The 144,179-nt window shown below is 42.2% G+C and overlaps 1 protein-coding gene and 1 long non-coding RNA gene across 4 annotated transcripts; one reads left to right on the top strand and one right to left on the bottom strand.

The window, feature by feature from the left end:
• Positions 1-23,442: 23,442 nt before the first annotated feature.
• Positions 23,443-124,747, bottom strand: mtmr12 (myotubularin related protein 12). 2 transcript variants are annotated; one of them, XM_072252375.1, is made up of 17 exons: positions 124,595-124,747; positions 87,561-87,612; positions 85,939-86,078; positions 80,104-80,176; positions 76,119-76,255; positions 68,304-68,397; positions 62,005-62,143; positions 58,457-58,532; positions 46,631-46,737; positions 44,368-44,498; positions 42,876-42,954; positions 40,741-40,811; positions 40,346-40,515; positions 33,645-33,815; positions 32,402-32,560; positions 29,174-29,230; positions 23,443-27,670 (listed from the first exon to the last, which is right to left on the bottom strand). In XM_072252375.1, the coding sequence occupies exons 1-17, from the start codon at positions 124,661-124,663 to the stop codon at positions 27,089-27,091; spliced, it is 2,307 nt and encodes a 768-aa protein (XP_072108476.1). In that variant the 5' UTR covers positions 124,664-124,747; the 3' UTR covers positions 23,443-27,088. The 2 variants fall into 2 exon arrangements, with proteins under 2 accessions (XP_072108476.1, XP_072108477.1); XM_072252376.1 differs by lacking the exon at positions 29,174-29,230.
• Positions 124,748-125,081: 334 nt separating this feature from the next.
• On the top strand, positions 125,082-143,168 carry LOC140194551 (uncharacterized). 2 transcript variants are annotated; one of them, XR_011885244.1, is made up of 3 exons: positions 125,082-125,358; positions 133,180-133,324; positions 142,428-143,168. It is a non-coding gene; the product is annotated as an uncharacterized lncRNA (long non-coding RNA). The 2 variants fall into 2 exon arrangements; XR_011885243.1 differs by having other exon boundaries at positions 125,082-125,370.
• Positions 143,169-144,179: the final 1,011 nt, after the last annotated feature.

The raw sequence follows: 144,179 nt of genomic DNA, 5'->3' as shown, positions 1-144,179 counted from the left end.
CCTTTCAGCCCATGGTCCATAGCTTTCTGCCAGAGTGCAGATAGATAAATAAGCCGATTTTAGTGATAAAGCCTTTGTGGATGCTTGTGGTGAGAAACACTTTGGACTCTCCTTCCATCTCCACCTGCGTGTAGGCCTCCCTTCAGTGTTTCCCTTTGGAAAGGTTTGCAAAGATATCTTCTATCCTGGGCAGAGGGTATTGATCTACTTTCAGTACTGGCTTGATGGTGACTTCAAAATCACCACAGATCCTGACAGACTCATTCTTTTGGCTACTGAGACCACTAGCATTGTCCATGGGCTCCACTCGGTCTTGAAAAGAATTCCTTCCACCTCCATGCGAGCTAGTTCACTGGCTACTTTATCATGGTTGGTATAAGGATCTGAACAGTCTCTTTTCATTTAACACTATTTTATCCTTGATATGTTTGTGTTTTCTAATGCCATTCTTGAACACGGCTATGGCATCATACAGTACATTTCTTAATTCACTTTCAGTTGACTCGATTGTAGGGGATGTGGCATGGAAGTGGTGGATGATCTCAATTCAAGTTGTAGTTTTCCCAGCCACTCGCAGCCCCACAATGCTGGCCCTCCTGTTTTTACCACATGCGTGTCTAATGTGGCTTGTTGGTTGTTGTATTTAACTGTATGAATATCATTCCCCAGGAGTTATCTTTTCTCCAGTATAAATTCTTAGCCGAATATCTGCAGGCTTAGAAATGCCATTCAAACTCATTGTGTGGAATGACTGAAACAGCTGAGCCAGTGTTCAATTCCAGTTTAATTAATTTTCCATTCATTTAATTGAATTTACTTTATTTCTTACATCCTTCACATATATGAGTAAATATCTTTACATTACGTCTCCATCTAAATGTGCAATGTGCAATCATAGTAATTTATAATAAATAGAACAGTCAATGTAATATAGAGTACACTCAAGTCAGCATGACTTGTGTATACTCTATATTCTGGTATAAGCCATATTGCTTTGTCTATTGTCAGTTTTCACATTAGAGATCTCAAGCCTACCCAGTTCGTTCTATATGATGATCATATTTTTCATTTTTTCATTTTCATATTTTTGGGTTGTATGGGGTATCAGAGAGGGGTAGCATCTCTGGCGGGGGAACATGTCACATCCTTTTCTAGGCAATTAGCCCACCTTTGGTCCCCACCTGGCACTGAGCTCTCACCTGTGGCTCCTCGTAGCTATTTTCATGTGACAGCGGCCACACCCCAGGCAACGGCTTCGACAAGCCGGTTAAACCAGGTGAGGACAGCTGACGGGTCTCAAACACTAGGTGAGATAGGGAGATGTTTATCCCAGCATGTGAAGACAGACTCCGGCAGATTGAGCGGACGAGACCAATGGAAGGTCCGACGGTCAAGAAGGCGGTCTCTGCAAGCACCGTGGGACATGTAGAGCACGACAAGACACTGAAGACGTCCTGGTCATCCGCTGCGCCTAGTCCCATCTCCAGCTGTCTTGACTCCGTCTTGCCACTGGATCCAGATGGGAATTGGGAAAAGAGAGTGAGGCCGATGCTGCGCAACTCTCCCTCACTTAAATCCAAATCATGCACTAGGATCGACACCATCAATGGTGTTGAGGTCTTCATCGATGACGACAATGGACGAATGTGATATTTTTCATCAACAGCATGCAGATTAGTGCTCTTTTGGAAACTGCAACTTGACTTTTTAATTGTTTTCTTTTCATTGTGCAGTCCATTTATTTTCGTTGCCTGACATGGTCTTTGTATATGTCCCACTTTGTTGCATTTTCTGCAAGTTTCACCTTTAAGTCTTCATTGATCTGGTGTATGTGAGCCCCTGCCACAATGGTAACAATTTGTTTGGCCAGGCCGGTTTTTGCTGCAATTTTGTTCACACTTACTTTCATTCTCGACTGCAACTTAATTGTGTCTCTGTATGCTATTTCCATTGATACAGCAATTTCAATTGCTCTTTTAAATGTAAGTTGTGCTTCAGTTAGGAGCTGTTTTGAAAGTTTTCTTGTAGATTCCACAGGCTAAACAATTATTAAGCCAATAACGTCTTCAGTTCAGCCACGTAGGCTGAAATGGACTCCCCTTCCTTATGATTCCACTAATGAAACCTAAAGCACTCTGCAATTGCTTTCATGATATCAGCAAAGTTAAATTTGGCTCTTTGGTTGGAACAGTCAAACTTCTAAGCAAACGGTATGCCTTTAAATCCATCACACAGCAAAATTGGCACTTGCGTTTCATTGGCTATTTTATTTGCTTCAAAATTCTGCTCAATTCACTCAGTGTACGAATCAGTTATTCATTGGAATGCATCTATCTATCCGATGTATCCAGCCATTTCTGCTTTTTAAAAAATTTACGATCATTATCTCCTGGTACTCACTGTTTATGAACCTGTGAATCTGTCAATTTTCTGCCTTTGTTAAAACTTGACTGTGTTTCCATTTGTGTAGAAAATATGCTGTGCTTTGTTTAACTCAACTGTTTCTCACTGCGCTTTAACAGGTAGATATTTGTCTTGGATTTGTTTTAAAACAAATCACCACTGTTATGTTTTGTAACTTTAAAACTAATTGAATGCAAAAGGAGGAGCTGGGAGATGAACGTTTGTACTTCGTCTTTAAGCGAGATGCACACATATGGCATGATGACATATGCCATTTATGCACTGAAATATTAGGTACACAATATGTCATGCGGGTTCTTAGGCAGAATGAATTTGAAATAATGCTCATGTTCTGCAGTGCCTAATTTTCAGAGTAAAGTGCGCATCTTCCATGAGTCATGTTTACTGGCAAACTCGACCTGGAAAATATATTCATGACGTGAAAACCATGGTTCAAAGTTAACTCCCATCGAAATGGAAATGAGTAGTAGACTCAACAACTGACTCACATGGGTGCTGTTCAGTGTTTGACATTGATGTCACTGGGCTCACTGATAACCTGCTGGTCAAGTTTCAATTAATTTCAGCGGGACCAGTTCAAACTGAGCTTGCTGCTGTTGTAGAATAACACGTGTCTTCTGCTGAAATTGCAATGTCAATATCATAAAACACCTTGTCGCCAATTTGTTGTGTTCGCTCGCCTATAACTGCGAATGAGACCTAAAGCCAGGAGGTAGGGCAAAGCTGGAACTTGAAACTACTCCTTTGTTCTGTAAAACCACACAATGACAAATCTCAAAACTCTACTGTATATCCCAAAGCACGACTATTTAAATGGTTTCCCCAAGATTAGTCAAGACATCGATGGAACAACAATGAGTCAGTAAAGTCAGTCTGGGGTTGGTTGTCAGCTGATCAATAGTTATTGGTCGTTTCAGCTCACCATTAGTTTTTTTTAAACCTGCATTTTCATCAATGAGGATACCACCTGAGAGCAGTAAACTCAACCGTACTGGCTCGTGACTGCAGGCTCGCTTGGACAGATTCCCAGAATCTGTGGGAAGTTGTGTGAGGTGAATACCAGAAGCTGTTCCTTTACTCAATTCAAATTCCAGTGTATTGTCTTTTTTTTCACAAAAATGCACAAGCAATTTCTCAGTGATTTGCTCAAATCCTTCTGGGAATCTGCAAAACATTTCAGACATTGGCAACAAAATCCCTCCTCTTCCCCCCCCCCCCCTTTTGCTTTATACCTCTGACTGTGTGGCTCAGCACAGCTTCAATGCCATATTCAAGTTCTCTGATGGCACCACTTTTGTGGACCAACTTAAAGGTGGTCACGAATCAGCATTTAGGAGGGAGATTGAAAATTTGGCTGAGTGGTGTCATGACAACAACCTCTCACTCAATGTCAGAATGACCAAGGGACCGATTATACACCAGAAGAGAGAAAGCGGAGGTCCATGAGCCAATCCTCATCAGAGGATCAAAGCTGGAGAGGGTCAACAACTTTAAATTCCTCGGTGTTATTATTTCAGAGAACCTGTCCCAGGCCCAGCACGTAAGTGTAATTACGAAGAAAGCACGGTAGCACCTTTACTTCCTTGGGACTTTGCAAATAATCAGCATGACATATATAACTTTGAACAAACTTCTATAGATGTGTAGTGGAGAGTATGTTGACTGGCTGCATCACAGCCTGACATGGAAACACCAATCCCTTTGAATGTGAAATACTACAGAAGTTAGTGGATTTGACTCTGTATATCACGTGTAAAGCCCTCCCAACCACTGAGCACATCTACATGAAACACTGTCATAGGAAAGCAGCATCCATCATCAGAGATCCCCACCACCCAGGTCATGCCCTCTTTGCAATGCTGCTATCAGGTAGAACGTTCCTGAGCCTCGGGACCAGGTTCAAGAACAGTTACTACCCCTCAACCATCAGGCTCTTGAATAAAAGAAGATAACTACACTCACTTGCTCTATCATTGAAATGTTCTTACAGCCAATGATCTCAGTTTAAGGACTATCTCATTAGCTCATTTTCTCATTATTTATTGCTATTTATTTATATTTGCAGTTTTGTCTGATGCACTTTGATTTCTCATTGATCCGGTTATAGTTCCTATTCTAGAGATTTGTTGAGTATGCCCACAGGAAAATAAATTTCAGGGTTGAACATGATATTATTTACTTTGGTAAAATTTACTTTGAACTTTGCAACCCACAAAATGCTGAAAGAACTCAGCAGGTCAGGTGGTATCTATGACACTTTACCATATTGTGTGCCATAGATAGCAGGTCAGGCAACATCAATGGCACACAATATAGCAAAATGTCATAGATGCTGCCTGACCTGCTGAGTTCCTCCATCATTTTGTGGGTGTTGCTTTGGATTCCCAGCATCTGCCGAATTTCTTGTGTCAAACAAACCTTTGGTAATCTCAGCTGACCGTGGCAATGTAATGGGTAAAATCCGAGTTAGAATATTGGCTAGAGATTTTCTAGGCTATTGAGTAAAACTAATCGAATTAAAAATCTCAGATAGCTATTAGTTTTCAGATTTATTGTCTCACAATTTAATGTTTTTAGTTTCACTCTTTTGGCAAGGCCTCACTGTGCTCAACTTGTCAGCCAGTGATTCTTTGACATGATGCCCTCTTAATATACCATCTTGAACCTTCAAAAAAATTCTAAAGTAAATTTATTATCAACGAAAGTACATACGCATCACCATGTACAATCCGGAGATTCATTTTCTTGGGGGCATACTCAATAACTCCATAAAATAATAACCATAACAGAATCGATGAGAGACCACACCAACATGGGTGTTCAACAAGTGTGCGAAAGACAACAAACTGAGAACATGAGAAGAAGAGTCTTTGAAAGTGATTCGATAGGTTATGGGAACATTTCAGTGAAGCTGAGTGAAGTTATCTCCTTTGGTTCGAGAGCCTGATGGTTGAGGGGTAATAACTGTTCCTAAATCTGTTGGTGTCAGCCCTAAGGCTCCTGTATCTTCTTCCTGATGGCAGCAGCGTGAAGAGAGCATGTCCTGGGTGGTGGGAGGTCCTGATGAAGGATGTTGCTTTCCTGTGGTAGTGTTTCATATAGATGTGCTCAATGGTGGGAGAGGGCTTTACCCATGATGGACTCGACCGTATCTATTACTTTCTTTATGGAGGATTTTCCGTTCAAGGGTATTGGAGTTTTCGTACCTGATTGTGATGCAGCCAGTCAATATACTATACACTGTACATCTATAAAAGTTTGTTTAAGTTTTAGATGTCATGCCGAAATTTCGCCAACTCCTAAGGAAGTAGAGGCACTGCTATGCTTTCTTCGTAATTGCACTTGTGTGCTGGGCCCAGGACAGGTACTCTGTAATAATAACATAGAGGAATTTAAAGTTGCTGACCATCTCCATCTCTGATCCTCCTATGAGGATTGGCTCATGGACCTCTGGTTTCCTTCTCCTGAAGTCAATAAGCAGCTCCTTGATCTTGCTGACACTGAGTTAGAGGTTGTTGCCAATTTGAACTGACTGGAGTCTATAAGTGAGGAAATCACAGATCCAATTGCACTGAGCTATTGAAGCCAAGGTCTTGGAACTTATTAGTTTTGAGGGGATGATGGTATTGAATGCTGAGCTGTAGTCAATAAAGAGCATCCTGATGTATGCATGTTTGCTGTCCAGATATTCCAGGGTTAAGTAAAGAGCCAATGACATGGCACATGCTGTGATTTGGCCCTCAGCAGATAGTCATAGTCATAGTCGTAGTCATACTTTATTGATCCCGGGGGAAATTGGTTTTCGTTACAGTTGCACCATAAATAGTAATAGAACCATAAATAGTTAGGTAGTAATATGTAAATTATGCCAGTAAATTATGAAGTAAGTCCAGGACCAGCCTATTGGCTCAGGGTGTCTGACCCTCCAAGGGAGGAGTTGTAAAGTTTGATGGCCACAGGCAGGAATGACTTCCCTATGACACTCTGTGTTGCATCTCGGTGGAATGAGTCTCTGGCTGAATGTACTCCTGTGCCCACCCAGTACATTATGTAGTGGATGGGAGACATTGACCAAGATGGCATGCAACTTAGACAGCATCCTCTTTTCAGACACCACCGTCAGAGAGTCCAGTTCCATCCCCACAACATCACTGGCCTTCCGAATGAGCTTGTTGATTCTGTTGGTGTCTGCAACCCTCAGCCTGCTGCCCCAGCACACAAGAGCAAACATGATAGCACTGGCCACCACAGACTCGTAGAACATCCTCAGCATCGTTCGGCAGATGTTAAAGGACCTCACTCTCCTCAGGAAATAGAGACGGCTCTGGCCCTTCTTGTAGACAGCCTCAGTGTTCTTTGACCAGTCCAGTTTATTGTCAATTCGTATCCCCAGGTATTTGTAATCCTCCACCATGTCCACACTGATTCCCTGGATGGAAACAGGGGTCACCGGTACCTTAGCTCTCCTCAGGTCTCCCACCAGCTCCTTAGTCTTTTTCACATTAAGCTGCAGATAATTCTGCTCACACCATGTGACAAAGTTTCCTACCGTAGCCCTGTACTCAGCCTCATCTCCCTTGCTGATGCATCCAACTATGGCAGAGTCATCCGAAAACTTCTGAAGATGACAAGACTCTGTGCAGTAGTTGAAGTCCGATGTGTAAATGGTGAAGAGAAAGGGAGACAAGACAGTCCCCTCTGGAGCCCCAGTGCTGCCGATCACTCTGTCGGGCACGCAATGTTGCAAGCACACGTACTGTGGTCTGCCAGTCAGGTAATCAAGAATCCATGACACCAGGGAAGCATCCACCTGCATCGCTGTCAGCTTCTCCCCCAGCAGAGCAGGGCGGATGGTGTTGAGCGCACTGGAGAAGTCAAAAAACATGACCCTCACGGTGCTTGCTGGCTTGTCCAGGTGGGCGTAGACACAGTTCAGCAGGTAGACGATGGCATCCTCAACTCCTAGTTGGGGCTGGTAGGCGAACTGGAGGGGATCTAAGTGTGGCCTGACCATAGGCCGGAACAGCTCCAGAACAAGTCTCTCCAGGGTTTTCATGATGTGGGAGGTCAATGCCACCGGTCTGTAATCATTGAGGCTGCTGGGGCGCAGCGTCTTCGGCACAGGGATGAGGCAGGACGTCTTCCACAGTACAGGAACCCTCCGGAGCCTCAGGCTCAGGTTGAATACATGGCGAAGTACTCCACATAGTTGAGGGGCAGAGGCTTTGAGCACCCTAGTACTGACACCATCTGGTCCTGCAGCCTTGCTTGGGTTGAGACGTTTCAGCTGTCTTCTCACCTGTTCAGCTGTGAAGCCCACCGTGGTGGTTTCTCATGGTTCATCCAGGACTTCTGATTGGGGAAGACTCTGAATTATATTATTGGGACACACTCCTCCACAATAGTTTTAATAAAGTCCCTGACAACTTATAAGATGAGCTACATAAATGCTCTTTTCAAATCTGTTGTCTGGACTGGTGGATTTGTATTATAAGGAGGGAATGGATAGGCTGGGACTGTCCTGGAGCAAGGGAAGCAGAGAGGTAACCACATAGATTTATAAGTTCGAGAGGTGAGGGGCAAGATTTATAGGGGGTATGTGGAGTAAGTTTCACACTGTGAGTGGTAGACACATGGAGCAAGCTGCCAAGAAGAAATTGCACATTGAAAATCAGTTTGATAACAACAACCCCTGCTGTATGTGGAAAGGCATCAAGGCGCTGACCGACTACAAAACCAATAATCTGCTGCCAGATGATGGCGCCACACTGCCTGATGTCTTAAACCAGTTCTTTGCCCGCTTTGATACTCAGAGGGAGGAGGCTGCCCCACTCATCAACCCACCTGACGATGAGTCCACACTGGTCCTTAAGCAACATCAGGTGAGATCCACCCTGAGGAAAGTAATGCAAGTGAGGCAGCTGGCCCAGACAGAGTGCCCGGCTGGGTACTGAAAGCATATGCTGACCACCTCGCTGAGGTGTTTACAAGTATATTTAACCTCTCACTGCAACAAGCTGTTGTTCCAACATGCCTTAGTCATAGTCATAGTCATACTTTATTGATCCCAGGGGGAAATTGGCTTTCGTTACAGTTGCACCATAAATAATAAATAGTAATAGAACCATAATATAGTTAAATAGTAATATGTAAATTATGCCAGTAAATTATGAAATAAGTCCAGGGCCAGCCTATTGGCTCAGGATGTCTGACCCTCCAAGGCAGGAGTTGTAAAGTTTGATGGCCACAGGCAGGAATGACTTCCTATGACGCTCTGTGCTGCATCTCGGTGGAATGAGTCTCTGGCTGAATGTACTCCTGTGCCCACCCAGTACATTATGTAGTGGATGGGAGACATTGACCAAGATGGCATGCAACTTAGACAGCATCCTCTTTTCAGACACCACTGTGAGAGAGTCCAGTTCCATCCCCACAACATCACTGGCCTTACGAATGAGTTTGTTGATTCTGTTGGTGTCTGCTACCCTCAACCTGCTGCCCCAGCACACAAGAGCAAACATGACAGCACTGGCCACCACAGACTCGTAGAACATCCTCAGCATCGTCCGGCAGATGTTAAAGGACCTCAGTCTCCTCAGGAAATAGAGACGGCTCTGACCCTTCTTGTAGGCAGCCTCAGTGTTCTTTGACCAGTCCAGTTTATTGTCAATTCGTATCCCCAGGTATTTGTAATCCTCCACCATGTCCACACTGACCCCTTGGATGGAAACAGGGGTCACCGGTACCTTAGCTCTCCTCAGGTCTCCCACCAGCTCCTTAGTCTTTTTCACATTAAGCTGCAGATAATTCTGCTTACACCATGTGACAAAGTTTCCTACCATAGCCCTGTACTCAGCCTCATCTCCCTTCCTGATGCATCCAACTATGGCAGAGTCATCAGAAAACTTCTGAAGATGACAAGACTCTGTGCAGTAGTTGAAGTCCGAGGTGTAAATGGTGAAGAGAAAGGGAGACAAGACTGTCTCCTGTGGAGCCCCAGTGCTGCTGATCACTCTGTCGGACACACAGAGTTGCAAGCACACGTACTGTGGTCTCCTCCACCATCATCCCAGTGCCCAAAAAATCAGCTGTGAAGTGCCTGAATGACTATCGCCCTGTAGCACTGACACCCATAGCCATGAAGTGCTTTGAGAGACTTGTGCCCTCACACTTTAAGGCTATAATCCCACCTGGTCTGGACAAACACCAGTTTGCCTACTGGGCAAACCGCTCCACAGAGAATGCAATCACAATAGCCCTCCATATTACTCTGACTCACTTAGAGGAACTGAACACTTATGTGAGGATGTTACTTGTGGACTGCAGTTCTGCATTTAATACAGTCATCCCCCATAAACTGATCAGCAAACTGAACACTCTTGGCCTTGGTTCCTCCCTGTGCTCATGGGTCATGGGCTTTCTCACAGACTGACCACAGCAAGTCAGAATTAGTAAGCACACCTCCACCACCCTCATTTTAAAAATAGGCACCCCGCATGGCTGTGTGCTGAGCCCTATGCTCTACACACATGACTGCACCCCCATCTACACCTCCAACTCCATAATTAAATTTGCGAACGATACCACAGTGGTTGGCCTGATCTCGGACGAGGATGAAGCAGCCTACAGGCTTGAGGTGGATCATCTGATGGAGTGGTGTAAGGACAACGACCTGGTCCTTAACACTTCTGAAACAAAACAGATGATCATTGACTCCAGGAGCTCAAAGGACAGAGTACACACCCCCCTCCATATACGTGGAGAGGTAGTGGAAAGTGTGGAAAAACTCAAGTTCCTTGGAATTATGTTGTCAAAACAGCTGACATAGACCACCAACACCTCGCTGCTTGTAAAAAAGGCACAACAAAGACACTTCTTCCTCAGAAAGCTGAAACAGGCCAAACTCCCACAAAAGCTGTTGCTTAACTTCTGTAGAAGCGCAATTGAAACCACCCTGACCAACAGCGCCACAGTGTGGTATGCCAGCTGCACAGCCGCTGCGCGACAAGACCTGCATCGCGTGGTGAAGGCGGCCCAGCGAATTGTCAGGATGGAGCGCCCAGAACTGGACACCGTCTATTCTAGCAGACTCAGGAGGAAAGCAATCAGCATAACCAGAGTCACTACACACCCCGGCCACTCCCTGTTTGACCCGCTGCCACCCAGCAAAAGGTTCAGGACACTAAAAGCCAGAACAAATAGACTGAGGAACAGCTTCTATCCCAGAGCTGTGGCCTCCATCACACCACTCCCACAGAACAATGACTGAAACCGTGAGCACACACAAGGACTCAAATACTTGCACTAACGGCACTTTGTGCATTACTGTGATATTCTGGTGCTGCTGCAGCTTATTTTCTGCTACTTATCTATTTAATACTGTTTTTCTATTACTGTCTTGTCTACCGCTTTATTTAATTGCCTGAGAGGAAGCCAAACAGAGTTTCATTGTACCTATGTATAATGACAATAAAGATCATTCAATTCAATTCAATTCAAGTGATGGTAAGGGCACGTACGATTACAAAGTTTAAAGACATTTCGACTGGTATAACAATAGGAAATATTTAGAGAGATTATGGACCATATGTAGGCACATGGGACTAGTGTAGATTAGCATCTTGGTCAGTGTGGACAAGTTGGGCCAAAGCACCTGTTACCATGGTGCATGAATCTATGAATCACTTTCTCAAAAGAAAAACTTAAGGATTCTGAAACTGTTACTCCACCCCAGTCATGAAAACAAAATAAACCCAAGTTTAGTGGCCTAACAAAGGGTCTCGGCCCAAAACGTCGACTGTACCTCTTCCTAGAGATGCTGCCTGGCCTGCTGCGTTCACCAGCAACTTTTATGTGTGTTGCTTGAAATTCCAGTATCTGCAGACTTCCTCATGTTTGCGTAAACCCAAGTTTAATTCAGACTGAGCCTCCAGACAATAACATTAGCTAAGTGCCTGGGGACAGAGGTAATAATTCATTTTCAGAATTTAGCCCATACTTACTCACTTCACCATCCAATTCAATTGTTTGTCAAGATCAATATTTTTAAGTGCTTTTACTATTATGGAAGAAAATACACCAAATAATTTGTATACATCAGTTTTCACCAAAACAACAAATGGAACAAAAATCAGTTTTTTTTCTTTTATGGTCTTGATTATGCCGTTCTTTAAAGGCATACCTAGGATCCTTTAGAAAAACCGTGGTTTGTTTTAATAGAAAAGTCAGTACTTATGAAGAATGAAAACCCATCCTTTACAACACACAAGTGTGATGAAGAATCAGTTTTTAACTGATTAAGAATCAGTTTTTGTAGGATTTGACCTTAAGGCATAAAGAAGCACATCTATGCCAAATCGGTATTCAAAACTTTCAACATAATAGATATACAGCAGCAGGTTGGTAACTTGTGTTTTATACTATGTGACACCAAACCAAGTTATCAGACGATTGATGCTAATGAGAGAGATAAGGGAGACAATGGAGAAACGTTCAAAATGTTAATGAGAGAGGAGAAGAGAGACTAAAGGAAAAAAAAACAAAATTCAGGATATTGACAGACCAGTTGCTTTGAACCTGAACTGTTTGATGGACAGGTGATACCCCAGCAGGGGATAAAAAGAACAGGTTCGCTAAGGCACGGGACACACCACGAGACAATGAGACCCTGGAAAGAGCAGTGTGCCCCCACAAGTTGTAGGAGGTTGGAGGTCCGGTTTGCGGGAACTGACCGTAGGCTCACAGGGTGTAAAAGTATGATCGGTGGGAACCTGGTGTGTGTGTCTGCCCTTGCCTGGGTGCCGGGTTCACTGCAGAAGAACAATCGTATCCAGAACAGAGGGGTCACAGTCGGTGACCACAGCGGGATAGAAGACATCAAAAAGGGTCTGCCCGAAACCAACTGCGAAGACATCAAAGGTCTGCCTGAACCAAAATATCTATAATCTCTCTCTCTCTCTCTTTCTCTCCTCTCTCTCTCTCTCTCTCTCTCTCTCTCTCTCTCTCTCTCTCTCTCTCTCTCTCTCTCTCTCTCTCTCTCTCTCTCTCTCTCTCTCTCTCTCCCCCCCCCCCCGCCCCCGCCCCCAACAGTACAACAGCGATTACTGTGAACTGCACTAAGCTGAAATGAACTCTGCGTCACTGTAAGACTGATCATTTTACCCCTAGACTGTGATAGAGCTTGGTTGATTCCTATTACCCTAGTTCTGTGTATAGGTGTGTATTATCATTGCTAACCTGTTACCTTTATATCCCTACGATTAGAGTACTGTATTATTTGTTCCTTTAATAAAACTTTATTAGTTCCTAGTAATCACAGACTCCAACGAGTGTTCCATTTCTGCTGGTTTGACAACCCAGTTACGGGGTACGTAACATAAGTGGGGATCTCGTCCGCGATTTTGAACGCCAAATTTGGGAATGGGTAAATTGATTGGGTTAAAATTCCTGAAAGAAAAAAAGGGCAAACAGCAGAAATGGAGACTGAGGAATTTCTAAAGGCACCAACCTTGGAGGCATTAGAGGATGCCAGGAAATCAGAATTGGCGACTGTTGCCAAATGGTTGAATCTTTTTAAGGGGAAGTCGACAATGAGGAGAGCGGAGATGCACAGAGCTATCATTGAGCATTATGTATCTAAAGGTGTGTTTCCCCAAGGGGAGCTGGAGGTGGTATCTATGTGCAAACCTGGTGGAGAGGCGGTGCAGCTGCAGATGGAAAAATTGAGGCTCGAGCACGAGTTCTGGGTAAAACAGCTGGAACGAGAAGAGAGAGACAGGCAGTTAGAACAAGAAGAGAGAGGGAAGAAGAAGGACAGGGAATTTGAGCTGGAGAAATTAAGGAAGACGCTAGAGGGGGGCCAAATGCCGAACCAAGGTGGAGGGTTCAGGGCGACCCAGGAGTTTAGGCTGGTTCCCCCATTTGAGGAGGCCGATGTTGATCGGTACTTTCTACATTTTGAAAAAGTCGCTGCAAGTCAGGACTGGCTGAGAGGTAAGTGGGCTGTTTTGCTTCAGAGCGTACTTAAAGGGAAAGCTCAGCAAGCTTACTCGGCATTGTCCGCAGAAGATGCCCAGAGGTATGATGTGGTGAAAGAGGCGATACTCAGGATTTATGAGTTGGTCCCGGAGGCATATCGGCAGAGGTTCTGGAATGTGAGGAAGCAGTGGGACCGCACGTATTTAGAGTTTGCCCGTGAGATGCAGATGTATTGTGAGCATTGGTGCACCTCGAAAGGGGTCAATGGGGATTATGACAGACTGCTACAGCTAATACTGATTGAGCAGTTTAAAAGTTGTGTCCCTGAAGGTATGAGGCCCTATCTAGATGAGAAAGAGGCAGAAACCTTAGCCGCAACTGCTAAGTTAGCGGATGAGTACGCGTTAACACACAAAGTGAAGTTTACCCCGAGTAAAAGCTACCAGAAGGGTAGTCAAGAGGGCAGAGAGAGTCCGCCAGAAAAGCCAGAAAGTAAGCCGGGGATTAGTGAGAAGGATAAGGTAGACCGGGAGTAGTTTGGTAGGAAGTCTCCTGGGGTCATATGATATAATTGTGGGAAAGCCGGTCACTTTGCAGCCAGGTGCTTTGCCCCAAAGAAGGAGACTGGGAAAGAAAAAACGACAACTCCGACTGGCTGTATTGAGCTGGCAAACAAACCGCTTGGGGAGAAGAGGTCTGATAGAGTTCAGGAAGGGCGCGAGAAGTTTATTTTGGCTGGATTGGTGTCGGTGAAGGAGGGGTCAAACCCAGTTCCAGTACGGATCTGGAGAGACACTGGGGCTTGTCAGTCATTGATCTTAAAGAGTGTGTTAGACTTTAGTTCAGAGACCCAGACTGGGGAGGTCAGGGTGATAAAAGGCATTGGGAAAGGGACTGAAGCAGTACCTTTGCACCAGATACACCTAAAAAGCGACTTGGTCTCCGGATCGGTCATGATAGGGGTGAGGCCCAAATTACCAATGGAAGACGTGGAGGTCTTACTCGGTAATGACCTTGCACGCGGAAATGTGTACTCAGCAGTAAAACTGACAAGAAAACCTGCCAGGATGGAAGACCCGCCCATAGACTCACAGGTTTATCCCGTTTGTGCAGTGACTCGGCGCATGTCCAGAAAGGCTGCCGAAGCGAATGTAGATTTAGCTGAGATGTTTTTACCAGCCTTGTACCAGAAGGGGTCAGAAAGTGAGAAGAAGGAGCGTAGTGAAGCAGAAGGATGTGAGGGAGTTGAGGTAGACTTATCATTAGCAAGGAAGGAATTTATACAGGCACAGGAACGAGACGAGGAGCTGATAGTTTTGACGGAGACAGCTCTCTCCGAAGCAGAATTAAAAAGGGAGCCAGTGGGCTATTATGTGAAGGAGGGAGTACTAATGAGGAAATGGAGACCAAGTACCGTACCCGCAGATGAGGAATGGGGGGTGGTGCACCAGATGGTAGTGCCGAAAATTTATAGGGGTGAGATTTTTAACCTGGTCCACAAGATACCCCTCGGTGGACATTTTGGGGTGAGGAAAACAGTCGATAGAATCATGAAAGAGTTTTACTGGCCGAACATGAGGAAGGATATTATTGAGTATTGTAGACGTGAACCGACACAGTTACCGTCTATTGATATGTTAACAGCTTGCCACGATAAGCGAGCAGACCTAGTCAGTGTTATCACAAAAATTAATGAGGCTAGGGTACCACCTGATAAGGGGAAAACCCATTTTGAAAAGATAAGTATGGTGCCGACCAGATGGGAGAACTCTATTGTTTTGGCCAACTTTGCTGATAAGTTCTCTCACTTAACCCCCGAACAGAGCGAGCCGCTGAGAAAGCTAATTAACTGGCACACAGACGTATGTTCAGATGTCCCGGGGCGATGCAAAGAGACAGTACATGGTGTTGTTGTCACATCAGGTCAGCCTAGTAAGCAACACCCCTATAGGATGATTAATTCAGTGACAAAAGGGCTAAAGAACGCAGAAGCGCATATTGACGATTTAGTGGTCTGGAGTGACACATGGGAGGAGCACATTGGGGCAGTAGAGGAGCTGTTTAAACGGCTGTTTGAAGCCAGCCTGACGGTGAACCTCGCAAAAAGTGAATTTGGCCATGCGAAGGTCACTTATATGGGATTTGTGGTAGGACAGGGGCAGCTGGCTCTGATGCAGGCTAAGGCGCGGGCTATCTCTGAAGTCCCCACCCTGACAGACAAGAGAGCCCTGAGAAGGTTCTTGGGGAAGGTGGGGTACTATCAGAAGTTCTGCAAAAACTTTGCGGATATTACCCTCCCTCTAGCTCTTGCCAAAGAATGCGAAGTTTGTGTGGGACGACCTTTGTTATATTTGTCCGGTACGGAAACCACTGATAATTTATACTGATCACAACTCATTAGTGTTTTTGGCCACTATGAAGGATAAAAACAAAAGGTTACTAAGTTGGAGCCTGGTCTTATAGGAATTTGATATTAAAATAAAACATATAAAAGGAACGGACAGTGTGATTGCTGACTGTCTGTCAAGGTGTTGAAAACTTAAAGTTCTCTGTATTAGCCAAAGAGCTGATGACCCTGTGTATTAGTGTATCTAATAATGTATTCATGCCCATAATTTTTACCCCGGTAAAAATCCTTTGAAGGGTAGGGGTGTGACGCCAAACCAAGTTAACCAATGATTGATGCTAATGAGAGAGATAAGGGAGACAATGGAGAAATGTTCAAAATATTAATGAGAGAGGAGAAGAGAGATTAACGGAAAAGAAAACGAAATTCAGGATATTGACAGACCGGCTGCTTTGAACCTGAACTGTTTGAAGTTTGATGGACAGGTGATACTCCAGCAGGAGGATAAAAAGAACAGGTTCGCTAAGGCACAGGACACACCACGAGACAATGAGACCCTGGAAAGAGCGGTGTGCCCCCACAAGTGGTGGGAGGTTGGAGGTCCGGTTCACGGGAACCGACCATAGACGCACAGGGTGAAAAGGTACGATCGGCGGGAACCTGGTGTGTGTGTCTGCCCTTGCCTGGGTGCCGGGTTCACTGCGGAAGAACGATCATATTCGGAATGGAGGGGTCACAGTCCGTGACCACAGTGGGATAGAAGACATCAAAAAGGGTCTGCCCAAAACCAACTGCGAAGACATCAAAGGTCTGCCTGAACTAAATTGCATCCCCCCCCTCTCCCTCTCTCTCTCTCTCCAACAGTACAACAGTGATTACTGCGAACTGCACTAAGCTGAAATGAACTCTGTGTCACTGTAAGACTGATCATTTTACCCCTAGACTGTGATAGAGCTTGGTTGATTCCTATTACCCTAGTTCTGTGTATAGGTGTGTATTATCATTGCTAACCTGTTACCTTTATATCCTTACGATTAGAGTACTGTATTATTTGTTTCTTTAATAAAACTTTATTAGTCCCTAGTAATCCAGACTCCAACGAGTGTTCCATTTCTGCTGGTTTGGCAACCCAGTTACGGGGTACGTAACAACTACCATTTCTGCAACAAACATCTAGGTAGTGGTGTCTTTGACATAATAGAAAAGGTCATAATTTTAAGATGATTGGAGGAAAGTAGAGGGGATGTCAGGGATAAATTGTGTTTTTTTTAAACAGAGTGGTGAATGCATGGAATGTGCTGCAAGGGGATGCATTAGAACCATTTTAGAAACTCTTAGATAGTCACGTGGAGGATCGAAAAATGGAGTGGTATATTGGAAGGAAGCTTTAGATCAATCTTGGAGTAGGTTAAAAGGTCAGCACAACATCTTGGACCTTGGGTCTTGTACTGTGGTGTAATCAGGGCTAGACTTTGGGGCCAGAGCTGCAGAGGGGCCCTAAATAGGTAGCTATCATCATGGTGGGCAAAAAAAAAAAATGAGAGTGGAGCACAGAAAAGAAAAAAGAAACAAGAAAAAGAGGACTGTGGGAAAGAAGCATTAAAAAAGACATTGAAATTGACAGAAACTTTTAAACCTGTTCTTGGTGATGCAGCAGTACTGTCGCTCTTGTCACAGTCTGAGACTGGTGGACAAATGGAGACTTGTTCAACAGCTAGCGCTAGCACCAGCGTTAACACAGGACCACCGTCCTTGCCACAGTCAACCACTAACATTGAAGAGGCAGAGAGCATGACTTTGGGATTCCCAACCACAGAGGCCTCCGAACAACCAAGTCAGGCTGCCATTAATGTTAATGTTTCCGCTACTGAGGATCCTTACGGCACTGATCCTGCTCGCTGGGGAAAGAAAACATTAGAGGATTCAGCCCAAGGGTACTGGGATAAGAAAGGGCCAGAGTCCCGCCAGAATAAGGATGTGGATATCAAAGCTTCGGAACAAGTATACAAACAGCAGAGACATTTTTTCTCCAAATTTCACTTCAAACGCAAGCTGGTAAATGGTGAGTACATATCAAAGCAATGGCTCCTATATTCCCCTTCCACCGGCTGTGTGGTTTGTTTTGCATGCCGCATCTTCAGTGATGGTAACTGTCAGTCCATCTTCGAAACTGCCGCTGAGCGCAAAGGAGAGCATGAAAATAGTGAATACCACAGAAAAACGATACTGACCTACATTACACTAGAGTCTGACAGTGGAAGAATAGATACAGAACTGCAATGCAAAAACAGTTTTGAGTCAGAGTGTGTCTACTGGACCGACGTATTGAGAAGAGTGTTGGTGGTTGTGAAATTTTTAGTCAAGAGGGCACTGGCTATCCAAGGCTCTGGTGACGTATTTGGCAGGCCTAATAACGGCAACTACATGGGCATTCTAGAGGTAATGAGTGAGTTTGACCTGTTTTTGAAGGCGCACATACAGAAATTTGAAAATGCAGGATCAAGCACTCCTTCATATCTTTCACCTAAAACACGTGAGCCACATGAGGAGTTTATTGAGCTCATGAGCAATCGAGTTCTGTCAGAGATCAGCTTTAATTTTGAAAAACAAGCATCTGACTTTGTAAATATCTAGGCTTGTGTGCCAGTACTGCTCCTGTTTTTGTGGCAATAGGCTAATGGTTGTGATGCACTATCAATTACTCCAAAAGACTGGAAGTAGAGTAAATACTGAAAGGCTTTTATTAACAGTGAATGGACCAACGTCCATGCTGAGTATCTGTCCTGGACTGAGGGAGGAGCAGTGACACAATCGCCTTTATTCAGGGGTCTGTGGGAGGAGCCACAGGAGCAGTCAGCAGAGGGGCGTGTCCAGACAGGTAACCCAGTTACAACATATATATATATATAGCTTACCACAGGTTGACTGTTTACAAACCTAGTAAGTAATAAGTGGTCTTTACTCTACAAGCCACACAGCACAGCAATAGGTTAGTATGTGCTAGATCTCATTTTTCAAAAAGATTGTTGGAGTATTGTCAAGTTTCCTAGTTTGCCAAAGTGCCATCTCTCTTGGCCTTCTTGTCTCTCATTTCCATTTTACTTTCTCAGAACACATGGTTGAGGAAAATACCGAGATAAAAATGCTTTGGCATTGTTTGAGAAAGGCGGCCTATGGTATGTGCAGCAATAGCTAAACAAAGATTTAAGATTGGGTACATCATACTTCGTCTCCCTCATAATTTTACTAATCTAACTAAGCCTAGGGTCAATTTTTGAGTGCTTTAGATGCTGTCCTTCAAACTAAGAATCTGCAATCCTTTCTGTCCTCCCTCTTAAGGCCTGTACGTTTTTAGCCTATGTATTGTACTAAACCAATGTATTAGTCCACAGCTTTGATATTTAGACCAGTACGACCTTTGCTCTTGTTCTTGCCTTTTTTTGCTATGTATAGCAGCATTTTACGGTGTCGGCAGGGGCCCATCAAGGCCTCCAGCCCAGGGGCCCCGGCCCCACTAAATCCAGCCCTGGCTGTAATGTTCTATATTTTATATGACCTGTATACTTAACAAGTTTGCATATACTGTTGCAATCAGAAAAGAAGTTGTAGGCAGTCGAAAGCGATCAGTGGAGAAAGCAGATGGGGAAAAAGGCTGAAAACAGAATTCATTCTGGAGAAATTCAAGGTGGCACAGGTAGGGACAACAACCAAGGTAAGGAAATAAATTGTAGATTCCTAGATACAGTAATGGAAACATGGAGCATAGAGTTCAGTAATATAGTAGGATTGGCAATTAAGGAGGCATACCAGGAATTTATATCTATTAGGCAGTAGACTGAATTTAAGAGCAAGGAGGTATTGCTGGAACTAGGTGACACAAGTGAGGACACACCTAGAGTACAATAGGGCATTTTAATCACTACACTAAAGGACATGGTAAGACACAAACTTGTTCTCAGGGCTGGATAACTGTGATTTAAAAAGAGACTTGCGGATGCCGTTTCTTTTGTTACGGAGGCCAGACATTTTCAAAATTATGCAATTAAGATCAGGTGATCACAAAATGCTCATTTTCCTTGGACAACTGGTCAAAAGATACTGATTCATGGTGATCAGTGGAAGGACACAAGAGAAGGAACTAAAGTTTTCACCGAACTTGTTGGGAAACTGAAATAGATACCTGAAAAGGGTGGTGGAAACAGAAAAATCACCTACAGGTTTAAAGAACAAAAGCTAGGATGTAGAAATAGTTCATGCACCTCATATGCTCCAGCATAGACCAAATGGAATTTACAGCACCAAGCCAATGAATATAACAAAAAAAAATGTGCTGCCATACAAACAAAGTGCTGACAAATTCATGTCAATTTTGATGGAAGGTCATCAACCTGAAGTGTTAATTCTGTCACTGCTCCACTGATTGCCAGCTTGCTAACTATTTACAGCATTGTTTTAATTTCATTTCTGTTGCATATGCCGCTGCTTGCTTTCAGGTTGTGCTGTCACACCAAGGTTATCAGTACACTGGAACACAAACCCAGTGCAGACGTGGAAGGTGTAACAATTTGGTTTGGGGCTCTCAGAAAGATTTAAGCATGGGAAGAAAATCAACATTGGCTACATTCCAGGTTAGTCAATGGTTATGATGCACTTTAGGATGTTCTTAAAAAGGACAGGGAAGAGATTATACAAATGCAAATCTTTGTCATTACCAGCTTCAGTCTAAAACCAGAAGGTATAGGTCTATGGCAAGGGAGAAGAGGTTAACAGAAAATCTGAGATAGAACTTCATGTAGCCAGGAGCTTGGTTGTAATCTAGCAGTATGATCTCACGCTTCAAGTATCTAGACATGCACCTTGAACTTTAAAAGCACAAATGCTACAGAGCAAGAACCGATAAATGGGATTAGTATAAATAGGTCATTGATGGGCAACACGGACATGGTAGCTGAAAGGACACATTTTGGTGCTGTATGATTAAAAATGAAGCTCTTATAGTCTCAATTGACTAGTTGCCAGACTAGTTCACCACTGAGGTGACTAGTTGCTGCCAAGTTAGACAGTTTTGCACTTGAAAAATGTTCAAGAATACAACAAACCTATTTTATGAGGGCACTTAGAGCCAATCAGACAACAAGCATTCAGGACTGTGCTTGGGAGAGTAATCCACTAGTAAAACATAATTTGGGAGAATAAAGAATAATCTGCAGATGCTGGAAATCCAAGCCACACACAGAATGCTGGAGGAACTCAGCAGGCTAAACAGCATCTATGGAAAAGAGTAAACAGTCGACATTTTGGACCGAGGCCCTTTATCAGTACTGGAGAATAAAGATGTGAAGTCAGAGTACGAAGGTGGGTGAGGGGAGGAAGAAACTCAAGGTAGTAGGTGATAGGTGAAACTGGGAGGGGTGAAGTAAAGAGCTGGGACGTTAATTGGTGAAACAGATAAAGGGCTGGAGAAGGAGGAATCTGACAGGAGAGGGCAGAAGCCATGCAGGAAAGGGAAGGGGGAGGAGTGCCACTGGGAGGTGATGGGCAGGTGAGGAGATAAAGTGAGAGAGGGAAATGAGAATGGGGAATTGGGGGCTATTACCAGAAGTTCAAGAAATTGATGTTTATGCCATCGGGTTGGAGGCAACCCAGATGGAATATAAGGTGTTGTTCCTCCAACCCAAGTGTGGCCTCATCACGGCAGTAGAGGAGGCCATGGACTGACATGTTGCAATGGGAACGGGAAGTGGAATTAAAATGGGTGGCCACTGGGAGATCCTGCTTTTTCTGGAGTTTGGAGTGTAGGTGAACCGTGAAGTGGTCTCCTAATCTGCATAACATCTCACTGATATATAGGAGGCAACAACAGATACAGCAAATGATCCCAACATCTTCACAGGTGAAGAGTTGCCTCACCTGGAAGGACAGAGTGGGGTCCTGAACGTGAGTGGGGGGGGGTGGTGTAGGGGCTGCACCAATGTGGAGCTCGTTGACTTCATCAACTTTACTTCCAACTTCCACCCTGCCCTCAAATTTACCTGCTCCATCTCCATCACCTCCTTTCCCTTTCTTGAGCTCTGTGTCTCTATCACTGGAGACAGTTTATCTTCTGACATCTTTTATAAACCCACGGACTCTCATAGCTACCTGGACTATACCTCTTCCCAAACTCTTACCTGTAAAAATGTCATTCCCTTCACTCACTCCGTTTCCACTGCATCTGTACTCAGGATGAGGCTTTGCGTTCCAGAACTAAGGAGATGTCTTTCTTCAAAGAACAGGGTTTCTTTTCCTCCACCATCAATGCTGCCCTCAGCCCATCAAGGATAGTGTTCCTCTTGTCCTCATCTACCATCAGCCTCCATATCCAGCACATAATCCTCCATAATTTCTGCCATTCCAACAGTATTCCACCACCAAGCATATCTTTCCCACCACCCCTCCCCAACTTCCTGCTTTCCTGAGGGATTGCTCCCTATGTGACTCCCTTATCAATTCGTCCCTCCTGGTACTTATCCTTGCAAACGGAACAACCACCACACCTACCCTGACACCTCCTTCCTATCATTCAGGTCCCCAACCAGTTCTTCCAGGTGAGGCAACACTTCACCTGTGGGTCTGTTGGGGTCATCTACTCTATCTGGAGCTCCCAGTGTGGCCTCCAGTATACCATTGAGACCTAACATTGGTGGGGAGACTGCTTCACTGAGCACCTACACTCTGTCTGCCAGAAAAAGTGTGATCTCCCAATAGCCATCCATTTTAATTTCATTTCCCATTTTGACACGCCAGTCCAGGCAACACACAAAATGTGGAAGAACTCAGCAGGCCAGGCAGTACCTATATAAAAAAAGTACAGCCGACATCTTGGCCTGAAACGTCAACTGTCTACTCTTTTCCATAGATGCCACCTGACCTGTTGAGTTTTTCCAGCATTTTGTGTGTTGCTTGGGTTTCCAACATCTGCAGATTTTCTCTTGTTTATGTCAGTCTATGGCCTCCTATACTGCCGTGATGAGGCCACACCCATGTTGGCGGAGCAACACATTATATTCTGTCCGGGTAGCCTCCAACCCGATGGCATGAACATTAATTTCTGTAACTTCCGGTAATTGTCACGTCTGCCCCTACCCCCACCCCCACCCCCACCCCCCTTCACCATTCCCCAATTGCATTTCCCTCTCTCACCTCATCCCCTTTCCCGTCCATCTCTTTCCCTTTCTTCCATGGCCTTCGTCCTCTCCTATCAGATTCCCCCTTCTCCAGCCCTTTATCTCTTTCACCAATCAACTTCCCAGCTCTTTACTTCACCCCTCCCCCAGTTTCACCTATCACCTTGTATTTCTTCCTCCCCTCTCCCCACCTTCTTACTCTAACCTCATCTTTTTTTCTCTCCAGTTCTGATGAAGGGTCTTGGCCCCAAACAGACTGTTTATTCTTTTCCATAGATGCTACCCAGCCTGCAGAGTTCCTCCAGCATTTTGTGTGTGTTGGGAGAATGAAGGACTGTTCAGTAATTTAATTTTATTCTTCAACATGAACTATAATATTAATTGTGTAGGTTTTATGCCAGAGTTGCATACACCAACTAAAACCAATGAAAAAACTAGTTGACAGATTGGAGTGTGAATGATTGTAACAATTAATACATAGGTACAATATTGGATAAGATTTAGTTCATACAAAATCAGCACCAAAAATTTCGTTCCATGTTTTAATTGGGAAAACATTACATTTTCAACAATTTTCTAAGGAAACAGGGCCTTAAAGATGAAAATAACTGAAGCAAAGTATCCATGTTTCATTTAAAAAACACTGGATATAGCAACACCCATAATATAAAAAAACAACAAATACAGACCATGTTGCAGTGTTCTTAAATTATTTGCAGATTTGTTATTAACAAGGCACAATAAAGCAATTTGACACAATTTACAGTATTATACAGTATGGTTAAGGCTGCTTGTGAATCAGGTCAGTAGTCAAATTCTCACTTCTAAAACAAGAACTGAAATGTTCAATGTATAGAAGCATACAAATCACAAAATGAGAACTACCATATACAGGAAATTAGACAAATCATATGGCCTTTACATTAAAAAAAACTTTTGAAATATGAAGTGTTGTGGTGACCCAGTGTATGAAATGGATTAAAATCAAGGTGATAAAAGATTCACTGCAATTTCTACAAGCAGAGAGCTTTAAGGGGAGGGGACAGAGAAGTTGAAATGGTGTTCCATTTCTAAAGAAAATGTTCTTGGTTCTTCACTTTGCACGTCTACTTGAAGCTTAAACTCAGTGTAATTTGTACAAATTACAAAAAAAGCAAATTGCCAGTTGTTCATTTACCTGCAGGTATTATGATATTTGGCACAGCAGAATAAACATAGTAATGCTTTTCTTTTAATACATCCAGTCATTTTTATTGTTTATAAGCACCCTATAACCACAAAAAAGCTCACATTTATATACAGTCAACATACTAATTCTAGTCATTGCATTGTCCAATTCCACCTAAACTAGCCATATTTAACCACCAGATTCAACAGGTTGATTAAATAGAGACATAGCTTTAAAATTAAAGGTTTTTTTTTTAAATTTTAGTGCCCTTTGTATTAAAGGCCAAATTATAAATATGCATATAACCAAAAGTACAGAACATTGTGACTAAAAAATATTCAGTTTACCCAGGTACAAGAAAGCTATTGTGGGCTCATATAAATGTTTCCTGTAAGGTTGTATAAAAATATTGAGTTGCATTTTGAGAACAATAAACACACCTTTGTTGGAAAACTAACGTAAAAGGGCTCTTAATAAATAAGGTAATGAACTGAAAAATAATCTTTTCAAAATCAAAAATTACACTTAGTACTTATGGTCACACAAAAACATTAATGCATAATGAGAAATAATATCCTGGTGGAAACAAAGCAGGAATCCAGCTTCTTCCGCAGCTTCAATTAAACCTGCTATAGAATCTGCGTAATAGATCTGAAGTTTTCCATAATAAAAATGAACATGCAGGAAAAGGGGAAAAAAATCAACAATTTGAAAGGTATATTTAATGTGCAAAAATGCTGAAGCTGAGGACTTTTAAATCAAATTACTCCATGTAAACATTTGAGAATTCAAAATAAGAAATCTCAGCTTTTTGAACAAGAGGGTCTTAATGCTCATTGTGGGAATGGATTGTAAATAAATAAATAGATAGTTGAAGACCTGGAAAGTTACTCTCTCAACTAGATTAAAATATATAATCTAGTCAAAAACAAATTACAGATGCACTACTCATTAAAAGACAAAATCCACTCAATAGTAGATTTTGATAGGATTTTGCAACCACTGTACAATCAGCAGTTTATGGTATTGAGAGGTTGTCTCTGTGCCTTTTTTATAATTCAAGATTTATGCCTCGTTAGACTTTAAAATATAATAGCTTCAGTATCTCTAAGGGAATATGTGTAATATTAGTTCAAACTAAATCCTATATTGAAATGAAAATACATAAATGCAACCATCCTTTATTATTTGGCAGAAGCATTTCAAGACAGATGGCACTCTTAAGCTGTAACATCACTTAAGGCTTAAACTCCATTACCTTTCAGTTGCAATTTAACCATTGAATGATTATTTCTTTGGCACAGAGCAGTTTGATTCACTGAGCTATCACTGTGTCTTTAAACTCAGGACACAAAGGGATTAAAATTAAACAAAATGCATAAGTATCCTGAATTGAAATGCTTGAGAAAAAAAATACCATAATCCAGAACAAAGTAACAGTGGTTCTGCTGCAGTCTTATCCATGAACAAGCTGCAAGTTATACCAGAAGTACACTGATGTTTTCCCCCATAGAACAAACAGTATTTCCATAAATGTTTTGAATCCATTTATGAAAAAGATTGTAATAATTTCTGATTAGTAATGCTTTTCAAAGAAAAAAATACTCTTTTCCATTTCAGGTATCTGGTATCAAAGCAAGGGATTTCTAGTAAATTTAAGGAACTGTAGATGGTGTAAGTACAAAAATAATGGAACTCAGTAGGTCAAGCTGTACATATATTTGGAGAATTGAGAGAAAATAAGTTAACATTTCAGCTTGATAACTTTATTAGTTTAATCCTGCTTCTCTGACCATATTATCTTAAACACGATTTATTGCATGAATACTAAGCCTATAATACATCAACACTGCCCAGTAGTGTTCACTAGATTTTATGCCCCCCTCCCCCCATTTTGCCCATTTATGTAGTCAGAAGTACAGCAGGTCAGCTCATACACCAGTTAATCCAGTATCAACTATCTCAACAGCATCTGCTAATACAGTGGGAATTTCTAATACCCAAAGTCACACCATTATGTACAAGTCCTGGAGCATATTCTTTGTTCTTGTCGGATTTTAGCTGCATTAGACATTTTAGAAACTTGTATACAGCTTGATATCTATATTATTTTGTACATTTGTTGATATTAGTAAATTATGCTGCCATTTTCTGAAATGAAACCATGATGACAAATGGCAACTTCTTTTTTTAAAAAAAAACAGAAAATGCAAATAGGATGATGCTTTCAGAGCTCAGTAGCTAGAAGCAGCTCCAAAATTGCATGCAAGACACTACATATTATCTATAAATGGATAACCCTGTGTTTGCCCGGTAATCGCAACCATAATTTGAATAGGCAGTAAATATTACTTGCTTTTATCTCAGCAAAACACACGTGTTGGTATGTTGTGCATATATTGAAAAAAATCCATATCTTGCCCATTTTCCAGTTATCAGCATTCAAAATCTTAATTGGGGAGAGAGAATATCCACTGAAAATGCATATTTTAATATAAACAATCTTCTGAGAAATGTTTTAGAAACAATTACCTGAAAAAGAACAATTCTAAAAGATTGATTTAAACTGTTTAGGGAAAAGTAGTTGTAAAACACAGAGTACGAGTTCTTTAGAATGGAGTCATATCTTTTCGCTTCATTAGGCAAGTTTCCTACACAGCACCAGTAATTTAGAAAATATCCTGACATATTAACCAACCTTAACACTGGTACTTTGGAATTGTCTTATGCCAAATGTTCTACAATAATAACACAAAAATGCCCTCTAGCCAACTTTAGGCCAAAATTACTAAACCAATAGTTTAGTTCTATTGTCCTTTCTGTTAAGGACCAACAGCAGCTTCAAACTTTAGCTAACTGAGACAAGAAAACCCTGGAACAGAATGCCACTGAAATTCATTAAATTCACAGCTGTGTAAGACAAAATTAAATTAAATTTTTGCAACTTATTTAGGTAAAGTCACTGGGCAAAGAACAAATTTGTAATGTTGTGTGAAGAGTTCTGCGCTATAGCAAACCGAGTTCCTCCTCATCATCTGGCAAGTTCTCCATTGACCCAAAACTCATGGAGAGATTTGTAGAAACTGGAATACGAGGCTTTATAGACTGCCTACGCAACGTGCCAAAAGGAAAAGTTGAAGACAGACGGCAGCCCTGTTGAAACGGTGCAAAGATGTCAGTGCTCGGGGAGTAAGGATGGTTTTCAAGCATCCTCTCTGATACTTTTGTCTGTAAAGTCTTTATTTCATCTGCAATTTCACAGGCTTTGTTCAGAGCAATTGCTGAACCACCACCCAGTATCTGAACCTCTGGAATCCAGCGCAAGTACCGCTGGCCCCAGACTTTTAAAGCTGGACCATTGTGTAGAGGAAGCAGCAGTCCATGATGATCTACTGGTTTACTGCACCAATTTTCATAGAACTGTCTGTAGTCAGCTGAAGGATCCTCAGCTGTGAATGTCCACTTGCTTATCTTTTTGCCCAAGAAAGTCTTTATCAAGTTATCAGTCTCTTCCCTCAAAAATCCTTTTTTGGGTGAAGGTCTAGAGTGATAGGATGGGCTTGATGGCAGGGACATCTGACGTTGTGGCTAAGGACAAACAAAACAGCAATGTTATTAGGGTTATTTTTCAATGGATTAAATAGCCATTTAACTGGTTTTCTCCAAGATGGTGGAATTGAATGAACTTTTAAAGTATTGGTGATTGATGGTAACAATAACCAAATAGCAAGACCCACATGCATGGAAAGTGGTCAACCAAGAAGCAGAAAATGACAGCACATCCAATATTTAGAATTGTTTGGCTGATAGAAGTGTAGCGTGAAATAATTGATATTGGTGAGCCATTCTGTAGGCATTTGCAATGTTTCCATTCAAACAAAACAGCCAGTGAATCAGCACAGCATGCACACAGGCAAGTTTCATGGGGGTAATTTTCACTTTCAGATAGATGTGGTAAATTAAAATATCAACATGATTACTTTTTTAAAAATAAAAATCTTTTATACAAATCATCCTTCTTCCTAACCATCACCCACCCCCTCAAATTAAGCACCTTAGTTATAATTGTTTCATAAATTTCCAAGTTTCTTGAATTAAAGATGAAATTGAAGATGCACTGAAACTACAAAATAAAATGTGGACAACGTGAAAGATCAAAATGCTGCTTCCCTTCCCTCCATTCAAGAGTCCAACATAATTCTGGGACCTGGCTTCCTGGATAACAGTAGGCTTCTAATGCCTTAATGAAATGTAGCTATTCATTCTGTGCTAGTCTAAACTAGAATATTGATAAGCAATTTACCTGGGGAGGAGAGGGGAGGAGAAAAGCAGACAAGATTGATTCTCCTCATCACTGACCATGGCCAGCTTATCAATGCAGATCACAGGTCAACTTAAGAAGATTTCCAATCCATTAGGCCAAGTTCCACATTTACTTAGTAAGGAGCACATCAGGGGGAAAATCCAAAGATTGATTTTATATAAAGTTGCAAAATGTTTTCTCTAAACACTTATCACTGATTGGCCTTGTTCAAGGGCAATATCTTTGATGCTTCTAAAAAGGACCATGGAATACAAAAATCAAAGAATACAATAAAATTCAAACATGGAAATATTATTCTAGTTGCAAGTATTCTGGACTGTTTCAGGCATCCCACTAAAGAAAAGTAATAAGAGCTATGGATATTAAATGATATGATATAATATCCTTTTTTCATCCTGGTGCAAGGTTTGAAAGACCTTCCCCCTTTGGAAAGATCCAAGAACAAACTTTTTCTAAACTCGGAAGTTCCAACATAAAAACTTCTCCAATAGAAGATTTATGACAGAGGGCTCACATAGAGCCTTTTAATACAATGGTGCTTTGTAATGCAAACTTTATGGGAAGAGTTTAGATGGTTTTATGCAGTCTAATTGAACTATAGTTTACCCATCCACTGTCAATGGTACCATTTTAAATATAGCAGCTGATCTGAACAATGGCTTCTTTGAATTTAGGCACATGTAACCGAAATGCGAGTTTACCCCACATGCACCCTCCCACTAAAGTTAGTAGATGGTTCTGATCAAAAATTGAAGACCTTAAAATACCTCTGGTATATCCAGAAATTTTTCATGGACAATCTCCAAGTACTTCTGTGCAGATTCCTTTGATGATATGAATAAGGCAATTTACTTAAAGATGACAATTCCATTCCCCTTGTGAATAATCTAGTCAGTCATAACTGGCACATTATTGAATGGAAAAGATCATAATTGAAATCTCTCTGCTTTCCAAGATGGAGTTAATGAAGTGTTTTTTTTAAATGCTAGCTATTTACAATAAATATGGTTTCATTACAACAAATCACTTAATTCTCACTAACTCATTTGATGGGACTTTTACGCAGTCTTCTCAAAAATCTGCCCTTTTGCTCACACCAGGCATCTTCTCCAGGCAAGATTCCAGTCACAGCTTATTTGGAGGAACAAATGCACTGGGAATCCAAAAGCCTATTAATAATTCACAGGTTGCCATTTAAAGAAAATAACTTGCATACCTCAACAAGTAGAATGCACAAATGCTTTTATCCCCAAAAGCCTGAATTAATGCTGTTTGACTCAAGCATTTGCATAGTTTGGTGACAAATAAATACTTGCTAAAATCCCATTTAATTCAAAACCAAACAAGCACATTAACTCAAAACACTCACTATTTCCCTTCCATATATGCTACCCAGCCCAAATATTAGCAGTATTTTCTCTTTATTGGGGGAGGGGGGGAACGAGGAGGAGAAACTGGGAAGACTCATAAGTAAGCTCAACATCAGCAGCAAGGAAAACACTGGACCCTATTATTAAAAGATAACAAAACATGGAAAATATTAGCATAATGACCATGTCCACCATTTTAAGACCAACATGGAGAACCTTGGGGTTATCAGAGAGCTGTCATGCTTGAAAAACCTGCATTGTATTTAGAGGGTGTGACTAGTAAAGATGCAGTGTATTTATAAACATAGAAACATAGAAAATAGGTGCAGGAGTAGGCCATTCGGCCCTTTGAGCCTGCACCGCCATTCAGTATGATCATGGCTGATCATCCAACTCAGAACCCTGTACCTGCCTTCTCTCCATACCCCCGATCCCTTTAGCCACAAGCGCCTTATCTAACTCCCTCTTAAATATAGCCAATGAACTGGCCTCAACGGTTTCCTGTGGCAGAGAATTCCACAGATTCACCACTCTCTGTGTGAAGGAGTTTTTCCTCACCTAGGTCCTAAAAGGCTTCCCCTTTATCCTCAAACTGTGACCCCTCGTTCTGGACTTCCCCAACATCAAGAACAATCTTCCTACATCTAGCCTGTCCAATCCCTTTAGAATTTTATACGTTTCAATAAGATCCCCCCTCAATCTTCTAAATTCCAGAGAGTATAAGCCTAGCCGATCTAGTCTTTCATCATATGAAAGTCCTGCCATCCCAGGAATCAATCTGGTGAACCTTCTTTGTACTCCCTTTATGGCAAGAATGTCTTTCGTCATCAGATTAGGGGACCAAAACTGCACACAATACTCCAGGTGTGGTCTCACCAAGGCCTTGTACAACTGCAGTAGTACCTCCCTGCTCCTGTACTCGAATCCGCTTGCTATGAATGCCAGCATACCATTCGCCTTTTTCACCGCCTGCTGTACCTGCATGCTCACTTTCAATGACTGGTGTACAATGACACCCAGGTCTCGTTGCACCTCCCCTTTTCCTAATCAGCCACCATTCAGATAATAATCTGTTTTCCTGTTCTTGCCACCAAAGTGGATAACCTCACATTTATCCACATTAAATTGCATCTGCCATGAATTTGCCCACTCACCTAACCTATCCAAGTCACCCTGCATCCTCCTCACAGCTAACACTGCCATGTATTTGGACATTTAGAAGGTACTTGATAAAGTCACAAAGAGAATGCAAAATAAAATACATGGATTTGAGAGCAACTTGCCAACGTGGATTGAGAATTTGTTGATAAGATAGAAAACACTAGAAATAAACAGGCCATTTTCTGGGTGGCAGGAATCAGTGCTGGATTCCAGTTATTCACCTGCCTAGAGAGGTTACCTGATGTTAAATAAAGGCCAGATTTTTGATCTGTCAATAATTTAAACGAAGTAACTAAATATTAATATCTCCAAGCTGACACAAAACTGGTGTGAAAGATTCAGATGTGTGGAAAGTAAACTGTGAGGAAGATGCAAATATGATTCAGATTAGTTAGGTAAGTGGGAAAATAAATGGCAGATGCAACTTAAGGCTGAAAATTGAGGTTTTCTATGTTGGCTCTAAAAATTGTTATCACAATCATACCCCAATCCTTCACAAAGTATTTTTCTAAAAACTTCAGTGAAGCCACCAAGACAGAAGCAGTGATTTGATGTGAACGCCAATGCTTTGCACTGTAAAGGAGATTGATAAAGTTATATCATGTTGAATGTGATGCAACTGAGCTTTTAATAGAATTCTAAGACTGAACAGACACTCTAACCCAAACATCTTATGTACGAGTGTATTATGTGAGGATTTCACAAAGTTAAACTGCAGGTTGTTTGGGCAGTAAGAAAGGCAAATGCGACATTAGCATTCATTTCAAGAGGACCAGAAAATAAGAGCGATGATGTAGTGCTGAGGTACAAGGCACTAGGGCACTAGCCAGGCCACAGTATGGAACATTGTGAACGGTTTTGGGAGTTCCATATCTAAGAAAGGATGTGCTACTGTTTGAGAGGCAGGGGGCAAGATGAGGTTTGTGAGAATCATCTTGGGGATGAAAGGATTAACATACGAGCAGCCTGTAATTATCAGAGTTCAAAAAGATGAAGAGCGATCTCAGAATATCTCAGTTCCTCCAGCATTTTGTGTGTGTTGCTCTAGATTTCCAGCATCTGCAGAATCTTGTATGTACACATACTTCGCAGGTTGCACAAAGGTGCATCTAGCAAAGCAGCTCCTCACTGCAGCAGAGATCAACGTTCAACCTTGACTTCTGTCTCCACAGCGTTGCCCATTCTTCCTGTGACTGTGTGCGTGTTTCCTCCAGGCACTCTGCTTCCCTGCCACATCCTGAAGATGTATGTGCATGTTGATTGGTCTACTGGCCACCGTTAATTGTCCCCAGTGTGTAAATGAATGGTGAAATTTGGGAGGAGTTGATGGAAAAATAGGGAGAATAAAATGAGATTAATGCAGGATTGGTACAAATGGATGGTTTTGGTCAGAATACAGGCCCAGGGGCCCACATCTCTGTTGTGTTTCAGACTCAAACTCAAAACAAAATTTAAAGCAATTACCTTAGCACGCTGAGTCCTTCTAACACTTCCAGATTTTGGCTTTCCAACATAAAGTGGATTATAAAAGAGTACTTGAACAGAATGCTCAAATTGAACAGACCATTCCCACACAGTGGGAAGCTTCAACGATCTACAAAGCATACCCCGATCTTCACCAAGCTGCAAAGCAAATGAATAACATGTTATTTTGACAAGCAGATTACAAGGTGGCTTGTATTGACCTTAACCAAATGGTATGACAATATGCACTATTCAAAGTAAATTTATTATCAAAGTGCATCAACATATATAACCCCAAGATTCATTTTCTTGCAGGCATACTCAATAAATCCACAATAGGATAATAGCCATAATAGAATCAATGAAAGACCGCACCAACTTGAGCTTCAACCAGTGTGCAAAAGACAAACTGTGCAAATAAGGAACAATAATAAATGAGTAAGCAATAAATAGAGAACACGTGACGAAGAGTCATTGAAAGTGAGTCCATAGGTTGCAAGAACATTTCAATGATGAAGTGAAGCCGTGTGAAGTTATTCTCTTTGGTTCAAGAGCCTGATGGTTGAGGGGTAATAACTATTCCTAAATTTGGTGCTGAGAGTCCTGAGGCTCCTGTACCTTCTTCCTAATGGTAGCAGCGAGAAGAGAGAACAGAACATCCTGGGCAGTGGGGGGTGGGGGTGGGGGGTCTTGATGATGAATATCGCTTTCCTGTGACAACATTTTGTGTAGATGTGCTCAATGGTGGGGAGGGTTTTACCTTTGATAGACTGGGGCAATTTTGTAAGACTGTAGGGAGCATCTATGGAAATGAATAATCAGTTGACATTTTGGACAGAGATCCTTCATCAGGACAGTTCTCAGCCTGAAGTGTCAACTGTTTATTCATTTCCACTGATGCTGCCTGACAAGTTTAGAAGTGTTATTTCATTGGTAGATGGAGCCATGATCTTCTGTTTCCAGTTGCCAGGAATATCAGCCAATGGAAGACTTGTCCTCTCAACCTACATCATTACCTCAGAATCAGGTTTAATATCAGTGGCTTGTCTTGAAATTTGTTGTCTGATATTCACCCAAGGACCTTCTCTTGATCAACATCTGCTGCTCCTCAGCAACATTACATTGAAAGTTATGGAGTCATTAAGTACCAGAGACACAACAAAACTTAAATAGCAATCAAGTAACTAAAGCAAATAAATTGCAAACAATCTATAAACATTTTGTACTAATTAGAGGCACCTACCATTTGGGTATTATCCTTTTGGTGTGGTGAATTAAACAGGAAGGTGCTAAAGATGGGGACATGCATACTGTCTGACAATATAGTCAAGTACGTCTCTGTAAATTCAAAAGCTGGTGGGTATTGCTGAAGCAACTGCCATATACATTCCAAGAAGAGAAGAAATACTGGTGCCTTTAAGTATATATAAAAAAAAACAAAGATATTTATTTTCATCATATTTTACAAGCAAAAGTTGTCACAGATCTAAGCAAACTGTACGCAATTAATATTACAACAGGTAATAAAACCAAAGCCTGTCTCATACTAATCTGATCTACAGCACAGTCAAACAATCGTAATAATAAAGTTAAGTGAGCTCCTCCAAGAAGACCACAACCTTGTCGTATGGTTTGGAGCCACAGACCCGGAGAGCTATGTTGGCTGGAGTCAGGGCCTTGTGCTCTTGGTAGGTTTGGGGAGGGAGAGGATGGGGGTCACTTCAGAGCTAACAACCATGACTGGTCAAAAAATTTGTTATGGAAACAGCTATGAAAAATCCTTCTTTATTGGAGTGTGACAGTATGGACAGACAGAGGGAGGACCTTCGCTGCTGTACTAAACACCAGTGACGTAATGGGCAGGGAGTAAGTGAGCTAGGGCTTTTCTATTTGGAGGGAAGGAGGATTAGAGGAGACTTGATAAACATGTACTAAATGATAAGAGGCATAGATTGAGTGGATGCTCAGACCTTTTCCCCCAAGAGTGGAAATGGCTCATACCAGGGGGCATAATTTTAATGTGATTGAAAGAATGTATGGGGGGGGGGGGATGTCAGAGGCAAGTTGACGCTTTTATTTTGACAGAATGGTAGGTGCTTGGAACACCCTGCCAGGGGTGGTGGTGAAATATATTAAGGACATTAAAGAAACTCTTGGATAGGAACATGGATAATAGCGAAATGGAGGGCAATGATGAGGGAGGGGCGAGATTGACCTCAGATTAGGTTAACAGGATGGCAGAACATCGTGGGGCTAACAGCCTGTATTGTGCTGTACGGTTCCACGTTCACAGTAGTTTTAAATTGTACTGTTAAACTGTAAAATATCCCATTTTGAACCACTGAAAGGAAAACATTTTGCCTTTGTAATCTCTAACAATTTCATTTTAATCCTCAGATTTTAAAGTCCTACAATCCTCTCAACTTTATTCTGCCAGTTCCAGCATTCCTGAATGAGGCATCATAAAATACCTTGGTTATGCTCAATGCCAAGCTTAGGCAAGGCCCTGCAGGGGAGTGCAGGTGTATATCTGCTCTGGGTGTGGGCAGACTGAGCTGGCATGCAATTGGTATCATTTTCAGGGCAATGCAAGAGGATACAGTTGATACTGCATTGGATCTGGGCAGAGATGCAGACCCAAAGGCAACCTGGCTTCCACCAGAGACAATAACCAAGAAGAGCAGTGAATAAGTCCATCCATCTCTACATTTCCTTTTTAACCCTGGGGCCCTGCTGTACATTAGATCCAATGACAGCAGAGGTCAGACCCAAACACCAGATGTCAGCAGCTTTCCACTCCTGTGTCCAATGCTGAATGTGGCAGTCAGTGTTGTGGGGAGAGGCAGGTTTCCAAGACCCATACGGGGTTAGGGAAGGTTTTGCAAGTCACTACATTTTCAAAACCAAAGTTTAAAAACATTAGCTTTATTGACCTTACATTTTTTGCAGACAGAATTTCCATATCATTGTGTGGTATGGAAACTGCACTGAGATGGAAAGGAGGGCTCTACAGCAGATAGATGCATCAACCTCTCCAGCCTATTAGCCGCCAAGGACATGTACAGCAAGGTGCCATAATAGAGGCCAGCAATATCTGAAGGATCCCACCCACCCTGCCCGTTGACTGTCTGCCCCACTCCCATCAGGGAACAGGCTATGCAGCATCCACGCTAGGACCATTAGACTCAAAAACATTTACTTCCTCCAAGGAGTCAGGCTGATCAACACCTCCACCCACTAATCAACTGCTCCACCACCACGACTTTATCATTTCCTATGTTACCTCATGTACAGATTCTCCTGTACCTAGTACTACTTTATGCACATTAAGTCGGTTGATATATACAAGCTAATCTTATATTTATATTTATTGTGATTTTTGTTGGGTTCTTCATGCTTGGTGTGTTTTTTTAATGCTGCGTTGGATCCCGAGCAACAATCATTTTGTTCTTCTTTACACTTGTGTACAGAAATGATAATCAATCCTGAATATTGAATCTTTAAATGCCATCTTCATGGGAAAATACATGGGCCCGAGCAATACCAAAATATTATGTACATTTGTCATACTTATTTCCTTATTTATTGGTACAATAATGGCCCAGCTATAACTGGAATGATTTTAATTAACATTACTTTCAACTTTCATTTTTCCAATACCATCATATGCCACTTTTTCTCAGTCTGCTTCATTTAATTTGCTTTTATGCTTGTAGACAAACTGTCAATTTTGTTTACTACAATGGTCAAAGCCACCTTTAGTTTATCTACCCCATCATACAGGATAGATAATAGTAATGGAATATCCTGTGTGTTCAAAGCTTCTTCTATAATGCTCATCTTCAGCCAAGAATTGAAGTTCCTCTCAGCCTCAATCTGGTGCCTTCTCCCATATCCCTTCATGGCCTGCTGAGTTCCTTCAGCATTTTATATGTGTTACTCTGGATTTCCAGCAGCTGTGTTTACCCAAAATATTAACTACCTTTTTGCTCCGTGGTTACCGCTGGATTTGAGAATGTCTAGTATTTTGTCATCAGGGTTGCAACCCAAATTTTCTGCACTTGCAATTTAAAGCTAAGCAGTTATTAATTTAAAATTCCGCGGCAAGCAACTTGCCCTATTCATTGCTTCTTTGGCTGAAGGCAAAAGTTTGGAAATCCTTACATATTCCTTACAATGCCTGCTTTTCATTACCTTGACTGGGGCATGATTTAATGACACAGATCAGTCCATTCCATGATGCTGAATTTCAGAGTGGTGAAATTCAAACCTTAAGATCAGTTCTTGTTTAACCATTACCTTAAAATTTTGCAGAGTTTCCATGATAACATTGAGCATACACCCCTCCTCAATACCTGATTTACCCTTGGTCTATGTAACACTGGGTAATTCTGTGACTCAAATCAGAGCAGAGATGGATTTCAGCCTTTTATTCAGTGAGCCTCCGGGGACTAGACTTGCTGGATTTCTAAAGAACGACAGTGCAACTTACAGAAACACAAAATTATGAAAGGGGTGGACAAGGCAGAAGCAGGAAAGTTGTTTCCACTGGTACACAGGTGAGAGTAGAACGAGGAAACAGAACATCAAGATTCAGGGGAATAGATTTATGAAGGTGATGTTCTCTTCCCCTCCACCCCCCAACCCTACGGAGTAATGAATCTGTGGAATTCTCTGCCCAGGGAAGCATTACCTCATTAAGTATATAATATACAAATAGATTTTTGCATTGCTGTTGAATTAAGGGTTAGGGAAAGGCAGGTAGGTGGAGCTCAGTCCACAGCCAGTTCAGCCATGATCTTATTGAATGGTGGAGCAGGCTCGACAGGGCAGAAACATAGAAACACAGCAAATAGGTGCAGGAGTAGGCCATTTGGCCCTTCGAGCCTGCACTGCCATTCAGTATGATCATGGCTGATCATCCAACTCAGAACCCTGTACCAGCCTTCCCTCCATACCCCCGATCCCTTTAGCCACAAGGGCCATATCTAACTCCCTCTTAAATATAGCCAATGAACTGGCCTCAACTGTTTCCTGTGGCAGAGAATTCCACAGATTCACCACTCTCTGTGTGAAGAAGTTTTTCCTAATCTCCATCCTAAAAGGCTTCCCCTTTATCCTCAAACTGTGACCCCTCGTTCTGGACTTCCCCAACATCGGGAACAATCTTACTGCATCCAGCCTGACCAATCCCTTTAGGATTTTATATGTTTCAATCAGATCCCCCCCTCAATCTTCTAAATTCCAACGAGTATAAGCCTAGTTCATCCAGTCTTTCTTCATATGAAAGTCCTGCCATCCCAGGAATCAATCTGGTGAACCTTCTTTGTACTCCCTCTATGGCAAGGATGTCTTTCCTCAGATTAGGGGACCAAAACTGCACACAGTACTCCAGGTGTTGTCTCACCAAGGCCTTGTACAACTACAGTAGTACCTCCCTGCTCCTGTACTCGAATCCTCTTGCTATAAATGCCAGCATACCATTCGCCTTTTTCACCACCTGCTGTACCTGCATGCCCACTTTCAATGACTGGTGTATAATGACACCCAGGTCTCGTTGCACCTCCCTCTTTTCCTAATCGGCCACCATTCAGATAATAATCTGTTTTCTTTTTTTTGCCACCAAAGTGGATAACTTCACATTTATCCACATTAAATAGCATCTGCCATGAATTTGCCCACTCACCTAACCTATCCAAGTCACCCTGCATCCTCTTAGCATCCTCCTCACAGCTAACAGTGCCGCCCAGCTTCGTGTCATCGGCAAACTTGGAGATGCTGCATTTAATTCCCTCATCCAAGTCATTAATATATATTGTAAACAACTGGGGTCCCAGCACTGAGCCTTGCGGTACCCCACTAGTCACCACCTGCCATTCTGAAAAGGTCCCGTTTATTCCCACTCCTTGCTTCCTGTCTGCCAACCAATTCTCTATGCACATCAATACCTTACCCCCAATACCATGTGCTTTAAGTTTGCACACTAATCTCCTGTGTGGGACCTTGTCAAAAGCCTTTTGAAAATCCAAATATACCACATCCACTGGTTCTCCCCTATCCACTCTACTAGTTACATCCTCAAAAAATTCTATGAGATTCGTCAGACATGATTTTCCTTTCACAAATCCATGCTGACTTTGTCCGATGATTTCACCGCTTTCCAAATGTGCTGTTATCACATCTTTGATAACTGACTCTAGCAGTTTCCCCACCACCGATGTTAGGCTAACTGGTCTATAATTCCCTGGTTTCTCTCTCCCTCCTTTTTTAAAAAGTGGGGTTACATTAGCCACCCTCCAATCCTCAGGAACTAGTCCAGAATCTAAAGAGTTTTGAAAAATTATCACTAATGCATCCACTATTTCTTGGGTTACTTCCTTAAGCACTCTGGGATGCAGACCATCTGGCCCTGGGGATTTATCTGCCTTTAATCCCTTCAATTTACCTAACACCACTTCCCTACTGACATGTATTTCCCTCAGTTCCTCCATCTCACTGGACCCTCTGTCCCCTACTATTTCCGGAAGATTATTTATGTCTTCCTTAGTGAAGACAGAACCAAAGTAATTATTCAGTTGGTCCGCCATGTCCTTGCTCCCCATAATCAATTCACCTGTTTCTGTCTGTAGGGGACCTACATTTGTCTTAACCAATCTTTTTCTTTTCACATATCTATAAAGGCTTTTACAGTCAGTTTTTATGTTCCCTGCCAGTTTTCTCTCATAATCTTTTTTCCCCTTCCTAATTAAGCCCTTTGGCCTCCTCTGCTGAACTCTGAATTTCTCCCAGTCCTCAGGTGAGCCACTTTTTCTGGCTAATTTGTATGCTTCTTCTTTGGAATTGATACTATCCCTAATTTCCCTTGTCAGCCATGGGTGCACTACCTTCCTTGATTTATTCTTTCGCCAAACTGGGATGAACAATTGTTGTAGTTCATCCATGCAATCTTTAAATGCTTGCCATTGCATATCCACCATCAACCCTTTAAGTGTCATTTGCCAGTCTATCTTAGCTAATTCACGTCTCATACCTTCAAAGTTACCCTTCTTTAAGTTCAGAACCTTTGTTTCTGAATTAACTATGTCACTGTCCATCTTAATGAGGAATTCCACCATATTATGGTCACTCTTACCCAAGGGGCCTCTCACGACAAGATTGCTAATTAACCCTTCCTCATTGCTCAATACCCAGTCTAGAATAGCCTGCTCTCTAGTTGGTTCCTCGACATGTTGGTTCAAAAAACCATCCCGCATACATTCCAAGAAATCCTCTTCCTCAGCACCCTTACCAATTAGGTTCACCCAATCTACATGTAGATTGAAGTCACCCATTATAACTGCTGTTCCTTTATTGCACATATTTCTAATTTCCTGTTTAATACCATCCCCAACCTCACTACTACTGTTAGGTGGCCTGTACACAACTCCCACCAGCGTTTTCCGCCCCTTAGTGACTACTCTTCCTCCTAGTTCTCCAAGGCTAAGACATTGGAGCAGATTCTGGCCATTCGGTCCATCTTGTCTGCAATGCAATTCCATCATGACTGATTTATTATCCATCTCAACCCCACGCTCCTGCCTTCTCTCTTATCCTTTGACGCCCTGACTAGTCAAGAACCTGTCAACCTCTGCCTTAAATGTCCCCAATGACTTGGCCTCCAAGGGCATCTGTGGCAATGGAGTCCACAGATTCACAACCCACTGGCTAAAGAAATTCCTTCTCATCTCTGTTCTAAACGGATGTCGTTGTATTCTGAGGTTGGCCCCTCTGGCCCTTTACCCCCCCAGCCCCAAACTATTCTCTTCTTAATATTTGCAAAAATGTAATGAATGCCATTTATGTAATATACAAATTGAGGCGACCTTATATTTCAGCATCTGACATAACTATCTACTTTTAACTGAGCAGTGGCAAGTCATTGCCACGTGAATGTTTCACGCTTACCTCTTTATCATTGCCTCGCAGATGATTGCATCGGTCCAGGAAGCAATGGCAGCCCATCAACCACTCCTTCTGAATTAAACTCTGGAAGCCAGTTATGGTCCTAAAATGTGGATCCATAATCACCTGCACCAGACTAGCTATTACACAGCACAGATCAGAGCAATTTTCTTCTGCATATTGGAAACAAAATAGGAACACACTTAAAATAGGTTTTCCAATTAGGAAAATCATTAGAACCAAAAAAATTGAAACAGTTCTGATTAAATAAATGAACAAAAAGGAATGGTTTCATGCCCTCTGCTTGATTACATTCTCTCTCAACTTGAAAAATGCTAATTTTTTAATTTTTCCAAAGGAATCAATATCATGCAAAGAATATTCAAATGTTTTCTCACCGACAAGCACCACAGATGTGTTCTTATGCTCCAGGCATTCGACGACATCCAAGGCCTTTTTCAGACATTGCCTGCAAAGGATAGAGTCTACACTCAGTGGCTACTTTAGTAGGTACACCTCACTAATGAAAGTATCTAAACAGCCAATCATATGGCAGAGATTCAATGCATAAAATCATGCAAACATGGTCAAGAGGCTCAGTTGTTCAGACCAAACATCAGAATGGGGAAGAGTGTGATCTAAGTAACTTTGACTGTGGAATAATTGTCAGTGCTAGACGAGGTGGTTTGAGTATCTCAGAAACTGATCTCCTGAGATTTTCATGCACAACAGTTCCAGATTACAGAAAATGGTATAAGAAACAAAAAACATACAGCGAGCAACATTTCTCTGGGTAAAAACATCTTGTTAACAAGAGAGGTCAGTGAGAATGGCCAGACTGGTGCAAGCTGACAAGGTGACAGTAACTCAAATAACCACGTATTACAACATCAGCGTGCCAAACAGCATCTCTGAATGCACATGTTGAACCTTGGAGTGGATGGGCTATGGCAGCAGAAGACAATGAATATTCAGTACAGGAGGTATATAATAAGGTGGCCTCATCTCAAACTGGAACAGACTGAGGAGGTTAAACAGAAAGTTGAAGCAAAGAAACAATCACGCAGCCACAATTCAAAGAGAATCTGCTTCTATCCTAGATGCAATGACTGAAAGATTACACTTGTCTGTAGTAATCAGTAGAACCTCCTGCCTTGGCTTAGCATTTCACTCTTCACCAGCTTTGTGCATCGAGATTAAGTGATGGGAATTTCCTCGATTTTATTATTAAATTTCTCATTATTAAGTGCACTCTTAAAAGCCCAAGTACACAATGTGTATTGTATACCTGATGGCCTATAATGATCCAGAATTAATTTATCATGAATGTTCCACAGTTTCTGTGAGAAGGAAGCAATAAATAATTCCTAATTATTAAAATTTAAATTAAGCAAAATTTATTTACTTTAAACATTACTACTCATGGACCTTTTATGAGGTTTTTATGTTGCAGATGAGGACATAGTATGTGAGTACTGCATTTTGGGAGAAAAGGTGTCTAGGATTATAAAGCTGCATCGCAGGTACATGGGGTGGGGTGATGTAGATGACATTTGGCCTGGAGAATTTCATCAATCAATGAATATAGGAGTTGGGAAGTTATACCGCAGTTATATAAGACATTGGTGAGGCAGCACGGAGTATTTTGTACAGTTTTGGTTGATCTATGACAGGAAAGAAGCTAGTGAGCTAGAAAGAGCACAGAAAAAAATTTGCCTGGAGCTGGGGTCTGAGTAGAGAGGTTGTGAAAGAAGAGGCTGTGTAGTCTAGGACTTTATTCACTGAAATATAGGAGACAGAGGTGTGAACTGACAGAGGTATACAAGATCATGAGGGGCATAGACAGGTGAAAACATGCAGTCTTTTTCCCAGTGCTATATAAAAAAAAGCATGGGTTTAAGACAATAGGTGAAAGGTTTAGAAGGGACATCAGGGCAGCTTCTCCACAGAGTGCTGGTTATGTGGTGGAAAGATTTTAAAGATTAGCTTTATTTGTCACATGTATATCGAAATATACAGTGAAATGTGTCATTTGTATTAAGGACCAACACAATCCAAGCATGTGCTGGGGCAGCCCACAAGCATCATCAGGCTTCTGACACCAACAGGCAATGCCCACAACTTATGAACCACGATCCATACGGTCACACACAGAGAACATACAAACCCCTTACAGACAGTAGCGGGAATTAAACACCGATTGCGGATCCCTGGTGCTGAAAATGCTAACTACTATGCTACCATGCCAGATGGATTGCTGGAGATAGTGGTTAAGGTGGGCACATTAGTAATGTCTAAAAACCATCAAGTACATGGTTAAGAGAGATTCAGAAGATGATGGTCTAAGTGCATTCATATGGGATTAGCTCTCTGGCAACACAGACAGGTTCGGCTGAAGGACTGTTTCCACACTCTAAGACTATGACCCGCTTCGCTAGTGGAGATTTTTAAACAAGTGTTTCAGTATGTTTACCCAAAAAATAACCAGCACGCAGATCATAATTTAAGAGTCATTTAGAAAAGATGCACAAACCTGATAATTTCCAACCAACTTGCATTCTCTATGGTGGACAGCCATTTAATGTCAGATTCCCAGAAATCTGCAGCATTATCTGGATAAGGATATTAACAACTAAATTACAGCTGAATGATATATAGATCAAAATATAATCAGATTGGTCAAAAGCTGTCTTCAAATAATTCTGTATATAAAACCATAAGATATAGGAGCAGAATTAGGTCATTTTGCCCATCGAGTCTGCTCTGCCATTTCATCATGGCTAATCCATTTCCCTTTCAGCTCCAATCTCCTGCCTTCTCCCCATTACCTTCATGCCCCGACTAATCAAGAATCTATCAACCTCTACCATCAATATACCCAACAACTTGGCCTCCACAGCTGCCTGTGGCAACAAATGTCACAGATTCACCATTCTCTGGCTAAATGAATTCCTCATCTGTTCTGAGGCTCTGTCCTCTGGTCACAGACTCTCCTGCCATAGGAAACTTCCTCTCCGCATCCACTCTATTGAGGCCTTTCAAAATTCGCGAGGTTTCAATGAGATCTCCACCCCCATTTTTCTGGATTCCAGTGAGAACAGTATCAAACACTCCTCACACAAGTCTTTCAATCCCAGAATCATTTTCGTGAACCTCCTTTGAACCCCGTCCAATGTCAGCACATCCTTTCTTAGATAATCGGCCCTATATTGCTCATAACACTCTGCCTTATCAGTGCCTCATAAAGCCTCAGCATTACATCCTTGCTTTTATATTCTAGTACTCTCGAAACGAATCCTAACTTCACATTTGCCTTCATCACCACCACCTCAACCTGCAAATTAACCTGTAGGGAATCCTGCAAGAGGACTCCCAAGTCTCTCTGCACCTCAGAATTTTGAATTTTCTCTCCATTTTATTGTTTTCCGAATTTGATAAAGATAAAAAATAGATGTACATACTACTGAAAGGGTCAATTTGTAAAGTAACTATATAGAGCCAGTTAGGTTTTTTTAAAAATAGAAGAAAACTGCTTATACAATACCACCAAGCATCCATTTTTATGGCTTCCCCCTACTTAAGTACAAAACATATTTAGAAACATTCATCCATGACAAAATCTTTTGATAAGAATCCACTTCTACACTTTGGAGAGAAACATTTCCTGATATCAAGCTGAATATATTTGACTTTCTAGAAGGATACAAACAAGCTTCAAGAACAAATGATATCTTAGATCACACAGTAAAAATTCAAATATAAATTTTCCTTAAAGGAACAATTAGATACCCTGAATTAAAATACCCTCATAAAATACCAACAAATTGATTCCTCATTTAAAAATCAAGAAATGTAGAATGATACCTTAATCCCGTCTACAATGGTCAGAAATTAAGTGTTTATTTGAAGAAAATTGAAGAAACAAGTGGTTTCAAACTCAAGATTATAAACAAAATCCATAATGAGCTGAATGCATCTAAACCAACTTATACGGTATATTGTTTCTATTTAATGTACAAAATTACCCATCAGAAACAGCTGTTTGAATCTACTGTACGAGGCTTGTATATCCTGCAGACTTGGGAGAGAGGTTGAAAGGACCTCTGTCCTAACTGTGTGATTCAAGGGATGTGTTTCTCCAAGAACATGAAGTAACCTAAAATATCCACAAGAGAATATCATATTAGTGTAAAAAGGAAGAGGCAGGATACATGGAATTGTATACAATTCTTACTATTTCTGTACATTTCTCTCATTCATTGTGCATGTAGTTTAGGGCAAAGAGCAATTCTGGGGCATGCTCTATCGATTCATTTTTAAAATATTACGGATTTTTCTTTAGGCAGACAAATTAGGAATTTTGAAGTTTCTTGAATCTGAAAGTTGATCTTCTAAAGTGACTTAAGAAGTCACTCTTAATACTAATCACCGGGACAGATCAATTATTTGATTAGCCCCAGGTATTGGATTCAACACCCATCCCCTACCAACTTCCTCTATAAGACCTGAACTGCATGACAACAATGTAGCAGAGACTGGGGAACTCAGGTTAGCAAGGTTATGAGGTGAATACCATCTGCAAGCAGAACTCAATTTCATGGACGATTTTATCTTACTCATCTATGGTAGGCAATACAAGAATTTCCAGCTGTGTAACGTGGAAGCAGGTTCACGGGTTTGATGAATGAGACAGAGGACACTGACTACAAATCAGCATATTAATCATTTATTTACAAACAGTAAAAGATTTGACCAAGCATCCAAATTCCCCCAAGTTAGACAAACAACAAAATTAAATATTCAACAAATAGATACCTAGCTAAGAGTGTGCTCAGGTCTTCTAAGACTGGAGCATATTTTCCCAATGGCTCTTCAGCACTGGTTGCCACCTCAGTGTAAAGAACCCCTAAGACAAAAGGAAATTGACCAAGTCTCCTACAGCTGCCACCCTTAACCCAGAGGTGTCAGAAACCAGACACCAGACCTCTCAAACATCAGGCTCTTGAACCAGAAGGGATAACTTCACTTGCCAGAACAAAGAAATGTTCCCACAACCTATGGACTCACTTTCAAGGACTTTTCATTTCATGTTCTCAATATGTATTTATTTATTTGGTTGTTTTTCTCTTGTGTATTTGCAGTTTGTTGTCTATTGCACATTGGCTGTTTGTCCTGTTGGGTGCAGTCTTTCATAGATTCTATTGTGTTTCTTTGATGTATGCCCACAAGAAAACAAACCTTAGGGTTCTATATGGTGACATACATGTACTTCGATAATAAATTTACTTTGAACTTCAGCATTTTGAATATAGAGAATTAAATTTGCAGAATTACTTATTTACAATGGTAGCAAATCTTAAGTAGCAGAACCTCTTAATATTTATTAGTTTTTTTTTGTTTCAAAAGCTTTTGAGTACAAATTGCAGACACCAATATATACCCCATTATTTGTCGATGTTAAGGAATGGCTGCATGAATATATAACTGACCAGAAAGTTAAGAAACAAAACAGATCTGTCCCTGAACTGTGCACTGAGTGGCAGGGAGGGACATATCTTTCACAATGTGCTAATAGCAGGAACATTCACCTGTTGCCTTTCCCTAGGTAGTTTCAATGGGACAGAGAAGGTCCCGCACCCAGTGATTGGTTTTCCTGCAAGTAACAGGGCACTGCAAGAACTGCTGACTTCCAAATGACTGACATTTTGCAGAAATAAAGCTTAAAATCTTGAATTCTATTTTCCATGTAATTAATTAGAAAACTGCATACAAAAGAGATTAGTAACAAGTGGTCATATTAAAGAATAGCAGGATGTCAGGTCATACTACAAGACCTTAGCATGACTGATTAGAAAAACTTATTCCGGTGTCAATTCAACATTGAGAAAACACATCGTTGTATTCAACAAACTCAAAATTGTTCATGTTATCAGTACTTTATTTTGTTCAGACCCATTTTGTAAGTAAGTCATGAAAATCATCTACAAGCCATAGCAGTTTACATTGCCCCAAATAGGAGTAAAAATAAAAAAGTTCCAACTGCAAAAGATATCCATTTGAATTTGAAATTCAGCTACATGCACATTACTAACAAGACTCAACCACAGTGTAGCACACACAAAATTCTGGAGGAACTCAGCAGGTCAGGCAGTACCCATGAAGAGGAATAAACAATTGTTGCTTTGAGCTAAGACCCTTCATCAGGGTTGGATAGGCTGGGGTGGGGGTGGGAAGAAACCAGAATAAGAAGGTGGGGGTGGGAGTGGAAGCCAACTATCAACCACCAACCTGTCAATCCAGCCTTTGTCCATTTGTGAAGTGCTGTCATCAGCAGTTTCAGGAATAGCTGCCATCTTCATTAATGCACAACCACTGGAGTGAGACCAGCACCAAAGCTGTGCCGATATAAGAAAGAACAACTCATTTATTAAATCAATTTTTAAAACAAAACATTGATGCAAGACAAAACTGGTTCACTCTCATATCTAAAATAGTAAAGTCTGAAATTTTAGGACTAAGTTTACAGGAGTACAGAAGTATGGCCCATGCCTCCTCTAAGAGCAAGACATCAAGCTGAAGATAAGCAGTTGCAACACAGGCAGGAATGCTTCAATACAAATTGGCAGGGGTCAAAAAGAATATGCCTAATTCCTTCAGCTTCCTGAGAAGCTTCCTTGCTCATGGCAAAGTGTTTGCTGCCTTTCCCTACTGATTGCATCCATTGGGCAGTACACAGGGAGGTGCTGAGTCCTAGGTCTAGGAGTTTGGGGATGAGTGCTTGGAATTACAGTATAGCCAATAAACAATAGTCCACGTGGGAGTCTTTATTATCTAAATGCTCCAGAGAAATACCTTAAAATATTGATTCTAGCAGCCTTTTCTTCTTAAGATCTTAAACATTCCACACTTCAAGAGTTTATAGCTTAGTTTCTCAAATTCCTCCTCAGAGTTTTAACATTTGAAAATTCAAGGTAGTTTAATATCATTTTCAGTACACAAGTGTCAAGGAGAACAAAATAATTGTTACTCTAGATCAGACACAGCACGAGAAAACACAATAAGACAATGAACTCAATAAATATGAACATCTAAGATAGCCTATATACAGTATAGATTGACTGTATGTCCATAAAGTGACACTAAGCACAGGAGAGTCTGTGCATAAGGTGACTGGCAGAAAATGATCAAATAGTGATAGTGAGTTACTGGGTGGAGGTATTGATCAGCCTTTACTTGCGGGGGGCGGTGGGGAAGCAACTACTTTTGAGTCCAGTGGTCCTGGCGTGGGTGCTATGTAGCTTCTTTCCTGATGGGAGTGGGACAAACAGTCCATGAGGAGGGTGGGTGAGATCCTTCATCATGTTACTGGCACTTTTCCCACACCTTTCTGCATACGTGTCCTTGATGGCGGGTAGGCCGCTGCCAGTGAAGTGTTGAGTAGTTTTGATTATGCGTTGCAGTGCCTTCCTGTCCACCACAGTGCAGATTCCATACCACAGTGATGCAGCAAGTCAGGATGCTCTTCACTGCGTATTGTGGAAGGAAGCAAATATAGATGTGCGTAGTCCAGCTATTATGGGTCCCCGTAAATCTTTCCCAAGGGGTAGTACCCCAAGCAGCTTTAATTCTTAGCAGGGCATTGTGAAGATATGACACAATTTCTAGATACAAAAGACCTACATTTCAAAAGCTTATGATCATTTTCATTTGTGACCATGGCAATTTAATGTTGTATGTAATCGATTTCCACTTCCTTTTAATACAGCCTTCGCTTCTATTTTGTCACTCTTCAAAATAATTTCTACCCCAAAGTGGCACTGTATTTACCATTTGCCGCAAAAAATTATCCCAGTTGTTTATCTTGTAATTAATTCCTCCTTGTAATTAGAAAGCTTGCATTTGCCTTGCTTACGAAGTCCCCGATCTTTGTTTTTGCCAACTATTTGACTGGTGGCTTTCTATCTCATCATTCAAGTTTTGCGTCGGGGCTGCATCAATATTTCAAATGCTGGATATAACACTGGTGGAAACCCTTTAATTAGTTGTCACTCTATTCTTTCTTTCTAGTCTTCTCCTGTAGAACCAATTTCCTAACCAGATCATTAATTTGCCTTCAATTTCATTAGATCCAACTTTAGCTGAAAGTACTTAAGACATGGATCATAGGAGTATAGCATAGGAAGGGGCCCTTCATCCCACAATATCCGTACCAAACACAATGCTTAATGAAATTAAATGTCTTTTGCCAGTCAATGATCCATATCCTTCTATTCTCTAAAATACAATTGGCAATCTAACAGCTTCCTAAATGTCGCTATCATATCTGCCTCCACCTCTATGCCTATCTGAGTAACATACTTGTTCCACAAGGTCCCTCCATTACCATAAATGCATGGCCTCTACTACTTGACATTTTACCCTAGGAAAAAGATTCTGACTGTCTTGGTACTTTTTTCAATGCCTTTAGTTTGTTTGTTATGTGCTGCATCTTTTGACATGGGTGATCATGGTCTTGATTGTTCTTGGCAAGTTTTTTCCCTTCAGAAGTGACTTACCATTGCCTCCTTCTGGGCAGAGTCTTCACAAGCCGGGTGACCCCCAAACATTATTAACACTCTTCAGAGATTGCCTGCCTGGTGTCAGTGGTCGCGTAAACAGGACTTGTGATATGCACCAACTGCTCATATGACCATCCATCTCCTACTTCCATGACTTGACGTGATCCTGATCGGGTGGGGGGGGGGGGGGTGCGTAAGCAGGTGTTACACCTTTCCCAAGGGCGACATGCAGGCTAGCGGAGGGTAGGAGTGCCTTACAGCACCTTTGGTACAGATGTATCTCCACTTCACCACTCATATTTGCCTTCAGTATGTCCAAATAAACAGTATTCATAGTCTGCTTGCAAGGTGAAGCAACAGAGTTTGTTTTCTGAGAAACTGGTGGTCACTGCAAGATTAGAAAGAGTGAAGAATTCATTTTCTTGTCACACACAAAAGGCCGGAGGAACTCAGCAGATCAAGCAGCATCAAGTAAACAGGTGACGTTTCATGCTGTGATCTTTCATCAGGACTGGAAACAAAGGAGAAAACAGAAGAAAGTGTGGTGGGGAGGGGGAGTTAGGGGAAGGAGTGCAAGCTGGTAGGTGAAAATTGACACCAGGTGAGGGGGAAGGTTTATGGGTGGAGGAAGGGTGATGGAATGAGAAATTGGGAGTGATATGTGGGAAAGGTAAAGGGCTGAAGGAGGAATCTGACAGGAAATGAGAGTGGACCATGGCAGAAAGGGAGCAACATGGCATTAGAGGGAGGTAATAGACAGGTGAGTAAAAGGGGCAAGAGGGGAGCCAGAACCGGAAACTGAAAAGGAGAGGAGGGAGGAAGGAGAAACTACCCTAAGGTTAGAGGAATTAATTTTCATGCTGTCAGGTTGGAGGTGACCCAGACAGAATAAAGTGTTGCTCTTCCAGTCAGAGAGTGGCGTTCTCATGGCAGTAGAGGAGGCCATAGACTGGCACGTGGGAATGGGAATGACAAGCAGAATTAAAAATGAGTGGCCACTGAGAAGTCCCACCCGTTGTGGTGGAGCGAGAAAAGGTGCTCAGTAAAGCGATCCCACAATTTACATCAGGTCTCACTGATGTAGAAGAGACTGCACTGAGAGCACTGGGTACAGTAGAAGACCCCAACAGACTTTCAGGAGAATTGTTGTCTCATCTGGACAGATTGTTTGGGGCCCTGAATGGAAGGGAGGGAGGAGGTGAATGGGCAAGTGTTGCACATCCTGCCTGCAGGGATAATTGCTAGGAGGGAGATCAGTGGTGAGGGAATCACATAGAAAACAATCTGTGCAGAAAGCTGGGAGTGGGCGGGGGTGGGGGGGGTGGAGAGAGAGACAAGGAGAATATATGCTTATTGGTAGGATCCCGTTAAAGAAGATGGATGTTACAAAGAACGGTGTGCTGGATGTGGAGACGTGTGGAATGATAGATAAGGATGAGGGAAACTTTACCCATTATAGTGGTGGGAAAATGGGGTGAGGTTGGATGTCCAGGAAGTGTGGTTGAGGGCAGCATCGATGGTAGTATGGAAACCCTGTTCTTGGAGGAAGGACATCTCAGATGTTCTGGAACGCAAAGTATCATCTTGAAAATAGATGTGGTGTGACGTAGGAACTGATAGAAGGGAATGGTATTTTTTTAAAAAAGAAGTGCCAAGGTGCGAAGTATAGTGAAAATATCGGAGATTCAGTAGGTTTAGGTTTATAAAAGATATCAAGGGAGACAGGGAGACAGGGAGACAGGGAGACAGGGAGACAGGGAGACAGGGAGACAGGGAGACAGGGAGACAGGGAGACAGGGAGACAGGGAGACAGGGAGACAGGGAGACAGGGAGACAGGGAGACAGGGAGACAGGGAGACAGGGAGACAGGGAGACAGGGAGACAGGGAGACAGGAAAACAGATCAAGAAAAGGGAAAGGTCAGAGATGCACCAAGTACATTTGAGGGCAGGGTGGAAGTTGTAGGCGAAGTTGGTGAAATTGACGAGCTCAGTATGGGTGCTTGAAGCAGCACCAATGCAGTCGTCAATGTAGCACGGAAAGAGTTGAGGAATAGGCTTGGAACATGGACTGTTCCACATTACTATTGTCTTATGAAACTTATCGAAAATCCCATTTACAAGTTGTGTGCTACTCTCTGGCAATACATTGAAGTTTTGTTTTTAAAAGAAATGGATCTAATATCGTGGATTTCTCTAGAAGCTCTAATGCACAAGTTGCATGGATATAAAAATAGGTATCAATGGATTAAACCACAGTTTAAACTGAATCCTCCGATGATCTCAAATATACTGTCTCACTTACAGCCCTGCAAAGAAAGTGTGTGAAATGCTATGACTATTTTATTCATTATGTACAATTACAGTATAGGCACTCCATTTTTATTCACCATTTGAAACTACAATTGTGGTCCGGTGCCTGAAGTGAATGTCTAATTTCAAGTTCAAATTCATTATCATCTGGACTATGATGCACCCTCAAACAGAACACAAGACAAAATATTACCACAAATAAGTTAATCGAATACAATTCAAAATGCATGCAGTGCACAGCAACTTCTGAATTAAACATGTTGGGAGATTCCATGTGAAATTACAAAGTACATGGCAGTTACCCAGAAGACCTGACAGGTTCTTATTTTACTATATTAACAACACCCATGGGAAGAGATGAGAAAGCAACATGTTAAGTATCTTTATACCATTTATGGGTTGTCTGAATAGACGGTTAATTATCATGATTAAGGACATAGAACAGAACAGAACAGTACACCACAGGGCAGGAACAGACCCTTCAGCTCACAATATCTGTGCCGAGCATGATGCCAAACTATACCAATTCCTTATGCCCGCATGTGATCCATATACCTCCACATTCATATACCCATCTAAAAGATTCTTAAACGCCACTATTGTAAGGGGGTTTCGATTTTTATGTTACTGCGGAGGCTAATTAAAATGGCGTTTTTGTTATGTTAATCTGGGGAATGCGGCTTTGTTGTGCTTTAACGCTGAGAAAGTTTGCGCTAGCAGCTTATTGTGGTTTAGAGGGTGATAAGAGGGTGCTATTAACCAATTGGGATAGTTGTTATGGTTTTGGTGTATTTGAAGATACTGTATGCGCGGGGTTTTGGGGCAGAAGGCGGGAGAGCGAGACAGAGGATGGACCAGGTGCTGTGAGTCCGCTAACGGGGTCGGACCCCGAGCGGGACGTTCGGCGAGGAGACGGAGACGGACTCGTGTGGAGCGTCTGGTCGACCACCGTTGTTGGTCCCAGGCGGCCGGTCAAGGTGGTCCGAGGGGTCACAGGGTGAAGAAGAAGGTCCTTGAGCTCCAACAGTTTTTGTGCACGAAGAGATTGAACTTTGATAAGTGTGGCGCCTTTTATTTTCCTTTTATATTTTATTCTCTTTTAATTATATAGTTCCAGTAATATCTATAAACTGTAAATCATTTAATTGCATCTGGTGTAATGTCTGTTATTTGGGCGGGGTGGGGTACCTCACACAGCATCCACACAAACGAATTACCCAGTTTGGCGGGGCCGAGGCTGTTTCCCTAGACGACAGCGAGCCGAGCGACCCTGAGGGTGGCCAGGGGGGCTACATTGTGGGGGCTTTGTCCGGGATGCTTGAGTCTGTTGGTATGCTGTGTGGGTGCCCTGTTTAAATCTGTAATGTGTGTCTCTGTGGGTTATTTGCTGTTGATTGCTGTATGCGTTGTGGGTGCGGTCTTTGTTCGAGTTCAGACTAGCATTGACGAGTTAGAGGTGGCACTCGGGGCTGTCCATGCAGTTGGGAGAGAGAGGAAAGAGTGGTCTGATTTGGAGGTAGAGTCTGCGAATAAATGTTCTAGCTCTGGCAGGCTCCGCCTGGCACTGGGGATAGTGTCCACCCCAGGAGGGGCGGAGACGTGTGAGATGTGGGCGGAGCGGATCTCTCAGTTGTTAGATGAGTGGCAGTGCTTGGTTGAGGGAGAGCGACAGGGATTGGTTGAAAGTTTGAGTGGGCGGGCTGGTGACGGTGTTAGAGCTGTCAGGTTCACTTACACCGGAGTGACAGCTGTCAGTTATTTGAAAGAGGGGGGAAAGTTTTCAGTGTGTCTTCTCTGGCGAGGAGGGCGGCTAAATTGCTTGTAGTGCCAGGGGGATCATTTCAGGGGATCAGTTCTTCAGCTGATCAGAGAGGTGTCGGGAAACTTAGTGGAGGCCCAGTGGGGGAACGGCCTGCAGTCTCTGGGGAAGCACGTTCCTAGCAATGTACCACTGAACTTCCGCAAGGAAAAGACCCTATTCCTGAAGGCTTAGAGGGGCCACGCCCCAGGGTGTCGTTATGGATAGAGGGAAGCGATGCTAAACCTATCCTCGACCCCGGCGCACAGATCAAGTTGTTGTACAGTTCGTTTTACAACTGGTGTCTGAAGCATTTATCCTTGACAACCACAAGGGCACCGGAGACTTTGGGTACCAGTGCAGGTAATTATCCAGAAGACGATGATTGGTTAATGACCCTGGAGTTCATGGAGGCATTTTCTGGGCACCCAGCGTGTCGAGTTGCTTCTGAGGACGTGTGTAGCAGCCTTGAGCCGGTACCGAATTTAAACGAGACCCAGCGGTGGTACGGCTTGGGGAAAGTAGCTGAGGGTGAGACCCTCTTAGTAGATGCTCCGAACCACCACGAGGGAGGGGAGTTGACCGCTGAAGACACCTCAGTGAGAGAGAGGTCGCGGCAACTGGACCCTGGCGGCGTGGAAGATGAAGGCAGTGTGTGTGTGGATGATGCGACGTGGTTTAATGTGCTGCATCTGAGGGGTGGATGTTGCCAGATCCTGAGGAGTGCGGCTGTTGAGCCGAAGATGGCCTTTACTAGTTCCCTAGGATTCTTCCGATCCAAAAAGATGCCCAAGGGCATATCCGGAGCCCCTGCATCCTTCCCGCGGGGCATGAGGAAAACCATGGGGGAAGTGAAGGTGTGTGGAGTTTTGACGTATGTGAATGACTGCCTAGAGCTTGGATTCGCCTGGGGGGACTATGAGGCGAGGCGAGTGGCTGAGCCCGGGCGACCGAAGCGAAGTGTCAAATGTGGAGGAGTTTTTGGCTGGAGGAGTTTGGTACAATGTGAGGAAAATGACCCGACATACCAGTTGAACTTCCTGGTGTTGGGACAGACGGTGGTGGACCGGGGGATGGAAACCCAGGTCGTCAATCTGAATGAGACACAGGGAAGAGAGGGGATTTGCACCGCACTGCGGTCATATACTGACGAATTAATCCAGCAAGAAGAAACAATGACCCACCTTCGAAGGGATCAGCAGAAACTCAAGACGTCCATTCAGAACAGATTGGAAGAGTTACAAGTTGGGGAAGATCAAGGAAGTGTTCTGACTAAGGTCAACAGAAAACCGAGAGCCCAGGGAGGGGAGTTTGACTACACTCCCGAGGAGGTAAAGAAATGGAGGACAGATCTCGGAAAAGGGAGGCGGACGCTTGAAAGGAACCTGAAGATGACTATCGCGAGTTTAAATGAAGTGGAAAAACTGAAAGTTGACCTGGAAGACGCCCTCAGGAAGAAACAACCGGAGGCTGAACATCCTTTAACTGCTGCTTTTCAGGTCAGGGTGGAAGAAGCTGGTGGGGTAACTGCGTCCCAGATTGAGATGGCCAGGAACCCTGAGTCAGAACTGCTGAGGCTGTGGCGAGAGTTGAAGGAGTCCCCGAAGAAGCTGACGTCTCGACTGCAGGAGGCTGAAGGGGTAGCCCAGCTAAATGTTTCAGTTTGGAGAAACTCAAACAGCAGCTACCAATCGAAGGAATGAGGAAGAATACGGATTCGAAGGATGATGTGCTGCACATGTGGTACATGCTGCCTTTCGCTAACTTCCCCGTGATTGAGGAAGAGACCTTTGGCCCTTCTCCCACTGAGTCAGGTGTAGTGGGGAGGGCTAGCTGTGGGCAGTCTGAGTTACGGCAGGATCAGGAAGGAGGAGAGGCGGGGCCCCAGACACGGGACAGGGGGCTCCGAGCTGTAGTGGTGGCCTGAGTGAGAGAGGAGTTGGCAAGCAGGCCCGAGGTATCCCTAGTAGTGTCTGAGCCTTGTGGGTTTAGGTGAGGGGGTACGGAGGTCTCAGAGGGTTCAGAAGCTCCCAGATAGGTTGGCCTATTTAGCGACCGTGGGACGGGAGTAAGGTCCACTGTTTGGGGAGCACTGTCACTGTGTGTATCTGTGTATGTGTGTGTTGTGTGTCTGTAGGACTGGGTGGCGAGTTATTTAGAAGTCATGAGGACATGACTTTATTTGGTGGGGGGAGAGTGTAAGGGGGTTTCGATTTTTATGTTACTGCGGAGGCTAATTAAAATGGCGTTTTTGTTATGTTAATCTGGGGAATGCGGCTTTGTTGTGCTTTAACACTGAGAAAGTTTGCGCTAGCAGCTTATTGTGGTTTAGAGGGTGATAAGAGGGTGCTATTAACCAATTGGGATAGTTGTTGTGGTTTTGGTATATTTGAAGATACTGTATGCGCGGGGTTTTGGGGCAGAAGGCGGGAGAGCGAGACAGAGGATGGACCAGGTGCTGTGAGTCCGCTAACGGGGTCGGACCCCGAGCGGGACGTTCGGCGAGGAGACGGAGACGGACTCGTGTGGAGCGTCTGGTCGACCACCGTTGTTGGTCCCAGGCGGCCGGTCGAGGTGGTCCGAGGGGTCACAGGGTGAAGAAGAAGGTCCTTGAGCTCCAACGGTTTTTGTGCACGAAGAGATTGAACTTTAATAAGTGTGGCGCCTTTTATTTTCCTTTTATATTTTATTCTCTTTTAATTATATAGTTCCAGTAATATCTATAAACTGTAAATCATTTAATTGCATCTGGTGTAATGTCTGTTATTTGGGCGGGGTGGGGTACCTCACACAGCATCCACACAAACGAATTACCCAGTTTGGCGGGGCCGAGGCTGTTTCCCTAGACGACAGCGAGCCGAGCGACCCTGAGGGTGGCCAGGGGGGCTACACTATCATATCAGCTTCCACAACAACCCTAGCAACACGTTCCAGGCATCTACCATTACTCTTTAAAACAAAAACTTGCCCCACACATCCCCTGAACACCATCTCCCTTTCACCTTAAGAACCTCTAGTATTTGAAATATCTTTGCTGGGGGAAAGACAACTGACCATCTACTTTACCCAGACCTCTGAAATTTTACTGAACTTCCACCAGGGCATGCCACAGCTTCTGACACATCATTGAGAAACAATCCATGTTTATCCAACTTCTCCTGATAGCTAATGTCCTCTACTCCAGGCAGTATCCTGGCAACCCTCTTCCGAAGCCTCTACAAGGCCTCCTCATCCTTCCTGTGATGGGACAAACAGAACTCCAAGTGTGGGCTAACCATGAGTTTTATACAACAAGCAGCATGACTTCCTGACCCATAAATTCCATGCTCCTAGCAACAAATGTAAGCATGCTATATGCTTTCCTTACAACCCTATCTACTTGTGTATCTACTCAGGATAATATGGACTTGGGCCCCAAGTTGAAAATCTATTTTCTTAATTAGCCAAAGCTGACATTGGAAATTCTTAATTTCCAAAGAGCACAGAAAACAAAAGTTTATATTTTCAAGAAGCCAGTTTTTGCAATAGATCTCAGCAGTGACATGTAAGCCTCTGACACAGCCAAATGCAATGCCCCAGAATCGTTTCGTTTGAAACCATGCCCAATGATAAAGCATTGCCTAATGATGTTAAGCTTGCAACCAAATCATGCATGCAGCTGAACTCAAACTTAAGAATCTCAAATTTTCTCTCTAAATCACAAAAACCACTGATCACATTTGTAGATTAAATACTTATTTATCCAGAAACTGACAAATTGATGGTATAGTGGGAAAGGAATTTCAAACGGGATTGAGCATAGAACAGGCCTTTCGGCCCTTGATGTTGCGCTGACCTTTTCACCTGCGCCACCATCAATCTAGGACTATATGGGTTGTCCAGGGAGGGGCAGCACCTCTGGTGAAAGGACTTGACGTGCCCCACCCCTCAGGACAGCTCATCCACCTTTGGTCCTCACCTGGCACTCAGCTCTCACCTGTGGCTTCAAATAGTTGCTTGAATGCGACAGCGGACATACCCTGGAATACCGCTTCAAATAGGCGGGCTAAACCAGGTGAGGCTTGCCTCAAAAGCCAGTGACATAGGCATATGCTTATCCTTGCATGCAAAAACCAGCTCTGGTGCACTGGGCGGATGAGATCACTGGTGTGATCCAAATGCCAGGTAGGTGGTTCTGCAGCGCTCCGAGGAGAGCCAAGGGCCCAGCGAGGCATGGACGACATCAAGACCATCCACTGCAACCATGGAGATCTCCAGTTGTGAAGATCACTCTTACCACTGGAATAGAGCTTCTGAAGTAAAGAGAATGGAACTGGCCCAGAGCAGCAGTGGCTCTTCCCACTTTAACAGCTTTCCTGCACAGGCTCCTCGTCATCATCAGGACAGACGGAAACTTAACTCGTCCCTCTATTTTTCTTTTGTGTAGGTACCCAGATTGGTGCCAGTGTTAAACATCAGCTTACGGCAAAACTTCATTTTTACATTATCATTGATATTATAAGGGGCCTTTGACCTGGCAATATCAAGTCAATTCATTAATGACTACCCAAGATGGAGACTGCAAAGGCAAGAGCATTTTGGTGTAATTTTTGGTATATAGATGGGCCAACAAATTATTAGATATACATCAGAGCAGCCTTTCATTGTACTATTATTAAATCTAAAGCACTACATACAGAAAGTAACCCATTTCTACTCACAGGAGGACTTGGGGTAGCTTAATCAAAATTCATATTTAAGTGTGGGGTGGGAGGAAAGAAATAAACAGATTGATTACCTCCAAAACAAACAACTCAAGTTTTGCTTCTGGCCACTGCCATCACGAAAACTATAACTCTTTATTGTGGCAAATCGTTTCAAGACAATGAAACAGCATCAAAAAGAAGGCAATCCGACAATAAGAAATGAAGGATGTTGGGAAAATAAAAAAAGGGAGAGGACTTAAGGCTAAGAAAACGAAAAGTAAATTGGTGGCATGATTTAAAAAAAACATTAAACAAGGGGAATTCAGCAATACGAGAAGGATAGCTGAGTTATTTGAAAATAAAGATGCAAGTCTTGAAATGACCAAACTGACTGCCAATGGCAGTGTCGACAGCGTACACCACGATCGATGCTGCTATGCTCAATGGTATCCAAGCAACCATGTAACTCTCCGATTTGTTGCAACATTGTACTGTTTTACTGATGAGGTGCTCTGCAGACTACAAAATCCTGTAAATGCAACAAAATAGGTTCTAACAAGGTAATTCTTCATAGGCTTTGTAGACTCGCAAGGGTCCTTACCATTAACCAAGGGGGCTGTGCACCCCAGGTTGGGAACCCCTGCTTAAAGACAGACAATCAAAGCATGTACAGAACAGATTGTAAATAGAAGGCAATAGTACTGGTGGCACAGAGTAAAGGGAGGGAGTAAAATTTAAAAGAGAAAAAAAAATCAAACTTACAGGTATTCCTTTTCCTTTGTACTTCTTTATATCATCATCAGTGATAGATGAAGGAACAACAAAGAACTGTGGAAGTCTGCATATTCAAACAAAGCAGATTTTGAAAATACTAGACATAGTCACTGAATAATAAACTTGTTGCATTTTATTCAAGATCCTTATGTTCATTATGTTGGAAATATGCCAAGTTGAAGTTCAACACGATGATACCACATTGTCCTAAAATAAAGTCGGATGATTGCATAGCATATTGCAACCCCAGCACTTCTCAATTAACCATTTAAACTCTGCACTCTTTTTTTTTTAAATTATGCTTTTCACCTTCCTTTAAGCCTCCAACAATTTCTGATTTGATGGGGGAAGATGTCAATACTTTAAATTTAATGCAAAACCATTGCTCTCAATGTCAGCAACCCATTCAAGAAATGCTGGCAATTACTTAACGGCAATCTCTAATTATCCTTGATGTGTGAACTTACCTTCAAAATCTGCAGTTATCCTGATGGGCAATCTTCATTTTTAGATGAATTCCATTACTGTTTTGTAGTTGTTAATTCTTGAGCACTCACATTAAACACCCAAAGTTTGACTGTGTCTGTCAGATCTCCACTATTTCTGTGGATTTCTATTGCCTTCGAGCTTTCTCATTCTTCCTCTATCCAAGGTTCTACCTACTGTAAGGTCACTATGGTCTTGACATTTGACAAAAACAGTGGCATCTTAAACTTGGTAACTTATTTTAAGCAGTGGGTCAACAAGTATTTACGTGGATTAATATACATGAAGGATATGTGTCATTTGCATCAAAACAGCAAGAATTGTGCTGGGCAGTCCACAAGTGTCTGGCACCAACACAGCATGCCCACAACTAACTGCAAGTCTTTGGTAATGTGGAGGAAGCTGGAGCATCTGGAGGAAACCCATACGGTCATGGGGAGGATGTACAAATCATGCCAAATTACGCTATCATACCACCCAAATTTTTAGTCTGTCTGCCACAGCTAGTGCAGGGCTCATAACTAAATATGGAGGAAATGCAGATGAGGAACAGTGTACATGTTGGAATTTCATCACAGCTGTCTTTTTTTTTTAAAAACTAAAGGTCTACTTCAGCAAGTCTTTTTAAGTTATACAAATAACATAACATGTTGATGACATTTGCAGTAATTTCAAAATACTAGGAAACCATAGACTGCTTTGGCAGTTCAATTGGATCATGTGCTTGGGACATAAAATTACAACAAATCTATTTTTGCATATAATGCATTTAGCTACCATATTTAAAGATTTAGAAATACAATCTTTAAAGAGTCCAAAATGTCGAATTTAGGCAGCGAAGGAAACAAACTACATATCCCAGTATGAAAACTAATGACAACACAATACAGGTACAAAAGATCAAGTACTGAAGGCAGAGCAGATGGGAGTGACACAGTAACGTAGTGGTTAGCTCAACACTTTACAGTAACATTGATTGGGTTCAATTCCCGCCGCTGCCTGCAAGGAGTTTGTACGTTTTCCCCGTGACCACATGGGTTTCCTCTGTGCGTACCTGTTGTAGGTTCATTAATCGGTCATTGTAAACAGTCCCGTGATTAAGCTAGGATTAGAGCAGTGGATTGCTGGACGGGACTATATTAGCACTGCATCTCAATAAAACAAAACATGAAGGGCAATTATCAGGTGGTCAGGTAGCATTTGTGAACAGAGAAATAATTATTGTCCCTGGTCAACTGATACTTCATCAGAAGTGAGAAAACACACGTTTTACTTTGTTGGGAGGGGGAGGGTAGGCAGAGAAAGCACAGAAGATAACTCCAATCAGGTGGAGACCAAGATCCCAATTAGCATCCATGGATCCCTTGCTTAATAGTATTGGTTCATTGCATAAAAAAAGATTGGGAACCCCTGCATTAACCCATCCCTAACACACTTATTTTGTCTCTTGTCCTCTCCTGGAGGACAATATATCTGAAAAGTTAACTGGACGGGGAGGGTTCTTCACGAAAGATGCTCCCTCCTTGAATCACCTCCTTTTGAAGGTGTCCTTAATGATAAGGAAGCTAGTGTCCACGATGGAGCTTCTTCAACTTTTTTCGATCTAGTCTCATACTGAATAATTTTAAATAATTCCTTTCATTATTTCAGTCCCTTTAGGTACCATTAATTCAGTACTAAGGAATTTCTATATCAAAGAACTGGTCTGGGATGACATTTTACATCAGGCACAGGCTACCCCAATACAGGGTTTATAGATGAAGGAAGTCACCTCATACTGGTTAACGTGCATCACTCACAGTAACTTATCTCCCCATTTCTGGGACCTTGCCGTGTACTAACTGGTTATAGCATTTCTCTGTGCATATGCAGACTGCTTCAAAACCACTCTATTCTCCAAGCAGCATTTTTAAATCGACAGGAAAGAAACATCATATCTTTAATTATATCTTCCACATTGCGTCCTCTTACCTTGGATGTGGACCATTTTCTTTAGCATGGAATTTAAAGTAAGAGTGCATTTCTTCACCATTTACACCTCGGACTTCAACTACTGCACAGAGTCTTGTCATCTTCAGAAGTTTTCTGATGACTCTGCCATAGTTGGATGCATCAGTAAGGGAGATGAGGCTGAGTACAGGGCTACTGTAGGAAACTCTGTCACATGGTGTGAGCAGAATTATCTGCAGCTTAATGTGAAAAAGACTAAGGAGCTGGTGGTAGACCTGAGGAGAGCTAAGGCACCGGTGACCCCTGTTTCCATCCAGGGGGCCAGTGTGGACATGGTGGAGGATTACAAATACCTGGGGATACGAATTGACAATAAACTGGACTGGTCAAAGAACACTGAGGCTGTCTACAAGAAGGGTCAGAGCCGTCTCTATTTCCTGAGGAGACTGAGGTCCTTTAACATCTGCCAGACGATGCTGAGGATGTTCTACGAGTCTGTGGTGGCCAAGTGTGATCATGTTTGCTATTGTGTGCTGGGGCAGCAGGCTGAGGGTAGCAGACACCAATAGAATCATCAAACTCATTCATAAGGCCAGTGATGTTGTGGGGATGGAACTGGACTCTCTGACAGTGGTGTCTGAAAAGAGGATGCTGTCGAAGTTGCATACCATCTTGGACAATGTCTCCCATCCACTACATAATGTACTGGTTGGGCACAGGAGTACATTCAGCCAGAGACTCATTCCACCGAGATGCAACACAGGGTGTCATAGGAAGTCATTCCTGCCTGTGGCCATCAAACTTTACAACTCCTCCCTTGGAGGGTCAGACACCTTGAGCCAATAGGCTGGTCCTGGACTTATTTCCTAGCATAATTTACATATTACTATTTAACTATCTATGGTTTTATTACTATTTATTATTTATGATGCATCTGTAACGAAAACCAATTTCCCCCGGGATCAATAAAGTATGACAATGATTTTGATATGCTTTGTTTTTCTTGGAGAGGCAGAAAGATAGTCAGATTTTCTTACTGCATTCCTAGTTAAAAGAATTATTTGGTTAAAAAGTACATCATCTAACTGCTGAATACTCACCGAGTACAGATGTGGTAATTTTCATTAATGGAAATTACCCTGTTGCTCAGTAGACCTCCAGTCCGATCCAGTTCCACTTTCCAGTCAACTTTGGTTTCAAACATTACAGTTGGTGGTTCTTCAGCTGCTCCAGGACCAACTGGCAGAAAGAGCAATTAACCTCTTGTACTTCTGACAATTAAATACTACTCATCACTTTCCTTTTAATTGCACTATATAACTCAGAAACAACACAGGAACTGATAATATGCAATTCTTTTACAAAAAGTTACAACTTAAATTTCAACAGGATCAAAGAAATAATGGGCCAACAAGGGGAAAAAACTGCCTTAATAATTGCAAAACTATTAGAATATGCAAAGGCAGGGAAGTCTATGAAGATAAGGTGGCTACATGAAGCTGTTAATAACCGAATAACAACTTCATCACAACTTCAAAGCAAATCTCCTCTGGCATTCAGGGCTGTCAGTCTGCATGCATATATCCAAAGATTATTACTTTTTCTTCTCCAATATACACATATTTTCATGAGATTAAAACCTTCCCTTTGCACTTTCATGATTACTTATCGCATATTTTTTTCTTTGGTGCCATGTGCAACACCCTATTTATAGACTTTGATCAATACATACTTTTTACACCAGCCTTCATGCGCCAGTCAAGGAGCAAGTAAAATTAATCAATTAAGATAGATACTATAAAACTATGAATAACTGAATAACTGTTAAGTAACTTGATTGCCTATTTGGTATGTATGCCACAAAAATCTTATTTGCTTTTCCATTACTTTGGCCCAAGCACATCATATAATTAAAATTAGACAGACGCGAGGTTTGAAAGGTATGAGAACACAAGGCTGAGTGAGGACAATGAACTAGCTCTTCCTCCAACCCTTTCTTATACTGGCTATCTCCTTTCCAACTTTCAGTTCAGATATAGGGTCTCAACCCAAAACTTAGGCTGTTCATTTCCCTCTGAAGATGCTTCCTGACATGCTGAAATCCTCCAACATCTTGATTCACAAGCTAGCTGTTGTTTACCCAAGAACTCTGCAGGTCACAATGCTGGAGAAGAATTTGGGTGTATAGTCTGCTATGTACCACAGTACAGGTCCTGCCCAGCTTACCAGCACCCAACATATGTAGAGCCCATGCACAAGAACAAGTGTTTGGGAGACCAGTGTGACAGATTTGCCAGAGGCCGAAGGGCAGTTGGCATTTTCTCTCATGGAGGAATCTCCATGTTCCGCCATTTCTGATTTGTGAACTGTTTGGGTCATGAACAATTCACAGGAACAGAGCCCTGCTGTAAAAATACATGCCAATAGAAAATTGGAGCCATACAATAATACTGCTTAAATTTCAGGACTCCATTTGGATTTAAAGTACTAGCCTGGTACTATCTGGATCAAAGGAGAATTGATAATACAGTTTAAGAGTATAAGATTGGGAACACCTTGCACCAGAGAATGCCCAAAGATATCCAATGGAAGCTCTAAAAAAAATTCTAAGAATAGTCTGAATAACTGTCAGCATTCTCCAAAAGGGAGTTGGCAGGATAATGCTCCACCCAGCCTGCACCTCAATCATCAACCTTCCTGTAGCTGCACCCAGACTGATTAGTGGGACAGTACAGGGATCTATGCTTGGCCCACATGTTGGCCAAGGGGACTACCTGTCATAATACCAAATGCACTAATGACACTAGATGGGATTGAGAACAGGCAAGAGGACATAGAACCTTCAAGGGGATTTTAAAAAACAATTGAGTGGTAAGAACAGATACAATATCATGTGGAAAAAAATGAAGTTAATTACTTTGGTGCACACAAAAAGAGTCAGAGATCAAATAGACCAGGCCTGTATTTGAGTTTCCAGGAATGGCAGATCTTATTATAACTTTAAATTCTTACAACTCAGCAGACTGCATATAATAAGCTGTCTAGAACCAAGGGTCACAGTATTGGGGTAATGAATACAACATTTAGGAGAGGTGCTTTAAGAATTTCCCCCGACACACACACACACACACACACAGGAGAGAGAGGAGAACCTTTTGAATTCTTTATCTCAATGAGCCTTCATTACCGTATCAAGTTCAATTGATATGACAGATTCTTAACCTCACAATCCACTTTTTTATGATCTTACACCGACCTCACTGTATTTTCTGTAGCTGTTACACTTTATTCTGCATTGTTATTGTTTTACTTTGTTTTAGCTCATTGCATTGTGTAATAATTTGACCTTTATGAACATTGCGCGAGATGAGCTTTTCAATGCATCCTGGTACATGTGACAATAATAAAATAATTCTGATTCAAAACTGATGAACAGATACAGATAGATATTCAGACATCTCTAGATTCCCTTAATAAATAGTCTTCCACCACCAAGCTCACGATCTCTTTTCACTACTGCCACTAGGAAGGTGGTACAAGAGCCTTAGGACTCACACGATCAAGTTCAAGAACAGTTACTAACCGTAAACCGTCAGGTTCTTGAACCAAAGGGGATACCTTCACACAACTTCACTTGCCCCATCACTGAAATATTTCCACAACCTATGGACTCACATTCAAGGCCTCTTCATCTCATATTCACGATACTTATTGCTCATTTATTATAATTTCTCTCTTTGCTGTACTTGCACAGCTGGTTGTCTTTTGTTCACTGCTGGAACACCCAAGTTGAAACAGTCTTTCATGCATTCTATTGTGGATTTATTGAGTATACCCACAAGGAAATCAACCTCAGGGTTGTATATGGAGACATAATGTACTTTAATAATAAGTTCACTTTTGAACTTTGAAATGGGAAAATGCCTTGTAGTAGGTCAGTCATGGTTTTAAATGAACAACACAATAGGCTCAAAAAAAGGGCTAAATGGCCTTTTTCTCCTCCCATTTCTTATTTAATTGTAGGTCTCCAACCCACTTCCTTACTGCTAGTGACTTCTGAGTCAAGTGCTGCAGTTCCTAACATGCTACATCATTTTTAAATATCCCTAATTTTGAAGATAGTTTATACTGTTTAAATTACAGCAAAATATTAATATAAATTTAGTGAAAGTACATTATATTTCTGTAGAAACATAGAAAACCTAAGCACAATACGGGCCCTTTGGCACACAATGCTGCGCCAAACATATACTTATTTTAGAAATTACCTAGGGTTACCCATAGCCGTCTATTTTTCTAAGCTCCATGTATCTATTCAGGAGTCTCTTAAAAGACCCTGTCGTATCTGCCTCCATCACCATCGCCGGCAGCCCATTCCACACACTCACCACACTCTGCATTAAAAAAAAACTTGCCCCTGACATCTCCTCAGTACCTACTTCCAAGCACCTTAAAACTGTGCCCTCTCGTGTTAGCCATTTCAGCCCTGGGAAAAAGCCTCTGTGACTATCCACACCATCAATGTCTCTCATCATCTTGTACACCTCTATCAGGTCACCTCTCATCCTCTGTCGCTCCGAGGAGAAAAGGCCAAGTTCACTCAACCTATTCTCATAAGGCATGCTCCCCAATCCAGGCAACATCCTTGTACATCTCCTCTGCACCCTTTCTATAGCTTCCACATGCTTCCTGTAGTGAGGCAACCAGAACTGAACATAGTACTCCAAGTGGGGTCTGACCAGGGTCCTATAAAGCTGTAACATTATGTCTTGGCTCTTTAACTCAATCCCACGGTTGATGAAGGCCAATGCACTATATGCCTTCTTAACCACAAAGTCAACCTGCACAGCAGCTTTGAGTATCATATGGACTCTGACCCCAAGATCCCACCGATCCTCCACACTGCCAAGAATCTTACCATTAATACCATATTCTGCCATCATATTTGACCTACCAAAATGAACCACCTCACTCTAACCCGGGTTGAACTCCATTTGCTACTTCTCAGCCCAGTTTTGCATCCTATCGATGTCCCGCTGTAACCTCTGACAGCCCTCCACACTATCCACAACACCCCAACCTTGTCTCATCAGCAAATCTTCTAACCCATCCCCCCACTTCCTCATCCAGGTCATTTATAAAAATCACGAAGAGAAGGGGTCCCAGAACAGATCCCTGAAGCACACCACTGGTCACCGACCTCAACGCAGAATATGACCTGTCTACAACCATTCTTTGCCTTCTGTGGACAAGCCAATTCTGGATCCACAAAGCAAGGTCACCTTGGATCCCATGCTTCCTTACTTTCTCAATAGGGCTTGCATGGGGGCATGGGGTACCTTATTAAATGCTTTGCTGAAATTCATATATACTACATCTACTGCTCTACCTTCATCAATGTCTTTAGTCACATTCTCAAAAAAATACCACCAGGCTCGTAAGGTACAACCTGCCTTTGACGAAGCCATACTAACCATTCCTAATCATATTATGCATCTCCAAATATTCATAAATCCTGCCTCTCAGGATCTTCATCAACTTACCAACCACTGAAGTAAGACTTACTGGTCTAATTTCCTGGGCTATCTCTACTCCCTTTCTTGAATAAGGGAACAATATCTGCAACCCTCCAATCCTCTGGAACCTCTTCTGTCCCCACTGATGATGCAAAGGTCATTGCCAGAGGATCAGCAATCTCCTCCCTTGCTTCCCACAGTAGCCTGGGGTATCTCTCATCCAGTCCCAGTGATTTATCCAACTTGATGCTTTCCAAAAACTCCAGCATATCCTCTTTCTTAATGTCTATATGCTTAAGCTTTTCAGTCTACTGTAAGTCATCCCTACAATCACCAAGGTCCTTTTCCGTGGTGAATACTGAAACAAAGTATTCATTAAGTACCTCCACTGTCTCCTCCGGTTCCATACACACTTTTCCACTGTCACACTTGATAGGTCCTATTCTCTCACGTCTTATCCTCTTGCTCTTCACATACTTGTAGAATGCCTTGGGGTTTTCCTTAATCCTGCTCTCCAAGGCCTTCTCATGGCCCCTTCTGGCTCTCCTAATTTCATTCTTATGCTTCTTCTGGCTAGCCTTATAATCTTCTAGGTCTCTGTCATTACCTAGTTTTTTTGAACCTTTCGTAAAGTTTTCTTTTCTTCTTGACTAGATTTTCAGCAGCCTTTGTAAGCCAGGAAAAAAGGAAAATAAAAACTTAAACTAAACTTAGTTTTATAAAGAAGGTCACCAACTTCACTCAAATGAATAATATGTACGGCAAATGGATTGCAGTTCCCTTAGAAACTGCCACCCACCTCAGAGGGTGATGCAGCCAAATCTCTCACTTGAGGTACGTACATTTAACTATATTTTTGCCAATGACGAGTGTATTTTACTCTATTTCTGAAGTTTTTATTTAGATTTGTTGCTTAAACGAGGTGCAATTGTCACTTGAAAGATTAGTGTTCTACTGATATGTCGAGTTACCTTCCAAATAGAACATTAAATGGTAAACACAAGACGAGACCCTTCAGCCCACAATGTCTGTGCAGATCATGATGCCAATCCAAACTAATCCTATTTGTCTGAAGTTGGTGTGTATCCCTCCAGGCCCTGCCCGTCTCGATGCCTCTTGCTCCTCTTCCTTTGGCAGCACACCATGGCCTCATCCTCTGCTACCTCCCACTCTGTAAAACTGCAATTAACCTCATAGAATGATAGCACAAATTCAAGACTGAAATCACAGACAAGTAAGAGTGTTCCATTTATCATATTTTATTTATGTAGAGAGGGAGACATCCGTTTATGTTTCGGTCTTTAACTTCAAGCTCCAGTTTCTGCTACCTTTCTTCCAAATGTCATGTTTCTTGCAACAACCTAATAAAGATAGGGGAGTGCAAGTAATACTCTAACATGCTGCACCAAAATCAAGATTTTAGTATGATTAAAACACAAGACTCAGAATTCCAATTGTGTATTGTACTTTTTGCCTGATATTGGAGGGGAGCCCAGATTCTTCAGAAATCAGCTTTTCTCTAAATTAAGATTTTATCATGACATTTTAGGTTTCCACACCCGAAGCACACATTCATTTTTTGTTCATGGCACTGAATTATCTCTGCCCTAGTTTTGTCAGCAAAGTTGCTGTCACTACTTGTACTCATATTTAGATGATGTTTGTAAAAATGAAAAGTGATCTGTCTCAGCATGTCTAGCTGCAGCCTCCAGACTGGGGCAGTGGATAATTTTAAAACTGCATCAAGCTGCTCCACAAAGTCAAAAGGACATGGTAAAGTAAATACAGCATAGCCTAAAATATGCCAGAGCATTTTCACTTAAACTAGTTCAATCTATTATATTATGTAAAAACAGAGAAGGAAAGGATTTACGAGGCATTACCTTTAAGACCACCTGTTGTGCCAACATAGGAGAAAGCAAACAAACATTTTAAAGAAGTTGGATTCAAACAATGGTGAACTATCCCTCGGATCAACTGAAAGATAAAAACAAAGATGTTTGCAGTGAGTATATGAAATTATATTGATTTCGGGAGGGAGGGATGGGAGGAGGAAAGGAAAGATCAGAGACAAGGATGAATTATACGATCTTATCCATTCCCAAGTCTGAAAGACTGACATTCAAATATTAAGTGACTGAATTGATTCCTTTAAAAAAAAAGCTATATTTATAAGCAAAAATAGTTCACACAAATAACCAATTTTCCATCCTCAAAAAAGAAAAAAGACTTTGCTGTTTACAAATAATACCCCACGACCCCCTTTGGCCCCAATTCCCTGACAAACAGCAAAATCTAAGTTCTTCCAGATTGGTCCAGAGAATCCCTCAATAACTCATCATCTAATAATTCACCATCTCTGGAGGATATCACCTTTAACCTTCCTTGGCACAAATGATACATGCACCTATTTGCCCATTTCTCTATGGAACAATGCAGGCATTCACTTTGTTCCTTAATATTCTTTCCTCTGCAGCATGCACTACTCAAATACTATCAGACATCACATCAAATGTGACTTGCACATGTTCTGTGAGGAGGAATTAGGAAATCTAAATGAGGTAAAGATGCTATCAACTTGCCGTACTGTGCAAAAGTCTTAGATACCCTAGAGTTTTTAAATATAATTTTCGTTTTAGATGTTTATTTTTTGTCTTTTGCATTAGTGTCAGTAGAAATGAACAAAATTTTAGATTTCCAAACATTAACTTTCCAAAAAAAATTAAGTGTTAGAGAATTTTTTGTATTTTATTAAAGAAAGCAACATATTAAGTAATAGACCATTTTTCAAATAAAAAAATGATCACTTTGTAAGTATATAAACAAGTGCATGATTAAACAAAAATAACAAACAGGTGCTAATGATCAATCATATAATGAGTTGAATGAACTAAACTGATTAACTGAAACAGAAATGGGTGTAAAAGGGATCAAACTGGTTGAAGGACAACCAAACTAAAAGGTGAGGGTGTGACAGATGTGACAGTTTAACCTTCAAATCATCAATTCTTACACCATAGCAAGAGTGAGTATAGCAATAAGATACAAGGTGCTCATCCTATATCAGCAAGGTCTCACCCAAGAAGAAATTTTGTGGGTGATTGGAGTTTCAAGATATGTTGTCTAAGCTCTTCCAAAGCAGCACAAAGAAACGGGCAAGGTTCAGGAACAGAAATACAGTGGCTGGCCATGGAAACTGAGTGCGGCAGACAAGAGAAACATCAAAATGAGGTCCCTTCACAATCAGAAGTCTATCAGCTCTGAACTCACAGAAACTACTGGAACCCAAATACATCCCTCCATAGTCTGGAGAAATCTTGTCAAAAGTAGTCTTCGTGGAAGAGTTTCTACCAAAAAGTCAATCCTTTGAAGTGGAAACAAAGTCCCAAGGTTCACCTACACACCAAAAAAAAATGCAAGGACTGGGGTGCGGAACAATGGCAGCAAGTGCTGTAGACTTGCGAGTTGAAACTTGAAACAGAAGGCAGCTTGTCTGCAGAAGAGCTGGGTAGTGCCACATGGATGCGTGTTTGCAGCCAATAGTGAAGCACAGCGGAGATTCCCTGCAGGTCTGGGGCTGCTTTTCTGCAAATGGAGTTGGTGATCTGGTCAGAATTAATAGAATCCTCAATGCAGAGAACACCAAACAGATTCTATTCCTTCACACAGTACCACCAAGGAGATGTCCGATTGGTCCCAACTTCAATCTGCAGCATGGACAATGACCCCAAACACATGGCCAAGGTCATAAGGAACTACCTTCTGCAAGAACAGGGAGCTCTGCAACAGATGGCATGGCTTTCACAGAGCTCTGATCTTAACATCAAAGCCATCTGGATTACCTGGAGAGACAGAAGCAAGCAAGACAGTCAAAGTCTGCAAAAGGATTGTGGAAAGGTCTCCAAGATGCTTGAAACAACCAACAAACCAATTTTCTGATAAAACTATGTACCCAAGAGAACTGATGCAGTTTTAAAGGCAAAGGATGGTCACACCAAATATCGATTTGATTTAGCTTTTTAAAAAAACTAAGTATTTCAGAACCAAGTATCAAATCAAATATAAAAATAAAAGGGGGCGGGTTGATGCTGCTTGTGCATGGGGGGGGGAGGAGAATTCGGGGTCGATTGGGGTCGACTGGCCTGAAACGTCGACTGTTTACTCTTTTCCATAGATGCTGCCTGGCCTGCTGAGTTCCTTCAGTATTTATGTGTTGCTTCACTTTACATAATTTCTTCACACAGGCCTAAAACTTGCACAGTACTATGTGGATTCACTTCTACGTCATTAAAAGTAATAATGCTTTAATGAAGGGGAAAAAAAAAATACTGCAGAGCTCATTTCTAGATGAGCGGAGTTGAAATGCGGGAAGGAGAATATAGAAACCACAGGAACAGAGAGAGTGGCTGCAATAACGACAAGTTATTTATACTAGTACCTTTTATATAGATGCATCAAGGCATTTCACAGAAGCACTGCCAGAAATAACTTAGGACCAAGCCACATCAAGTAAAAGTAGGTCAAGTCACTGAAGATTTGGTTTCAAACGGAGTGTCTTAGAGATGAGTGGAGAGGTTTGGTTTATATATCCTGGAGTTTATGGTTGAGACAGTGAGGCTGCAAAAATAAGATCTGCAGCATATGAAGCTCAGGAGAATAAGCGGAGATTTGATAGACATGTACAACATTTTGAGGGATCTAGTCAGGGTAAATGCAAGCAAGGTTTTTCACTGAGGTTGAATGAGACTACAACTGGAGGTCATAGGCTAAGGGTGAAAAATGAAGCATTTAAGGGGAATGCGAAGGGAAATTTCTTCAGTGGGTGGTGAGGGTGGATTGAGCTGCCAGTGGAAGTGGTGGATTTGGGTTTGATTTCAACATTTAAGAGAAGTTTGGATAAATATAGGGATGGGAGGGGTATGGAGGGCTATGGTCTGGGTATGGGTCACAAAGAGAGCGCTTCGCACAGGTCGAGGAGAGTTTAAAAAAGGAGCATTTCGCGGGGCTCATCACATTAGTGGCAGACCAATCGATTTGCGATTCATTAGCAGGACCAAACAAAAGCAAAGCAGGGTCAAAGCAGAGCGGCCATTGTGTGAGGGGACCAGTGTAGGAGTGGGAACTTGAGGCTTTGGCTCAAGAGGCTTCAGTGAGGATCAGGTAAGGATTTTACAGTGGTTGAATAAAAAGTCACTAAATTACAGCTAATTATATAAAGTAGGGGTGATGCAGGATCAGGTAATGTGCTGTAGTTGCATGGTGTGGGAGCTGGTGGACCCCATTGTGGTTCCTGGTGACCACATCTGCAGCAAGTGTTGGCTGCTCGAGGAACTCAGGCTCAAAGTTGATGACCTGGAATCTGAGCTTCAAACACTGCGGCACATCAGGGAGGGGGAAGAATTACCTGGATTCTCTGTTTCAGGGGGCAGTCACACCCATTAGATTATCTGCCTCAAATTCGGTCTCTGTTCAGGGACAAGAGGATGTGACTGTGAGTGAGGTGTGTAGTGGGATCAAAGAGACAGTGCTGGAGGAGCCTGAGCCCTTGAGCCTATCCAGCAGGTCTGAAATTCTTGTTCCCTGCGTGGATGAGAGTGGGGGCTGTAGGAAGGATGAGCAACCTAACTGTGGCACTGTAGTTCAGGGAGCCATTCACAAGGGGAGAGAGAAGAGAAGAGAAATGTAGTGGTAATTGCGGACAGTATAGTCAGGGGGATAGACAGAGTTCTCTGTCACGAGGATAGAGTGCCCTGAAGACCATGTTGCCCATCTGGTGTCTATGTTTGGGACACCTTATATGACCTGCAGAGGAATTTGCAGTGGGAGGGGAAAGATCCAGTTGTCGTGGTCCATGTGGGTACCAACAACATAGATAGAAAGCAGTTCTGCTGAGGGAATTTGAGCAGTTAGGGACCAAATTAAAAAGCAGAACCAAAAAAAGTTTGTATTCTCTGGATTACTACCCGAGCCATGTGCAAATTGGCAGAGGGTCAAGAAGATTAAAGAGTTAAATGCTTAAAAGAAAGGGAAGAAAGATTATGAAAATAAACTAGCACAAAATATAAAAATGGACGGTAAAAGTTTCTATAATTATATAAAGCGGAAAAGGGTGGCTACAATGAACGTAGGTTCTTTGGATGACAAGAAGGGGGAATTGATAGTGGGTAATAAGGAAATGGCAGAGGCTTTGAATGACTATTTTGTGTCTGTTTTCACAGTGGAGGACATGACTAACATGCCAAAGAGAGATGTTATAGATGCGACGGAAGATGAGGCTCTTTATACAATAAGCTATTACTAAAAAGGTAGCGCTGAGCAAACTTGTGGGCCTGAATATAGACAAGTCCCCTGGTTCTGATGGAATGCATCCCAGGGTACTGAAAGAAATGGTAGAAGTTACAGTAGAGGCTTTGGTAATAATTTATCAAAATGCCCTGAACTTGGGCAGGTCCTGGCAGATTGGAAGACGGTGAATGTCAAGACACTGTTAAAAAAAAAAAAAAAAAAGGATTTGGCAAAAGGCAGGTAACTATAGGCTAGGTAGTTTAACACCTGTAGTTGGGAAAATGCTTGAAGCTATCATTAAAGAATAAATAGCAAGGCATCTGGAAAGAAATGGATCCATCAGGCAGATGCAGCATGGATTCAGCAAAGGCAGGTCCTGTTTGACAAACTTACTGGAGTTCTTTGAGGATATAATGAGCGCTGTGGATGGAAGGGAACAGATGGACATTATTTACTTGGATTTCCAGAAGGTGTTTGATAAGGTGCTGCAAAAAGACTTATCCATAAGATAAGGATGCATAGAGTTGGGGGTGATGTACCAGCATGGATAGAAGATTGGTTAACTAATAGAAAGCAGAGAGTTGGGAACATGGATGTCACTCTGGTTGGCAACCAAAGGTGAGCAGTGTGTCACAGGGGTCAGTGCTGGGCCCACAATTGTTCACGATATATATTAATGATCTGAAGAGGGGACTGAGTATAGTGTATCTAAGTTTGCTGATGTACTAAATTGAGTGGAAAAGCAAATTGTGCAGAAGATGTGGAGAGTCTGCCGAGAGGTATATGCATCGCTTAATGTCCACGATACGTTCTGTGAAATCAGATGTTATGTGATTTGGACATTGTGCGAACACCATATTATATACTTTGCCTCTTGCTGCTGCTATCACTAGGAGTGGTTTTGCTGCGTTTAGAAGCCATGATGCACCTTACGGTAATATTTTCGAAAGATAATTAAACAGAGAGATAATGCTACTACACTCAAGAGACGTGCGATACTCGAGATTGGTTACGTCTGCTATGTAACGTTCTCTGATCAGGACTACGTACGTAATGCGATCCGACATTGTCCAAACGGACGTTAGGCGGCGCATACCTGTAGACAGGTTAAGTGAGTGGGAAAGGGTCTGGCAGATGGAGTACAATGTTGGTAAATGCGAGGTCATCTGCTTTGGAAGGAAAAATGGAAGAGCAGATTATTATTTAAATGGTCAAAGATTGCAGCATGCTGCTGGGCAGAGGGGCTTGGAAGTGCTTGTGCATGAATCACAAAAAGTTGGTTTGGAGGTGCAGCAGGCCATCAAGGAGGCAAATGCTAGAGGGATTGAATTTATGAGCAGGGAGGTTATGTTGCAACTGTACAGGGTGCTGGTGAGATCGCACCTGCAGTACTGTGTGCAGTTCTGGTCTCCTTGCTTAAGGATATACTGGCTTTGGAAGCAGTGCAGAGGAGGTTCATCTGAGATGAAGGGATTAGACCATGAGGAGTGACTGAGTCAGCTGGGTCTGTACTTCCTGGAATTCAGAAGAATGACAGGAGATCTTAGAGAAACAAAATTATGGAAGGTATAGATAAGGTAGAGGCAGTAAAGTTGTTTCCACTGGTAGGTGAGACTAGAACTAAGGGACATAGCCTCAAGATTTGGGGTAGTAGATTCAGGACGGAGATGAGGAGGAACTGCTTTTCCCAGAGAGCGGTGAATCTGTGGACCTCTGTCCAATGAAGCAGTGGAGGCTAGAGTAAGCCTTAATGCAGACTGACACAGGAAGCAGAGTTCCACTTCAGCTGGTAATAGAGGAAAGCACTAAAATAGGCAAATCCAGGAAATGACGTGTAGATCTTCCTCTCACCCTCACTGAGAAAATCTTAATATGCAAGCACTGATCGGTGGTCATTTACTAACCCTCCTATTTACCTGTGAATTATGTGCTGATGATTGTCTTGCGACACTGTTAGAAGTTAGGGCTTCAATACATCAAGATCATTTGAATCAGTATCATATTTTATTTCTACTGATAGATGATGTGATATTTCTTGCTTTGCAGCAGTACAGTGCAAAGACATTAAAAAAAAGCGGTAAATTACAAAAACAGTGCAAAAGGATAATGATGTCATGTTCAACAATCTGATGGCAGAGGAAAAGAAGCTGCTCCTAAACCACTGAGTGTTGATCTTTAGGTTCCTTCACCTCCTCCCTGCTGGTCATAACCAGATGAGGGCTTGTCCTGGAAGGCAGAGGCCCTCGATGATGTATTGCCTCTTGAAGATAGAGAGATGGTGCTGGCGGAATCTACGATCTTCCGGGCTATAGAACTTCTTGTTATCCTGTGCACTGGAGACTCCATACCAGGCTATGACTCAATCAGCATATGGCTGAAAGGAAAAAAAATGGAGACGATGTGGAATGGAAGGGTTAGACAGACCTTGTAGTAGGTTTAACAAGTCGGCACAACAGCATGGCTCAAAGGGCCTGTATTGTGCTGTAGGGTTCTATGTTCAGTCAGAATGCTCTCCACCATACATATATAGAAATTTGTAAGAATCTTTGGTGACATATCGAATCGTGTCAAGCTCCTAGCAATGTAGAGTCACCGGCATGCTCTTTTTGTAATAGTATCAACACATCAGGCCCAGGATTTATCTTCTTTAATGTTGAAGCCCAAGAACTTGAATCTTCTCATCCTTTTCACCACTAACTCCTCAATGAAAACTAATGTGTGTGCTCCTATGTTTCCCTTCCTCAAGTCCACAATCAGAACCTTGGTCTTCTGATGCTGAGTATGAGGTAATTTTTGCGACACCATTAAACCTGTCAATCTCTCACTCCTGTAAGCCTTCTCATCGCCAGCTAAGATTATACCACCAATAGTGGTGACATCAGAAAACTTGGATGGAGTTTGAGCTCTGTTAGACAAACAGTCATGAGCGTAGACAGTAGAGCAGTGGGCAAAGCACACGTCCTTGAAGTGCACTTGTGCTGATAGTCAGGAGATGATATTGCCAATCTGCACTGACAGTGGTCTGCCAAGGAAGTTGATGATCCAGTTGCAGAGGGAGGCTCGGAGGCCTGAGTTTGAAGCTTGGCAAACTGATTGTTTTGGATACAATCACATGGTCATATTTTCCCCTCATTTTGTTTTTAAAAATAAAATTGTTTTAATTATAAACAAGCATACTACATTTTGTGAACTTTACAGCAATAAAACTGGTTAGGTGTAGCCATCCTATCCAGTATCACTAGGTAGTCACCACATGCACATGATAGTTTTCCCACAGCAAGGAATAGTTTCAAACACGCCTACAAGGAAGTTTACTACAGAAGCATTTCAAAAACAGATAAGAGCAAAATAAAAAAAATACAAGGAATCCTTGCTTATTTACATTTGAAGCAGGAAATTTGATTCTTATTTACCCTTCGTGCATCTTCTTCCTTGGAATATCTTAAGCCAAACTGGAAGACCCGAAAATCTTTACAATAGAGAAGTAGCTTCTCAGGAATTCTGTTCTTTATAGCACCAGGTAGTAGAGGCTTCTTTTTGTCATCATAAACTTAAAAAAAAACATACATTAAAGTTATGCTTCATCCTGTAAGACTTAGTAGCACCTTTTACAGCTTCTTTTCAAAGAGCTTTTCAATCAAAATAGTACTTTTGAAGTTGATCCTGATATAGGTAGCCAAATCTGTGCTCAGCAAGTTGTTGCTTAATTTACTTTTAGTAATTTGCAATATGGGATTTAAAAAAAAGGGCCAATACCTCAAAGATGACATTTCCTGTTCATTTAAATAGCATCAGTCCACCTGAGAGGGTAGACAAGTCTTCCATCTAATGTCAAGGTTGAACAACAACCCTATGGTCACGATGAGGCCACTCTCAGGTTGGAGAAGCAACACTTCATTCCGTCTGGATAGCCTCCAAACTGATGGTATGACATTAATTTCTCTAATTTCTGGTAATAGAACCCCCGCACCCACCTCTTGCTTTATCCATTGCCCATACTTCTCCTTGTCATCTGCCCATCACCTCCCTCTGGTGTCCCACCTCCTCTTTTCTCCTATGGTCCAATGTACTGTCCTAACAGAATCTTTCTTCAGCCCTTTACCCCTTCCAACTAATATCTCCCATCTTCTCATTTCAGATGCCCCACCCACCTATCTTCCCCTCACATAGTTTCACTGGTCAGCTTGAACTCCTTCCCATCTCCTACCTTTTCCTGGCTTCTTCCCCCCTTCCCTTCCAGTCCTGATGAAGGGTCGCAGCACAAAATGTCAACTGCTAACATGAGCTGCCTAATCAGCTGAGTTCACCCAACATTTTGTATGCTTAACTCCAACATCACAACATTGCTTCAGTGCTGCATTGAAAAGTCAGCCAAGGTGTGCACGTTCAGATTTACGGAGTAGGACCTTTGATGTAGATTTGCCACAAACAACAATATTTGAAATGAATGACAAATGACAAATTTCCACTCTGTAAACTTAGCATTAATCAACAAAATACTTGACCATCAATTTCACTCCAGCAAGTCCAAGGGTTGAGAAACATGTGATTATTTCCTTTTAAAAATGCACAAAGAGTTTTGGCAACATTACACACTTACCCAACAACTAAAACTCTATTCTAACAAAAGTTCAAATTAAGAGCATCATGGTTTGTCAATTTGAGCTTTCCCAGCTCCTTACAGCACTGTCGTTCACTTGAAAACTACTAACTGACAAGTACGCAATGTGAAATGCCCAACAGTTTCTCCATGCTAATAAGCAAGAGCATACAGTAAAATAAAATCTACTTGACCACAATGAGAGACAGCAATTCCAAAAAGAAAAATCAATAATTTTATTTCATATTTGAAGTGTCTGCAGAATGCTACAAACACTCCCACTCAGCATGTCAGACTGCATCTGCAGACAGAGAAGCAATGCTTCAGGTCTGTAATGTTTCAGCGTAAACAGACAATTCAGTGAAGGCAGCCAACATCACCATCTTGGGCCATTCTGTCTTGGCCTTCATACCATAGGTATTCCAACTGTTCCTTCCAACTCGTCTCCTCGCTACAGTTTCCTGACTTCCTCCTCTACATTGGTGAGACCTGTCATAAATTGGGGACTGCTTTGTCAAGCACCTCCACACCATTGCCTAAAATGAAATTTCCCAGTGGCCAAACATTTTAATTTGGATTCCCGTTTCAACATGTCAATCCATGGCCTCCTCTTGTATCACATGGCCACTCTAAGGATGGAGAAGCAATACCTTGTATTCGGTCTGGATAGTCTCCAACCTGCTGGCATGAATGTGGATTTCTCCTTCTGGTAAAAAAAAAAATCCCTCCACCGCCCCCCTCTTCATTTATTCTCCACTGTGGCCTCTTATCTTTTCTCACCTGCCTATCCCTTCCCCCTGGGTCCCCTTCTCCTTCCCCTTCTCCAATGGTCCACTCTCCTCAAACAGATTTCTTTCTTCTCCAGCCCTTTATCTTTCCCACCCACCTAGCCTCACTTATCACCTTCTAGCTATTCTCCTTACCCTCCCCTCCACCGTTTAATTCTGGTGTCTTCCTCCTTTCTTTCCAGTGCTGAAGGGCCTCAGCCGGAAACAGCAACTGTTATTCATTTCCGTGGATGCTGCCTGACCTGCTGAGTTCCTCCAGCATTTTGTGTGGTTTGCTTGGCTGTGGACCAGAGGAGAAAGGGGAGGTGATAAGCAGTTAAGAGTCCACAGCGGGGAATAGCAGAGGGGGAGGGGGGAAAATGGGGGAAAAAAAAACTTACCAGAAGGAGAAAACAATATTCATGCCATCAGCTTGGAGGCTAACCAGACAGAATACAAGGTGTTGCTCTTCCTATGGTCCACTTTCCTCTCATGCCAGATTCCTTCCTCCTCAGTTTTTCATCCTTCCAACTCACCTGGCTTCACCTATCAGCTTCTTGCTATCCTCCTTCACTCCCCACACCGTTTTATTCTGCTGTCTTCCCTATTCATTTCCAGTTCTGAAGAAGGGTGTAACCATTTACTCATTTTTACGAATGCTGCCTGACCTGCTGAGTTCCGCCAACATTTTGTGTGTGTTGCCTTGGATTTCCAGCATCTGCAGATTTGCTTGTGTCTACAAGTTTCTGACTTTTCCTTGTTTTGAAAGAAAACTCCACCAGGGGTGCTGGGAGTGTGAGATACATTAGGGATATTGAAGGTACTCTTATATGGGAACATAGATAATAGTGATATAGAGTGGTATATGGGAGGAAAGGCTTAGGTTGAAAAGAAAAGGCTTGTTTTCTTTCCACACTCATTGCCTGATCTGCCGAGTATTCCCTGCATGTTTAATAAACCAGATATTTGTTATCACTATTATGTAAACATCAGAAGGTGCAAACACTCATGTACAGTACTTAAATGAAGGCTTCTTTTAATTGCAAGTTTAATTCCCCCCCCCCATAGATACAGACACACAATTCTGTAGTTCTTTGTGAAGAGCAAAATTTAGCTCACAAGTGACCAAAACATTTCAAACTTACTTCAACAAAGTTCAAGACAATTCTGAGAAAGAAGACAGAATTATATATTTTGTTATACACCCATGTAAACATATACAAATGCAATATCTGACCCTATTTTGTTATACACCCATGTAAACACAACCCATGGATCCTCTATTTTTAAGCAAAATGCATTTCTTGGGTGGTGTGTAAACAAATTTAATAGAACAAGGTCATTTCTTGCATTCTTTGCACTCAAAATATTCCTGTACATTCCCTTAAGATATGCTCCTTGAAGTTATCCCACAATACCAAGTTGCATGCCATCTTGGACAATGTCTCCCATCCACTACATAATGTACCAGTTGGGCACAGGAGTAGATTCAGCCAGAGACTCAGTCCACTGAGATGCAACACAGAGCGTCATAGGAAGTCATTCATGGCCTGTGGCCATCAAACTTTACAACTCCTCCCTTGGAGGGTCAGAATCCCTGAGCCAATGGGCTGGTCCTGGACTTATTTCCATCTGGCATAACTTACATATTATTTTTTTAATTATTTATGGTTTTATATTGCTATATTTATACTCTATTCTTGGTTGGTGCAACTGTAATGAAACCCAATTTCCCTCGGGATCAATAAAGTATGACTATGACTAATACTGTCCCTATAATGTAACTGCATAGTCCTCAGCAGGGAATGACAGCAGCCAGAGAGCACCAAAAGTATAAATATTAAGAACTACTGAACCAAGGCAGATGAAGCTGAGAAAAGCCAGCCATAATGTAACTGAATCACAGAAAATGCTTCATGGTGTAAGCCCTTTGTTCACCACACATAAAAGCAGTCACTAAGTAAACAATTCCAGACACCCCCTCCCCACAAACAAAAAAATATGCTGCATAGAATTTATTCCTTACATTACCTCCAAAGATCTGGTCCACACAAAGTAAGGATATGTCATTTTCACCCATCAGCTTATTCCTGTAGGCTTGTTCCTAAGACGTAAATTACAGGAAAGAAAATTTTACATAGTTATAACAAGGAGGGTAACCAGGCCAATGGTAAGATCATACTCAATCACAGCCACAATCTTAGATTAACAATCTTAGATAACTATCCTAGATAATTTCTACAAGTTTTCTAGTTGCATAACATACATTCATAGTGTACTTATGGCATTGCTTTTAGGTAACAAAGATAATAATATACTCAACACTAGCAGATCACTCATGTCTGCTCTGCTATTCAAAAAAAAGTTACAATTTCATCCGGGTCTCAGCTACACTTTCCTGCTTGTTCCCGACAAGCCTTTAGTCCAGTAGTCTATTTGACACTGTCCTGAAGTGACCAGTGACTCAAGCTCCACAACTCTGGAGTGGCCAGCCAAGATTCTGACTCAGAGGAAATTCTTCATCTCCATTTCAAATGGCTGACCCACTTTCCAAAACCACAAACCCCTAATTCTGGATAAGCCCTCCCCAACCCCCTATATTACCCCGTCACTGCACTCACTGTAAACACTTTCAACTACTTTTTAAACATGGTAAATACGTGCTGATATTTATGTATATGTGCACATTTTATTCCACATCTGTATTTTAAACTTTTAACTTTTTTTATATATCATTTGTTTGTTGAATGTTATTTTTTTTTGTCCTATGTCACACCCTGACCAACACACCACAGCAAGTTCCTGATACATGTATGGTGAATGAGTTTGATCTTTTGTCAGGGCAAATATCCTCCCTGCATCTATTCTGTCCAGTTCCCTCAAAAATTTTATGTTGTAATAAGATGACCTCTTGTTTATTTTATGATATTTTATTTAGAGAAACAGCACAGAACAGGCCCTTCCAGCCCAGTGAGCTGTGTCACCCAGCAATCAACCTATTTAACAGTAACCTAATCAATTTACAATGACTAGTTGACCTACTAAATAGTATGTCTTTGAACTGTGAGAGGAAATGGGAGCACCTGGCGGAAACCGATGCAGTCATAGAAAGAAAGTACAAATTCCTTGCAGTTACTAGAATGTTACCTGGGGTTCAGCACCTAAGTTACAGAGAAAGGTTGAACAAGTTGGGTCTTTATTCTTCGGAGCGTAGAAGGTTGAGGAGGAACTTGACAGAGGTATTTAAAATTATGAGGGGGATAGATAGAGTCGACGTGGATAGGCTTTTTCCATTGAGAGTAGGGGAGATTCAAACAACAGGACATGAGTTGACAGTTAGGGGGCAAAAGTTTAGGGGTAACACGAGGAGGAACTTCTTTACTCAGAGAGTGGTGGCTGTGTGGAACGGGCTTCCAGTAGAAGTGGTAGAGGCAGGTTCGATGTTGTTGTTTAAAGTTAAATTGAATAGCTATATGGACAGGAAAGGAATGGAGGGTTATGGGCTGAGTGCAGGTCGGTGGGACTAGGTGAGAGTAATGCGTTCGGCATGGACTAGAAGGGCCGAGATGGCCTGTTTCCGTGCTGTAATTGTTATATGGTGTCGGAATTGAACTCTGAACTCCAACGCCCCAGTTGTTATACCATCGCGCTAATCACTACCCTACAGTGGCTCTCATTTGCTAATGTCATATGAGATCAGGCCCAAAATGTACACCCTCCTCCATCCTAGGAATTAGCCCGATGGATGTTCCCAAAAGCCAATATACCTTTATTGAAGTAAGGAGATCAACATACCAAATTGTACAGTTGTAACAAAACTGCGCAAGTTCTATACTCTACTCTCTTGCAGTAGATCGTTAGTTTGGAGATTAAAGACAAAGCAAAAGACAAATAATGAAATGGTACTGAGCCACAACGTTTATGCCACTACGTCTCACTGAACCTGCAAAAGTGCAATTAGTACATTCTTTGCACCTCCCTAACCTTACACAATTTTGTACATAATTGGGAATAAAAAGTAGCTTTAACTCTTCTTCATTTTCCAGTGCACTTTTCATTTCAACAACATCTCCACTGGCCAGCTTGATCAGATGGTACAGATCTGACTACAGATGCAACAGCGCATTATCCAAATGAACACAATTTTTAGATGAGTCAGGGATAATTCACCTTATTCTATTTTTACTTACCCAGAAAAACTATGATCTGCATTTGTCAATTCCACACATTTCCCAATTGCTCATGAAAAATTTTAGAAATTTCACTAGTTCAAAATTAACCTCTGTACCATTCTCTATTTAACTCAAATGATACCATTCCCATTACCATTCCAGATAACTTTTCAAAAGATAAAATTTAAAGATTAGCTTTATTTGTCACATGTACATCAAAATATTGAAACATACAGTGAAATGCATCGTTTGAGACAAAACAAATTAGTGAGGATTGTGCTGGCAGCTCACAGGTGTCTCCATGCTTTTGGAACCAACATAGCACGCCCACAATTTACTGACTCCAAATGTATATTTTTGGAATGTGGAGGAAACCAGAGCACCCAGAGGAAACCCATATGGTCATGGGTATAATGTACAAATTCCTTAGTCAGCAGAATTGGACCCCGGTTGCTGGCTGCTACCGTGTTGCCCAAAACTTTTCATACTTCTGAGCAGCAAAGCCCATATCCGACTGTCATATGCTTATACGCATGAATACTGAACCAATTTAAACAGCTTTCTCCTAATCAAAATGCAAAAGAAACATTTACACAGCATCACACCCTCTAAAGTAATCAATGTTACAGCAGCACCGCTTTTGTCTCGGTCAGGATTCATTCCTTCTGGAAGCTTCTCCCATATCCAAGTCACTGCCACTAGTGGCAAACCGCTTGCGTTATTTAAGCCCCCCACCTGCTTCTGTTCTTTAAGATTGCTGTTGCATATCAATGTTCCAGCCAGTGCCCCATGCCAGCTGACAACTTAATTTTGGCCCCAGGCCTATCCCTGAGAAAGTGAAGTGGATGCATTCCAGCTTCCTAAACCAAACTGGAGCAAGCAGTGCTCATGATGTATTCAAGCCTCAGTGTGACTTGAACAGAATTCTCAAGCCCTTCAAGCTCTAAATATTGTCTGGCATCTACAAAACCAAAAAAAAAATGTAAATACTTGTGAAGATATTTACATTGTAGGAAATGCTCTCATTAATTAGCCAAATATCCTCAAATAGGTTGCGGTGTCACCTTCTTGAATTATAGCACTTTTTCTTAGAACATAGAACGGAACACAGTAGTCCCTTTAGCCCACAATGTTGTTGCGACTTTTTAACCTACTCTAAGACCAACCTAAGCCTTTCCTCCCGTATACCTCTCTATACAAGAGCATCTTCAATATCCCTAATGTATCCCCCTCTCCCTGCACTCCTGGTGGAGTTTTCCACACCCCCACTACTTGGGTAACAAAAAAAAAAAATCCTATTTCTGACATCTACCCTGTATTTTCCTCCAATCATCTTAAAAATATGTCCTTTCAAATTAGTCATTTCTGTCCTGGGAAAAGGTCTCCGACTATCCACTCGATCTATGCCTCTTATTATCTTGTACATCTCAATCAAATCTCCCCTCATCCTCCTTCACTCTAGCTTGTTCACCTCAAGCCATGCTCTCTAAGCCTGGCAGCATCTTGGGAAATCTCCCCTGTACCCTCTCTAAAGCTTCTTTGAGGCCCTCCATTGGTTGGGGTCGACCATGGAGGCTGCACCCCATCTTTCTATGTGATACGCAAACCAGTATGCAAGAACGATATGGGGAGCAAGCTGTTGCCCATGTAGCAGGCTCCCCCTCTACCCTCAGCTGATGAATCAAAATGAACAGCAGAGACCGATACAATATGGCACCACTGACATTGCAGGAGTTGCCAGTCAGTGTTGAATTCAAGGACTCCAACTCCAGATTCCACACCCCCACCCCCGGGGTTTACTCCTGAATCAAAGACAGTGGAGGTTTGAGATCAGAGTTTTCCTTCTATTATCTAAATGGGGAGAAGGTTCAAATATCAGAGGTGCAGAGGGACTTAGGAGTCCTCGTGCAAGACTCCCAGAAGGTTAATTTACAGGTCAAGTCTGTGGTAAAGAAGGCAAATGCAATGTTGGCATTTATTTCAAGGGGAATAGAATATAAAAGCAAGGAGATAATACTGAGCCTTTATGAGAGGACACTAGTCAGCCACACTTGAAGTATCGTCACCAGCTATGGGCCCCATATCTCAAAAAGGATGCGCTGTTATTGGCAAGAGTCAAGAGGAGGTACATGAGGATGATTCTGGGAATGAAAGGGTTAACATATGAGGAGCGTTTGGCTGCTTTGAGCCTGTACTCTCTGGAAATTAGAAGAACGCACAAGGATCTCAGTGAAACCTACCAAATGCTGAAAGACAAGGTGGATGTGGAGAGGATGTCTCCTCTGCCCAGGGAAGCAGTTGAGGCTTCTTCACCAACTATATTTAAGATACAGTTAGATAGGTTTTTACATAGTAAGGGAATGAAGGGTTACAGGGAAAAGGCAGGTAGATGGAGCTGAGTTTACGGACAGATCAACCATGATCTTATTGAATGGTGGGGCAGGCTCAATGGGCTGGGTGGCCTACTCCTGTTCCTATTTCTAATGTTCTTATGTTCCTCTGGTTCGGGTATCCAGAACAAGAGGGCACAGCCTCAAAGTTGAGGAGTGACCCTTTAGAACAGAGGCAAGGAAGAACTTTTTTTTAGTCAGAGTAGCGAATCTGTGGAGCTCTGCCACAGTCTGCAGTGGAGGCCAAGTCAGTGGGTATATTTAAGGTGGAATTTGATAGTTTCCTGATCAGGTGTATGGGGCTGAGTGGGATCCAGGATCAGCCATATTGGAATGGTGGAGCAGACTCGATGGGCTAAATGGCCTAATTCTGCTCCCATGTCTTAGTCTTATGAGCTGCCTACCATGGGTGATCAGCCCCATCTGCCTGAAATGACTGGTTTTAAGGCACCAGTAACCCACCTTTGTTCCTTCTCATTTCCATAGAAATGGATCCTCTGGGCTCCGTAGCTAAGCCACATGTGAAAGCCAGGAGCTGGACTTGGTTGTTAGAGACTATAATGGACTGTGTCAGTGGTGGGGAAGATGCTGGAGTCAATTATAAAAGATGAAATTACGACACATCTGGATAGCAGTAACAGGATCGGTCCAAGTCAGCATGGATTTACGAAAGGGAAATCGTGCTTGACTAATCTTCTGGAATTTTTTGAGGATGTAACTATGATAATGGACAAGGGAGAGCCAGTGGATGTAGTGTACCTGGACTTTCAAAGCCTTTGATAAAGTCCATAGAAATTTCACACGTGGCTTAGCTACTGAGCCCAGAGGATCCATTTCTATGGGCATGAGAAGGGAGTACAGTCCATTGGGAGCATTTAGTAGATACTGGGAGCTTATCCCCACTACCATCCCCACTACCATCCCCCTCCAGCTATATTAACCTTAAGGAAGCTCCAAAGCTTCCACATCCTTCCGATAATGAGGCAACCAGAGCTGAACACAATATTCCAAGTGCTGGCTAACCAGAGTTTTATAGAGCTGCAACATTACGACATGGCTCTTGAACTCAATCCCCTACTAATGAAGAGCAACACACCACATGGCTTCTTAACGATCTTATCAACTTGTACCGCAAGTCATTGTTGGCCAATAATGAAGAGGAACAATTGATAGATTGCCAAATACTGATAGCGTGTTACTTGAAAGAAAACATGGTGTTGCTATGGCGCCTGCTGTCTTTCCTTCATTATAGTGCAGCTTTGGGATTTAGGTGGTGCAGTCAGAGTAGCTTTTCTAGAGCTTACCACATCGTCCAACAACTGTTCAGCACTTAGAAAGGAAATCCTGAAATTTGTACAGATGAGTTTTCCATAAAATCCCCGTTGCAATGAATCTTCCCGACTATATTTCACAACAGTGTTTGCTTCACAGATTACAAGTTCCCCTGTGAAAGGCAAAGTGGAAAACATTAAAAACTTGGAAAGTCAATTATTTACATTGTATTGACATATTCGATAAAGAAAATTAAAATAGATAACCCTTTATTCCTAGACTCACTATATTACTAAATCCCTCATCCCAGTAAAGCTCCACTGTACTTTCTCCAAGGTACAGAAATCCTTGATAAATTCTGATGCCTAATCTCAAATAATAATGAGGCAGCCTACAGAGAAGAAGTAATCACCCTGACACAGAGGTGTCAAAAAAAAAAACCCTCTCCCTCAAAGTTACAAAAACAAAGGAGCAGGTTGTGGACTACAGGAGGCATGGAGACAGGCTAACCCCTATAGATATCAATGGATCTGGGGTTGAGAGGGTGAACAGCTTTAAGTTCCTTGGCATACACAGGTGGCCTGTACATACTGACTGTGTGGTTCAAAAGGCACAACAATGCCTCCTTCACCTCAGACAGTTGAAGAAGTTTGGTATGGGCACCTAAATCCTAAGAACTTTCTACAGGGGCGCAATTGAGAGCATCCTGACTGTCTGCATCACTGCCTAGTATGGGAATTGTACTTCAGTCAGTTGCAGAACTCCGCACAGCCCAGCACATCTATAGATGTGAACTTCCCACTATTCAAGACATTTACAGAGACAGGTGTGTAAAAAGGGCCTGAAGGATCATTGGGGACCCGAGTCACCCCAACCACAAACTGTTCCAGCTGCTACCATCCGGGAATTGGTTCCGCAGCATAAAAGCCAGGACCAACAGGCTTCTTCCACCAGGCCATCAGTCTGCTTAATTCATGCTGATGCAATTGTATTTTTATGTTACATTGACTGTCCTGTTGTAAATACTATTTATTACAAGTTACTATAAATTGCACATTCTACATTTAGATGGAGACATAACATAAAGATTTTTACTCTTCATGTATGTGAGGAAGTAAGTACTAAAGTCAATTCAATGCCAGACACAATAATACAGTTGAGGCATAATAAATATGAAATGTTTACTCTCCTTTATAATATTGCACTGTTAATGGATTTTAAAATAATGGCAGGAAACCAAAGTTAATTTATGTGTTCAATTAATAGAATGCTATGAATTTCCGGATTCCTCCTGTAAGAGACTCTACACTATAACTCCAAAATAAGTTGATCAGCACCCAGTTTATCACTGGAAGCCTGAAAATATTGGAAAGGAAACAGGAATTAATTTCTTTTTTGATACAGTTCTGCTATGGAAACCAGAGAGCTCACATGCTTGGATAATGCTGGTGACCCTTTCAACTTTGGATCCGTCATAAGTAAATTCACATTATTCGGTCTTCCCACCCATTTGTCCCATTTATACTCCAGCCAATTTATCTGGGTGGGATCCACTGCCACACCCAAAGTCCTTGTCTATTTTCCAATGGGGAAACCAATGAATAACAATCAACTCTAAGTTCTTCCCTCCAGAAAAGGATTATATATTTTTTACCTGGTAATAAGTGTGGCTTCAAGTCATCATTACTTTCCTTTTTTTTAATTTCCTGATGAGGAGAAAAAAAATATTATCAACCCACGAATGTAGAAAACAATCTGGATAAACTCTGGAACAATCATAATTATCTGATACATGATCTCAAAAGGATTGCTCAAGAGTAGGTAAACTTGTGGAGCATTATTCTACAATATGAATAGAGGAATCATAGAAATTCATAAGAGAAAAGCAATCTACGACAGCCAAATGACTGATGATAAACAATTGCTGACACGAAACCTCAACTGTTTCATACTCCATAGATCATTACTGATTAAGTATTTCCAGCATTGTAGTATTATTTCAGATTTACAGCGTACTTTGGTTCTGTTGGCAGCCCAATTCTCTTGATAAAAAGCCACACAATTACAGCATTTCCTGTCACCCGTGATTTCTAAATGCTTTGTTTTTCTGTTTCCCATTCAATACAATAAAAACTAGACGCCAAATAGTTAGTGGAAAAGAAACTGAATTTTCCTTCAGTTCTACTCCTACATCTATGCCTCTAACATTGACTTCTCTGCTAACAGAGGTGGGTCCTAAAGTTAAAAGTACATTATCAATGTATAAATTATATAACCTTCCATTCATTTGCTTACAGGCAGCCACAAAACAAGAACCCTGAAAGAAACCAATTAAAAAAAGACCTACATCCAATACACAAAGAAAAAAAAAGATATAAATCATGCAAACAATGAAAGCAAGCAAAAATATTCAGGGAAAAAAAAAGTGAGTCCATAGCTTTGAAGCCTGGAGCAGCTGGAGCCTCAGCTTATCCCAGAGCGGGGCAAATCTTAACGAGCCTCGCAGACACGAAGCCCGTAGCAGGACGTAGCCTCAGCTTCAGCACCAGGGCTTGTGGAGGGTGGAGTAAAACATCGTAGAGCAGTGAGCAGCCCGACCTTCACCTCCAGACCCCAACACCCGGCCTCTTCAATGCATCAAACGCTAATCTTTATTCCTTTCCAGAGACGCTGCCTGACCTGCTGAGTTCCTCCCTCCAGCATTTTGTGTGTGTTACTCTGGACTTCCAGCACCTGCAGAATTTCCTATGTTTATTTATATTTATTTATTGAGCTACAGCATGGAATAGGCCCTTCCTGCCCTTTGAGCCACACCGCCCAGCAATCTCCCAATTTAATCCTAGCCTAGTTACAGGACACTTTGCAATGACCAAAGAACCTACTAACCAGCAAGCCTTTGGACCATGGGAGGAAACGAGAGTACCCGGAGGAAATCCAAGCAGTCATGGGGAGAATCACAAACTCCTTAAAGGCAGTGGCAGGAATTGAACCTGGGTCACTTGTACTGTAGTGCTGTGCTTGCCACTACGCTACTCTGCTGCCACAATGGATCATTATAACCACTTTATTTAGGTCTCTTAATCTTATACATCAGTTAAACTTCTCCTCTGGTTTGCTTGTTCTTAAGAAAAAAAATCCTTGCCCTAACAAGTTTTTCCTATAAATCAATCTTTCCTACCCTTGCAATATTCTCATTAAAAAAAAAATGAAGGATTAGGCCACGTGGCTCTTCAAGCTCACTCTGCTACTGGTCAAGTTCAACAGCTAATTTACTGATTCATCATGTGCCTTTTTGATCCCTTACAGTACACCCCTAAGCATTTGAAGTCACCACTGCAGTAAACGTTTGCAGTCACTATTTCAGGTGTAGGAAATGCAACAATTTACACACAGCTTGATTGCACAAACACAAACATTCTGGTTTCAGTAAAAGTTGATTACAGGATAAATAAAAGACAGGATATTAAAAATAAGCATCTCAGATTGTATGGGTGGTATGGTAGCGTAGCATGTCACGTTCTGGGCTCAATTTCCGTAACTGCGTGGGTTTCCTCCAGGTGCTTCACTTTCCTCCCTCATTCCAAGGACATATGGGTAGGCTAGGAAGTTGTAGGCATGCTGTTTTGACACCGGAAATGTGGAAATCTGCAACTGATGCATTTCACTGCATGTTTCGATGTTCATGTGACAAATAAAGCTAATCTTTATTTTCTCTGAACTGGGAGTCACAGAATTTTCAGACAGTCCATCAGGCAGGGAGTGCCTCATTTCAAGTAAAACCATTTAAGCAGGCAGTGCTCACTTGCTTCTACATTGAAATATCAGCCTGGGTTTTTGTGCTGAATTTACAGGACTGGACCATGAATCCAGACCCGACTCAAAAGGAACCATAGGTCATTACACTCCAACGTCCCTCAGTTCTTGTGCACTTCTCAGAATCCTTTTAGACACTGCATAGTCCACTGATTCATATGCTTTTAGTGATTGTAGTTGTCTGGGTAGAATCTTCAAAATCAATTTTCTAACCATCTTAACTCTGAATACTTCTTATCCACAATTGAAATCATTTTGTAATCACAATGATACAAGTCAGTGCTCTGTTAATTGTGCTGTGTCCTCCCACGTGCCCTACAAAATCCAATGTGGGGATTGCAGCAAATATTACGCCCACCAAACTGGGTGAAAACTATTCACAAGATCCATGAACACCAATTGTGAAGCAACTTGACCAACTCTCCCTAGTCTCTATCTGTTTAAGTGGCATGACCAACTCTCCCTAGTCTCTACCCGTGAAGATCAAGAGGGGCACAAATTCAAATGGGCATCAGTGAATATCATGGTGCAAGCAAACACAAGGCATGCAAGAGAAATACTAAAAGTGTGGTTTTCTGCAAACAATTCTGTAAACAAACACAGAGACCTCAATCCTATTTAAGAGCTGGTGCAGGCAAAGTTCCAGACCACAGCACACAGATAGTCAGTGACGAGATTTCCTCCCCATGTCACCAGTAAGTTTCTGAAATAACATCCAATCAGCTGAATGAAAAGTATATAAAGGCCAAGCATTCAGAGGGCACTCCACAAATTGACAGCACTAACAATGTCTCCTCGCATGGTGACAAAATGTTTGCAGGTAAATTTCCAAGACTGAAGAATGACTCAACACAACTGTCCAAGCTACATATCTTCCGAACTAGTTCCAATTATACAAGTGTCAATGGTCTGGGTATGGAGGTGGGGTGGGTGCAGAGCCATTTACTTTACCCTCCTGAGACAATTACTCCCATTGCAACCCATCAGCAGCCATCACCTTCAAGCAAATAAGTCTTGCCAAGATATGTACTTACATTTGCAGAGATCTCAAGTTCAAGTTAAGTTAGTTGCCATTCAATTGTGCTCATGTATACCACCAAATGAAAAGGTGTCTCTCCAGACCAATGAGCACAACACACACACACACGGTAATATTACCATAAATAAATTAACAAACAATAAGGTGATTAACAAACAATACGATAGAAGCTAAATAAATTAACAAACAATACGATAGAAGCTAAAAAGTAAACAGTATAACCCTACTGGTACCTCATAGGTGATGACACCTGGGTGGTGGCTGGGAATTCTAGTCTTACAGCCTGGTGGAAGTACGTAGCTGTTTCCCACGCTAACAGTTCTTGCTTTAATGTTACCTTCTGCCTCTCTCTATACCCAGAAACATCTATTTAAGGAGTTAACCTAACCAAGCCACTCGATTTCAGGAGGAGAAAAAAATTGACATTTTAAACATTGTGCAGAGTACTAAGTTAAGACAGCAATGCGTGGATAATTGAGGGAGAAGGTAAATGAACATGCCTTTTCAAGCCAACTTGAAAAGTGAGATTGATCTTGGAGTAGGTTAAAAGGTGCATGTACTGAGTTGTACAGTTCTATGTTCACTTAGCGCTCAGCAAAGTGCAGCATTTCCCCGGAGTATTTTAGTACAAGAACAATTCAATCAATTTCCCTCCACTCCACTGAAGATTGCTGCAAAAAAAAAGTTGGCTGAAGAGGTTGTTCTTCTAAATTAAACAACATTCATACATAAATACTAACACAGGGCAATGATGGCAAACATCAATAGTCCTGTCACCACTGCTGCAGCATCTGCAGGCAGTTTTACTGCTCGGGGTAAAAGAGAGGCAAGACTGCACAGGCACGTGATGTCAGCCAGTACAGCGCGAAAGGTTAAAAAGAAGACCACCATATCTAGCGGGCAGCGGAGTGATAGGGCTTTGCCTCAATGGGCTTAGGTGGTAACGGGATGAGGCGAGGTAGGATTACCAGTGTTATTTGCGGAAAGGAGGAAGTATGTGTGTGAGGCCAGTTATCTGTGCTTGGTGTCAGATGTGGGAGGTCCTAGAGTCTCCCAGCCTCCCGGACGGCCATATCTGCACGAGGTGGATCGAGCTGCAGCTCCTAAGGGACCGAGTTAGGGAACTGGAGATGCAGCTCGATGACCTTCATCTGGTCAGGGAGAGCGAGGAGGTGATAGAAAGAAGTTACAGGCAGGTGGTCACACCAGGGCCACGGGAGACAGACAAGTGGGTCACAGTCAGAAGGGGGAAGGGGAAGAGTCGGGTACTAGAGAGTACCCCTATGGCTGTACCCCTTGACAGTAAGTACTCCTGTTGGGGGGGGTGGAGAACAGCCTACCTGGGGGAAGTGACAGTGGCTGTGCCTCTGGCACAAAGTCTGGCCCTGTGGCTCAGGAGAGTAGGGAAAGGAAGAGGAAGGCAGTAGTGATAGGGGACTCTATAGTTAGGGGGGCAGAAAGGCGACTCTGTGGACACAGGAAAGAAACTCGGATGTTCCTTTGCCTCCCAGGTGCCAGGGTCCGGGATGTTTCAGATCGTGTCCAAGATCTCCTGCAGTGGGTGGGAGAACAGCTAGAGGTCGTGGTACATATTGGTACCAATGACATAGGTAGGAAAAGGGAAGTGGTCCTGAAAAAAAAAAAGAGTACAGGGAAGGAAGTTGAGAAGCAGGACTGCAAAGGTAGTAATCTAGGAATTACTGCCTGTGCCACGCGACAGTGAGTATATGAATAGAATGAGGTGGAGGATAAATGCGTGGCTGAGGGATTGGAGCAGAGGGCAGGGATTCAGATTTCTGGATCATTGGGACCTCTTTTGGGGCAGGATGTGACCTGTACAAAAAGGACGGGTTGCACTTGAATCCCAGGGGGACCAATATCCTGGCAGGGAGGTTTGCTAAGGCCACTGGGAAGAGTTTAAACTAGAATTGTTGGGGGGTGGGAACCGAACTGAAGAGACGTTTGGCTCACAAATAGAGAAAGCTTGGAGACAGTGTGTGAGGGAGGATAGGCAGGTGATAGAGAAGGGATGCACTCAGACTGACGGTTTAAGATGTGTCTATTTTAAATGCAAGGAGTATTGTGAACAAAGCGGTTGAGCTTAGAGTACTTAGAGCTATGATGTAGTGGCCATTACAGAGACTTGGGTAGCTCAGGGGCAGGAATGGTGACTTCAGGTGCTGTGTTTTAGATGTTTCAGAAAGGACAGGGAGGGAGGCAAAAGAGGTCGGGGCATGGCACTGTTGATTAGAGATAGTGTCACGGCTGCAGAAAAGGTGGACGCCATGGAGGGATTGTCTGGAGTGTCTGTGGGTGGAGGTTAGGAACAGGAAGGGGTCAATAACTTTACTGGGTGTTTCTTCATAGGCTGCCTAATAGTAACAGGGATATCGAGGAGCAGATAGGGAAACAGATCCTGGAAAGGTGTAATAATAACAGAGTTGTCGTGATGGGAGATTTTAATTTCCCAAATATTGATTGGCACTTCCCTAGAGCGAGGGGTTTAGATGGAGTGGAGGTTGTTAGGTGTGTTCAGGAAGGTTTCTTGACACAATATGTAGATAAGCCTACAAGAGGAGAGGCTGTACTTGATTTGGTATTGGGAAATGAACCTGGTCAGGTGTCAGATCTCTCAGTGGGAGAGCATTTTGGAGATAGTGATCATAATTCTATCTCCTTTACAATAGCATTGGAGAGAGAGAGGAACAGACAAGTTAGAAAAGTGTTTCATTGGAGTAAGGAGAATGTTGAGGCTATCAGGCAGGAAATTGGAGGCTTAAATTGGAAACAGATGTTCTCAGGGAAAAGTACAGAAGAAATGTGGCAAATGTTCAGGGGATATTTGTGTGGAGTTCTGCATAGTCATAGTTATAGACAGGGAAGTTATGGTAGGGGACAAGAACTGTAGTGTACAAAGGCTGTAATAAATCTAGTCAAGAAGAAAAGAAAAGCTTACCAAAGTTTCAGAGAGCGAGGTAATGTTAGAGATCTAGAAGATTATAAGGCTAATAGGAAGAAGCTTAAGAAGGAAATTAGGAGAGCCAGAAGGGGCCATGAGGAGGCCTTGGCGGGCAGGATTAAGGAAAACCCCAAAGCATTCTACAAGTATGTGAAGAGCAAGAGGATAAGATGTGAAAGAATAGGAGTCAAGCATGACAATGGGAAAGTATGTACGGAACCGGAGGAAATAGCAGAGGTACTTAATGAATACTTCACTTCAGTATTCACGATGAAAAAGGATCTTGTTGATTGTAGTGATGACTTGCAGCAGACTGAAAAGCTTGAGCATGTAGATATTAAGAAAGAGGATGTACTGGAGGTTTTGGAAAGCATCATGTTGGATAAGTCACCAGGACTGGAGGAGATGTACCCCAGGCTACTGTGGGAGGCGAGGGAAGAGATTGCTGAGCCTCTGGCGATGATGTTTGCATCATCAGTGGGGACGGTAGAGGTTCTGGAGGATTGGAGGGTTGCGGCTGTTGTTGCTTTATTCAAGAAAGGGAATAGAGATAGCCCGGGAAATTATAGACCAGTAAGCCTTACTTCAGTGGTTGGTAAGTTGATGGAGAAGATCCTGAGAAGCAGGATTTATGAACATTTGGAGAGGTATAATATGATTAGGAATGGTCAGCATGACTTTGTCAAGGGCAGATTGTGCCTTACGAGCCTGATTGAATTTTTTGAGGATATGACTAAACACATTGATGAAGGAAGCGCAGTAGATGTACTGTATACAGATTTCAACAAGGCATTTGATAAGGTACCCCATGCAAGGCTTATTGAGAAAGTAAGGAGGCATGGGATCCAAGGGAACATTGCTTTGTGGATCCAGAACTGGCTTGCCCACAGAAGGCAAAGAGTGGTTGTAGACGGGTCATATTCTGCATGGAGGTCGGTGACCAGTGGAGTACCTCAGGGATCTGTTCTGGGACCCTTACTCTTCGTGATTTTTATAAATGATCTCCATGAGGAAGTGGAGGGATGGGTTAGTAAGTTTGCTGATGACACAAAGGTTGGAGGTGTTGTGGATAGTGTGGAGGGTTGTCAGAGGTTACAGCAGGACAATGATAGGATGCAAACTGGGCTGAGAAGTGGCAGATGGAGTTCAACCCAGATAAGTGTGAAGTGGTTCATTTTGGTAGGTCAAATATGATGGCAGAATATAGTATTAATGGTAAGACTCTTGGCAGTGTAGAGGATCAGAGGGATCTTGGGGTCCAAGTCCATGGGACGCTCAAAGCAGCTACGCAGGTTGACTCTGTGGTTAAGGCATACGGTGTATTGACCTTCATCAATAGTGGAATTGAATTTAGGAGCCGAGAGGTAATGTCGCAGCTGCACAGAACCCTGGTCAGACCCACTTGGAGTACTGTGCTCATTTCTGGTCGCCTCACTACAGGAAGGATGTGGAAGCCATAGAAAGGGTGCAGAGGAGATTTACAAGGATGTTGCCTGGATTGGGGAGCATGCCTTATGAGAATAGGTTGAGTGAACTCGGCCTTTTCTCCTTGGAACGACGGAGGATGAGAGGTGATCTGACAGAGGTATATAAGATGATGAGAGGCATTGATCGTGTGGGTAGTCAGAGGCTTTTTCCCAAGGCTGAAATGGTTGTCACAAGAGGACACAGGTTTAAGGTGCTGGGGAGTAGGTACACAGGAGATGTCAGGGGTAAGTTTTTTTTACTCAGAGAGTAGGGAGTGTGTGGAATGGGCTGCTGGCAATGGTGGTGGAGGCAGATACGATAGGGTCTTTTAAGAGACCTTTGGATAGGTACATGGAGCTTAGAAAAATAGAGGGCTATAGGTAAGCCTTGTAATTTTTAAGGTAGGGACATGCTCCACTCAACTTTGTGGGCCAAAGGGCCTTTATTGTGCTGTAGGTTTTCTATGTTTCTATCAATTCATATTTGGTGAAATTAAGTCAGTTTTTTTTTTCATGCACTGCACTGACCTCCAAATACCTAGAGTAACTAAATCATCAGCTCCTTTCTTGGCAATTGGAGTCTAATAAAAAAGTACATTTGATTAAAAGCATTCCTCACTTGCCTTTGAGTTGCATGTCAAAACAGAACCAAGCATAGTTTTTCCTCTCCTCTTGGTGAAATGAATTTGAGAATGCTAGGGCGTCATGGCAGCATCGTGGTTAGTGCGACACTACTACACCTTGGGGCGTTGGGAGTTTGGAGTTCAATTCCAACACCATCTGTCAGGAGTTTGGAGAGGAAGGAGTAAAGATGGCACCAGAGGTTTTTGCAGACCCAGGCAACTTCTTTCAGTTTACCTGTGAAAAGTTTAATTCTCCTCTTCTCATGCCTCTTTTCTTTTTCCAAGATGGCTGGAGTTCTATCTGTGTCCATGATCTACAGCTACAGCTCAAGCTACCGTTCTTCACGGGCAGTGGGTTCTGACTTTCAGAACTTGCTGACCAACCTGATGTTTCCATCTCTCCAGGTGTGGCTTGGAAAACTTCTGCCATCAGGGTGCGGCCCTGTGGACGACCCGATTCCTCGCCGAAGTCGATGACTGAATCATCACAGGAGATTGAGACACTGAGACAGTGGGTGGTGTGCGCAGTGCGTCGCAGGCCCCTGCACTCAGAGTGTGCAGGGGTTTTTGATGGACTCTGGATTATGATCTCTGGGGGCTGTGCTATTGCTTGCATGGTGGGTGTTGGGCGTTGATGCTTTTGCATGGGGAGGCTTTTGGGGGATCTAAAATTTTCTGTCATTCATTCTTCAGGTTTTTCCCATTTTGCAGACGTCTGCGAAGAGTAAGAATTTCAGGTTGTATACTATATACATTCTCCGATATCAAATGCAACTATTGAACCTTCCCATGAGTGTGTGCGTTTCCTCCGGGTGATCGTTTCCTCCCACAGCCCAAAGATATACTGGTGATTAGGTTAATTAGTCATTGTAAATTGCCCCGTGATTAGGCTAGGTGTAAATAAGTGGTTTGCTGGGCGGCGTGGCTTGTCTGTTCTGTGTCGTATCTCTAAATAAATAAAAATGAAAATCTGTGATGTAGAAGTTCAGTACTTAGAATGAAAAGTATTTTCCTGCTGAGAATGACATGGCGTATGCAATTCTGGCCATTAACTATCATTGTTATAGCTCAAGTGTATTGTGACATCGTTGCAGCATTATTCATTGTGAAAAGCTCCAAAAGACCGCCTAAAGTAAAAAAAAACATGACCCTGGCGTCAAGGTTTCCTTTGATTTCTGTGTGCATGGGTGGGAGGGAGGCAAGGGGCTTGTTTTGTTGTTGTCATTTAGTGCTTGTTGTGTTGTTTTGTTGTATTCTGGATTGTTCTGCCTAGCACTGTGGCAATGCCACATCTGCCCCAGAATGTGTGGAGACACTTGTGGGCTGCCCCCAACACATTCCTGAGTATGCTGGCTAATGCAAGCGACACAGCTCACTGTATGTTTCCATGTATATCCGATAAATAAATCTGAATCCGATTTAATAAATGCACTCTCACACTCTACTTGCCTTCTTAGGTCAGGCAGCTCACAATATCCTGACAGTAGGTGGGGCAGCCCACAAGTAGAATCATAGCCACATTCATAGACTGCCCCAAAGGCATCTGATAGTATATTTGAAATTACTTTAATTTGAATTTATTTAAATCTTACATCCATCTCACAATGTGAGGGAGTAAAAATCTTTGTGTTATGACTCCATTGCAATGTACAGACAAGTGAATTTAAAAGTTTAACAGCTCGTAGAAAGAAGCTGTCCTGTAGCCTGTTGGTCCTGACTTTAATGCTGTGGTGCTGTTTGCCAGATGGAAGCAGCTGAAATAGTTTATGTTTGGAGTGACTGGTGTCCCCGATGATCTTCCAGGCCTTCTTTAAGCACCAGCTGCTGTAAATGTCCTCAATGGAGGGAAGTTTACATCCACAGATGTGCTGGGCTGTCCATACCACTCTGTGCAGTGCCCTGCAATCAAGGTTGGTGCAGTTCCCGTACCAGGCGGTGATACAGCCAGTCAGGATACTCTCAACAGTGCCACTGTAGAAGACCTTGAGGATTTGGGAGCTCACACAAAACTTCTTCAGTTGTCTGAGGTGTTGTGCTTTTTTTTTGCCAGACAGCCAGTGTGCACAACCCAGGTGAGATCATCAGTAATGTGTATACCAAGGACCTTGAAACTACTCACCCCCTCAACTGTAATCCCATTGACATTGATCGGGGTGAGCTTGCCTCCGTTTCTCCTGTAATCCACAATCAACTCTTGGTTTTTTGGACATTGAGGGAGAGGTTGCTATCCTGGCACTACTGTATCACTGTATCAGGGTGTCAGCCACTCCTCTGTAAGTTGTTTCATTACCACTAGAAATAAGACCGATCAAAGCCGTGTCATCTGTGAATTCGATCAGCAGGCTGGAGCTGTGTGTGGCAGCATAGTTGTGGGTGTAAAAGGAGCAGAGGAGGGGACTCAGGTCACAACCCGGGTGGGGGGGCACCTGTGTTGAGGGTCAGAAGGGCAGAGGTGAGGGAGCCCATCCTTACCACCTGTCAGTGATCCGAAAGGAAGTCTAGGATCCAGCTGCACAGGGCTGGATCTCAGAAGGCATTTTACACAGTTTCTACAACTTGATCAGTGACGTATTTGGGATAGTTAAATAGAATTAGCCTGCAGGAGTAATGGCAGGATTCTTAGTGTGGAGGAATAGAGGGGTGAATCTTGGAGTCTATGTCCATTGTCCCTCAAAGTGGCCACACATGTCGATAGATGTATGGTGCGTGAGCCTTCATTTAGTTGGAAGACTGAGTTGAAGTGTTGCAAAGTAATGTTGCAGCTCTACAAAACCCTGGTTAGACCACACTTGGAATAATTGGTCACCTCATTACAGGAAGGATGTGAAATCTTTAGGGAGGGTGCAAATTTAACCAGGATGCTGCCCAGATTAAAAGAGAATGTCTTATAAGGATAGGTTGAGCGAGCTAGGGATTTTCTCTTTTGAGCGAAGGAGGAAGAGAAATGACTTGATAGTGGTGTACATAAGAGGCATGGATCAAGTGGATAGTCTTCCCCTCAACGTTCCCTCTAATTTGTAATGACCAGTGTGCATAAAGATCTTGTGCTGTGCAATTTTTTTGCCCAGTGACACGTGCGCACTGAATTTTTAAGTGGAAGTAAACCTGAAGTTATTCTTTGGAAACCACCGAGTCCTGTTGTTCATTGTTTAAAAGAAATAAAATACTCAGTAATGTGTCTCATTTCTCATATACTATACAACAGCATGTAATAATATCAACCTTTTCATATGCCAACAAGGTAGAGGGTGACAACCTTTTGTGTGCAGTTTAAATTCCTTTGTGCATTAGTAGCAAAAGGTGTGCTTGCGCATTTCTTAGAGGGAACATTGCTCCCCTCACCCCAGGGGAAAATACCTAGGGTAAAGGGACATAACTTTAAGACGACTGGAGGAAAGTATAGGGATGATGTCAGAAGGAAGCTATTGTTTTTAAAAAAAACAGTGGTTGTGCATGGAATGCCCTTCTGGGGGTAGTGATAGAGGCAGATATATTAGGGGCATTTAAGAAACTCTCAGATAGGCACATGGATGATAGAAAAAAATGTAGGGCTATATAGGAGGGCAGAGTTAGAATGATTTTAGAGTGGTTATAAGGGTGACACAACATCATAAGCCTGTACTGTGCTTACTGGTAATCTATGTGAATCAATATTGAATTCATTTAAAGTTACATGGTAAATTTAAATATCAACAAGACAATACAAAAAACACTTGTGTTTTTTTTGGGTAAAGGTCACAGGAACCAATTACACGACTGGAATAGAGCTGCTGTGCCACATTAGAGGTGCATGCAGTCCCTCAGCTCAGAGTGTTCCAAAGAAACAAAAATCAGCCCTCATCAATTATATCGAGAATGCAGCACTGCAGCTAGCTAGATCTTCACTATGGGACCACAAGCCAGGCCACAGTGCTGTGCAGTCTGATCTCTCATTTGAGCAGATGAAACAGTAATCAAACTGAAACACAAACTATTTCTCTCTGTAGATGCTTTCACAAAATCTCCAGCCCTAAAGAATCATAACTGAAATTCTAATTCCCTCCAAAAGTACAGCACAGGAACAGACCATTCGGCCCACAGTGTTGTGCTGAACCAGCTGAAAAGCAAATTGAAAACACCCAAACACTAATCCCTCCTGTCTGCAGTATGTCCATAACTCTCCACCTTACTTACATCTGTGTGTCTATCCAAACATCTCTCGTCTCCCAATGCATTTGCCTCCAGCACCATTCCAGACATCCACAATTCTCAGTAAAACAAAATGTACTCTTCACATCCCCCTTGAACCTACACCCTCTCAGCTTCAATGCATGCCCTCTGGTATTAGACATTTCAACACTGGGAAACACAAACTCTCTGTCCACTCTATCTATGCTCTCAATCTTGTAAACCTCTATCAGATCTCCCCTCAGCCTCCGACACACCAGAGAAAACGACCCAAGTTTATCCAGCCTCTCGTGATAGCACATGCCCTCTAAACAAGGCAGCACCCTGGTGAACCTCTTCTGCACCCTTTCCAAAGCCTCAACATCCTTCCTATAGTGGGGCGACCAGAACTATACACAATATTCCAGATGTGGCCTAACCAGAGTTTTATAAAGTTGCAACATAACCTGAATTTTGAACTCCAATCAACTCCACATTTAAAGTGATTCTGCAATGTTGAGCACGATGCACTTAAATGCACAAGCTTCTGCTTGCCCCTGCATGCATAACATGCAGATTCACCAATTCTCACCGCTGCCTGTCGGCTTGAGGCATTCACAGTTCCCCCATACTTCTTATCAAGCGTCTGGAAACTACAGTTTCTGAATGTGCGAGAATGACAAAGCCATCTGCAACCAAAAATTATTGAAGTGTGTAAACACAAATGTTCATCACTATAAGTTTCCACATTTCTTTTGCGTTAGCTAGCAAACGATAAACTAGAATCCGTCCCAGCCACAAAGCTTTCCAGATGCAGGGGAACTTGCTGTCATTTGCTACTTCTGCTCAATGTACCCATTTCGAAGCCTTAAAATCTTAAGCTGTTTCTGTGGGCAAAAAAGGACAACAAGCTTCAATAACTTTTGAATTAACTGCCTGCTGCATCCCAAACACCAGGCAAACTGTTCTTTTTAACTCAAATAACTTAAACCCAAATGACTAACATACTAAAATGATTAGTTTGGGATAGACGTTTTCAACATTAGTCACAAAGTTTACACAATAATAATTCTCTTTATTTTAACAATTCATCAGATGTGACATTCACCAATAAGCAAAATATGTTGAAACACAAGTGGATAAAATAAAGTTTTTTTTAAATATAAAAGCAGATGTGCTCAAATTGGCAAATTTCACCTAAACAAGAAATTCTACTGTTTTGTAGGGAAGTAATCTGAAAGAAGAGGCTAAAGTAATGATATAACAAATTTGGTACAGCCACAAAAATTCAATAGCCAGTCAACTACCAAGATCTGGAATCTGATGAATAACACATGAGTTATGATTTCAATCATTTTCTAGTCTTTGCATTTATCAGCATTGGGAGAATGAAATGAAAACAGGTGAAGGAAAAATGGCAGAAAACAGACAAATGTTACGCCAGGATTAAAACATGCTAACATGGTCTGCACCAATTTCTGATGATCTCTCAGGAATTGTGTAGAGTCAGATTAAACAGGACTTTCAGCTGAGCTTGTCTATGCCAACTAAGTCAGCTTCCTGAGCTGGTCCCATTTACCAGCATTTGGCCACTTTCCTCCAAACCTTTCCTGTCCATCAACATACCCAAAAGTCTTTTCGACATTACAATTCTTCCACTGCCTCTGGCAAGCCATTTCATATTTTCATGCATCCCCCAGGTCCTCCACCCCCATCACATTAAACATATGCCTTCCAGTTTAAAAAAAAACTGGAAAAAATATCTTTGACCATCCACTTTATCTACAGCCTTCACAGTTCTACAAGTTCACCTCACTGGCTCTTTTGCTTCACTGAAAATAGTCCCTACCTTTCCTCTAACTCAAGTTCTCTAGTCCCATTAACATCCTTGTACATTTTCTCTGCATTCTCTCTAGCTTAATCACATTCTTCCTTCAGTATAGGCAGCAGAGTATTCCAGAAAATACTGGAGGAACTCAGCAGGCCAGGCAGCATCTACAGTTGATGATCCAGTCCTGCCAAAGGGCCTCGGCCTGAAACGTCGACTGTACTCTTTTTCCAAAGATGATGCCTGACCTGCCGAGTTCCTCCAGCATTTTGTGTGTGTGTGTGTTGCTTGGATTTCCAGCATCTGCAGATTTTCTCTTGTTTGTAACCACAGTATTCCTCATGTGGTCTCAATGTCTTATGCACAGCAACAAAATTTCTCAATTTTTATACACAATGCCCCACCTGGTGAATATATTCTATCCACATTCTTTAATATATTTTACAAACTACAGGCAACCCAGCACTGATCATGCAGCACAGCACTCTTCACAGGTCTCCAATTGAAAACCAACCACCCTACCTCACTGTGTGTGTCCCACCCCCCCACGTGATCTTACTTTCTGGACCAGCCTACAAGCAGAACTTTGTCAAAAGCATTGCTGAAGTCCATGTACACAGCGTCTATCGCCCTGTCCTTAATCCTCGTCTCAAATTTAATTGAAGGAGGTGACCCATTTCCAGTATACTTGGGAATAGTTTGTATTTTTAAAATCCAAGTTTAGACAAATATTCAAGTTATTTTTGTCTCTCCAATCCAAAAGCTGAAAATTCAATAAGAGTTACACCAAGAATTCTGTTGACATTATCTGCAGAACTATAAACAACAGGGCCAGTTATAAATAAATGTGGTGACAAGCTGGCCCTTGTGGAAACTGCACTCAACTTCTGCACACAATTTGTCTACTGTGTCAGGTCTAAAAGACATTTATAACATTATAATGAAACCAGACTAGAGCCTTCTCATTGTATGAATAAACTTTGCCGTTAATATTTACATTTAACCTTATGTAGGGTGCAAACTTCCTGTACACAAACTTCACTTCATGATTGTATGTCAACACTCAACTTTCATTAAATATTAGCAAGAGCAGTTGGAAATTTATGATGTAAACGTAAATTGCTGTACACACAAATGCTCGCAAAGATCATTATTTATCAGTATTACACTTGACCTTTGAGTGACTGAAACTCCAGGAACAAGGAATTGAAGATCTTTTATGTAATTTTAAACCCTTATACATTTGTGACCTACGAAAATAATGTAAGGGCTAGGATCTTGGAAATTACAAGTTTTAAGTTCTACCATGGCAAATCAGGAATTAGAATTCAATAAATCTAGCACGAAAAGTTAAACATGAAAACTGTTAGACAACTGGTTTATGAATACTTTAGAAATAGAATGTGTCCAAACTCAGTTCAGGCTGGTTTACAATCCTATCCGTAGTGTCATGGAATACCATAGATACTCCCACCTCTTCATTTCATTTTGGTCATGCTTGGTCCAAGAAAGTACTGAAACTCTGAGCAGGGCATATCTACCAAAACAATTCAGTTTTCTGTCAATTACTCATTTACCTGAAAGTCTTTCCGTTCTTAAGACATTCTTTTCCAAGCCATATTTTTGTAAAGATGATAAAGTTCAGCTTTATTTGCCGCATGTACCTCAAAATATAGTGAAAGGTGCAGCAGAGTTAGAGGATGCTTAGGGCAGCCTGCAAGACCCCAAATGCTTATGGTGGCAACGTAGCATGCCCACAACTTATTAACCCCAACCCACGTCTTTGGAATATGTGAGGAAACCGGAACACCCGGACGAAACGGGGAGATTGTACAAAACTCCTTACAGACAGCTGATTCCGGCACTGTAGAGCGATACACTAACTGCGACGCTACTGTGTAACTTACTTTCACGAAGTGTTACCTATACATCCAGTCCCAGCAGGAGATCAACAGAAACTCGGGTTTCCCTATTCTTTGAGCGATTATGTGACAATTTGAGCCCTTCAATGAGAACCCAAATGCGACTGCTGCATTAATAGGCTGAATCCAACAGGCTGCCCATTGCAAATTACTTGGGGGAGCATGGTAGCATAGTGGATAGCACAACGCTTTACAGTACAGGTGACCTGGGTTCTGCTGCTACCTGCAAGGAGTTTGTAACTTCTCCCTGTGACCGCGTGGGTTTCCTCTCAGTCCAAAGAGGCATCGGTTGGTAGGTTAGTTACTCATTGTAAATTGTCCTGTGATTAGACTATGGTTAAATTAGGGGATTGCTGTACAGAGTAGCTCAAAGGGCCAATTCCATGCTCAGTAAATGAATAAAAATAAAAAGAACAAAATCACAGAATTTTATGTACACATTAGGAACTTATTTTGTTAAACATTAGACAGAAGTTGAACACGGTTAGTTTTTATTGCAGCTTATATACGGAAAAATGCAGAAGACTATTTTACAGCAGATTCATTTATTTTCCCCAGACAGCTTCAAAAGTTTACCAAAGGCCTAGATACTGTTGTGGCAACTTATATCACCTCCTCCCTTTCCCCACTTCTCCCTATCATAGTCTTTTTTTTTGGGCAGGTTGTAGAAGCTACTTTCCTTTGCCAACTGTTGATTTATCCCAAGAGAAACAAAAACTGAAAATGCTGACAGCATTAACAAAAGTGAAAGCACTCCAACTATAAAGCACAGGCATCCATGTACACAAGTATCACAATCGTATCCGATTGCCAACAAGTTCAGCAAAATTAAGGGAAATAAGCTCAAACAACAAACGGTGAGAATCCCTCACTTTTCCCTCAAATAGAAAGGGAAGATTGTATGTGTCTTCCGAATTAATGGGTTTGCTTCAGCACATCAATGGGATGCCACATACCCTTCATATTGCAAAGCATAGCCTGTTTCTGGTGGCTAATCTCAGAGGTAGGATTTCAGCACAATACAGCACCTCAGGCAAAAATGGTATGAAATGAGAACAAAGATGTCTGTATTTTGTTCTTTGATTTTCTGATTTTTTTAAAAAAAGCATTGAACTGCTGTTCTCAAAGCACTCACCAAAAAAAGTACCATTTTCAAAGTAGCATGGCAACATGCAGTTAGCACAACGCTCTACGGCACCAATTATCTCCTAAATTAGTGCCCGCTACACCGCAGGTGTTTAGGGCAGTAATGAAGTTCATCTGTCTGAACAGAAGGATTCTTCTTTGGTCAAAAAACAATTGTTACAGAAATAACAACTAGTGTTATTGGTCCTGAGCTGAACCCACGAACCTGTAGGACCAGTGGACCACTCCTAGTCTGGCTTCTACCCTTTGACCAAGATTGAAAGCACAAAGCCCTGACTCCAGCCAACATAGCTCTCCGGGTCATTGAGGTACGCAAGCCTCCAAACCCTATGGCAAGCTTGTGGTCCTCTTGGAGGAAACAATCACCAATCAGGGTTTAATTCCTGCCGCTGTCTGTAAGTTTGCCGCACGACCGCATGGGTTTCCTCCTGGTACTTCTGTTTCCAAAGGGGTATTGTTAGAGTTAGGGTTGGTGAGTTGAAGACATGCTGTTAGGAGCAAGAGTGTGGCGACACTTGTGGGCTGCCCCCACCACAATCCTTGGACTGTGTCATTGGTGCAAATGATGTGTTTCACTGTATGTTTTGATATACATGTGACAAATAAAGCTAATCTAATCAAAAGAATACAAACATTTTAAAAGTAGAAAACTGGGACATGCAACTAATGAAAGTATGTTAAGTCTTTTTAAAGCAGTCAAGGTAATAACATGGAAAACTAGACTGAGAGGTAGATGAGCTTCGGTTAGCAAAAAAGCTAAAAAAAAAGTTAGTCAACTTTTTTATACAAAAAAAACAGACCAAATTGAAAGTTTTTTTCCAGATTTGTACTTAGCAAGCCCAAACACCACAAGGCAATAATCAAGCACCAAGAGCACATTCAATCAACAGCAAAACAGATGTTGTAGTTATGAGGAAGAATGGATTAAATTGTTCAGGATGGAAAATGTTCACTTTAGTAAACTACAAGGCAACTTACAGTAAATCCATATATCATTTTACATTGATCCATTGAGTAATGATGTAGAAAATACAAGATATTTGAAAGCTTTTCGAATGAGGGAATGAATGAATGAAGGGACAAATTTCTTTTTTATAAACAGAAACAGTTTTTCTGGGGTTCATAGTATTCTTCAAAAAGAGGCTAAAAGAGGCCACACACATCAAAGTTGCTGGTGAACGCAGCAGGCCAGGCAGCATCTCTAGGAAGAGGTGCAGTCGACGTTTCAGGCCGAGACCCTTCGTCAGGACAAACTGAAGGAAGAGTGAGTAAGGGATTTGAAAGTTGGAGGGGGAGGGGGAGATCCAAAATGATAGGAGAAGACAGGAGGAGGAGGGATGGAGCCAAGAGCTGGACAGGTGATTGGCAAAAGGGGATACGAGAGGATCATGGGACAGGAGGTCCAGGAAGAAAGACGGGGGGGGGGGACCCTGAGGATGGGCAAGAGGTATATTCAGAGGGACAGAGGGAGAAAAAGGAGAGTGAGAGAAAGAATGTGTGTATAAAAATAAGTAACAGATGGGGTACGAGGGGGAGGTGGGGCCTAGCGGAAGTTAGAGAAGTCGATGTTCATGCCATCAGGTTGGAGGCTACCCAGACGGAATATAAGGTGTTGTTCCTCCAACCTGAGTGTGGCTTCATCTTTACAGTAGAGGAGGCCGTGCATAGACATGTCAGAATGGGAATGGGATGTGGAATTAAAATGTGTGGCCACTGGGAAATCCTGCTTTCTTTGGCAGACAGAGCGTAGATGTTCAGCAAAGCGGTCTCCCAGTCTGCGTCGGGTCTCGCCAATATATAAAAGGCCACATCGGGAGCACCGGACGCAGTATATCACCCCAGTCGACTCACAGGTGAAGTGTTGCCTCACCTGGAAGGACTGTTTGGGGCCCTGAATGGTGGTAAGGGAGGAAGTGTAAGGGCATGTGTAGCACTTGTTCCGCTTACACGGATAAGTGCCAGGAAGGAGATTAGTGGGGAGGGATGGGGGGGGACGAATGGACAAGGGAGTTGTGCAGGGAGCGATCCCTGCGGAATGCGGGGGGGGGGGGAGGGAAAGATGTGCTTGGGGGGAGGGAAAGATGTGCTTAGTGGTGGGATCCCGTTGGAGGTGGCGGAAGTTATGGAGAATAATATGTTGGACCCGGAGGCTGGTGGGGTGGTAGGTGAGGACCAGGGGAACCCTATTCCTAGTGGGGTGGCGGGAGGATGGAGTGAGAGCAGATGTACGTGAAATGGGGGAGATGCGTTTAAGAGCAGAGTTGATAGTGGAGGAAGGGAAGCCCCTTTCTTTAAAAAAGGAAGACATCTCCCTCGTCCTAGAATGAAAAGCCTCATCCTGAGAGCAGATGCGGCGGAGACGGAGGAATTGCGAGAAGGGGATGGCGTTTTTGCAAGAGACAGGGTGAGAAGAGGAATAGTCCAGATAGCTGTGAGAGTCAGAAAAAGAGGCCACATTGTGTTGTCTTGAAGAACAAACGTGTAGACTTAAAAATATTAAACCACAATCTGATAGACCGAAAAGACTAAAAGTAACAATGCAGTTGCTGGACTGTGCAATACACCATCACAATATTTCCTTCCTGTGCTGCAAACTTAAGTGTAGCCATTTTTGTATTCACATGTACAAGCAGCTGGTCAACAGACCAAGATGATTTTTTTTGCCACAATAGAAACTTCAGATACATTTGAAATACAGTACAAAGTTACTTCATTCTTTTGGAAAAGAACAAGTCCTATATTATGAAAGTAATGTATCATATCTGCTTTATTACAATTGGAAATGTGTAGCATAAACTGATGTGATGTATTGCAGTGGTTAGCACAATGCTTCACAAGCAGATGCAAGATCAGGGTTCATTTCCCGTCACTGTCTGTACGGTCTTTTGCACCTCTCCACATATTCATGCAGCTTTCCTCTTGGTGCTCTGATTTCCTCCCATATTCCAAAGATATGTGGGTAGGGCTAGTAAATTACGGGCATGCTATGTAGGCATCAGTAACACTGGTTGCACAACACTTTACAGTTCCAGCGACCTGGGTTCAATTCCCACAGTGCTTGTAAAGAGTTTGGACATTCTCCCTGTGACTGTGTGGGTTTCCACCGGGTGTTCGTTTCCTCCCACAGTCCAAAGACATATTGGTTGCTAGGTTAATTGGTCATTGTAGATTGTCCCATGATTTGGCTAGGATTAAAATAGTGGATTGCTGGGTGGTGTGGCTCAAAGGGCTTGAATGGCCTATCCACCCTGCATGTCAAAAAATAAAATGCAGCCTGACTTACTGAACATTCCCAGGTTTTATTTCAGATTTCCAGCATCTGCAGTCTTTTTTGCTCCAGCTACACGTTAAGAGGGTGCAAAGATCACAGATATGGTGCAAGAGAGATTTACTAAGAATGCCATCTTAGACACAAGAATTAGACTGGGGAAGCTGAAGTCAAGATATGACAAAGGAATGAGAGATTATAACAAGTTTAGACATGAGAAACAAAAAAAGTGTTCCTAATCTTTACATCCAGGAGAGGTGTACTCAAAATACAGCAGATACACTTACTTCTTAATAACACAAACCCTGCTAGTCTGGAGGTTCTGAACCCACAGATTTTCCAGATTATTGCATGTTAAGCTCACATCTTTAATTCATTTTCTTAAAACATTATTTAACAGTTACAATAAAATTCCCAGTGAGCATGGTAGGAGAACATGGCAAACATCTTTCAGTGTACTAGATGCCAAACCACTGGGATTTCACAACACTCAGCAGCTTACAGGAATTGAGTTTTACTCTAGTCATGATTGGTTGAATGGTGGATAAATAGTAATCAAAAGCAAATTTAATGAACACATCAAGAAATAATAATTTGCAGGGGTAATGGAAAATGGAACTTAAAAATAATTGCTCAACAAGAAGCCAAAGACTCAACGTGCCTATTGACCACTAGACTGTGCCAGAGTTCGATGATCTTTTTAAAAAATATTGTACCTTTCCCTACTAAACCATCACTGTCCTGCTGTCAGAGCAGCAAGTCCTTGCTCCACTATTCTTGCAGGTTACTGCACTACTTGTGGACTTCCTTCTTTTTCAGCCAAGTCCTTGAATATCTCCTCACCCCAATCCAGAATCAGGTTTACTGTCATCGACATACATCAAGTTTGTTTTACAGTAGCAGTATATAATCGGAATCTGGTTTAGTATCACCAACATTTGTCATAAAATTTGTTGGCTTTGTGGCAGCGGTACACTGCAATACATAATAGAGAAAAAAATCTGTGAATTACAGCAAGCATAAATTAAATAGGTAGTGCAAAAATAGAAATAAAAATAGTAGTGAGGTAATGTTCATGGGCTCAATGCCTATTCAGAAAATTGATGGCAGAGGGGAAGCTTTTCCTGAATTGTTGAGTGTGTGCCTCCAGGCTTCTGTACCTCCCCCCTGATGGTAGCAATGAGAATAAGGGGTGATCTGGGGTGATGGGGGTCCTTAATGATGGACACCACCTTTCTGAGGCATTGCTCCTTGATGCCCTGGATACTACAGAGGTTCGTGCCCATGACCAGGTTTACAACTTTCATAGCTTACTTGGATCCTATGCAGCAGACCTCCTGCGCACCCCCCATACCAGACAGTGATGCAGCCAGTCAGAATGTCCACAGTACATCTGTAGAAATTAGCGCACATTTTCGGAGACGCACCAAATCGCCCCAAACTCCTGCTGAAATGCACTGTAGTGCAATATATTAAAAAAAGTTACAATAAGAAATATACAAAATAAATTAGAAAAATAGTGAGGCGGTGTTTAATGGTTCATGGACCATTCATAAACATGATGGCAGAGATGAAAAACTCATTCCTAAAACTTTGTGTGTGCCTTCAGGCTCCTATACCACCTCCCTGATGGCAGCAATGAGAAGAGGGCACATCCCTGATGGTGAGGGTCCTTAGTGATCTAAAGCCACATTCTCTTATAGCAAAACTTGTCATTCACAACACTGAAGCAATGTTATTATCACAAACGATACACCATTTGCAGCAAACAATTCCACTGAAATCTTCAGTAATCTTTTACACAGTTCACCACAATACACTGTATCTATTCCCTCTCTCTTAGCACCCCTCCTTCACTGATCTTTCCTGTAGATTTGCAGTCCCAAAGCTCCACCATAGCCTGGCCAATCTTCACTCTTGTGACAAATTAGCCCACAATGCAGTGGAACGATCAAAGCTAAGAAAACAGCTGTAGCAGAGGTTCGTAAGAGTCCTTAAAAAAAAATTAATTCCTTTGGAAGGAGCAGCTTGAACAGTGACTACTTAAAAACCAAGCAATACTACGCAGCAATCCTTTAATTCCATCCTGCATTATAAATGGTATCAAAATAAAACAAGTCAGTCAACTAAAATAAATCTGGCTTACAGATCAACTTTACTGCATTGCACCAGAGCAGTTATCTTTCAGCACCCTGCAAAAGCCTTCTACCATTTTTGAAAAAGATATCTGAGCATAGATAGATATTGATGGTCAGTACAGATAAAGTGGGGTTTGTGGGGTATATGGTCATTTTATTAAATTTTACAAAATAGCAGGGCATAGCACGTGTCAGTTATTATATTAAAAAATGTTTTAAAATAAGTACCCTATGAGTAATCTGAAAGTACCCAAGTCAGCATGCAGGGCCAAACTTAGGTATTTTGTGCTTGTGAGCAATCCATGCTGCAGAACAATCATAGAAACAGGCCCTTCAGCCCAATTCATTCATGTCAACAAAGGATCCTTAAACTAATCCCACTTGTCTGCACTTGGCCTATCCCTCCACACCTTTCCTATCCATGAACCTGCCAAAAAGTCTCTTAAACACTGGCATCGTGGTTAAATCCACCATTTCCAATTGCAGCACTTTCCACATACTCACCATCCTCTGGATGTTTCCTTAAGCCTATACTCACTAGTCTTTCGCTTGCCTACTCTGGGGGGGTGGGGGGGGGGGGGAGAGAGACTGACCGTCCATCTTATCAATGCCCCTCATGATTGTCTAAATCTCTGCAATGTCACCCCTCAGGCTCCTTAGTTCCAGTGGGAACAACCCCAGCCTTCTAGTCACTCCTCACAAAGCACACCCTCACCACCCCCATCCATCTCAAAAACCATCCTAGTGAACCTTATCTGTACCCTATCACATTTTTCCTAGAACATGGCAAACAAAACTGTACAAAATATTCTAGATACGGTCTCATGACATGTCAGTTGTATAATGCCTTGTACAGCCGCAGCATAACATACAACCTCTCAGACTCGACATTACACTTTTGCTTTTATTATACCCTTATCTCTATGGATTCTTCCTGACTTCACTATCCAAGGACATCTCATATCCCTTGTTACGCTGTCTCCTCAAGTGTAATCCTTTATACTCTTTAAGGGAACCAGTTAAGCTTCCTACACCTGCATCAAGCCTCTAATTTTGCTGATGAGAACCTCAATATCAGATTCAGGTTTATGGTTGCTGACATAGTACTGTGCAAAAAAATCTTAAACGCAGATAGAAAACTAGGAGGCTTAAGACTTTTGCACAGTACTGTATTTGTGAATGTGGTGTGGAGAGCGACTTTGTAGATCAGGTGGGAGCAAAGAACGTTGGGAATAGCAAGGATGGAGTGCTGCAGGACAGGTGGCAGAGGAGGACTACTGGGGCACGGGTGCAGACACACCCAACCCAGAGACACCAGGCAAGGTCACTTGATTCCAAATAATTGGTTTATTGATCATTCTGTCTCTCTGGTGCTTCCCACTCTCTCTCCCCATCCCCTTTCCCCAAACAACATTCCCCTCTCCCTGCCCCCTTCCCACTCTTAGTCCACAATAGACCCATATCAGAATCAGACATCACTCACATGTCAAGAAATTTGGGGGTTTTTTTGCAGCAGTACAGTGCAAGATACAATTATAAAATTTACAGAAATAAGTAATGCAAAAGATTAATAACAAAATACTGTTCATGGACAATTGAGAGATTTGACTAGCCTTTCTCTTCATACCAATATTGACGTTAACTCTGTACTCTTCCCCATCTCACTTTTAAACGCTTCCTTCTTGCCAGATATGCTTTATCCGTAAACAGCATCTCCCAATCAATCTTTGCAAGGTCTTGACTCATACCATCAAAATTGGGGTTTTAACTTGTGGAAGAGTCCTATCTTTTTCCATCACTTTTTGAAGAATGGTCAAAGGGTCCAAAATGTTGCCCCACTGAGTCTTCAGCCACTTGCCTGCCTCACTTCCCCAACTGGAGTTCATGTGCTGCCTCCTCTCCAGTAGGGCCATCTATACATAACCTTTCCTGGACACACCCATGTTCTGTCCCATCTATTCAGAGTCAGAGTACTACAGCACAGCAACAGGCCCTTCAGCCCCTCTAGTCATGCCAAACCATTATTTTGCCTTGTCCCATTGACCTGTACATGGAAGCTGGCCCTCCATATCCCTCCCATCATGTACTTATCCAAATTAGACTCTAAAAAATATGTTGAAGTCAAACCTATCCATCACTTGCACTGGTCCTCCACTACCCACACTCACGCCAAACTCTGAGTGAAGAAGTTCTCCTTCAGGTCCCCCTTAACCCATCTACTCCTGAATGAAAGAAACCCTGATGCCTGGTTCTGCTCCATGACGTTTGACTTCGCTCTCCCTGGCGCTGAGGCTGTGGCAGTGAGATTGCTCCAGCTGCTACGCAATTTGTGTCTGCGAGCTTTGCGACAATCTGCCCCACTATATGATGAATTGAGACTGAGGCTATAGGCCTGCTCCAGTCACACTGGGATTCGGGACTACGGACTCAATTTGGTTCGGAATGCTTCTGCTTGCTTTTACTGTTTGCATGATTGACTTTTCTTTTCCTCTTTCTCTTCACTTTGGGTGTGGGTCTTTTTTTTAAAAAATCGGGTTCTTTCGCATTTCTTCCTTTGTGGCTCTCTGCAAGCAGAAGAATCTCAAGGTTGTATAATTCATACATACTTTGATATAGATGTACTTTGAATCTTAACATGGTCAAGTAAAAAGGCTCTGAAATATTATAATATTATGCAGAATCTCGTTATAGTAGGAAAAATTGAAAGCCTTTATTTTGAATTCAAATTTCACCAGGGATGGAGAGCTCGTGGGCAGAGGTAAACGAGCAGAGAATAATTTTTGTCTCAAGTAATGAAGAGCTACCAGTGCCCATTTCCAAGTCTCCACCGTCCCTTCTTCAGTTTTATGTCAGATGTTTAGTTGTAGATACTACCCAATGTAGATGCCCCAACAGCATGATATCCAGCCAAAATATTATCCTTACTCTGTAAAACCATACGTCAGCTCGCAAAAATAAACTCAGGCATCCAACTCGAGCCTGAGTCAGAGTCCGCTGGAGGCTGGAGGCCAAAGACGACAGTTTGTCCTGGGGTTAGATGACAGTATGTGTGTGTGTGGATGGAGGGAGGAACGAGTCTTGTTTTCCTGCTGTTGTTTTGTTGCGTGCGTGTGTTCTGCCAAGAACTGTGGGCATGCTATGCTGATGCCAGAATACATGCTTACACTTGTGGGCAGCACTGGCACACCTTGGGGTGTGTTGGTTGTTAATGCAGGTGACATATTTCACTGTACACTTTGATGTGCTAGTGATAAATAAATTTGAATCCTCCACTGTTCAGAAGTTCCACAGCTTCGGCATCTGGCTCACTCATTAGTCTGGAACGTGAGCCGGGGTTCTAGAGTGCAGGCAGTGTGTGCAGCCAGGGCCCAGACTGTGGGCCAGAGGTTAAGGAACACCAGAAAAGCATAGGCCACAGGATAAGCACAGGACTGTGGGAAAATTGTGATCAGAACTAGATTGCTTTTATATTTCCTGCTTCCTTTAAGCTCACCTGGCTCTCAGGAACATTTTGTCTAGACATTATTTCAATCTAGATTGCAAGTGCCATGATGTGGTTACTCACGGTGGAGGAGCAACACTTCATATTCTGAGTCATTTCCAACCGATGACATGAATATCGATTTCTCCACCTTCTGGTAATTTCTCCTCCATCCGGCTTCCCTCCTTTTCCATCCCCCATTTTGTCTCCCCTTTTCTCCTCACCCGCTTATCATTCCCCTCTAGTGCCTCCATGCCATTCATTTCTCCCACTGTCCACTCTCCTCTCCTTCTTCAGCCCTTTACCTTTCCCACCTATCACCTCCCAGCTTCTCTCTTCATCTTCCCTCCTCCACCCACCAACCTTCCCACCCAGCTGGCTTCACCTATCATCTTCCTTCTTCTACTCCTTCTCCTCAAGCACATTCAGGCTTCTTCCCTCTTCCATTCCAGTACTGATGAAGAGTCTCAGACTGTATCGGCGACTCTTCATTCCTCTCAATAGATGCTGCCCGACCTGCTGGGTTCCTCCAGGATTTGTGTATAAGACCCTGGATCTGCAGAATCTTGTGTTTAGGGATTCAACAGTTTGTTGACCCAGCACTATCAAGAGTCAGAAAAAAAGGTCACTGCAATCTGGAACAGCCAATTAATAACATTTGGTCAGGTTGTAAACTACAATAGTCACACGATCAAGAGAATACACTTCATTAAAAGCTTCTACCATAGATCCCCACTCTGCAAAGGGAGATATATACTAAAGCTCAACATTGCTACATTAAAACAACTTCATAAAACACTAAACTTTTTGCAGTTCAAAGCATTATACAATACCACAATATTCATTCAGTAGCTGTCAAGTCAAGCCAAACCCTGTATAAAAGGTACATTTTTCTGCATGCACTGTCCTTTGCAGATAGTCTACAGCGCGTATGCCTTTAATATGCAAACTAAATGTACCAGCAGGATACTCATAATAACTTCCTCAAAAAGCCGATATTTCCTAGCAGTGCTGACTAAGTGTTAGAAGCCACTTTTTGAATAAGACAAATGTTAGCTTTATAAAAACACAGCAAAATGAGTCAAATCACATCAGCGAGAATGGTGCTGGGGGCAGCCCGCAAGTGTTGGCATGCTTCTGGAGCTAACAAAACGTGGCCACAACTCACTAACACTGACCCATATGTCTTTGGAATGTGGAAGGAGACTGGAGCACCTGGAGGGAACTATGTCATGGGGAGAGCAAACTCCTACAGACTGGCTTGAATCAAATCCTGATGTTTCAGCTGGTCTTGTAATGCAAGGGTTATGCAAGGTTTTGTTTTTGTGGCTGCAGTACAGTGCAATGTATAAAATTACTACCGTACTGTGCAAAAGCCTTGAGCACCCGAGCTTTTCTATATCAATTTGACTAGCTTACTCTTCATAACAACATTAATATGTTGACCCTGAACTCTTCCCCACCTCACTTCTAAAAACTTCCTTCTTGCCAGATGTGCTATACCTGCAAACAATCTCTTCCAAGCAATTTTTGCAAGGTCTTGTTTCATACCGTAGAAATCCAGATTTTAACTTGAGGATCAGTCCCACGTTTTTCCATCACTAACAGAAGAATGGTCAGGGGGGCTAAAATGTTGCCCCACTGAGTCTTCAGCTACCTGCCTAGCCTCAATTCCCAACTGGAGTTCGTGTGCTGCCTCCTCTCCGGTAGGGCCATCTATATATAGCCTGAGAAAACTCTGCTGGACATACCCATGTTCTGTCCCATCTATTCAGAGTCACCAGTACTACAGAACAGAAGCAGGCTCTTCAGCCCATCTAGTGCATGCCAAACCATTATTTTACCTTGTCTCATCAACCGGTACACAGACGCTAGCCGTCCATATTCATCCCATCCTCCTACCCAAATTTAACTTAAATGTTGAAATCAAACCTATCCACCACTTCCACTGGCAGCTCATTCCACACTCACACCAACCTCTGAGTGAAGAAGTTCTCCCTCAGGTTCCCCTTTCACCTTTAAACTATGACCTCAAGTCCTTTAGCACCAATCACCTGTTTACACTAGTCTGAACCCAACCGATTTTAAAAAAATTATCCTTCCCACATTTATACCAACACCTCACAGACTCTACTGGTCACGTCTCGAGGTCAATTAGAGAGGCCAATTAGCCTGTATATCTTCCGAGGGCCTACAAGGAAACCCACAAGGTCTCAGGGAAGTGTGCAAGCTCGAGAAACCGAAGTCAGGACTGAGCAAGAACTCTAGTGCTGAGAGACCAAGGCTCTCCTAGCAGTGCGGGTGTGAAAGCTGAAGATAGTGATGAGCAGGAACTGGAGAGGTGGGAGTTCCAAATCTAAACTGCTCTCCCTGCATACATTTTCACTGATGAAATTATACTCCTGAAGGCAACAGCTCAAATTTCAAATCTAATCACTTACCCCATCAGAGGCACTAAGAAACCCCAGGCCATTTTACAACTGCTTAAATACATCTCTTCTTAACCTGGTCAAATAAAAAGACACTAAAGTACTATAATACTGTGTAGAATCTCATTATAGTGGGAAAAATCAAAAGCCTTCAATTTGAATTCAAACTTCACCAGTGATGGAATGTGCGGGGAGAGGTAAATGAGCAGAGATTATGTTTTGCCGCAAGTAATGAAAAGCTGCCAGTGGTCATTTCTAATGCTCCACAGTCACTTCACTTTTATATTAGATGTTTAATTGTAAATACCACACAAATTTACAGGCTAGAACAGATTACCTAGCCAAAGTGTTATCTTTATAACCTGTGAAACTATAAACTTGCTCCCAAAAAAATGAGTAAGATCACCTCATAAAATCTACACTCAGGAATCCAACTCAAGCCCGAGTCAGCGACCACTGGAGGCTGCAGAAGACAAACTGTTCTGGAGTTAGATGACAGTATAAGCATGTGGATGGAAGGGAGGAATGGGGCTTGTTTTACTGCTGTTGTTTTGCTTGCATGCGTTCTGCTGAGAACTGTGGGCTAATGTTGCTGCTGGAATGCGTGGTGGCACTTGTGCTCCAGTACACCTTCGGGTGTGTTGGTTGCTAATGCAAATGACACATTTCACTGTACGCTTTGACGTGCAAGTGATAAATAAACTTGAATCCTCCACTGTTCAGAAGTCCAACAGCTTTGGCATTCGGCTCACTCATTAGTCTGGAACGCAAGCCAGGGTTCCTGAGTGCGGGCAGTGTGTGCAGCCAGGGCCCAGACTGTGGGCCAGGTGTACAGCCGAGGGCTAGGGTACACCGGAAAAGCATGGGGCAGGACTGTGGGAAAGTTGTGATCGGAGCTAGATTGCTTTTATATTTCCTGCTTCCTTTAAGCTCACCTGGCTCTCAGGGAAATTTTGTCTAGGCATTATTTCAATCTAGGTTGCAAGTGCCATGATGTGGTCACTCACGTTGGAGGAGCAACACTTCATATTCTGAGTCATTTCCAACCGATGACACGAACATCGATTTCTCCAACTTCTGGCAATTTCTCCTCCATTCTGCTTCTCTCTTTTGCCATTCCCCATTTTGTCTCAGCTTTTTCCCCTTCTTTTCTCCTCACCCACCTACCTCCCTCCCACCACCCCCTCGCTGCCTTCACCTATCACCCGCCTTCTTGTACTCCTTCTCCTCAACCCACATTCTGGCTCCTTCCCCCTTCCATTCCAGTACTGACGAAGAGTCTCAGACTGACATGCTGACTCCTCCCCCCCCCCCCCCATTATTGCTGCGTGACCTGCTGGGTTCCTCCAGCATTTTGTGTGCGTGTTCCTGGATCTGTAGAATCTCGTGTTCAGGTATTCCACAGTTTGTTGACCCAGCACTATCAAGAGACAGATTATAAAAAAAGTCACTGCAATCTGGAAGAGCCAATTAATAACATTTGGTCAGGTAGTAAATTGCAACAGTCACATGATCAAGAGAATACACCATTAAAAACTTCTACCACAGATCTCCATGTTGTAAAGGGAAATACATACTAAAGTTCAACATCGCTACATTAAAACAACTTCTTACAAACACTGAACTTTTTACAACTCAAAGCATTACACAATACAAAAATATTCATTCAAGGAAGTTTCAGTCCATAAGATATAGGAGCAGAATTAGGCCATCTGGCCCATCAAGTCTGTCCACCTTTTCATGACGGCTGATCTATTTCCCTCTCAGACCTAATCTCTTGCCTTCTTCCATAACCCTTCATGTCCTGACTAATCAAGAACCCATCCACCTCTGCCTTAAATGTACCCAATGACCTGGCCTTCACAGCTGCCTGTGGTAATGAATTCCATACTCGCTGGCTAAAGAAATTCCTCCTCATCTCCATTCTAAATGGACGTTCCCCCACCCCCCCCCCATTGTGAGGCTGCTGTCTGGTCCTACACTACCCCCAGCATAGGAAACATCTTCTCCATATCCACTCTATTAAGGTCTTTCAACATTCAATATGTTTTAACGAGATCCCCCCTCATTCTTCTGAATTCCAGTGTGTACATGCCCAAATCGATCAAATACTCATACAACCCTTTCAATTCCTGAACCTCCTTTGAACCTTGTCTAATGTCACCATATTCTTTCTTAGATTAAGGGGTCCAGGAAGATCCATTTCAGTAGCCGTCACGTCGAGCCAAACACTATACAAAAGGTGGATTTTTCTAAATGCATTGTCCTTTGTAGATACTCTACAGCATGTATGCCTTTAATATGCAAACTAAATGTTCCAGCAGGATACTCATAATAACTTCCTCAAAAGGCAGTACATCTGTTGACTAAGGCTGTATGAAAGAACTGTAGAAGCGCTACCGAACTAGTTCCTAGCCAAAATATGAGCAGTACTGACTAAGTGTTAGAAGCCACTTTTTGAATGAGACAAACTTTAGCTTTATTTGTCATATGTACAAAAAAACCCACAGCGAAATGAGTCAAATCAAATCAAATCAGCGAGAATGATGCTGTGGGCAGCCCGCAAGTGTTGCTACGTTTCACTTGCTGCAAAACGTGGCCACAACTCACTAACACTGACCCATACGTCTGTGGAATGTGGTAGGAGACTGGAGCACCTAGAGGAAACTAATGCAGTCTTGGGGAGATCGCACAAGCTCCAACAGGCCGCAGCGGGAATCAAATCTTGATCTTGCAGCGGGTCCCGTATCATGCAATGCCACGATCTGGGGTCCATGGACCACTTAGTTAATCGTAAGGAAGGTTGGCAACCCCTGCATTATGCCACTACACTATTGTGCTGCTCCATTTAAAGGAATGGGCCACAGAAGTACTGTATTTCTATCGGTTACCGATACTATTGGTGTAGAACTGTGCTACCGAAGTCCACCACGCTCCAAATGTCTTCCTAGCTGGATGCAAAAATCATTCAGAGGTGCTCCCTGGGTTATGAACTACCCAATTTATACACCTCTGACATGCCTGAACCCTAATTCTCCCAAACTTTAAAGCATTTTTAAAACTTATTAATAACATTTCATGATACTATTGAATAACTAAATGCATTATATATTCCATTAGTTTAAATACAGGCAGCATCAGGGCATGTATTCAATGAATTATAGCATGTGTGTGTGAGTGAATATAGAAAACTGAGGTTTTGACTCATGGAAAAATTGGCTGATGTACTGTTCTCAATGGATGGTCACTACCAAAGGAGGTAGAAGGCCTCCTTCCTTCTGCTAGCCTGCAGGTCACCCTTGGGCAAGGTGTAGCAACTGTTTAGAGCCCCTGCCCTGGTCAATGTCACATGAAGCCATTGGAGCAGGTGCTGGATGGCCACATGAGCAGCTAGTGCACATCACAAGTCCTTTAGTTATGCAATCCAGCCGGGGATACAATTTCTGAAGAGTATTGATAATGACTTTGTGGAAAAGTTTGCAGATGATACAAAGATAGGTGGAGGGGCAGGTAGTGCTGAGGAAGCAATGTGATTGCGACAGGACTTAAACAAACTGTGAGGACGGGCAAAAATGTGGCAGACGGAATTGAGTGTTGGGAAATGTATGACAATGCATTTTGGTAAAAGGGACAATAGTGCAGACTATTATCTAAATGGGAGAAAGTTCAAACATCAGAGGTGCAGAGGGGCTTAGGGGGTCCTTGTGCAAGACTCCCAGAAGGTTAATTTACAGGTCGAGTCTGCGGTAAAGAAGGTAAGTGCAATGTTGGCATTTATTTCAAGGAGAATAGACTAAAAGGAAGGAGATAATGCTGAGGCTTTATAAGACACTAGTCAGGCTGCACTTGGAATACGGTCAACAGTTTTGGGCCCCATCTCAGAAAGGAGGTGTTGTCATTGGAGAGAGTCCAGAGGTGGTTCACAAGGATGATTCCGGAATGAAGGGGTTAACATACGAGGAGCATTTGGCAGCTTTGGGCCTGTACTCACTGGAATTTAGGAGAATACCGGGGGGGGGGGGGGGGGAACGACTCATTGAAACCTACCGAATGTTCAAAGGACTAGATAAGTTAGATGTGGAGAGAATGTTTCCTAAGGTGGGGGATATCCAGAACTACAAGGCACTGCCGGAGAATTGAGGGGCGACCTTTTAGAACAGAGGTAAGGAGTAATTTTTTTTTTAGCCACAGTGGTGAATCTGTGGAATGCTCAGCCACAGACACTGGTGGAGAGCAAGTTTGTGGGTATATTTTTTTTAAAAGGTCGAAGTTGATAGCTTCCTGATTGGTCATGGCAAAGGATATGTCAATAAGGCAAGTTTATGGGGTTGACTGGGACGCCAGATCAGCCATGATAGAATGGTGGAGCTGACTTGATGGGCTGAATGGCCTAACTCTGCTCCTATATCTTATGGTCACCTGTCTTGTAAAGACATTGTCCAGAAGGAGGAAATGGCAAACCATTTCAGTAGAAAAATTTGCCAAGAACAATCATGGTCAAAGAAGGAACTGTAGAAGTGCTACCAAACAGAATCCTAGCCGGTATTTCTGAGCAGTGCTAAGTGTTAGAAGCCACCTGTTGAATTAGACAAACATTAGGTTTATTTGTCATGTCATCGAAAAATACAGGAAAATGAGTCAAATCAAATCAGCCAGGATTGAGGAGCTTGTAGAGGAGCTTTGGGAGTTCTGCAGAACCTTTGTCAATGTAGACACACGAGAACCAATTCCTCCAGCACCTTACGTGTTGTTCCTTCATCAATATATAACTTCTTTAACTAATATGTTAAAAACAGCACTGATAAATGGTATGGTTTCATCAGGCTGAGTTGTGCTTATATCAGCTGACTTATTTACTGAAATTAAAATATAACTACACTTCCAAAGTTAACTTGCTGTGAAGGGCACCAGATTATGGATCGGGGCAAGAAACTCAATACAAATGCAACCTTGCTCTCTTTAAACACATTAGTTATAGGAAACAAACTGTGTCTTGAAAATGTATACAGCTTTGGTCATGTCAGACAAATCACACAACTATAATCATGAATTCTCTTTCAAAATGGATGCGACTCAACACATCAACAATTTGATATAATCGTACCTTAAGTTCTCTCAAAAGATAGTTCATTCATCAACCAAGCCAGTCTTGGAACAAGAGCATATACATTGCTGATAAAAAAAAAACAAAGATTTAGTCAGAGTAACACATACAGAATGCTGGAGGAACTCAGCAGGTCAGGCAGCATCTATGGAATGGAATAAACATTTGACATTTCAGGCTGGGACTCTTCATCAGGACTGAATAAGGGGTCCCAGCACAAAAAGTCAACTGTTCATTCCTTTCCATAGATGCTGCCTGACCTGAGCTCCTGCAGCATTTTGTGTGTGTTACTCTGGATTCCCAGCATTTGCAGGATCTGTGTTTATGACTTAGTCATAGAATCAGAGATGGCACATTGCTTGGCTCATGTACGTTAACTGTGATGTCTATCCTGACAACCTCTAATGCTCTAGAACCGTCAGTCACCATTGCATCCTTAGATCCTGCACAGATTAATTCGTAGTAGTATTTGCAGACATTTTTTAACCTCTCTCTATTCAATCAGAGATTCTCAGCTGCATTGAAACCTCTATCATCCTGGCACCGAAGACAAATAACTTGACATGTTTAATGACTATCACCGGATGGGTCTGCCACCTACTATCGCAAAGTGCTTTGACAGGCTGGTCATGGCACACATCAACTCCAGCCTTCCACACAAATGATCCACTGCAAGTTGCCTACTGTTGAAATAGGAACACAACTGATGCCATCTCCCTGGCCTAACACTCAGCATCTAGGTAGTAAAGACATCTAAATTAAACTGTTATTTATTGACTACATTACCTCCTTCAATGCCAAGTAAATTTAACTTCAAATTCCAAGACCTAGGACTCAGCAACCACTCCCACTTTGCAATTGGAACATTAACTTTCCGACCAACAGATGAAAATCAATAAGGATAGTCAGCAAAGCCTCTGCCACATTTATCCCCAATCTTGATGTCCTACCAGGGCTGTGTCCTCAACTTCCTGCTTGATTCCCCGTACACTCGGGACAGTGTGGCCAGATTCTGCTCCAACTCCATCTACATGACAGACATCCCACCTCTCCCGGAATTTCCGGGAGTCTCCCGCATATTGATGGCAACTCCCTGACACCTGCAAGTTATATACAATATCCTGGAAATTGACTTTTTTGAGAGCGGGAGCAGGAATCCTGATAGGTCTACTTAGCACAAAGAGAGATCAATCAGTTTTCTCTGAGGGCAGGCTTTACAGTCGACCTCTCTCTCTTCATCAGTTCCCTTTCGTGTCCTGCACCACCACGGCAGAGTGTTTCAAAACATATATATAAAACACACTTTACCCCAGACTACACTAAAGTGTACCCCTACCTAATAGAGGTCAAAAATAATGACAGTGTTGCTCGCTGCACTGTTTACAACAGTGACTTTTCTATTGCCCATGGTGGGTTAAGACTGTAAAAGACATGTTGAGGTGAGTTTAACAGGTGTCATTCGTTCATTAGCATAGCTAACGTTATTTAAACTAGCTGGCTGGCTGCTAAGGAGCTATTCTATTGACGTCCTACGTGATGAGGCCAAACTCCCTGAAGACTTGCTTTAAGTTATAATAGAATAAACATAATAACATAATAATAAGTACATATTTTAATGTCACACTTTCTGCATATTCCCAACTTGGTTTACAGATTAGACAAAAATCACTAAACATAGTATTACATACACCCTTGGAGGTTGACCGGGGGGTGCTACCTCCCTGAAATGGTGGTGCTACCTCTCCAAAATGAGTTTTTGCAGGGTGAGATGTCTGACATGATACCACCATAGTGGGCCAGATCACAAATAATCAACAGGACAGAGTATAGGAAGGAGAAGGAGAGTCCAGTGTGTATCAAGGCAGCAACTTTTCCCTCAATATCAGCAGAACAAAAGAGCTGGCTATTGACTTCAGGAAGCAGAGTGGAACACACGTTGCTCTGGTGCTGAGGTCAAGTTCCTCGGCATAAACATCACCAACACCTTGTCCTGGTCCAACCACGTGGACACTACAGCTAAGAAAGCTCAGCGCCTCCACTTCCTCAAAAGACCAAGAAAGTCTGGCATATTCCAGCTGACCCTCAGTGTATCACTGAAAACATCCTATCCAGATGCATCACAGCTTGGAGCAGCAACAGCTCTGCTCAAGACCACAAGAAATTGCAGAGAGTTATGGACACAGGTCAACCATCATAAAAACCTATCTCTCCTCCATGGACTCTGTCTACACTTCCAGCAGCCAGCATTAAAGACCAAACTCACTTTGGACATTCTATCTTCTACCCCCACCCCCATCTTCCATCAGACACAAGAAACAAGCTTGAAAACACTCAGCACTACGGTCCTTCAGCTCATGGTGCTCTGCTGACCCTTTAATCTACTCCAAGATCAATCTAATTCTTCCCTCTCACGTAGCCCTCCATTTTTATTTCAACCAAAGGAATATCTTAAATGTTTCTGATGCATCTACTTCTACCACCACCACCTCTGGTAAGTGTGTTCCATGTACTTGTCTCTGTATTAAAAAAAAACACATCTCTAACAGCCTCCCACACGTTCCTTGAAACACCTTAACGTAATTCCTCTTCCTATTAGCCATTTCCACCCTGGGAAAAAGTCTCTGGCCATCCACTCTACCTATGCCTCTTATTATCTTGTACACTATCAAGCCACCCCTCATCCTCCTCCTCGCTCGCCCAACCTAACATGAAACCCAAAACATTTGAGATCTGTTGAAATAACCGAATAGTTTAAATAAGTATGCATGTCACAATATGGTAATTTGCCAGAGTTCAGGAGAAGAAGACTAGATGATCTGCATTTCACTTATCGACACAAAATGTAGCTACATACACCAGTTTCCATTCAGTTTCAAGTTAAACTCCCACGGAAATCAAATCATTTAAATTCTCCTGCTTCACTCCGCCACTTTTTCTTGTGCTACCAAAGACGCCTCCGTCACTAACTTCCCTGTAGTTTAATCAAAAGATCAATATTAAATAAAGGGATCTCAGCTCAGATCTAAACTCCACACGTCGTATCACCACTGTCGAATGACGGCATCTATCTCAATACAGTGACAATTAACAGTTGGTGGCTCTGATTTTCCTGACCTTGTTTACAGACAGAATACTAGTGCAAGAGCAGAAGGTCTAAAATTACAGACATTACTTTAAACCTTGCCATGCCAGGGCATAGTTTGAACTGCGGCAACAGCAATAAACAATCACCGCACCCATTCCGCAGGTCCCTTTCAATCACACACACCGCCAACCAAGAGATTCAACCAAACCCCTGGCTCTTAATTAAACGAGTGCAGACCCACCTCAGGGGAAACGTAAGACACGAAGGAAGGCTTCGCTGTTTTTCCACCTCCCGACCCTAAACTCAACATTTCGTGATTTTTCCGGGTTACTTTGTTGCTGATTCCTTAGGTAGTGCGGCCACTAATTAAACTTGCGCCCGTCTCAAACCCGCCTTCCGCACGCCTCTGATTGGCTCTACGAGGTCAAATATAGGTTTCCGATTTCGAAACGTCGCTTCTTCCAGGCGCTGGTTTATTGGTTAATAATTGTGCCAATCAACGTGAGCGCTTTCCCCCACCAGCCATCCCACTCCATTCTTATTCGCCCGCCGCTGGCTCAGTGCGCTCCTTTTAAGGGCTTAGAAAACAGTGGCCTCTCCGTTTATTGGTCAGTTGAGGTATCCATCATTGGTGTCTTGGCCAATAATATTTGCTCTAAGTCTGTCGTTTACTCTGAAGGTTGACTAGGTGTAATCTTTCAGTCCGCTGCCAAGGCTGGTTACTTAATTCATTCTTGGGGTAGAGCTTGCTTTGGTATGTGCCAATCATCCCAGGCAACTCTCCAGAATTTAATGCAGTTACAAAACGAGGCTCGCTGCAGTCAAGATACACTGATGGTGGAGGAAGTATGTGTTGCAGCAACTCATATTCCTGCCGGGCATGAACATTGGAATAACACACATCAGAGTTGCTGGTGAACGCAGCAGGCCAGGCAGCATCTCTAGGAAGAGGTACAGTCGACTTTTCGGGCCGAGACCCTTCGTCAGGACATTGAACATTGAGATGTACGTTTTCAGGTAACTCACGCTTCTCTCGTTCCTTCCTCTCCTCTGATCTTCCTTCCCCACGTTGTTTTGTCCAGTACCCACACGCAACTCCTTCTGGCTTTCCTGTCCTTTCCCCGACTGGTTCCATCTACCCGTCATCCCTCGCTATCCATCCCATAGGATGATGATGGTTCCTTTCAGTCAGTTAGTGGGGTTTGATATAGGATACCCCACTCCTCAGAAAGGAACAGCGGGTGCGTGAATGGATTTAGGTGAGTAGGGTATTGCACAGGTCCAGACCCACCCTCTCGACATCCCCTCCCGGATCCAGCGGCACGGTGGGGGCCAAGACGACTGGGGGAAGCTCTGTTGCAGTGAATGGCCAGACCAAGCTTCGATACAAGGGATGCCCTTTCCACGCTTCACGCACGTGTTTGCTAGATGGCCGTTGACCCTACGAGAGGGTTCATTCTCCCTTTGACAGGTCTTGTTTTCCGGCCTGCAGGGCCACCCTCCTCAACAGGCAAGCCTGGTGGGGGAGCCGGTTTAGTTGCCGACCACCCGACCACGCAACAGGTAGTACTGGGTTACATGGTACCAGTAGCACTCAGACGAGTGACCTGACACGGACATAGTTATAGCCATACTTTATTGATCCCGGGGGAAATTGGTTTTCGTTACATAGTAAAATAGCCCACAATCAGCATGGTTTCCTCAGGGGAAAATCTTGCCTGACAAATCTGTTGGAATTCTTGGATGCAATAACAAGCAGGATAGACAAAGGAGAATCGGTTGGTGTGTATTTGAATTCTCAGAAGACCTTTGACAAGGTGCTACACGAGTCTGTTTAACAAGTTACAAGCCCATGGTATTACAGGAAAGATTCCTGGAAAAAGCAGTGACTGATTGGCAGGAGGCAAAGAGTGGGGAGAAAGAGAGCTTTTCTGGTTGGCTGTTGGTAACTAGTGGTGTTCCACAAGGGTCTGTATTTGGATCGCTTCTTTTTACGTTATATGTCGATGACTTGGATGAAGGTATTGATGGCTTTGTGGCCACGTTTGTAGACAATATGAAGATAGGTAGAGGGGCAGTTAGTTTTAGAGGCTGCAGAAAGACAGACAGATTAGGAGATTGGGCAAAGAAGTGGCAGATGGAATACAGTGTTGGGAAGTGTATGGTAATGTACTTTGGTGTAAGAAATGAAAGTGTAGGCTGTTTTCTAAGTGTTCTAAATGGAGAGAAAATAGAAAAACCTGAGGGGCAAAGGGACTTGGGAGTTCTCGTGCAGGATTGCCTAAAGGTTAATTTGCAGGTTGAATCGGTGGTGAGGAAGGCAAATGTAATGTTAGTATTCATTTTGAGAGGACTGGAATATAAAACCAAGGATGTAATGTTGAGGCTTTATAAGGCACTGGTGAAGCCTCACATGGAGTATTGTGAGGAGTTTTGGGCCTCGTATCTAGGAAAGAATGTACTGACACTTGAGAGGGTTCAAATGAGGTTCATGAAAATAATTTCAGGATTGGAAGGTGTATCATATGAGGAATATTTGATGTTTCTGGGCCTGTACTCCCTTGAATTAAGAAGAATGAAGGGGGAGCCTCATCAAGTGGTGCATGGCCTTGATAGAGTGGATGTGGAGAGGACGTTTCCCATGGTGGAGGAAGCTGGGACCAGAGGGCACAATCTCAGAACAGAGAGATGTCCATTTAATTGGAGCTGAGGTAGAATTTCTTTAACCAGAGAGTGGTTATTGTGTGGAATTCATTGCCACAAGTGACTGTGAAGGCCAACTCATTGGGTATGTTTAAGATGGGCGTTGCGGATTCTTGATTTTTCAGGCCATGAAAGGATATGGGGAGAGGGCCGGAGATTGGGGCTAAGACGGAAATGGATCAGCCATGATGAAATGGCAGAGCATACTCAATGGGCCAAATGGCCTAATTCTGCTTATGGTCTTATAATCACCTTCCCATTATCTCTACATCCCCAGATGGCTCCATCTGCCCTCTATTCCCACCCCCCATCTGTCTCTACCTGTCACTTCCCCCCAGCTGTCTATGGATTCCACCCCCTCCTTCAGCTTCACCTGGCTCCATCTTCCCATCATCTCCCTCGTCACCTAGTTCACCTACTGTCTGGCAGCCCCTTCCTCATCCTTCCCTCTCTATCTCCTCTCTACACTCCTGATGAAATGTCTCTTTGCCTCCATAGATGTTGCTTGATCTGCTGAGTTCCCCCAGCAGTTTGTTTTTATGGTCACTTGTTTTGTGTTTTTCTTTGCTCAGATTCCATCTGGAGCATCTACAGACTCTCTTGCTTGTCCAAGTATGTGCGAGGGGCAAATGCAAGCAGACTTTCGCCACTGAGCTTGGGTGATGTTGTGTTCTTTATTCGTACTGTGGTTTACTCATAAAGACACATATTCTGGAAGAACATAACCATTACTTAACAGCAAAGAGCAACCATGTCTAACATACAAGTTTCTTGATCATTCTGTCAGTTCTGCGCATGCTCCGAACTCTGTCACATGACACATGATATCACCACATCTTCCTTTCCTTAAAAAGAAAAACCAATTAGCAACATTAAAACAAATGCATAATTTAACATGTTTCTCTCAGTCTCTCTGGGGGTTTACGAACACAATTAGACCTTCTAAGTGGTTCATACAGTTCTTGTGTTTCATTGTGATCTTCATGTTTTGTCTGGTCTGCATCTGTTAACTGAAACTCTGAAGTTGGCTCTTTCTGGAGGTCTTTGCGAAGAAATCGCAGTTCATTCATTAACTGTGTAATCTCTTTTTTATGCTGAGACTTCATCAATTCAATAAAACTTCTCAATACCTTCACTTGTGCTTTCACTTCTTCAATTGAATCCTGATTCTTGTCACTCTTTGGCTTCAGATCTGTATTGTACTGTACCGGCAAGTTTGGTTTTGGTGGCAGTGCTTTGTAAGATGCTGGTAACAAAGGGATGGGGTCTGGGATTTTTCTTCATGACTTAGACAATAGACAATAGGTGCAGGAGTAGGCCATTCGGCCCTTCAAGCCAGCACTGCCATTCATTGTGATCATGGCTGATCGTCCACAATCCGTACCCCATTCCTGCCTTCTCCCCATATCCCTTGACTCCGCTATCATTAAGAGCTCTATCTAACTCTTTCTTGAAAGCATCCAGAGAATTGACCTCCACTGCTTTCTGAGGCAGAGCATTCCACAGATCCACAACTTCATTTACTTTTGCCACATTGGAATCAAATTCTGTTCTCTTTTGCTTTTTCATCAAGTCACTGTATTTTGACGTGTCACTGTCCAGGACTAGATTTCTTTTCACCAACTTCAGTCTCTCACAGGCAGATAAACCCAATATTGACTGTACATTTTTTGGCGCTACCACAAATTAAAGTATGTGTTCAATATTTTTGTGTGATACTTTTGCCACACATGTTCCTTTAACTGGAATGTCTGCACCTGAATATCCAGTCACTTTCATATTTGTCTGATGTAACTTTGGTCTTGGCTTTAATGCATTAAGCTCAGATTCTGCAAGAACATTTACTTGAGCTCCAGTATCCAATTTAAACAGAATAATGTTTTTGTTCACTTGCAATGACATAGTCCAGTCATTCTTACTTTGTTTGTTTTCACAAAGCACATCTATATAAAACTCCTCGCGTTCATTTTCAAGCACTGCATTTATGTGTTTTATTTCCTTTCTACTTCTGCAACAGCGTGAAAAATGATTACTCTTACCACAGTTGTTGCACATTTTCCGATACGCTGGACACTTTTTAGGTTGGTGCTCCCGCCCACAGCGATCACAAAGTTTTTTTCTTTCAAACGACCTCTTGCTTTCTGTTGGTTTCGTAGTCGCTTCATTATTTTTTCTAACTTGTTCACAGTTATTCACAGCATGTACAATGCAGTACTCAATAAAATGCTCTTTAGCCTGCGACTTTACGGTTTCCGAAGCTTTGCAGAGAATCAAAGCTTTTTCCAAATTTACGTCTGGTTCTCTTAAGAGTCTTTCTCTCAGAGCATTATCCAGAATGCTGCACTCAATTCTGTCCTTAACGAGAGAGCCCGTCAGCTCTGCAAACTCGCAAGTTTTACTGTGGTTTCTGAATTCCATAACAAATTGATCAATCGTTTGACCAGCTTTCTGCTTGCATGTAAAGAATTTGTACCGTTCATATGTCACATTGTGCTTTGGTAAACAAAAGGCTTCAAACTTGTCGATTATCCCTTTTAGATTCAAATTATCTCCATTCTCAAAAGTAAAATGGTTATATACCTCAATTGCATCGTCCCCAATCACTTGGAGTAGAATTGCAGCTTTCGTTTTCTCTGTTTTTATTTTCTGCTCTGATAGCAGATAAATAAATTTCAAGACGTTGTTTAAATCTTTTCCAGTTTTCAGCTACATTTCCAGTCAGCTGAAGTGTTGATGGGGGTTGCAAAACTTCCATTCTTAAAGCTGTTAACAAACAACAAAAAAGTTTGTGCTCTTTTTTTCTCAATTATCTTCACTTCTCCCATGTTAGCGAAGCGAATTATTCTTCCAGACCGACTTCTGACACCATGTTGTGTTCTTTATACGTACCGTGGGTTACTCATAAAGACACATATTCTGGAAGAACATAACTAGAGCTTTTCTTTAACAGCAAACAGCAACCACGTTTAACATGCAAGCTTCTCGATCATTCTGTCTGTTCTGCGCATGTTCTGTCACGTGACACATGAAATCACCACAGGTGAGACTAGAACTAGGGGTTTGGAATGAAAGCCAAAATATTTAAAGAGGGCCTGAGGGGGAACTTATTCACTCAGAGGGTGGTGAAAGTGATGAACAAGCTGTCAGTCAAAGTGGTGGATATTGGTTTGATTGCATCATTTAAGAAAAGTTTGGATAGGTACATGCATGGGAGGGATATGGATGGGTCCAAAGTGCATGTCAATAGGACCAGGCAGCATTAACAGTTTAGCACAGACTAGATGGGCCCAAGGGTCTGTTTTTGTGCTGTAGTGTTCTATGACTCTGTGCTTTTATGGTTGTTAATTTGATAGTTCCACTTCTAAAAAGGTTGGCTAAGTCCTGAAGGACAAAGTCAGAATAAGATAAGAGATTCTGCAGATGCTGGATATCATGAGCAACGCACACAAAATGCTGAGGGAAGTCAGCAAGTCAGGCATCATCTGTGGAGAGGAATAAACAGTCAAGACCCTTCGTCGGGACTGGAAAAGAAGGGAGCAGAAGCCAGACTTGCTGAGTTCCTCCAGCCAAACAGAGTTAGCGATGAGTGAACTAAGATTTGAATGAAATTTCACCAACCTGCTTCTCCATCACCGTGAAATGAAGACTGTATACACATTCCTTGTGAAGACATGGATCCATTCCTACATCTTCATGTTATTCTTGACACTATCATTTGTCAAATGGGATAAATGTAAAATGCACCTGAACAATCAAAACTGCATCCATGTTGGGACTCAAACAGCAGTCAAATCGGCAATGTCTCAGCCCAGAACATCCCTCCTTCTCTTAATATAATAAACTGAGGGGCTCTAGAAGGATTTGGCAAGGTGTACATTAAAGGGAAGAGCAAAATAACAACACAACACAGGAATACACATATGCCAGAATCCGAATCAGGTTTGTTATCACTGTTAAGTGTTAAAAGTTCAAAGTACATTTTTATTGTCAAAGTATGTATACATTATATAACCTTGACAGGCAGCCACAAAACAAGAATCACAAGAAAACCCATTAAAAAAAGTCCAACAAACATCCAATGTGCAGAGAGGGAAAAAAACCACAGAATTGTGCAAACAATAAAAGCAAGCAACAGCATTCAGAACAAATGTGAGTCTGCAGACATGAGGCCTGGACTAGCCAGAGTAGGCCCACACAGACATCCCACCCTGCAAAAACTCATTTCAGGGAGGTAGCACCATCAATTTGCGGGAGATTCCCAGAACTTCCGGGAGAGGCGAGTTGTCTGCAATAGAGTAGCTCCTTAGCAGCTAGCCAGCTGCTTTAAATAATGTTAGCTATGCCAGAGTAGGGCCACAGCCTCAGCCTCGGGGCAGTGAAGAGCAGAGCAAGTGTCATGTAGCAGCGAGCAGAGCCAGCCCAACACCCTGCCTTTTCAATCCAGCATTTAAATCGTCCAAACATCGGGTTGTTTCTCGCTCTAAGACCTGGGCCCTGTTCACATCGATACACTCTGGGCCTGTACCCCACTGGCACGTACTGCCCTGTACCCATACTTTCCAAATTGGCCTGGTACTTAGATCAATCAGACCTTGCTCTCGGTTTAGGTGATGGGCTGCAAAACTTCTGCGCTCCAAATTTTCTCCGCTTCACAGGCCCTGATTCCATCTCAACCTCTCTCTGACCACTTCTCCTGGAATATGCCTTGACCTTGCTCTGACTTAGCATTGCACCTGCGCCCTTCGACCTTTGAGTCAGCCCCGCCTTCGCTTGCCCCTTCATTGTGGTGATCGTTTACTGTAATTTTTTTTACAGAAGTGTTATTAGTAAAGTATTTAGTTGTATTTCTTGCTTTGAGAACTGCCAGTAAGTTGTTGCTCATCTTCAGTAGCATCATCTTAAACCAGGAGGAAATAGTTGATTTGCAGTACAGCACGACATTAGGTTTATTAGGTACACTTGTACATCTCCTCATTAATGCAAATATTTAATCAGCCAATCACGTGGCAGCAGCTCAATGTATAAAAGCATGCCGATACAGTCAAGGAGTTGATAGTTGGTGTCAGATGAGTGGTTTAAGTATCTCAGAAGATGTTGATCACTTGGGATTTTCACACACAACAGTCTCCAGAGTTTACAGAGAATGGTGCAAAAAACAGCAAACATCCAGTGAGCAGCAGTTCTGTGGGCAAAGATGCCTTGTTAATAAGAGAGGTCAGAAGAGAATGGCCAGACTTGTTCAAGCTGACAGGAAGGTGACAGTAACCATGCATCACGATAGTGGTGTGTAGAAGAGCATTCCTCAATGCACGACATGTTGAACTTGGATGTGGATGGGCTGAGCAGCAGAAGACTACAAACATTCACTCAATGGCCACATTATTAGATATAGGAGGTTTATATATAAAATTTTAAATTATTACTGCAAAAATTGTGTGGTAGTGTTCGTGGGTTGGCTTATTATCCATTTGGAAATCTGATGGCAGAGGGGAAGAAGCTATGGGACCAGTAACCAATCTGTCAGTAATACTAAAGACCTGCACTGCAGAACTAGCGGTACCTCTCATCCAACTATTTCAGTTCAGAAGCAACACTGGAAATTATCCTGCAATCTGGAAAGTTACCCAGGTACGTTCTCTTCAAAAAGAGATAGGCCAACCATTCTGGAGAACTACCACCGGAGAAGTCTTTTTGTAATCATCAGCAGAGGGATGGAAGGTAGTCTCAAGCATAAAGGATAGCATCAAGCAGCACTTGTTAACCGATTGTCTGACCATCAGTACCTAGTTTAATACACTAGGTCCACTCAGCTCTCGGCACCTTCTCAGTCTTTGTCCAAGTATTGGTAAGGGAATTGCTTCCTGCCGCTGTCCGTAAGGAGTTTGTATATTCCTTGTAACCATGTGGGTTTCCTCTGGGTGTTCCAGTTTCCTCCCACATCCCAAAGGCATACAGGTTTGTAAGTTGTGGGCATGTTATGTTGGAGCTGGAAGCATGGTGACATTTGCGGGCTGCCCCAGCACACCCTCGCAGTGTATTGGTTGTTGACACAAACAGCACGTTTCACTGATGTTTTGATGTACATGCAACAAATAAAGTTCATCTTTAAACTCTCTTTTCTAGACGTGACTGTCTTTGATGTCAAGACAACTTTTGATGGAGAGTTACAATGATGATGCAACCAACATGTAACTGGAATAGTAATCCAGACATCAACAAGTACAAATCCCACTGTGAAATCTGATAATACCATTGAAAATAGCTATGGGTAAGGTCTTCAAAGCTACAGGATTGTTTAAAAATCGAGATGGTTAACTAACAACACAAACAAAATGCTGGAGGTATTCAAGTCAGGCAACATTTACGGAGGGGAATAATCTGTCAACATTTCGAAATTTGCCACTGTTATCTCGTCTAATGAAATGTGACTCTAAACAAGAAGTTCTCCATCTTTTTTATGCCATTACCATTAACCAAGGGTCTGTGGACCCCAGATTGGGAACCCCGGCTCTAGACCTGTCAGTTAACTCTGAATTGGCATTGCAAGCCACTTGGTTCTAGAGCAATAAGTGCTGTCTTTTCCAGCGACATCCAGATTCCATGAAATGGATGGGAAAAACTCATCAATGGGGATGGAAGGGAAACACTGGTTGAAGTAATACTTCGCACAAAGAAAGGTGGTTGTGGTGGTTGGAGGTTCACTGCCCTGAGGTTCTCCATTTTGAGGAGAAGCTCAGGGCAGTGACTTGAGTCTAAACATCATCAACAATCTTCATTCCATCACAATATCATAAAAATCCGTATCTATGTTATCGATAATTGCGTAACATTCAATTCCTTTGCTGCTTGGGACATGGAAAGATCTCAATCACTTTAGAGCATGGGCTGATTTGAAAGTTTTTTTTCCCACAAATGTTCCTTTTGGTGAACGGCTCGTCTCCTGATATCCCAAAATCAAGGCACATGTCAGGAATCAGAACCAGCTTTATTATCACTGTCACATGTCATGAAATTTGTTGTTTTGCAGCAGTGGTACAGTGCAATACTTTTAAAATGTTACGATGTTACAATAAGAAATGTAAAAAATAAATAGTTAATGGACTTTTCAGAAGGCGGGGTGGGAAGAAGTTCTTCCTAAAATGTTGAGTGCATGTCTTCAAGCTCCTCTCCGAGCTGGTGAAAGTCCCTCATGATGGATGTGATCATGGCTGATCATCCACAATCAGTACCCTGTTCCTGCCTTCTCCCCATATCCCTTGACTCCACTATCTTTAAGAGCTCTATCTAACTCTTTCTTGAAAGCATCCAGAGAATTGGCCTCCACTGCCTTCTGAGGCAGAACATTCCACAGATCCACAACCCTCTGTGTGAAAAAGTTTTTCTTCAACTCCGTTCTAAATGGTCTACCCCTTATTCTTAAAAACTATGGCTTCTGGTTCTGGACTTCCCCAACATCGGGAACATGTTTCTTGCCTCTAGCGTGTCCAATCCCTTAATAATCTTATATGTTTCAATCAGATCCCCTCTCATCCTTCTAAATTCCAGTGTATACAAGCCCAGTCGCTCCAATCTTTCAACATATGACAGTCCCGCCATCCCAAGAATTAACCTCGTGAACTCCCGCAATAGCAAGAATGTCCTTCCTCAAATTTGGAGACCAAAACTGCACACAGTACTCCAGGTGTGGTCTCACCAGGGTCCTGTACAACTGCAGAAGGACCTCTTTGCTCCTATACTCAACTCCCCTTGTTATGAAGGCCAACATGCCATTAGCTTTCTTCACTGCCTGCTGTACCTGCATGCTTACTTTCAGTGACTGATGAACAAGGGCATCTAGATCTCGTTGTACCTCCCCTTTTCCTAACTTGACACCATTCAGATGAAATGAAATGAAATATCTTTATTGTCATTGCATAGTACAATTTGTCATGCACCAATACAGTGAAAATGAGTTTGCAACTCCCATACTCAATGCTATAAAACAACAAATAAAATAAATAAAATCGGTAACCAGCCAGTACAACCAGCAACCATAAACCCAGTATTAAAGTGGCAATATAACAAATTTATGGATGATGCTTGATCGATTGGTTCAGAGCAATTATAGCTCTGGGGAAATAACTATTTTTCAGTCTGGAAATGCAGGCATAGAAAATCTTGTAACGTCTGCCAGATGGAAGAAGTTCAAACAGATGATTGCATGGGTGTGTATTGTCCTTACAGATGCTTGTAGCTTTCCTTAGGCAGTGAGAGCTGTAGGTGTCCTCTAGGGTAGGGAGCTGTGTCCCGATGATCTTCTGTGCGCTAGAGATGACCTGCTGAAATGCTTTCCTATTGATAGAGTGAAGGGATAGGTAAATAGGGGTATAGACTAGAAACACTGATTAACTTATGATCAATCACCTTGTGTGCGCCTTAGCTTACTGTTTTGGACAGTTGAAAAGAAGCTTTACCCAGCAACCGGTGATGTACTAGTCATTATTCTCTAAAGATAGGCAAAGCTTCAAATAAGGAACTATCTGATCTTGCAGAAGTATCTCAAGGTATAGCTAAATATGGGAAGAATAGTGCAAGGGCTAGAATGTTCTGGAGAAAAGGGGAAGGTGTCCGAATGAGGAACTGATGGGCTAGATTTGGCTTAAAATAATTATAACTAACTAACCAATGATTCTTTTACATCTAATTGTATCTTAGCATGTGATTGAAATGATTCTAATATTATCTAAACTTGTAATCGTAAGATTTCCTACTACCTGATCAATGTTATAAATTGTGGAGAACTGTGTAATTCGGGGGCAGTGTCTGGACTGGCTTTTTTGGGAAATCAGTCTGTAACTCCCCCCATAGCATGCTATGAGTAAAGAATAAAGGTTTGAAAAAGAATTACGCGTGTTAGTGTTTTTGCGGTACTTTTGTCTTTGCATTGGTCGGTCCTGTACGACACTATCAGCTGCTGTACAACTGAGATACCACTCAGGGATGCAGTATGTTAAGATGCTCCCTATGGTGCAGCGGTAAAAGGTCACCAGCGTCTGTTCAGGTAGACCGGCTTTCTTCAGTGTTCTGGGGAAAAACAAGCGATGCTGTGCTTTCTTAACTATCGCAGTGATGTTAGTGGACCATGTAAGGTCTTCTGAGAGATGTATTCCCAGAAACATGAAACTGGACACTCTCTCCACTATATCTCCGTTAATGTAGACTGGAGCGTACTCGTCATCCTGTGACTTTCCAAAATTGATAGTAATCTGCCTTCCTGTTCTTGCCACCAAAGTGGATAACCTCACATTTATCCACATTAAACTGCATCTGCCCACTCACCCAACCTGTCCAAGTCACCCTGCATTCTCATAACATCCTCCTCACATTTCACATTGCCACCCAGCTTTGTGTCATCTGCAAATTTGCTAATGTTACTTTTAATCCCTTCATCTAAATCATTAATGTATATTGTAAATAGCTGCAGTTCCAGCACCAAGCCTCGCGGTACCCCACTAGTCACTGCCTGCCATTCTGAAAAGGACCCATTAATCCCTACTCTTTGTTTCCTGTCTGCCAACCAATTTTCTATCCATGTCAATACCCTACCCCCAATACCATGTGCTCCAATTTTGCCCACTAGTCTCCTGTCTGGGACCTTATCAAAGGCTTTCTGAAAGTCCAGGTACACTACATCCACTGGCTCTTCCTTGTCCATTTTCATAGTTACATTCTCAAAAGATTCCAGAAGATTAGTCAAGTATGATTTCCCGTTCGTAAATCCATGCTGATTCGGACCGATCCTGTTACTGCTATCCAGATGTGCCGCTATTTCATCTTTTATAATTGACTCCAGCATCTTCCCCACCACTGATGTCAGGCTAACAGGTATATAATTGCCTGTTTTCTCTCTCCCTCCTTTCTTAAAAAGTGGGATAACATTAGCTACCCTCCCATCCACATGAACTGATCCTGAATCTATAGAATATTGGAAAATAATTACCAATGCGTCCATGATTTCTAGAACCACAAGTATCCTGGGATGCAGACCATCAGGCCCTGGGGATTTATCAGCCTTCAGTCCCATCAATTTACCCAACACCATTTTCTGTCTAATGTGAATCTCCTTCAGTTCCTCTGTTACCCTACGTCCTCTGGCCACTATTACATCTGGGAGATTGTTTGTGTCTTCCTTAGTGAAGACAGATCCAAAGTACCTGTTCAACTCATCTGCCATTTCTTTGTTCCCCATAATAAATTCACCTGTTTCTGTCTTCAAGATAGACATTTTAATGTCCATTTCTTCTTGATATTTACTAAGGAGAATATTATGGATGCCAAATAAATGAGATTAATAAGCAGTGAGGTCTAAGTTCATTTGCATATTATGAAGAAGGTGGTATTTGTAGTCTTAAAGTGCAATACGGTGGGAAAATCTACAGGGCCAGGCCAAGTGTAACCTTGGACCATCTGGGAAGGCAAGGAGTCTTGTGGAGTCTTTTGTCGAGATAATTGTTTTACTGTTAGCCACTGGCGAAGTTCCAGAAGACTAGAGGATAGTTAATCTTGTTCCATTGTTCAAGAATGCTTGATGTAGAGAGGATGTTTCCTACAGTGGGAGAGTTTAGGACCAGGTAATTTCTTTACCCAGAGGGTGTTGAATCTGTGGAATTTGTTGTCTCAAATGGCTGTGGGTATATTTAAAATGGAGATAGATAGGTTCTTGATTAGTAAGTGTATCAAAGGTTACAGGGAGAAGGCAGGAAAATAGGGCAGAGGGGGATAATAAATCAGCCATGATGGAATGGTGGAGTAGTCTTAATGGGCTGAATGGCCTAATTCTGTTACTATATCTTTTGGTTTAAAGAGGGTAGCAAGGATAGGCCAAGGAATTGCAGGGCAGTTGTTAGGATGTTACTGTAAGGAATTCTGAGGGACATAATTCACCAGCACTTGGAGAGTCGAGGCCTGATCAGAAATCTTCAGCATGGTTTAGTGCATGAGCATTCATATCTGATGAGTCTTTTGGAGATTTTCAAAGAGGTAACTAAGGGGATAAATTAAAGTAGTGTGTTGGATGTTGTCTATGTGGACCTTAATAAGGCCTTTGATGAGGTCCGACATGGCAAGCTGATCTGGAGATTCACATGGGATTCAGGGGAATTAGAAATGGTTTGTCAATAGGAAGCCGAGAATGATGGTTGATGGTCATTTCTCGCACTGAAAGCCTGTGACTAGTGGAATGCCCTCTGCTACTCCCTTTCTATGTAAGTAATTTGGATATGGCATGATTAGAAAATTTGCGTGAGTTTGCTGAAGAAAATAAGTGAAGGGGTCTTGTCGATAGTGAAGCTGGTAACAATGAATTGCAAAGATACTTGATCAGTTAGGGAAATGGGCTGAAGAATGGCAAATTAATTTCAACTTAGATAAGTGTGAGGTCAGGCCAGATTGGGACATATACGGTGAATGGCAGAGCACTGACACATATTGTGGGACAGAGGGACCTGGGACTTGGGACACACCGACTATTGGACATTCTGTAATATAGTTCTACTAAGGTGGCCAACTCCTTCTTATTTCTAAGTTCAATCTAAATGGCCTTGTTAGATGATCGCTCAGGTGCACAGTTCACTGAAAGCAGTCACCCAAGCAGACAGGGTAATGAAAAGGGGTTTAGCATTCTGGCCTTCAGCAGTCGAGGCATCAAGTTTAGGAATAGGGCATGATGTTGCAGTCTTATAAGTCAACGGTGAGGCTGCATTTGGAGTATTGTATACAGTTTTAGTCACTATGTTATCAGAAAGATATTGTCAAGCTGAGTATGTGCAGAAGAGATCTTCAATGATGCTGCCTGGACTAGAGGGTCTGAATTATAGGAAGAGGTTGGCCACACTAGACCTTCATTCTCTGGAGTGCAGGAGAATGAGGGGTGATCTCATGGAGCTTTGAAGTCTTTTGTAGGTGGATGGTCATAGTCTTTTCTCCAGAGATGGGGAGTGAAAGACTAGAGGGCACAGACACAAGACAAGAGGAGATAAGTTTAAAAGAAATCTGAGAGGTAACTTCTTTACACAGAGGGTAGTGAATGCCTGAAATGAGCTGCCAAAGACATTGTTCGAGGCAAGTGCTACCGCAAGAGTTAAGAGGCATTTGGATAGGTAAATAGAGGGGAAGGGCTTTGAGGGTTATGGACCGAAAATGGGTAACTAGGACTAGCAGTTGAGCTGAAGTGCTTGTTTCCATATTGTGATTTCTAGGACTCTATAACAACATAAAAGGTGAGGTATGCTGGCATTTTTAAAATGGGTATTTCCAGAGAGAAGTTGACCAGAATTTTCAGGGTATTTTGAAATTTAATAATGTGACTATTTAGCAATTGGTGCAAAATATCTTTATTAAATTAACATATTAAATGACATCAGGTTAGGTTTACTTATTAATCACATGTACATCGAAACATATAGTGAAATGCACCGTTTGTGGTAGCAACCTACGGATATGCTGAAAGTATTGCCACACATTCTCACACCAACATAGCATGCTCACAATGTTCAGCAGAACACACAGCAAATATAGAGCAAGCAACAACAGCAAAACAAACCCCTTGCCCACCCTCATGCCCATCCACGTAAACAGACGAGCATCCAACCCCCGAACAGGTTGCCTCCAGGCCTCCAGTCTCCAGAATGTGGCCCAGACTGGTTAGGAGATACATTTAAGTATCGTAGCAAGAATGTAATTAACATGAAAAATGGAAAGAGAAGGAAAGTGTGTGGATATTTGACACATAGTTTTGATATAACTGGGTCATGTACTATATTGCTTTGCAATATGGATTGAAACCCTATACAAATTCATCCCTCATAAATCTTCACAGTAGACAGAAAGAGAGGCCACAAAGAAAATGACACACTGTCTAAAGATGTGGCATTTTCAAACAAATGGTATTTGGAGGAATTTAAGGTGGGGAGTTATATGAGAGGCAGGGTTTGATGGTCGGCACAACATTGTGGGCCAAAGGGCCTGTACTGTGCTGTACTATGTTCTATGTTCTAAATGTGTCATGTTGTTGTAAGCCGAAAACCTTACATTTATGTAGCTTCTTTGATATCTCCAATATTCTCAAACTACTTCACAATCAAAGAGATACTTCTCTGTATTTACTGCTGAGAAAAAGGAGGAAAAAAACATCCATAAACTTTGGTAATAAACATTAAAAATGCTTTTCCCAGGATACCTTATCATAAGAATGGATTTTCGAATATGCAGCATGTGATCACTGAAAAAACTAGAATTACTTAGCAGTTCATAATTTCATCTTTCTAGTGAATGATAAGCCTCACTTTCAATAAGAGTTTCTCTTATTGAAATTACATTTATGTCACCATATACAACCCTGAGATTCATTTTCTTGTGGGTATACTCAATGACTCCATAGAATGATAACCAAAAAAGAATCAATGAAAGATTGCACCAATTTGGGCGTTCAGCCAGTGTGCAAAAGACAACAAGCTGTGGAAATACAAAAAAAATAATAAACAAATAAGCAATAAATATCGAGAACATGAGATGAAGGGTCCTTGAAAGCGAGCCCATTGGTTGTGGGAACATTTCAATGATGGGGCAAGCGAAGGTGAGTGAAGTTAGTGGTGTGCCACAGTGATCAGTGCTGATTCCGTCATTGTTTATCATCTAGATCATCGATCTGGTTGATAATGGTGGTAAACTGGATCAGAAAACGTGCGGCTGACATCAAGATTTTGGGTGTAGTGGACAGTGAGGAAGGCTATCAAAGCTCGCAGTGAGATCTGGACCGGCTGGAAAAATAGGCTGAAATAGGAAGATGGAATTTAAGGCAAACAAGTGCAGGTGTTGCATTTTGGGAGGATCAACTAGGCTATGTCTTACATGGTGAGCAGTAGGGCACTGTGGAGTGCGTTAAAGCAGAGGGATCTAGAAATACAGGGAGATAATTCCTTGAAAGTTGCACCGCAGGTAGACAGGGTCATATAAAAAGCTTTTGTCATATTGGCCTTATTAAATCAATGTCTTGAGTACAGAGTAGGAATGTTATGTTGACATTGTATAAGATGTTGGTGAGGCCTAATCTGGAGTATTTTGTGCGTTTTAGTCAACTGTCCACAGGAAAGGTGCAATTGAAACAGCGCTGAGAAAATTTACAAAGATATTGCAGGGCCTTGAGGACCTGAGTTATAGGGAAATGTTAAATAGGTTAGGACTGTATTCTCTAGAATGTAGAAAACTGAGGGGAGATTTGATAGAAGTATCCAAAATTTTGAGGGTATAGATAAAGGTTTTCTGCTGAGGTTGGGTGAGACTAGAATTAGAGGTCATGGGTTAAGGGTGAAAGGTGAAAGACAGTTCCCTCTAAGCTGCGTGGTGTGCAGCTGCACAGTGACTGAAATGTTCCTGTGCACATAGCCTTTGTGGTCACACAGCTGGAATTTTCTTTTATATAATGATAATTTTGAAACCTATGTTAATATAATTGTGGAATACCCTGTAATTAATTATATGTTAATGAATATAATCCATAACTTTTCTAAATAATAAATGTACCACAACCTTTACTTTGAAATGTTTTAGAGTTTCAATGTATTTACATTGTCAGTGTTTCAAGTTACAACACTGTTAGAAATTTTAACATTAAACACAGAATTGAAGTCAGTAGCTCATGTTAAGAAACTGCTGGCCCACTGAATGCCGATGCTGTCTTGCCAAACATTTTTTTTTACCATTGTGCCTGTCATTGTTTTGATTACCTGACATCATTTACTTGTGTTGTGAGTTGTGGTTTGTGTTTGTCTGGATGTGAAAAATTGTACGTTCTGAATTTTTTGGAAAGTAATCTTTCAAAAAAATCATAATTTTGTAAGATTTTTAAAATTTAACAATTGTTAGAACAAGGTAAAAATTAATTTCTATAAAATTGCTTGCATGATTCTGATTATTTTACTAAAATTTTAAAGTTTTGACTAACTTTGTTAATTTTTTCAAATAATAATAATCTTTCGTATCCTAAGGATGTTGTAAAGAAAAGCAGAAGAGTTAAATGCTTTGAAGAACAAAGATTGTACACATTTGAAGTAGAATGGCTTTTACAACATAGGTACTGAACTACCATCTTCGCATCACGACAAATAAATAACAATTGGCGATATTTTTACACATCAAGATATTGGTGATGTGTTATGAATTCAACCAAATATAAATCCTAAACAGACTAGAAGTGGAATGTTTACATTATCTAATGAGGGTGTAGACATATTTTTCATCTGAATGCAAAATTAATCTGGACAATGGATTTGTAATAAAGTTAGATGAGGGAAAGTTTACGAAGCATGAAAGATTTTCTTTGTTGTACTGTACAGGCAGTCCCCGAGTTATGAACATCCAACTTACAAACAACTCGTACTTACGAATGGCCTGCCATAAAGCCGATTATATGAAAAATTCGTCGGCTCGAGGAAGGAGAACGCCGTCCATCATTTTAAGTTGGATCACATTGCCATTAACACAGTGTTGAGTGTGTAACTTTGTAGTTGGCTTAAATTTTTCTTAGCAAGATTCACCCTGACCCCCCTTTTCCAGTCAGCATCGCCCCCACTTGTCCCTTATTTAACCTGTCTCAGTCCGGGTGGACTTTAGGACCCGGGGGAAGCTCAGGACCCGCCGCCCGCGGCTGCTGCTGAAACCGCAGTGTTTCTGTTCCGTTGACGGAAAACGATCACGATTGAAAATAAAGTGGAAATAATAAAACGATCAGAAAGAGGTGAAACACCATCGGTCATTGGAAAAGCGTTAGTCTACAGTCGGTCAATGATTGGAACAATTTTAAAGGATAAAGTGAGAATAATGGAGCATGTGAAAGGCCCTGCCGCGATGAAAGCTACAATTATCACTAAGCAATGCAGTGGTTTAACTATTGAAATACATACGTTTAAGTATTTTCTCTGCATAGAATGGTAAAATATATACTATATACTAAGACAAACGTTTGACTAACTGACGCTAAATAAGACCAGATGTACCTGTTCCGACCTATGTACAAATCCGACTTAAAGACGGGCTTAGGAACGGATCTCGTTTGTAACCCGGGGACTGCCTGTATTTCATAACACCCTTCAATTAAATAAAATCCAAAGTACGTGAAGTTTCTATGTTGATTCAAAATATTCGTAGTATGCATATTACAAAAAAAGTGCTGTGCAGTAATAAAACTGTGTACAAATTTCCTGCTCAGAGCAATTGTTGGGCCACACTGCTGTAAAAAAAAAATTGGAGGGAATTTTGAAGGGGATCGTGAATGGACCACTTAGAGGGTGGTGAGAGTGTGGAACGAGCTACCAGCGCAAGCGGTGGATGCAGGTTCAAGTTCAACATTGAAGAGAAATTTGGATAGGTACATGGATGGAGGACTATGGTGATGGGAGTAGGTAGATTAATGGTTCGACACGGACTAGATGGCTGAAGGATCTGTTTCCGTGGTGTGATGCTCTGTGACTCGAATACATTCAAAATGTTGGAGGAACTCAGCAGGTCAGGCAGCATCTATGGAGGGGCAATAAAAATTATGTAATACCTGTTTAGTGCTTGTCTTATCTCGTGTGACTAGTCACTGCACTCTTTATGAGAAAATCACATTGCATAGTACTACACTAGGTACCAGTAAGCCATCAGAAGCTCTAGGTGTTGAAGAAGGCAGTGAATAGAAAACACACACGTCTAAAGGTAAGCTTTGTTTATAAAAATTTAGCGATATATACAAAATACTTACATGAGTAAGGACAATTCAGAATTCCGACATTCTGTTCAGGTTCCAAGTCTAAGATATAAACAAAAACCAAATTCCTTTTAGTTAAATCAGTGAAATTCATTAGAGTAACCTTTATTACTCCCATTTCTCTAACTAATTAGATCTGGTGTTATTCCCTATTTAAAGGTTTACAGACTAACAATTGCCTTTCTGTTTATTCCTAGTTAGTTAGAAAGCTAATTGAATGCCTATTCTTAAGTATAATGGTTAACTTCAGTTTCAGTTCAGGTCAGTAAGACTACACATTCAAATTCAACACCCAAAATATATAGAAATACAGATTAACTTCTTTCATGACAATTCTTCA

The sequence above is a fragment of the Mobula birostris genome, chromosome 3 (genome assembly GCF_030028105.1).
Source record: "Mobula birostris isolate sMobBir1 chromosome 3, sMobBir1.hap1, whole genome shotgun sequence".
In the NCBI taxonomy this organism is placed as follows: Eukaryota; Metazoa; Chordata; class Chondrichthyes; order Myliobatiformes; family Myliobatidae; genus Mobula; species Mobula birostris.
This window is presented reverse-complemented; position numbering and strand designations above follow the sequence as displayed.

Coding starts and splice junctions, on each gene's coding strand:
- mtmr12 (XM_072252375.1), bottom strand. CDS start 124,663: ATGTTGAGTTTAGGGTCGGGAGGTGGAAAAACAGCGAAGCCTTCCTTC. Junction 80,177..85,938: donor AACAGTTGTTGGACGATGTG/GTAAGCTCTAGA, acceptor TTTACGTCTTAG/GAACAAGCCTACAGGAATAA. Junction 40,516..40,740: donor CACATCTGTGGTGCTTGTCG/GTGAGAAAACAT, acceptor TCCAATATGCAG/AAGAAAATTGCTCTGATCTG.